Raw genomic sequence first — 144,179 nt, 5'->3', positions numbered from 1 at the left:
TAAGGCAATTGTTCAGTCACCACATCCCGGTGACATAGGCAAATAAAACCAACAAATTAAAAATAAGCTAGTAAATAAAAGTAAAATCAGCTGGGAGGTTGGGTCGGCGGTGTCACTTCCTGCTGGACGGTTAGAGGGAAAGGCTGGTCCTCACCGAGAAGCTCCTGCACAGTCGGGATGCTGGTGGCCTCCATTTCCTCGGGCTCGGCGTGAGAATCGATTTGCTCAACCAGCTCCCTCATACTGGCCGTCTCCTCCTCGTCAATAGCAGCCGGGGCGTCCTGGACGGCAGGTACAGGGTTCGGAAATGGAATTTGGCTGGGGTCTCTCAGCTGCGAATCTTCAGGAACTCCCATTGCCTGGAGAGCGGCAAACCACCCGGCCTCGAAACCCATATTCATAGCCCGAGCCACCACCGGCTCTGCGGAATTTTCGGCATCAGCAAAACCTACGTCATACCACTTTTGTTCCGCGGCCGCCAAGCTTGCCCTGAGATCGGCTATCTTATCGGCGTTGGAAGTGTTAAGGCTGATGGCTTCGGCTAATTTGACTTCCGTCTCATTCCGCTTGGTCAGGAGCTCCGCATACCTCTTTTCGGCCAATGCCCGGTTCTTCTCCGCAGCAGCAGCCTTCTTCTCAGCAGACTCAGCAGCTTTCAGCTTTTCCTTAGCCGTTTTAACTGCTGACTCCCGCGCCCCCTTCTCGCGCTCGTTTTCCTCGGCAAGCTCCCGTGCCCGGGCAACCACAATGTGAGCCATTTGAGCGGCCTAGCAAGCACGAAGGTTAGAAAAGAAGCAAAAGGAAATCTATATGAAGGAGTAGATAGACAAAAGAATTACCGCAATGGCGTGCCACTCTAACCGGCGCCCCACAGACTCCTCGGACCCCTTCTCAAAAGCATGCACGTCCTCGGGAAGTAGGAGAGCTTCGGCTAAAGTTTGGGCAATACGGCCGCCCTCGCCCTTCTCCCACATCCGAACACAGGCAGTTGAGGGCAATGGCTTGCCGTCCAAAAGGAACTTTGGCTTCCACGCTGGAGCCACTTGGGAGGAGGACGCACCCCCCGTGCTAGCTTCGGTTGGTGGCTCGTGGATAACGATTCCACCTGTTGGTCGGGGAGGAGTCTGGACAGTGGCATCTCCTGGGCCCGTGGAAGGTTGATCGGTAACTTTTTGTTTCTTTCGGGCACGTCCGGCCTGCGAGGAGGGTGGGGGCTGAGGCATTTGACCCCGGCCCTGGGAAGGCGGGGGCTGATTGGGTTGCCAGGCACCTGGCACGAACCGTTCTATTGACATCACCTTCCTTGATACCATTCTTCCACTAGGTTGGATAGCTTCAGCTAGCAAGGCAGCCGCTTCTGTCACTTGTTGTTGAGGCACGGCGGCTGGATTCTCGGGAATGGGCTGCCCTTACGCTTGGTCTCCTTGCTGTATGGCTTCTTAGGCTATCTCCTTGAGACGCCGGGATGCTTTTTCTGCGGATTCGTCTCGCAAAGGGGCTAGCTCGTCCGCGCAAGTAAACCGCCGACCAAATTCCCTCTCTTCCCCGGTTGTAAGCTTCGGCGGCAAAAAGTTTACGTACCGGACGTCTATGTATGATAGCAGGGGGCTGTCAACTATCAGTGCCTGCTTGAAAGGCTGCCAAGTAGAATAAACCGGCTCCATTCCGAGGATCAAGTGTGAGGCCCGGAGTTGTCCGTCCCAATGCACGTATATCTCGGAACGGAGGACGAAGTTTAAATCCTTGGCGTGGATGGCTCTAAGGTCCTGAACAAACACTTTGCCGTTTGCAAAAGAACAGGTGGCGCATTAGTCTCTAACAATAAAAAATTTTTACTCCAATAAGAAGAAAAGAAGAGGCGGAGGAAAGCAATTATATGAAGGGGATGGTACGAACCCACTTCACGCCGTGTAAGGGGGCAAGGGATCTCCCCGGCAAACCAATTGCCGCGCACCCTGACGAACTCCCCGGCGGAGTTCCTGTTCGAATCAGGTAGGCATGATATCAGCCGTACCCGAGCATCCCTTGTCTTTAGGTAATAATTGGTGGCTTTGCTCCCACAGAGGCTGTACATTTGGTTAATGTCATGGTGGTCTAACTGTAAGTTAAAGGTGTGGTTCAACTTACTGACACAACTAACTACTCGGTAAAAATTGGGGGGAAGCTGGTTAGGGCACAGCCCATAGTAAGTGAGTGTGTTTATCAGGAGGGGATCTACGGGGAACCTGACCCCACCTTCTAAAATGGACATTAAAGGAAAGAAGGCTATACCCTGCCCTCGGTGGAGTTCCATATCACTCTCATGGCAGTAAGCCACATCCACGTCATCGGGAATATTAAATTTACTCCTAAAGGTGGCCAAAGCAGCTGGGGATTCTAGAAGGTAAGAGTAACCCATCTATAAAGCCTAAAACTACAAAAGTGAACTCAAAGAAATAAAGTTGAAGGAACAGGAAGGGGAAGAAAAACTTACTTTGGGTTCTAAGGAGGAAAAGAACACTGAGCAAGCAAGCGCACAGAAATGTGGTCGGCAGAGGGTAAGCACTAAAGATCAGAGGCGAAGGAAAAATGGAATGGTGTTCAGAGAGGGACTATTTATAAAGCCCAAAAAGAAATGGGGGAAGAAGAAACGTTTAATCAAGCAATAAATGGGCACAATTTACGAGCAACCCAGCGAATGCCAAACGTAACCGATTCGCGTGCCGCTTCGGTCCATGAACCGTCAGGCAATAATGACGACTGCGCCTGGCGCCGCGAAACGGCGCGTCTTTTGAGATGAATATTAATAAGAAGTAACAGTCATAAGTCCCAGGCTAGAAGATTCCCGAGGTCAAAAGGCCCAGACAGCTCCTTGATTCTTCTCGGCGACCGAGTATGAATCAAGGGGGGGGCTATTGTACGGCACCGAGATCCTAGGCCCATACAGGCCCTGGGCCCAGTCCCATACAGGCCCTGGGCCCAGTCCCACACAGGCCCTGGGCCCAGTCCCATACCGGCCTTGGGCACAGGCCCAGTAGAAAGGTCCAGTTATCCTGCGCCCTTCTTGGAGCTTCCTTAATGTACAAACAAGCGTAGAGTATTGAATTCCAAGAGGTGATCGGTCAAACGTTCCCGGTCAAATGTATGAACTGTTCCCGGGAAAATGTGATATTCACAGGGAACTGAGTTGCCGAACATAATCGGTCAAGATGGAGCCAAGTTCCAAGATCATAAATGCTGCACCGCCCTCTCACCTAAACATCCACTTTAATCAGATAATATTGGACCTTCAGTAGCACTAACGGTGGCTTTAATCATAATCTCCTCACTAACCTTGGCTATAAATAGAAGAAAGTTGGGAGAAGAAAGGGTTCAGAAAAATTGAGAGAAAACAGTCAAGGAAAGAGTATCAACTGAGTGTTGCTTTGAGTCTCTCTGCCGAGAACGACCCATTGTAGGAAATCCTTAAGCCCACTACAAATAAATTGTGAGCCTAAATGATCTAAGGTCCAGAAGTCTTGTACTTGGTTCCTACAATATTGTTGAGGACAAAAATTTTCACGCCACATGGTTTTATTTTATTGGCAACCTGCACCACATCAACATTATCATGGATTTTGGAAAAATCTACTTTAAAGCCCAAAAGAGCCCATATTTACACAAAATGATGCAAAAGCCCACGGTCCAAAACTCATAGCGATATCATCTCATCAAAGCCCATGGTTCAAGCTCATGGTACATCATTTCATTTTCGGCTCATGAACCAAACTCATGAGTCTCATCGTGGGAATTTTGGGAGTTATGGTTTGGAGGGCCAAGAAGTATGTTCAGTAAAGTCTCAGTGGTTCAAAATTGATAAAGGAAAACATATTGCTTGGCATGTCTTCCCCAATTCTTTGAACTCTGACGGGTTAGTGTGCAATAGGTAGCATCTGTAAGCCTCTCATGTCACATAACATTTAAAATGATAAAACTCCTCATGCTTTTTATCAAAAAAAATTAATGTTCATCATATAATATAAGTTTAAAAATGTAATTATATTATTCCATATAAATTATATTATTATTTAAATCAATCCCAAGCACATGGCTAAATCTATATTAATATCTCATATCTAGCATTAAATGCTCTCCTTACTCTCCAAGATTTGGTCAAAACACAAAGAGACCATAATTACATCTCTAAAACTTTATCAAATATCAACCAACTAATCTATTACTTACCAAAATTATACTGTAATAAAACCATGGACTAAACATATAATTTACCAAAAGAGGCAACTTAGCCAAAAATTCCAACTATAGTTCCAATAGAAATTGCCCTAACTTTAGCAAAAGCTGTAATAGCTCCAGCAGAAATAGCAACAGCTCCAGCAGAAGCTGCAGTAGCTCTAGCAGTAGCTGGAGTAGCTCCAGTAGCAACTGCAATAGCTCCAGTAGCAGCTTAGGCAATTGATGCATGTCCAAAGTGACATCATCAACCCTTTAATGCCCATTCCCAGTAGCTTGCTGCCATACCCAAAGAAGCAAATATCCTATAAAAGAAGTCCTACCATTTTAAGTTAAGATCCTTAGCCTCCAGCTGCAGTACCAGAAATAGGAAGATCCCATAAATGTTATCTTACCATTTTTAGCCAAACTTATGAATTTAATGCAAAATATTTTCTCCAATAGAAGACCTCACATAGCTAACATCATCCAGCTATGTTAGCATTGCTATTGCTATAGAACTGTTAGCTGCAACAGCTACTGTTGTATTGCTGTGTTAGCTGCAGTAGCAACCTTAAAGTTTCAAACTTTCTTCTTTTGGCTAAAAACCAAAAACCCACTAATGAAATCACTTACTTTGTTAAAGACTTTTCCTTATTTGCTAAATTTCGCTTCAATTAATTCTAATCTAATTATATACTTGGCTCTATATAAAGAGGACCAAGCCACACACTAACACACCCTCTCTCTCTCTTGTTTTGAAATTTCATCATTTTGCTGCCCATAAACACATCTCCATATCTTTCTCTATTTCTCTTACAAAATTTCTCTTCTTAGATAACACCATTACAACACACCTATTACACCACACCATTACCCCATCATATACTTACTCTCTCTTTCCCTCCACAATGCCTATATTTTTCTGCCCATAAACACATCTCCATCTCTTTCTCCATTTCTCTTACAAAATCTCTTCTCTTAGAAAGAAACATAACTCATTATCATAACACAAAAGTCATTCTAGCAGCAACTATAATCTCATGTATTTACTATATCTAACCTCAATATCTGTCATACTTCCCTATATTTTACAAACACATTCCTCACAAAATATCCATGCATACTTCTCATATATCTTTAAACTCTATGTCTCACAAAGTAATTATATACAAGATCCATATTCAACAAAGTATCTACATATATTAAACACCTTATCTTACAAAACATATATATATTTCTCATCATCTTCATACACCTTAAAATATATCAAATACTCTTCCAAGAACATGTTACAAAGCCCTTCTCATGGAAGACATATAATTATAATGCTAAAAAGTCCTTCTTATGAAAGGCACAAACTTATAATATTAAAAGCCCTTCTCATAGAAGACAATATCACTTATATTTGAATAAAAATTAAAAGAGCATTATATAGAGAAAATCATTTAAGTGCATGATAAAAGAGATAAACTTAACCAACCTATGCACACGACTGGACATATTCTCTCTCCCTCCAGTTGTGCCCATTTTTTCCCTTCAATCATGAAGTCATCATGAAAGGACTCATAATATCATATTGTATCGTTGGACTCATTTTACTATGCCCCTGAAATGTTATAAGTCCATTGATGTCATACGGCTGGAGCCACAAACCACATAAAGATAAGTCATTATGTCTTTATTTCTAAATTTACATTATTGAATATATTTTACTTCTTATCATTGTACCGCTAGACTTATGTTATTATGCCGTTGGAATGTTATCAGCTCACTAATGCTATATGGCTAGAGTCGCAAATCGTATAAAGAATAAAGTGATGATATACGGCTGGAGTCAGAAACATAAAAGATAAGTCAATGTTTTCTTCATCTTTGAAATTACATTATTAAGTACATGTTAACTCATTATCGTTGTACCACTGGATGCAAGTTACTTTAATATCATCTCACTATTTAATAAAACATGATCTCACTAATACTTAATTAATGAACATATATATTAATAAATTGATCTACCATCGCTGGACATATTATTCAGACATAAACCACCGATGTACATATATTATTTAGACATAAACCACCGATGTACATATATTATTCAGACATATACCACCGATGGACATATATTACTTGGACATGAACCATTGCTGGATGTGTAATATTTGGATATAAACCATAGCTAGATATGTATTATTTGGACATAAACCATTGTTGGACATATATTATTTGGACATAGACCATTGCTGGACATACCTTATTATATTGAACATGAACTATACCACAGCTAGATATGGACTATTGGACTCATCCCATTATTGGACATATGACAATTAATTAATCATTCTAATGGGCATCACTAAACACACATAGTAATAGTATTCAACTCACCATTTAATCAAATCTATTATACTAAACATATTATTTATTTATTTCAACCATTATCATGATTTTAAAACTTTGGGCTTTATCTATTTTGTAGGCTTGAAAATGCACCAGAAGCCATTGGTTTATGCGGCCCAATGTCAAGTTCTGGATTGAATTCCCCAAAACAAATTTGGGTCTAGCAGAGTCACACCTCCAACGGAAGACATGTGGCTACGTGCAAAACCACCCCTGGCACATATTTTTATAGATTTAATCAAACAAAGATATTAAAACAAATATCAAACAAACATGTTAGAATCCTAGACACTAAACTAACATAAAGAAAACAAAACAAAGCAATATAAACAAATAATCAAGAAACAAATCAATATGTATAGTAAACTATGTTAAATAAATGATCATGTTAAACTTTACATAAAACTAAAATAATAAAACAAGAACAACCAAAACAGATTATAAACAACCTAAAATCATATTAACACATATTAAAAGAAAAAGAATTAAAATCAACAAACAAATCAAATATAACAAATATAAGAACTCTGTTAAGAAACTTATGTGAATCCTATTAAACAAAGGAGGAATTCATGGAAAGAATACTCACATTGCTTAGGATTATGAGTTTAGAGATTTTTTAACCGACTCCTCAGTGCCTACAACACAAATATTAGATTGAGAGGACAAAGATAATTAAAGAACACAACAATAGTTAGTAATCACAACTCAAGAACAAAAGGTTTTGAAAAGGTTTTAAGAAATCCAATTAAGAACAAGTTTTTGCCTTTGTTTTGTGCTAGAAAAAGGTTTTGAATCTTTGTAAAAACATTGTGCTAGCTGCTGCCCTAGGGTTTTGAAAAGCGAAAACAATATTTTAGAGAAGATGTAGGCCAAAAAATAACTCTCTCTAGCTAGGGTTTTGATTGGAGACATAAGATGAATATTTATAACTTAAAATTAGGGTTTTCGGAGCTTTTTAATGGTCTTTGGACGTTCTCAAGGGCCTAGGGGCTGGCCCACATCAAAGAATAATATTTTGAGCCCTTAAAAATGAAGTTTTAAAACCCAAAAAATTGGCCTATGTATGCATGGTCATGGCATGCGTACGCATGTTCCCCTAAAAACCCTAATCTGATAGCTTTGATGGCCCAAATTCAAACAGCCATAACTCACTCAATATGAATCCAAAGTAGGAAAAATTTTTATTCAAATTGAAGCCCAGGATGTCTACTTTCCAATGAATCAAACCTGAATCAAAATTATTTGTGGATCAAAAGTTATGGTCAAAATAGTGAGCAAAAATCATTTTTCAATATCGATTTCAAAGCAATTTGAGCGCTTTTGAGTTGTAATTACTTCCAAACTATTGTGAACTCTTTAATTACCCTTGGTTGATGTATGTCAAGTTCATCATTGCAGCTGGAGACCAAAATTTATTAATAGGGTACAAAATGAGGTGTTTACACTTAGGAATAGTTATTTTAAAATAAAGAATAATTATTCCTTGCAAAATGGTTGTAATAACTATTCCTTAACCTACATAATAAATACAGAAGTAAAAATTCCTAAAAGATCTCCAACCAACCTCTTTCTCTCTCTCTCTCTCTCTCTCTCTCTCTCTCTCTCTCTCTCTCTCTCTCTCGTGCGCACCTGCATGAATCAATTCACAATTTGTTTTACTTTTTTTTGTGGCTTCGTATTCTCCATGTTATTATTATTTTTTTTAATTATCACAGTTAGTTCTACATTGAAAGCCCAATGATATGAAAAGAGTCAAAAGGACCCATTGTGCTCGCATGTTATTTGTTACGATTTTGTAAATTTTTTTTTTGAGGAGATGGTATTAAAATTTTGAAAATGATAAATTGTATTTAGTTTTTATAATGTTTGTATTTATAAATTGGTATCTATATGTTGCGATAAAAATAACTATATTATTGTGAGATGATGTTATCAAATTTTTATATTTATTAAGATTAATTTATAAAATAATACTAATCAATTAATCATATATTTTTTTCAATTTATATAGGATAGATATTAAGCCATATTGTAAAAAATATATCTTTTTAAAAATGGTATTTTAGGAAATTTGACAAAAATATAATGACATTTCACTATCTTAACATAGATTCATCTTCTATTACATTGTTATCATCAAACAAATGAATAGGAATAGTTATGTCATTCCAACTTCTTGTTTTACTAGTAATGCTTATTCCCGCATAAAAAAAAAAGGTAATGCTTATTCCTATTATAGTGTACATACATCAAGTTTCCAAATAAACTTTATAACGAAAAATAACACCAAAAAAGCAAGGGTTTTCTTCTAATTTGGAAATCAATTATGCACTGTTAGGATATAGGTTAGTTTGTAATTGTCGTGTGATTATTGTTATTTTCTTTTTTTCATTTTTATAATACAAGCAAGACTTGAGAATTCTAACATAATTCATTAAAGGATGAACTTTCTCTATGATTTATTAAGGAAGAATCTACTTCAAACTGGAGAAATCTCTTTCTTTAATTTTTTTTTTGATAAATAATGAAATTGTATTATTCAAAATTCCAGGTACACCGGGGGTGTAAATGGGTAGCAGTATAAAGATCAAACTTTGAAATTACAAAGACCAAGCATATCTAACAAATTAGAATAAGGAAAAAGATTAAAAATTGATCTCCAATCCAACAAGGTGTGAAGAAAGAAAGATTTAATTTTTGGAATAGATTGTTCCTTCCCCTCAAAACATCTTGAGTTCCGTTCTCACCAAACACACCACAAGACACAATGTGGTACAACCCTCCACAAATCTATGCTTCACAAATTGGAGAAATCTCTTTCAAACTTAAGTCATGAGTAATCTAAACAAGTCTTATGACCATTAAGTTATATTAAGGGGTGAGTAGAAAACTGATAACCCAACCTAACTTGTCTAGTTTGGGCCTAACTGATCCATTATGGATAGTTTTTCTAAAATATTTTATCATAAGAGGGTTTTGCAGCCTAAAAATTGACATTTTTTTGTCATACTTTAGTTTTGCACAAGAAGAACCTGTGAAACCGGCATATCAAAACCCCTTTTCTTCACTACCATTTGTTGGATATTTTTATAAAAAATATTATATTCATTTTAATACTCATAAATGTGTATCAATTATCCCTTAATGTCAGATACGTTGATTGCTAAATTTTGAAATTCAAATATAATTCAAAATTTGAATAGCTTTTGTCAATGGTTTTAATCAGGAAATTTATGAACATTAACGTGATATTAATACCATAATTGCCAGCATATTTGGTTTTATTATCTTATTTGAATATAACATAATAACGTCATATATGGAAGAATTTCAGCACTTAAATGTACAACTATTGCTGAATTATTTTATGTTACCATATATACACAAATGTTTACTATTTGGTTTAATAGACAGTGGTCAAATAGTTAGAAATTTTTTGTAACATATATTCAGAAAGAAAACTTTTGAAAAAGTATTGTAATAATAGGCCATTAAATGCTTGGCATTATGACCCTTTCTTTTCTTGTTCAGCAACGTAATCTATGGGGAATTATTTTCACATATTATAACCTTTTCTTTGTTCCCAATGTATAGATTGAGATTTTGGCAAAGACAATATTTGATTCCGGTTTATTTATATATATATATATATATATATATATATAAAAAGAAAGAAAGAAAGCTATTGATCACACATTGATGTCAATAATTTTTTGATCATTTAAAGTTTTAAAGATAGCAAAATGTTTTATTTTTTGGCTATGGACAATCAACATGTCTGGCCCTATATATATGGAAAGAAATAAAAGTTTCAAAGATACACATTTTAATTTTTAATTAGAAAGTTGCAGATTTTTCAAAAACAATTTTTTTATTGTCTTAAACACTTACTATCTATTGCTTTTTACTACTCACAAGATATTCTATCTTTTACAAAATTTTCTGGGAAAAGAAAGTACTATAGAGAGCTTATATCTTACGAGCAGTGTAGGCTTACAAGGATAATCAGCAAAGGTGGCTGGGCTGTTGTATCCTGGGGACAACGTGCAGAAACTATTTGTCTAACTACATCGGATATACCGTGGACGGCATGATTTGTCTTAAGACAGTGACTTGATCCACGCCTCATCTCTGCCACATCTTTTGGTAAAATCAAATTGTGTAATTTCCAAGGAAAATTCAGGTATTATCTCTCCTTTATTTCCAACAATTTGAGACGAATCGTTATGGAGAACACAAAATCATCCTTGGAAAATGGTAATGTTATGTCTAATTCCTCTAGAGCGGGTGATCTTAATAAGCCATTCCACTTCCATGGTGTTAACTTTAAGAGGTGGAGACAAAAGACTTTATTTTATCTTACTCTCTTGAATGTGGCTTATGTGTTAACTGAGAAAAAACCAAAGAAAAAGAAATCTGAACAATTGAATGAAGAAGAACTTTCTCAACATGAAAAAGATGTTAAGAAATGGGATAAGGATCATCTTTACTGTAGAAATTATTTACTTAATTATCTTTCTGATGATTTGTATGATTATTATGATCAAGCTTACAAATCAGCCAAAAAGATATGGAAGGCATTGAATCAAAAATATGATACAAAGGAAGCTGGATCTAAGAAATATGCATGTAGCCAATTTTTTAGGTTTCAGATGGTTGAAGGCAAGTCCGTGGTGGAACAATTCTATGAACTCCAAATGATTGCACAAGATGTTCGATCTGAAGGCATTCGAGTGGATGAACAAATGCAAGTTTCAGCCATCATTGACAAGCTACCTGAATCTTGGAAGGAGTTTGCCAAAGTCCTAAGACACAAGCAAAAGGAACTCTCCATTGAATCCCTTATCACCCGTTTGAGAGTGGAGGAAGAGGCAAGGAACCAAGACAAAGTTGTTGAACTCCATGGAACAAGTGGTCCGAAGGTAAATTTTATTTCTTCAAATGAAAACATGCCAAAAGCCAATGTAAAAAATAATGACTATGTAAGGCCTAAGAAAAGGAACTTCAAATGTAGGCCAAATGGAAATCAGCCTCAACATAAGACCCACTCTAATCAAAGAAAGAACCAAGCACACCATCCTAAGCATGCTCCAAATAATGGTAGCCACACTAATAATAGCAATTATGCATGTTTTGTATGTGGAAAGCCTAGACATTCGGCTAGAAATTGTCGTTTTCGAAAACATGGGCCTGTGGCTCAAGCCAATGTCATTGAAGAGCCTCTTGTGGCTATGGTTACCGAGATTAATATTCTCGAAGGCTTAGGAGGGTGGTGGTTTGATTCTGGGGCAACCAGACATGTTTGTTATGATAAAAATTGGTTCAAAATGTACACCATCTTGGATGAGAAAAAGAAAATTATGCTTGGTGATTCTCATACCATTGAAGTTGTGGGTATTGGAGAGGTGCTTCTCAAATTTACTTCTGGAAGAGAAGTCACTCTTAAAGATGTCTTTCATGTTCCTGACATTAGAAAGAATCTAGTTTCTGGTTTTTTGTTGAATAAGGCTGGTTTCAAACAAGTCTATGAGGCTGATCAATATGTACTCTCTAAAAATGGCATGTTTGTTGGCAAAGGCTATGCTTGTGATGACATGTTTAAACTTAATGTTGAGATGAATGAAAATTCAAGTTTTGCTTATATTGTTTCTTGTGTGAATGTTTGGCATGGTAGATTATGTCATATTAATAATAAATATATGAAAAATATGAGTGGTTTAGGTTTAATTCCTAAACTTGAAAATGAACTTGAAAAATTTGAAATTTGTAGCATGACTAAAATTACTCAAAAGCCTCATAAATCAATTGAAAGAAATACTGAATTACTAGAGCTTATCCATATTGATATTTGTGAATTTGAAGGACATTTAACACGTGGAGGTAATCAGTAATTTATAACCTTTATAGATGATTTTTCAAAATATTCATATGTCTATCTTATGAAAAATAAAAGTGATGCTTTTGAAAAATTATCAATTTTCTTAAAAGAAGTTGAGAATACTTTTGATAAAAAGGTTAAAAGGTTTAGAACTGATAGAGGAAAAGAATATGATACTCTTGGTCTTAATAATTATATTCAATCTCTTGGTGTTGTTCATGAGACTACTACCCCTTATTCTCCATCTTCAAATGGAGTAGCTGAACGTAAAAATAGGACTCTTATAAATTTAACTAATGCTATGCCTGTTAGTTCTGGGGCTCCTAAATATTTTTGGGGTGAAGCTGTTTTAACTGCAAATTTTGTTTTGAATAGAGTACCTCATAAAAAAACATTTTTTAACTCCTTTTCAATTATGGAAAAAATATAAACCAAATCTGAATTTTTTCAAAGTTTGGGGTTGCTTAGTATATGTGAGGCTACTTGATCCCAAAAGACCTAAACTTGGGGTAAAGGCTTCTACATGTGTATTTTTGGGTTATTCTTTATATAGTACAACTTATAGATTTTTTGAAATTGATAATAATACAATAATTGAATCTAGAGATGCAATTTTTCATGAAAATAAATTTCCATTTAAATATAAAAATAGTGGGGGGTTTTGAACAACAAGAGAAAGTTGAATGTTCAACATCTAAGTCAAAAGATGTTAATGAATATGAGATTGAACCTAGGAGGAGTAAAAGACCTAGAATTGAAAAGGTTTTTGGTCCAGAATATTATGTGTATAATTTACAAGGTGACCCTACTTCTTTAGAAGAAGCTTTATCTTCTTCTGATTCAGGTTTTTGGAAAGAAGCCATCAATGATGAGATGGATTCTATTATATCTAATAATACCTGGAAACTTGTAGATTTACCTCCAGGTTGTAAAACAATTGGATGTAAATGGGTACTTAGAAGAAAATTAAAACTTGATGGATCTATTGAAAAATTCAAAGCAAGGCTTGTAGCTAAAGGTTTTAAACAAAAAGAAGATATTGATTTTTTCGATACTTTTTCTCTTGTTACTAAAGTTACGTCTATTAGATTATTGATTGCTATAGCAGCTATTCATAATTTGATGATACATCAAATGGATGTAAAGACGGCATTTCTAAATGGAGATTTAGAAGAAGAAATCTATATGGACCAACCAGAAGGTTTTACAATACCAGGTAATAAGCACAAGGTATGTAAATTATTAAAATCTTTATATGGTTTAAAACAAGCACCTAGACAGTGGCATGAGAAATTTGATCAATGTTTGCTTTCTAATGGTTTTAAAACAAATGAAAGTGACAAATGTATATATTATAAAACTTTTGATGATGCTCATGTTATAATTTGTTTATATGTTGATGATCTTCTAATTTTTGGTCCTAATATGGATATTATAAATGTTGCCAAAATGTTTCTTATAAATAACTTTGATATGAAAGATTTAGGAGAAGCTAATGTGATTCTTGGCATGAAAATTTCTAGAACTTCAAATTGCATATTTGTAGATCAATCTCATTATATAGAAAAAATTTTGAAAAAATATAATTACTTTGATTGTAAACCTGCAAGTATTCCTTTTGACTCTAGTGTGCATCTTTTTCCTACTAAAGATGAAAATGATATTTACAATCAAAAGGAATATGCTAGTATTATTGGTAGTCTTAGATATGCTACTGATTGTACTAGACCTGATATTGCTTATGCTATAGGAGTTTTAGCAAGATTTCCTAGCAAACCTAATTTTGAGCATTGGAATGCCATGACTCAATTAATGAGATATTTAAAAAGAATTGTGCACTATGGTTTGCTATATCAAAGATATCCTGTTGTTCTTGAAGGATATAGTGATGCTAGTTGGAACACTTTATCAGGTGATTCTTTGTCTACCACTAGCTATGTATTTACAATAGGTGGTGGAGCAATAAGTTGGAAATCTAAAAAACAACAGATTATTGCTAAATCCACCATGGAGGCAGAATTAATTGCCTTATCTTCAGCTAGTGAAGAAGCGGGTTGGTTACGAGATTTATTATCTGAAATTCCCATGTGGGAGAAACCTATTTCACCCATTTTAATTCATTGTGATAGTACTGCCACTATTGGTAGAGTGCGCAATAAATACTATAATGGTAAATCCAAATCTATTAGAAGAAAACACAGTACTGTGAGATCATACATAAACAATGGTACCATAAATGTTGATTATATTAGTACAAATGATAATATTGCGGATCCATTAACTAAAGCTCTAGCTAGAGAAAAGATTTGGATAGCATCGAGGGGGATGAGACTTAAGCCCAAAGAAGAATAAACTACCTATGAGGATACCCTACCTAGGGACTGGAGATCCCAAGAACTAGGTTCAAAGGGAAAAACTAATCATAGAGTAGTTTGATTAACATGCACTAAATATATGTATGAGTAATAATACTCATGTCCCTCCCCATGATGTGTATGCATGTATCTTGTAACGTTATATAGGATGAATTTTTATAAAACCTCTTAATGTGGACTATAGCTCTTATGAGTGGGATGTTAGAGTTACAAGAACATCCTTGATAGCCACACCTAAGTGAGCATGGAAGTGAGGCCGCTTCCTTTGAGAATGGGGCTAGTTCTCTAAATAGCTCATGGATGCTGGGATAAAGCACAAGGCCGTAATGTGCTGGCTTAGAAGCTCGTAGTAGAGTACTGGAATATTATGTGTGTGATGTAATGTTTTGTATCCATAGAAAAAGTTAGAGTTCAAGACTTAGATCACTATTAACTTTGGAACAATGTTGCTAAAACACTAAATGAGGGTTCAAGCCATTGGCACTCTCATTATGCATAATGTTCTACTTAACCCAGGAAAAAAAAATTGTTCTTATATATATTTATCTATTTATTTTTTATAAAAATAAGTGGGGGATTGTTGGATATTTTTATCAAAAATATTATCTCATTTTAATACTCATTTATGTATATCAATTATCTCTTAATGTCAAATACGTTGATTGCTAAATTTTGAAATTCAAATATAATTCAAAATTTCTTTCTCAAAAAAAAAAAAAATATAATTCAAAATTTGAATAGCTTTTGTCAATGGTTTTAATCAGGAAATTTATGAACATTAACGTGATATTAATACCATAATTGCCAGCATATTTGGTTTTATTATCTTATTTGAATATAACATAATAACATCATATATGGAAGAATTTCAGCACTTAAATGTACAGTTATTGTTGAATTATTTTATGTTACCATATATTCACAAATGTTTACTATTTGGTCTAATAGATAGTGGTCAAATAGTTAGCAATTTTTTGTAACATATATTCAGAAAGAAAACTTTTGAAAAGGTATTGTAATAATAGGCCATTAAATGCTTGGCATTATGACCCTTTCTTTTCATGTTCAACAACGTAATCTATGGGGCATTAATTTCAAAGATTATGACCTGTTCTTTGTTCCCAACGTACAGATTGAGATTTTGGCAAAGACAATATTTGATTCTGGTTGATCACACATTGATGTCAATAATTTTCTAATCATTTAAAGTTTTAAAGATAGCAACCGTTTTATTTTTTGGCTAAGGACAAGCAACATGTTTGGCCCTATATATATGGAAAGAAATAAAAGTTTCAAAGACACACATTTTAATTTTTAATTAGAAAGCTGCAGACTTTTCAAAAACAATTTTTTTTTTATTGTCTTAGGCTTCGCTTGGGAGTTCATAGGGGAAGGGAATGGAATAGAATGTATTTAAGTAAGGGAAAGGAATTGAAAAGAATGAAATGGAATGAAATTAAGTAACCTTGATTGGATGTTTTAAAATAAAGGAATGGAAATGAATAAAAATGAATGGAATGTAAGTAATCTTGTTTGGGAGCAACATGGAGGGAATGAAATAGAATCATTTTATGACAATATTACTATTAAACCCCTATTTTAAAATAAAAAAAATGAATATACATGGGTATTTTGGGAGTTTTAGTAAAAAAATCATTAAATCTAATTTCATTCCCTTTAATTCCTCCAAATTTCAAGGGGAATGAAAATTTGAGGTTTTAAGGGAATAGAGAGGAATGAGTGTTTCCTCCTACCCATTCCATTCTCTCCTACTTAAACTCCTAAACAAGGGAATGAGCTTTCCATTCCCTCCATTAAAACTCCCAAACAAGGGAATAGAAGAATATTCTAAAATGATTCTTTTTATTCCTTTCCATTCCATTCTATTCCATTCCCTCCTCCCAAGTGAAGCCTTAAACACTTACCATCTATTGTTTTTTACTACTCACAAAATATTCTATCTTTTACAAAATTTTATGGGAAAAAAAAGTATTATAGAGAGCTTATATCCTACGAGCAGTGTAGGCTCGCAAGGATAATCAGCAAAGGTGGCTAGACTGTTGTATCCTGGGGACAACGTGTAGAACTATTTGTCTAACTATATCGGATATACTGTAGACAACACGATTTGTCTCAAGACAGTGATTTGGTCCACGCCTCATCTCTGCCACCTCTTTTCGTAAAATCAAATTGTGTAATTTCCAAGGAAAATTCAGGTATTATCTCTCCTTTATTTCCAACACCATTTGCGTTCCTTATCCCTTGTTGCCCCTCATCAGACTTTTCCCTTCTCTCCCCTCACTAACCTAGCAGGTGCACCTCATCCCTCTGTCGCCTCACCCACCACACCCCTCGTTGGCATCATGCACCCAGCTCTTCTTTCACAAATTTTGTTTACATTATCAATGTCTAAACTTGGTGTGTGTAATATATCTTCCATTGGTCTTATCATCATCATAATATCATAGAGTTTAGAAGAAAAAAAATGCATACATTTGATGAATATTTTTTCAAATGCATTTTGAATATAGATATTATCATATTACATTTGTCAAAAGCATTGTAACTTAATAGTAATACATTTTCCTTTATTAGGCGAAAAAGCATTGCCATTTTCATATAATTTCTTCAATGTTTTTCTTGATTCAAACCTTTTATATATAAAACCAAACTTTAGAGAAGGTGGGGAACTCTTCAAGTAATTTTTTACTTATTTCCTACTTGTACTTGTACTTGTGAGAATAAGAGATATTATAACCATCTCCTACTATTCAACATTTTGGCTTAGGGCCTAAGCCCTACCCTAAGAATGATCCACACTAGAAGCACCCACGGATAATTTGATTGTTTGGATCTAGTTAATTTCATGGGTAGATGGGTAATTTCTATCAAACCCCTTCTCCTTCCCATTTTCTCTCCAATTTGGGGGGTTGAAAAATGGTGGGCTCGAGGAGAAAAAAAGCTGGGCCACACAATTTTCTCTCCTCCAAAATCTCTCTAACCAAATACCCCTCCCATCCAAAATCTCTCCTTATTTTCATTCCAACCAAACGTAGCCTAAGTAGTAGCTAGTTGTTAAACTTAAAAACCCTTATTTTATTTACCTTTATCTCTTTTTTGCTTCTCTCTTCTCTCTTCTCTCTTAACTCTTTCTCTCTCTCTCGATTTTGGGTGGCAGTGGATCACTAGTTGTTCTGTGGATTGCGATTTTGGGTTGATTTAGGTTTTAGTGGTAGTGGTTGAGTTTCCAGTTTTTTGTTTTGTTTTTGGTGTGATTAGTTTTTGATGTTTAGTGGCAGTAGTGGTTAGTGGTGATGGGTGAGTTTTGGTGGTAGGTGGTTTTTGGCGGTGGTGGGTTTGCTGGAGAGAGAGAGAGAGAGAGAGAGGTGGGTTGTTTATATTATTTGATTGAGTTATATGTTAAAATAGGAAATATGATATAATATGTATTATTAAATGATGTGTTAAAATAGATATAACAACCTTTTAGACCGTAAAATTAAGTTTTCTAGAAGTTTTTTTCTAGAAACATTGATGCTAATGTTCTATGAACTAAGAATAACAAGATACTAAACTAGATTATTTTGAATAATTTTAATAGTTAAAAAAATTGATGTGACTAAAATAATTACATTGATCCCTTGGAATATTATAGAGACAAGGGGATCATCTCCCTATAAAATTGAGAACCAACCGTGTCTTGGGGTAAAAGAAACAAAGGTTATGGCAAACGTGGCGTCTGTTAGTCCCGAGTGACAACACAGACAGAGGACTGGCAGGTGACAAAAAATTTAAGGTTCCTTCCCCCACCTTCCAATAACGACCTTTTCTACCTTCACTTTTATTACCATGTATACAAAAATTTAGAGAGAGACAATAAAACAGAGAAAACCCAATCCCAAAAGAACCCAACCCATCAAAACAGCAAAATAGCATTCCAAAACAAAACAGAGGGAAAACAGAGAGGGCACTGTCAACCCAATTGAAAAATATTACAACTTGGCTTTTTTTTCTATTACTCCATCACATCTACTCTTTCATTAGGGTTGCCCCCATTTCCTCATGCTCACTTCACCTAACAATCTCCTGCAAAATTGACACCCATCGCTTGTTCTTGTCATTACTAGTGTCCGAACATATAATTCTAATATACATATATAGATTGATATAGATGTACTCCAGCAATTTGACAGGGTTCATTCTGGCTATGGTGTCAAGCGCCTTTATTGGATCCAGCTTCATCATCAAGAAAAAGGGTCTTCGTCGAGCCAGTGCCAATGGCCCTCGTGCTAGTCAGTTTCAATCTTCACTCTCTATTTTCTCTCTCTCTCTTTTTTTTATTTATTATTTTTTTATAATATTTATAATATACATGCAATCTAATTTTTTAATTTGACTATGTTTGATTAGGTGTTGGAGGATATGGGTATCTGTTAGAGCCTCTATGGTGGGTAGGAATGATTACAAGTAAGCTACTCTCTTTTGTTTCTGCTTCTGCATTGCAGTTTCTACTACCCAGTAATTGAATTTAGCTCAATTAGGTTTTAATTTTTTGGGTTTGCTCAATTAGGCCATTTTTTCTTTTGCTCATAGTGAGAATTGAGGACTTTGGAATATAATTATTTCGTTTTTGGAAAGTTTAAAATGACTTACAATTGCATGGAGTATGGATTTTTTATTTTTTATTTTTTTATGCTGATAAAATTTATACATGGATTAGAGCTTTATTGATATGCAGATTTGAAATGATTAGGTGTAATATGTCATTTCAAATCCAGAACATTAATATCACAGGTGTTGTTAATTGAGCAAAACCTCTGGAGCTTGAATTATCAGGTGGTGTTAAATTTTATATCAAGAAATTGTTCTTCAAATCCCCTGATTTTAAATCCTCATATTGCTGTTTGGGAATGTGGATTTGGATCTCAAATAAAAAAGGTTTGAAATTCATTAATTTGAAACCCATGGATTTAAAATCCCTAGCTGGGATGATTTATATAGTCACAGCAACAACAATCAAGATTTAGTCACAAAATTTTGGGTCTGCTAAAAAGAAAGGGGTTTTAGAATACCACACTCACCATTCTGTTTTCCTTCTCTCTCTACTATACTTTGGACACGTGACCTTGAAGGCAGCAACACATCACACTAATCTGCCAACCATTATGCTACATGGAAGGCTTATTTATGTGGTCACAAGTATTTGGAATTTATAATTTTAGATTCTTTGTTTGGATGCTTCAAAGGCTAGTAAATGTGAATTTAAAATTCTCTAAAAAAAAAATTCCACAGGGACAAAACAGATTAAAGGAAACAACTTTTCTATGTAACAATGAAAAAAAGAGCAGCTATATTTTTGTATTTAAGGATGAACTTATTGCCTACACAAATTTTGGATTGAAAAATATTTATAATATCTCAATGCCTTTATAAATATATACATGTGAATTTCCTACAATTGGATGAAAAATTATCAAGCACAAAAGATTTTTACAGAGAACCAAACATAGATGCAGTCACTGGGACACCTAATTCAGAAAATAGTCTGTTACTTGACAAACACCAAGTATACAATTTAGACACATGCACAAACTATCTTTCAAGAAAAATCTCAATCGATTCCAAAACCTTCATGTCAAAAGGAAAAGATTATCTGGTAATGATAGCAGAATAGAGCAAAACATATCTCATTTCACAATTCCTACAAACTTAGCATCTTCTAAAAAAGCTATGGGGTGTGTGTGTGTGAGAGAGAGTTAGAAGATAAAGTTTTCTCTAGTGGAAGAGTTAGAGACTAAGTTTTGTCTAGTGTGTTAGTGTGGGAGCGCCTTTACATGTATTGGGGCTTTGAGTTAGTTTATGTTTGTAAAGCTTGTGAAAGTTTGAGTGTGGTTGTAATCTTTTGCATTGATAGTGAATCTTTTAGGGACCAAAATCGAATAGATCCCATATTTGAGGGACTAAAAATGCAATTTATCATTTTTCTAAATTTATTTGGATTATCATTCTTATTTTCTATTATAGAAGACTTATATCATCTATGTTGATCATTCTTGAACACATCATAATTATCGGTGAATTGTTACTTTATTTTTTTATGAAAAATGAAGATTTTCAATTTTGTTTCTGATCCGAAAGGCCTCCGATTGATCTATGTAAGATCTTGATTTTAACAACCTTGCCTCAATTATTAGGGTTTTAGGGGAGGGAGGGAGGGAGGGAGAGAGAGGGGGGGGGGGGGGGGTGAACCTTTAAGGAAGTGTCAAGGTGAAGAGATGGCTAGGCATCATCAAAGGCAAAGAGAGGTTGTGAGTGTCATCAAATCCTCACTTGTCTGATTTAAAATTCCAAGCTTTTGTTGTTTGAAATAAGAGGATTTGGAGCTTCTAAATCAAGGCGGGATTTGCCCTAAATCCAAATCCATTTTTTATTTTTGGGCCAAGCGAGAGATTTGGATTTGAAAGCTCATATACAAATCCTATCCCCCAGAAATCCCTGTATCTAAACACTAAATAAGATGCATTTGGATTCAAGGGTTTAAAATTAAGGGGTTTGAAGGGAAATTGTTAATATTAACAGTTTGATATGAATTTAACAGCACATGATTGATTTGAGCTCTCTTGCTCCAACAAATACACTTGTGATGTTATGGATTTCAAATTACATCTTACACATAATTATTCAAATCTACATGTTAATAAAAAATTAAATTCATCCATAAATTTCATTAATAGAAAAAAATTTCCCTTTATACTATATTCAAGTCACTAGCTAAAACTTTCTTTAAAAAAAAGCCACTAGCTAAAAACTAAAATCCAAGTCCTCTTCAAATACTTCCATCTAAATGAACCATTTGTGGCTTTTGTCTTTTTGGGCCCTTTGTTTTCTCATAATTGGTTCAACTTTTGATTTTCTATTTAGTCTGTTGGTCTCCATGGCCAGATTGTTGATACCAGATTTTTTGCCAAATTGACAGTGATTGTTGGGGAGATAGCAAATTTTGTAGCGTACATATATGCTCCTGCTGTGCTAGTGACGCCACTTGGTGCACTGAGTATTATTGTTAGGTAAGTTTGATTTCTAGTGATGTGTTTTTGTTTACCAATTTTTTGGGATCTTTAATCTATTATAGATGTTTTATGTTTGTAATGAAGTTGAACTGTGTATGTATGGAATTGGAGTAGTGCTGTTTTAGCGCATTTCTTGTTGAAGGAGAAACTGCAGAAAATGGGGATCTTGGGGTGTCTTCTATGTATAGTAGGATCCACAGTGATTGTACTTCATGCACCTGAAGAGCAATCTCTTACCTCTGTAGAAGAAATCTGGGAATTAGCAACCCAACCAGGTATGGTGCTAGGTTGTTAATTATTGAATGACTATCTCATATTTTGCTGAAATTGAGTGCTAATGTCCCATGTCTAGCTTTTCTCCTGATTGGTTTGATGTCTTCTTGTGTCCAGCATTTCTTTTGTATACAGCCTCCGCCGTAGCTGTAGCATTGGTACTGATCTTATATTTTTCCCCCCGCTATGGCCAAACCAACATAATGGTTTATATAGGAATATGCTCCATAATCGGATCGTTGACTGTGAGTTATTCTGGCCCTATAGCTTACTGCTCAGTAACACTATGTTTGGGAGATAATTAAAGAATGGAATCGAATGGGTAGATTTAAGGGATTGGAATGAAATGGAATGAAATATGGTGTATTTTTTCAAGTGTGTTTGGGACTTTATAAAAGAAAGAATGGAATTGGGGGGGTGGAATAAAAATACTAGCGTGCCTTTCACTTTTTATTTGTCTTTTTAAAAATAGGGATAAACTTTGTATTTTACTCCCATTTCTTTAAAGGAACAAGTGTTACTCCTATTTTTGGGAGGAATGCTTAGGCGAGAATGGAATGAAATGGGCATTCTCTCTTAGCCATTCTATTCTTTCTTACTAAACAACCCAAACAAAGGAATAGATGGAAGATCTCTTAGGATTGTTTTTATTCCGTTCATTTCAATTCTTTTCCCTCCTTCCAAATGGACTGTAACATATTACTGTTATTGTTTTATGTTTGTGCTACATGCTCTATCAGTTATGACATTCCATACCTTAAGTGACATTCATGATTTCCTATATGTTACTGAGTTTTTGCATTTTGCAGGTCATGAGTGTAAAAGCCATTGGCATTGCAATTAAACTCACGTTAGAGGGCACGAACCAGCTCAAATACCTTCAGACATGGATTTTTGGAACGGTTGCAATCACCTGTATCATTACTCAATTAAATTATCTAAACATGGTCAGTAGTTTTTCATGTGCTAATCTTAAAAAGTAGAAATGATTTCTGCATAATTATACATCACAATGCAACATTGTTATGACCAATGTACTTAAACAATTTGTATCTTTGTTTTTGTTGCTTAATTTCTTGTGTCTTATATTATATTGAACATTGAATATGCCAGATAACTCCAGTCAGATATGGTTCAGGTCCATTTTTTAAAAGATAGCAAGTGCAACGTTTTGTTTAACAAGAGCAGCCAACAATAAATTAATAATTGGTAGAACTTCCCATGTTGAGCCTCTTGATATGGCCTTGAAGAGGGTATCTCTAAATTTATACCAATTTGATAGGAGATGTGAACATTGGATTTCTTTTTTCATTAGTGCGTGCACTAGGGGGCCTTGGAGATATATATTAGAGATCTTAGAACATAAAGTTAGAATCTTGCCAGGTGGTTTCGGCTGAGCTGGCAGTATGAACCTTTAGCTAACAAGGGTTGCTTTAATGTGGGGGAATTTTTTTCTTGGCTTTTTTCAGGGTGTTGGGTTCTTAGCTCCTTAGCAGATGGCTACTTAGGTCCCTTTGTTTCTACCCTTTTCTTCTTCAGCCTTCTGGAATCAATTCTTTTCAGCTTTATTTTTATGTTCTTTACTTCTTATCGTTCTTTTTATTTTTTCTTTTGCTCTGCCCACTTCCTCTCTTCTCCCCCCCTCCTCAAATAGAGTTTTCCTTTTCAATTGAAATGAATCTAGAATAAACTAAGAGATTGGTGTAGGCAGTCTAACACAAATCTAGGTGTCCAACAATGCAAAGTTATATATAAAATTAAAAATAAAAATAAAAATAATAATTAGAAAGAGGTCATTACCCCTGGTCCTAGCAAATCAAATTTTAGTTCTACCGTGTAATTCATTCATTTTCTCATTATAATAGTTCATGTTGTTTTATGCAAAAGAGGACTCATTTAACCCTGTAATTGGTTTTCATTAGACAAAATTATCAATTCTTACATACGTAGTGAAACACTGTTGAGAAGATATCTGTTGACTTTGCTGGTTAAAGGCTTTGGTAGGAGTTCATTTCACTATATCATAATAGGGAACTGCAAGGATAAAACCTAGCTACAAGGATGGTTATATTAATGTGCAGAGGAAATTGCTGGTTTAGATTCCATTGCCAGAATTAGAGTGCAGACATGCCTGTGAAGATTAGTTAAATTTCTGGTATTTTTTTTTTCAGTTTGTTCTTCTTTTGATTTTTCATTTTTGATGTGTTTTTGTATCTGTGTGTGTTGAGACTCTGCAATCAATTTGCCTATATTTGATTTAAAGTCATGTTGTTTTTTATCTGGTTACTGATTTTTTAGTGTTGTTGCAGGCATTGGATACTTTCAACACTACAGTTGTTTCTCCTATTTATTATGCCATGTTCACATCTTTTACAATACTTGCCAGTGCAATAATGTTTAAGGTATCTCATGCAGATTTTCACACACACACACACACACACACACAGAATACAAAATATCTACAATTTTCTAAAATTTAAAATTCAATATATTTTTTGTATATTTGTAGGACTATTCTGGTCAAAGTGTAAGCAGCATAGCATCAGAGCTTTGTGGGTTCATAACTGTGTTATCTGGGACAGCTGTATTGCATAGTACAAGAGAGCCAGATCCCCCTACTGCTTCAGGTATGTGTATATGCATTTCAGTTAGTAAACCTTGTATGATGTTTAGAAGTTTCACTTGTCTAAAAGGTATTTGGTTATTATCTAAGAACAATAGTAATTAGATGATTGTGAGAGGGTAAAAATTCTGAAGGAGTTTTGGAAACAAATCAACAATAGATATATGAGATTTGAAGCCTCTGGACCCTGTAATAACGTGTGTGTTTAAATATTAGGCTGACTAGAGACTCTTGGAGTTAAGAAGTTACCACCTGTTAGAAATTTGACAATCTGTGTTTATACCGTGAAGTTGAAAAGGTTGTACCTTTAAACAAGCCCTTAAAGCGTCATAGGCACAAGGAAAAGATTTGAACACGTGATAAAGGATTTGGATGTTGGTTGATAAATCACTTTCTTCCTTCGTTTCATAAAGACTGTCTACTTTGAGAAAGTTTCTCTCTCTCTCTCTCTCCCTCTCAAGAGAGAACCATGCTGTTTGCATTCACTTCCATCTATTATTTTCTGCCCATAATTGTTTTATATTTTCTTAAGTAATAAAATTTAAAAAAAAAAAAAAAAACACTTTAAAGGGGTGAACCCTAGTACACAAGGAGTATACAAAGGAGAGCCAAAACTAAAAAATCCTGTGACAACTATTTTCTATTTTGGTAAGAAATATTGTGACAATATTTAGCAAATTTGATTAATTAGGTATTATTAGGATTTTGGCTAAGGACTATCATGTAACAAATATATTTCTCAGTGGAAAGAAATCTAGGGGCCATTGAAAGAGGGAATGATTTGCAGCACCTTTTACTATGTAAAGGACGTGGTTTTCCCAGTGTCATAAAGGAATAAGTCACAAGATTACGGGCTTATTTTAACTATATTTTTACATTAAGATAAAAAGAAACTCTATTTATGTCTCAATTTTTTTATTTAAGAGTAATTTTTAGGTACTATTGGAACATAGAGAATGGTACTCCCTTTTCTTACATTTACAGTGGGGTCCACCATGTATGTATATAAGAGAAGGGAGCACAATTTTATTATACTCTGGGATTACTTAAGAATTTTCCTTTATTTAATATCATCATACGTCAATTTCTGTGCGCTTGTATGTGTCTTTCCAAAAGAGCAAAACCAAACAAATAAAACATCTTACAGACTAATGTGGCAGCTTGTTTCATACACCAAATATATTGGGTTGGGATCATATGCAACACGTCTTAATAAGAAATCTCCACATCATTCCTTCATGAAAATTTTGTGAAAATTCTTTTGAAGAAAATTTTCTCCAAGATCTGTATTTGTCTGATAGTTTTAAACATGCAGATTTGTATGCACCAATATCTCCAAAAGTTTCATGGTTCATCCAAGGCAATGGAGAACTCTGGAAGCAGAGGAAGAAGATGGATCACCCCCCAGTTTCATCACAATTTTGCGGCAAGACTATTTTAAGTAACAAAATATGCATGCAATACTAGCACTTTCTATCGTCACATCTCATCTCCTTAGTTCAGTATGAAGGATCATCCCTGTGTTTCATTCCAATTCTCAAGCAAGATTATTTCAAGTAACAGAGTATTCTTTGGACATAAATTTTGAATCTGGGTGACACATCTCCGCCATTTTGCTTGAGATTCCATATATATGCTTGTGCAGGCCAAAAGCTAAGAGATGTAGTCATTTTTGGCAGAGTTAGTTTACCCTTTTCATCACCTTTTCGGCATGTCAAAATCCAGTCTTTGGAGCACCATCTTGTGGAATTCCTGTAACAATAGCTTTCTAGAAAGTGATTTCTTCTCCTTTACCTGTCTCACTCTCAACTTTCTCTTCCCCTAGTGCCTAGCTACATCATTTCTTTGTACAACAAAGTCCGGTCCTTGGTATGCAGGCTATTGGCATAAGCTAACCCTTGTATTATGGTCCTTGTAAATTATAATTGTTTAATTGCATTTAAAAAAATAATAGTTAATTTATTTGAAAATTATTACATTTTTTTTTTAATTTTTCCATGAAGATTTGCTTATTGATGATTGCTGTAGAATTGTAGGTTAATATAGAATTCTAAAATGTTGATTAATGCTTTATTGAGCATGGTTTTTGTTGAGCCAAACTCACTGTTTAGTGCTTTTGATTAGCAACTTTTTAGTTATTTATTATTATTTTTATTGAGTCAAAATTCACCCTTCCTATATTCACCCAGGTACTCTCTCACTCTCACTCTCACTCTCACACACACACACACACATAGAGAGAGAGAGAGAGAGAAATCCATGGATTGCTCTAACTACTCCACTGTTAAGACTTAAGCGAATGCTCAACCATGAGAGTGAGGAAATAAACATGAAAGTGATCATAACAAGAATGAAAGAACTCATGTTAAGTTCATACATGAGGGTCAAAGATTCATTTTCTAGCCAGCATGGATCAAACAAAGCAAAGATTATATATGGAGTAACTTGACGCGATGATCCGAGAAAGACCATTTAATTGATTGATGCACACTACACAAGTTCAAGATCAAAACTCAACGGTTTCAGCAACATCGATCCACTCCTTACCATCTCTTTCAAAATTGTATCAGAGTGGTGAGTTCCGTAGGAATATTTAAATCTAAATGATATTTTAAAGATGTTATTATTGTCTACAGATATGGCTATTTTCATACTTAAATTCACAACATACTTAGATGTCAACTTATGGTTGAATATCATCACTTGCATGTGGGACCACCTTTGGTATTTGTGAAAAAATAGATTTGGGTGAACCAATTACAAGTTAACACCTAAGCATGTTGTAGATTTGAGTATGAAAATGGTTGTCTCTAGAGTTTTCCTTAGTCGAATTCTTAAGGCAATGAAACTGCCTTAGTTACTTTTTTTTGTAATGACATCATGTTGGGGTCCTTTTGTTCCCATGACACATGTTGCATTTTGATAAGCTAACAGTTAGAATCAAATTCTTTAGGGTAGTCGAGTCCGCTACTCATGTTGATGGTTCATTTGTTGGCCTCTACTGTGGTATTTTCTCTTAGATAATAAAATAATGTAATGAGTAAGTGAAATTGCAAAATAATGAGAAAAATAGGTATTCTTTGATGAAAATAATTAGGCTTTTTTTTTTTTTAAGAAGAAAATAATAATAATAAATAGAGGTAAAGAAATCTTTGGGCCAAACAAATATATTTATTGACATTAAATGATTATATTCATCAACGCCCAAGTAAATATCACTTTAGCAAAAATCCAAGCCAAATAAATGTATTTAGCAATATCATATAAAGTTATTTAGTAAAGACATTTAGTAATAACTAATCAATGAGGAGAAAAACTTATCTTAGTTGCATGTGTTAATGAATACAAAGACTAACCAATCCTTCTCTTTTTGCGGAAACAAGCGTGAGACAAATGTGGGAGGTCAAGCCGACAAGCCCAAAGGATTCTCACCAATAAGTGCTCTTAGTAGCAGCGATAAGGGTCTTTGGTCCCCCATCACATTAATGATGTAGAGGTGAAAAAAATAAAAAGATAATATACTCCAAATTGCTCCTAGTAAGCCAAAAGCTTAATTGGCATTTTATGATATTTAGTACTAATAAAAAGGGGTTTAGTTAATTCCCTTAATAGAAGCTTGAAAGACAACCTTTTGAGGTTCCCCATTTAAATGCTTATCTTTTTTAAATACAGTGTTCTTTAAAGACCATTTGGCCAAAACATGAGCTTCGTCATTCGCCACTCTATGAACACAAGAAACAGAACATTTTTGGAATTGTGATAGCAAAGTAGATATATCATAATAGATGCACTTTATTCTCTAGGGGATATCTTGACAAGGGGATACAAGAGCATCAATAAAAACTTTAAAGACGCTCTCAACACATATAGGTTCAAATTCCAATCTCTCTGGCCAATCTTAATGCCCATAATACAACTTTAGCTTTTGCCAATCTTAGTTTTGGCTATTTCTTCAAAGCTAAGTCTCAAAATACCATGATAAATCAAACTAAAAAATTTAAACAAATTCTCACATTCAAAAATAAATCAACCTAATAATAAATTTAAAATACATATATGTTTTGTGTGGATGAGGATCTTTAATCCAGTTTAAATGGACTGCCAAGGTTATTATTGAGAATGCATCTCGGACCTTAAGGACGAGCATTGGTTAACCACGAGATGAGCACCAACTAACCTTGGGAACAAACAATAACCATGAGAAGCACATGAAGTTAAAATATCACAAAGGGAAGAAAGTAAACTTGGCATGGGTTACGAGGGGGATGAAAGGAGAAGGGTGTAGAAGCTATCCCCTTCACATTAAATGCAAGACAACGACTCTTCTGGCCGTATTAATGAGGAAATAACCATGAACAGTGGTGGCATAACTCAGATTGCAATGTAGAAGCTTACTAGTACGTTCCCAATGAGACATAATTCATGGGAATGCGATCTCAGCCCTCCAGGTATAGGACTAAGATAATCTATGTGTAAATATAAAAGAAAAATGGAGCTCCTTATAAAAGGGGATATGAGAAAAAGAGAGAATGAGGAGGAGAAAAGTGCTTTGTAACGAAGAACTGAAATATTTGTTCAAAGATGAAAGAACTATGTATATATATAAAACAGACATTCCTCAGGCCTGATCGAGGATCCTTTTGTCTTTATAATTTGTGGTCTAAGTCATCTCATTGGTGTCTTTTCTCATTGTGATTAACGTCAACTTGTTAAGTGATCAATATCCTACTCATTCTCTAACAAATCTATTATAGTGAGCTTATTGGGTTATAGTTTGGGTTATTCCTAGGCCGTGGATCTATTCATGTCCTTACATGTTTAAACTATTAATAGCATAGGTTAGGAATGTTAGGTCATGTTACTTGGATTGAAAATTTTATCAACGTAAAACTTAATTGAAATTTAAAAATAGTAAATAAAAAAAATTATTTAAAATTACAATTAACCTATCAATTCATGAAAACTAACTTGAAACAATGGATTGGGTTGGATTGGATCATATCTGTTAGGTTATTAGGTTGAATGCACACACCCTTATGGACACTTAGAACCTCCATCAAAGAAAATGTCAATTAATTTATTTCATAAAATAAGAAATAAATAAAATTAATGAAAGTGATTCTTTTATTTATTTTACATTATATATATACATGCGGAAAGAGATAACAGATCACGGTTCGTGAATGATCAATATTATTTTTTATATATCACAAAAAAGTTATTGGTTAATTTGTACTAATGATATATATTTTTTTGCTAAATTGTACTAATGATATTTTATATGATAATGACTTGTATAAAACGAATTTTCTAGAACTGCCAAAACATGCATTAAAGTTTAAACTAATGCATTGACCCCCATGTGACAGATGAATATCTATAACTGGGCACATGATATATATATAAATATATATATATATATATTTATTTATAACTAATAGCTGAAACGATTGACGTTTTTTTGACCGTCCCTCATTGCGCCACGTGGATACCTAAATTTATGCCATGTTTACAATTAAAAACACAAAAAAATACCTATTCGTTTGATACTTAAACAAACTGTTTCAGTATTATTTTCGACTACAGTTGTTGTTTAGTTGCATCGTACCAGTTGGTAGTTATAAAATTGAAACGTTCACCATAAAAATAAAAATAAAAACAAAAACTTCCTATTGCTACAAAGAGACACAACGTTCTGTCTCTTCTTGGAGTAGTAATTATAAATGGCGTAAATGCACTTTTCATCCCTACATTTTGGGGTTATTTATATTTTGGTTCCTACATTTTCATTTTACCACTTTTAGTCGCTAAACCAATTAACGCGTGTTATTTTAGTCATTTTCGTCAACTAATCGACGGAAATAACTAACGTGGCTAACGGCACATTAAAGTAATAATTAAAAAAAATCTATTTTGACATTAAAAAATGCCACATCAGCATCTAAATTAATTTTAATTAAATATAAAAATTAAAAATCTAAGAACATAAGAACTTGTTCTTCAATGTTCTTCTTAAATCAAGAAATAAACCCAGTAACGACATCAAACCTAGAATCAAAGAGCAAACCCAGAGTCAAAGAGCATGAACATCAAAGAACATGAACATCAAACCAACAAGAAAAAAAAAATATGAACATAACCAAATCAAAGAGCATCAACAAGAGCAAACACAGGAAAACCCACACGAAACCACACCCAAACCAAACCATCCAAAGAATAGAAACCCAACAAAGCACCCAACTCATCCACTCCCAAACCAAACCATAATCAAAGAAATTTCCAATACCACAACAAGTTAATAACTTAAAAAACAAAAAGAAATTTCAAAATGCAAAATTCCCAGCAAATGCTAAAACCAAATCTCCAGCAAACCCCAAACCCCAAATGTTTAGAAACGATCACTGATCAGACCAACAACAACAACAACAGCAACAAACCCTGCAATCCCAACCAACGAACCTAGTCGAACCCAACACCCACCAACAAGCTTTGAGATTCCTATCAAAAAAGCTACGCTGCTCTAGCCATATTTTGGTATCAAGAAGACCGATAATGACAACGGAGCTGTAATCGGAATCGGACCAGAGACTGCGCTGGTTCCTGAGGTCGAGAAACTGAGGAGACCGAGTGGTGTGAAGCTTGCGATGGTGATCCTCGAACACGGCGAGGACTGAGGGGTTTTCACCGATCGTATCGGCTTCGCTTTGCGTGAGAGAGGTGGAGAAGTCATCTCTTTCTCTAAACCCAGATCCGATCAAACCCAATCAAACCCACCAACGGTCACCGATCAAAGCCGAAGAGAGAGGCCAGATCCCAACAAACCAAGTCGAACCCAGCACCCACCTTCTCGATCCCGATGAGATGGCTTCCGATCCCGATAAGATGGCTGCGGTTTATAGCACGCTCACGACGGTGGAGAATCTGGGTGGAGGTGAAGCCTGCGGTGGCGGAGATGGTGTGCGAGAGGACAAAGTTGTTGAAGTGGTTGCTAGGTTATGGGTTGCTAGGTTTTAGGTTCTGCAGTGACGAAGTTGTCCTGGTCGGGTTTTGGGTTTCAATGTGAGTTTGGTGATTGAAGAAGTGTGGGTTGTGGTTTCTGGGATTTGATGATTTTCTGGTTTTGAACTTTCTGGGCTTATGGCTTAGGGATTTGATGATTTTGCTGGGGTTGAAAATGAGGACTGAATTTCTTTTTTGAGTTGAATTTTTTGGGTTTTTTTGTGTGTTTGTTTCTCAGGAAAATTTCTGGGGATGAACCCAAGGAACATAAACATGTTCTTCAGAAAAAAAATAATGAAAGAAATAAAATTTTTTAATTTAATTATCTTATTTTATTTTAAAATAATTTAGAAAAAAATGAAAATTTTTATTATTATTATTTTATGCTGACTTGGCATTTATTAAATAATAAATAAATTTTTTAATATTATTTTATTTGCCACGTCAGCATTTATTGTGTCAACAGTGCATTCCGTTTGCCATGTCAGCTTTTTCTGTTAGTTGAGTGACGAAAAGGACTAAAATAACATGCGTTAATTGGTTTAGGGACTAAAAGTGGTAAAATAAAAATGTAGGGACCAAAATAAAAATAACCCCAAAATATAGGGACTAAAAGTGTATTTACGCCATTATAAATAAAACTTCACTTCTTTTTTATATCTTTCTCATTGTATGCTCTTTTTTCCTCACTCTCTCCTCTCCGAAATTTACCATTTGTAGCAGACTTCTCTTTTTTGTAACACCAGCCAATGAAGCCAAAACAAGTTTAAAGGTCAGATACCCTTTCCTCAAATATAAAAATTGGGTACAGATTAACGTAGTACAACAGTATTTGTATTATAAACTCAAAGGAATAAGTGAAAATCACTTAAAAAAAATTAATTGATTCTATTTTCTGAAGTATGGGAAAAACTCCACTAAAAAAAATTGCCAAATTGCACCCATCTTAAACCCAAAACAATAAATACATTGATTTTTTTTTTAAAAGACCTGAAAGATTATTTTTGCTCTTGAAATGCCCACTATGTTCATACTTAGATCATTTTAGAAAAGAGTAGTTTTATAAGAGAAGGATGACAAAGGATCTGTTCTACGAAAAAAAAGGGGACGATTTTTATTTTATATAAAAAAGGTATTTTACGGGCTCATAACACCTTATCACCATTGTTGAAGCTTCAACCACCATGAAATCTGTCAAACGTTGATGGTTTTGTTCAAAGTTGAGGAAGAAGAAAACAAAGAAGAAGAAGAAGAAGGCTACCTGCCGTAAGGATTGAATTCTTTGTTTATTCAAATTTGATTTGTGCTTTCTTCTTCTTACCCTTTTTTGTTTCGTCCTTACCTCTACATGACTAACTTGTGGAAAATTGAATGGTGGGAGTTGAAATTGTTAGACTATATTTCATTTCAATTTTCAGTCCCTCCCCCATGTGATAATGATATGTATGTATCATCTATCATGTTCTCTCTCTTATTCTTTTTTTTGTTAACGTGTTCTTCTTTTTCTTTTCTTTTTTGTTATTTTTAGGTTCACGTTATAATTATAATATTCTAAAAAAATGTAGTTGTTATTGTTATTATTATTATTATTAGGTACAGATTTGGGTTTGATATTGACATATTTGTTCATATATCTTAAAAATTATATGGATTTTGACCAATATTATATAAAGAAATATATCTCTCTATATTTAATTGGACTATTTTAATTAATTTTTCTATTTGTACTAATTTAATATATTTATTTATATTTTCAATTAATTATGATGTCATCATGGTTCAACTTTGATTTGACCTTGGTCTAATTTCAAAAATCTTAATCCTTCCTTTTTACAGTTTATTGAGTTGTTTGGGTCTGAAATAATGATAAGATGAATACTTCTGCAAAATCTTTTGACAAAAAAAAGAAAAAGAAAAAAGGAGTGCAAGATTTTTTATTTTTTATTTTTTTGGGGTAAAAAAAATGACATTTTTATTGTTTTTGTGAGTGAAACTAAGAAGAGAGAGTGAGGAAGAGAGAGAAGGGAGACGCTGTATTGATGTAGCCATGTAGGATTGGGAAAATAAAAGATAAGGCACTGGAAAAAAAAAAAAGTGTGTATAAGAACAATTCCAAATAGGAGTAAAAAAAAATAGAGATTAGAGAATTTAAAAACCGTAGAGAAGGAAAAAAAATAGAAGAAAAAAAGAGAGGAAAGTGAAATTAGGTTCACAAATTGAAATGCAAAAGGAATTTAAAACTTTTTTTTACCAACTACTTTCCCACCTTCACGTCTCTTCAATTGTTTAGATTTTTTAAAAAAAATTATAAAATAGGTTGACTCATATTGGATTGTCTACATTATTTCCCTTATATATTAATAACTTAAAAATACTTATTTTGTAAGTCCTACTCTTATTTTTAGATAAACAACTACAAATTTAATTACTACTACTCCAAGTTTGTTAACAATTTCTTTATTTTTTATATATATTGTTCCTATTACATATGATTTTTAGGTATTGAGAATAATTATTAATGTCATCTTTAGCATAAATTTTAGGTATAACAAATTATTAGTGATAGAAAAAAAAAATCAAATTATATTGGATTTGGACTTATCATTATTGGTATTAGTATTTTTTTTTCCTCTTAAATTGTAACTATTATCAAATCTCAAGCTCTTGGCTATCACAATATCTCAGTACATGTGATAGATTTTATTACTTTGTAAGTGATAGATTTTATTGGTTTGGTATATAAATTATACTATGATATTGATATATATTTTTTTTCATATTAGGGAAGTTATCAATAGCATGGGTTTACGACTAGTATATATATAAGGAAATGTTAACCAACGCCTTTAGGACATTGGTATAAGAACTATTTTTAAAAACATTTTATTAGAAGAATGATAAAATAATGAATATTGTTGGCATCTTTTTTATATTTCCTATAAAAGTAGTGTCATAACTTTTCTATTATGATTTATTAGCTTGCAACCCCATGCATATGCATGGATATATTTAAAGATATACAATAAGATGCATAATATAATTCTTATATATATAATTTAAATATTATTGATAGTTATTTTTATATTTTGTTAACTCTTTAAAAAATTTTGTAAGGATATTATTAGGTATAAAATATAAATTGTCAATTTTTTTTCAAATTATTGTGAAGCACCTTTTATTTATTTATTATTATATATATGTAGATTAAAAATTACTTTAAGAGCATTTTTTAACATGACCCTTGCAGAATGTGTTAATGGATGCATGAGTAAGGCTAGATGCATTAATTATAGTTTTTTTTTTTTGGGTTACAAATTGATGTGATAATATGTGATAATGCCACGTATTTTATTTTTTATTTTTTATTGAGAAACAATGCCAAGTATTAGTGTATGGGATCTATTGATTCCACCTTTATTGTTACAATAATCATGAAAGATGTGATGACTAATTTGTAACTTTTCTGCAAAATTCATAGCATTCCAAACAACTTGATCATTTAATTAATTAAGAAAACCTTGGAAAGAATCCAAGGAGAAAAATTGAATGCGAGTATACTTTATATTTATTAGGAAAAAAGTAAATGCAAGTCATGGCCTACACGTTGTGTCCGCCGTGAATAGTTGAAGGATTCGAAAGAGAGAATATTCAGTTCTTTGCATATGAGTTGAGATTCAACTCCAAATATGAACTCACGAGATATTGGTGTCTCTTTCTTACTTACAGTTGTCCCTTTAGTTTAGTGTTTAAATGAGTCAAGCTAGCCAATACGACAAAAACCGTCTTTAATTTCAATCTTCTACACCATATATAATATGTTCCTTCCTTTATTTCATGGTCTACAATAATATGTTAATAACTATTAAAATGAACCATTTGCAAATTACAATCATAAAAGTACGCAAAAAGGGATCATCATGGGTTCAGATCCAATGCCCCCAATTGTTGATTATTAAACGAGTTGTTTAGATTTTACTGAACATCATTAACTTTTAAAAAGTTCTATAAAAAATTATTTATTTAAAAGTATTTTTTAGAACTATTTAAAAGTTAATGATGTTAAGTATAATTTTAACATTTGAGTAATGTTATCACAACATTAATTTATCACAATTTTTCAGATTCATTGTATCCATTGACATAATTTTTTTCAATAATTCAATTATTAGCTAGGAGAGGGAAGAATATATAAATCACAAAGTTATTTTTTTTAATAATTCAATAATTACAATAATGTAAGACAGGAGATTTGAACTTGGACATAATAATTAGAAACACTAAAAAGTATTTATTGAATTACAAAAAAAAATTATATTATTATTTAACTTATTATTAGCATTTATTTTAATATATAATTAGTTAATTAATCAAAGGTAAAGTTTGATCCAAGCCTCATTGCAATGTGTCACCATCGAAGTACCAGTGCTAAGTCCATTGTTGAAAGGGTAAATGTCAAAGTCTATAGTAGTACTCTATACCATAACCTTAGACTTTTAAAAGCTCACGCTAGTCTTCTTTCTTTATAACTCCTCTCTCTTTACAGTTTTTCTTTGCAACTCCTTAACACACACACAGAGACAGAGTTTGGTTGGCTTTGCTTGTTTTAATTGTTGCTAGAGAGCCACAGATAGACATGGGTACTCCACCAATACCAATAGCTTACCAATCCGGCACATCTCTAGCAGTGCCAGAATGGTTGAACAAAGGAGACAACGCATGGCAAATGATATCAGCCACTCTGGTTGGTCTACAAAGTGTGCCAGGGCTTGTCATACTCTATGGTAGTGTTGTCAAGAAAAAATGGGCTGTAAACTCAGCTTTCATGGCTTTATATGCTTTTGCAGCTGTGGTAATTTGTTGGGTTACATGGGCATACAAGATGTCCTTTGGTGATAAGCTCCTTCCCTTCTGGGGCAAAGCCGGACCAGCTTTAGGCCAAAAGTTCCTTTTGAAATGGGCTGCACTACCTGAAACTGCGCAGTATAATAGTACTGGTGGGTTAGAGACGGCTATGGCTCAGCCATACTACCCCATGGCAACGATGGTGTGGTTTCAGTGTGTGTTTGCTGCAATCACTTTGATACTTTTAGCTGGATCTTTGTTGGGGAGGATGAATATTAAGGCATGGATGATGTTTGTGCCACTTTGGCTTACTTTCTCTTACACTGTAGGAGCATTCAGTTTGTGGGGTGGTGGGTTCTTGTTCCATTGGGGTGTCATGGACTATTCTGGTGGTTATGTCATTCATCTTTCTTCTGGGATTGGTGGATTCACAGCTGCTTACTGGGTCAGCTCTCTCTCTCTCTCTCTCTCTCTCTCTCTCTCTCTCTCTCTCTCTCTCTATATATATATATATATATATATATATATATATATATATATATATATATATATCTATCAGGATATTAATTAATTTTTGGTATAAACTAAATTCAAGCTTAAATTCTTATTTAAAGATAAAGAAGTTTACTAATTGAGTTAATTGGAGTCTCTAATTCTTTCACTATTTACTCTTTTTAAAAACATAGTATTAAACATATTTGTTTGCATTATGAGTATTCAAACAAAATACATATTAAAAATAGATTTCAGTTAATTTAACTAGTAAAATTTTTTATGGTTGAATAAAATATTTGAAATTCAATTTCCGTCTACACAAAAAACTGACTGGTGTCATGGTCAGATAACAGAAAAACTATCATTAGGAGTGGATATCATAGTTTGAAACTCTCTTAAAAAAAAAAAAATTCAACCACAATTTTTATCTTATTTTGAAAATTAAAACTAGTCATTACTGCTACCAAAACGGGCATTATTCTATACTCATTTTTCATACACTTCAAAGGCGAAAAAAAAGAAGGTCAACGTTTTGCCACTTCATTTGAGATATTATTAATGCATACCAATATGTTATTTGTATACGAATCAATTATTACTTAAGAAGGCCTTTGTTGTCTAGCTTGTGGGGTTTTCTTGTCCATCCACTTCTTAAATTTAAAAATCAATCGAAAGATGAATTATTATTATTATTATTTTTTTTTAGAGCAAGATAGATGAATTTATAATTATAAAATTGTTATGAACATTGATGTGCTATACTTTCTTTGGTAGATTAATTACTACTTCATAAGCTAGACTTGTTTTTTCGGTATGAGCTTGACTAATTCAATTCTTATAAGAGTAGATTTTTTTGCAATTTTTTAGAAACTTCAATAAGCTGAGAGAGAGAGAGAGAGAGAGAGAGAGAGAGAGAGAGAGAGAGTTTTCAATTTTCTTGGTTGAAAAAGCAAGTGTTGCGGGAGTATTACAATCTTTTTGCTGTTTACTTGTTCAATATTAATAATTCCGGTTGCTTTGCGATTAAATGTTTTAGTTCACCCTTGACTTAGTACTTAGTACAATGGAACATTATTAGTATATGATTAATTATGTTCAATGAATCTTGTATTATATTAATTGATGAAAGTTGCTATTTTAGGTTCCATTTGGTTTTGAATATCCATCCCCATTCCCCCATGATCGTCATGTGTTTGACTTGTAATATATAATAAGACATATATACACGTAAATAAATATTAAGAATTTGAAGGCGTGAAGGAATCAAGATACATGGTGAGTGGGTGACAATTTTAATTGAACGGCAACAACGTTATACACACAACAAAATTTCACAACTTTTCTCATAATTTATTTAAGTACTTGATTGTGATTTATAACGTATTACTTTCATGTGGATGAATCATCACATACGTTATTTTTATCACAGATCAATTACAAACAACCACTCTTAACAGCTGTGAATTTTGGTGTAAAATTAATTAGTTATACCCTTACTACCTTATTAGACTGATCTTTTCAATGATGATGCAGGTGGGACCAAGATTGAAAAGAGACAGAGAGAGATTTCCTCCAAACAATGTATTGTTGACATTGGCAGGAGCAGGGTTACTGTGGATGGGATGGGCAGGATTCAATGGTGGAGATCCATATGCAGCCAATATAGATTCTTCCATGGCTGTTCTAAACACCAACATTTGCGCTGCTACTAGCCTCCTGATTTGGACATCGCTAGACGTCATTTTCTTCAATAAACCCTCAGTCATTGGAGCCGTCCAGGGCATGATCACTGGCCTTGTTTGCATCACACCCGGTGCAGGTGATATTATCAACTATCTTAATTAGTTTCTAATTATTTATGTGATGATGATTTATAAGATTATTCATATGTATTATTTAAACACATCACATGATTCATTAAAAAAATTATTTAACTAAAATCATTCGAGAATGATATCTTCAATCATCACATAATTGATTGGAAGATGATAGATCAAAACTGGTTTGTAGTCAATTTTTTTTCTTTATTATCTGTCTATCTAGCTTTGTAAGGGCCAGTCAATTAATTGGTACCTGTCTCAGATGATTTTTTTTTAAAATTTTTGCTTTGGTCCTTAATTTCACGTGCAAATCCTTGAAAAGTTGAAGACTTATTTAATTTGTACTCTTGAACATGGAAGCCTTGCGTAGTTTACTAGACTTGAATTATTATCAAAGTTTATAATTCGTTCTTATGCACGATTCTTCATGCTTTTTTATATTTATTTACAGTTATTAATTATATATATATACACACACCTAACATATCAATTTCTCCTTCATATGATTTTCTTTCAGCTAGTGTGCCTCTTAGCATATGCAAGCTGCATGTCAGTTCATTTTGAGCCTTAACTTTTTTTTTTTAATCAGAATTTTGAGCCTTAACTTGAGTAAATTATCTTTCTTTTCCTTCATTTTTAATTGTATCTTTGCTTGATGCAAGAAAAATCATGAAATACAAAAAATTAATATGTATATACATGTTCACTGCGAATGCAAAACCTATCCATCAATATGAATCTCTGACCCCAAGAAGGAATTGTCCACCTTAAGAGTTTGCTTAATTCCACATCGGGGAGAGACGCCTCTCACTCATGTCTTATAAACCTTTGGCCTAATGATGAGTGTACCACTACTACATGTGAGTGTACCACTACTACACGTGTAGTAGTGATATATTCATCCTTAGGCCAAAGGCTTAAAAGGCATAAGTAGGAGGCGTCTCTCTCCGATGTGGGATTGAGCAAAACCTTAAACATTAAAGGCTCAATGCCATTTTCAAAGAGAACAATTTCTTTTTGGGGTCAGAGATTCGTCCATCCCACAGATTATATAGTAATATTTATTTTATTGAGTAAAGTTGTAGTTTTAGACTACAACCAATTTTGTAGCTGAACTTTGTCCATTTCTAAATTACAATTATTCATGCTTATGTTTTACATAATCCTCTTGTACATGTAGACTTTAAAAACTATTTCTATTACATAATCCCTTTGTACACGATATACTCAAAAACTATTTCTATTCAAAATGAAATAGGATTGATTAAGCCTTATTGTTATTATATTTCATGATTCTTTTGAGTAAAATACAAGTCTAAAATAATTTTGGGAAATGGAATCTAGAATTCTTGCCAGCTTATGGAATATTGGCGTGATATCAGTTGGCTTAATTAAGTTCTCTCTAATAATAATTATTATTATGGAGATAGTTTATCCCTTACGTTAAACCTCACTTCAGTCAATGTAAGCGGAATATTCAATTGACAACAATAAACTTTATTAGTCAAGTGAATCAACTAACACCACATTACATGGTTTTCATTTAATTCATCTATGTAATGCTACATTATTAGGGGAAAAAGTCAACAAAAAATGAGGATGCTTTTATTATTATCTTACATGCGTTGCATAGTTTTAGCAAAAGCAATTAATTGCACCTTATGCATAAAATGTCAAATATATAGGTCCTTCAAATACATGATGTTCAAATTAACCATATTAATTTACTTATGATTACTCAATTATCAATGAGGGGGTACATCATGCAATTATACTTAATTGAATTATCTTCAATTAATCTTAGGTCTTGTTCAAGGATGGGCAGCTATAGTGATGGGAATTTTGTCAGGAAGTGTTCCATGGTTTACTATGATGATAGTACACAAGAAGTCAAAATTACTCCAAAAGGTTGATGACACACTAGGTGTGTTCCACACCCATGCTGTGGCTGGATTACTTGGTGGAATTCTTACTGGTGTCTTTGCTGAGCCTGAACTATGCAACCTCTTTCTGCCTGTCACAAACTCTAGGGGAGGAGTCTATGGAGGAAACGGAGGAATACAAGTCGGCAAACAGATTGTAGGTGGCTTATTCATCATTGGATGGAACCTTGTTGTCACAACTATCATCTGCCTTGTGATAAAATTGGTGATCCCTTTGCGTATGCCCGATGATTTATTACTTATAGGGGATGATGCTGTTCATGGTGAGGAAGCATATGCATTGTGGGGTGATGGAGAGAAGTATGATGCTACTAAGCATGGCAATTATTCGGATGAAACATTGCACCCCAAGCTATCAACTGGTGCTACTCAGGTGGTCTAGACTCTAGAGGGATTTAAAATTTTCAATTATATTCAAACACATCTATATTGACCAATACATGTCTATATTCAAACGCATCTATATTCAAAAACATCTATATTAATCTACACTGTGTATTGATCAATATAGACGTGTTTGAATATAATTGAAAATTTCAATATACTATATCTAAGAAACTATACATAAGTTTTGTCACTTTTTCAGTACGTCCATCATCCAAAAGATAAAGTTATGAGAAGGTTGGCCTCTGATTGTCATTCTGATTCTGGATGGTGATAAAACGGGTTGTCCACATTTGTGTAAAAAAAATTGTTTACTGTTTTTGAGGGCAGTGTTGGCTTTGCAATATTTCTAGTTTGATTCAATCATTGATGTTTGGGAAAATTAAAAAAAAAAAAAAAAATCAATCATTGGTAGGATATATTCTTTTTTTAGGGACACTCAAGTGTCTTACATGGTTGTAATTTTTTTTTTGCCAGGCATTTTGTGTTTGTATGTATGGTGGCGGTTGTAATTTTTGTTTGCACATGTTATTTTCTTCTTTCTTTCATGTTTAAATTATTTTTTGTATAATTTTATTGTTGTCTGGATTCAAACTTTGGAGTTGAGATTTTCTGCTTTTCATAAGAAGACTGTGTGATTAGACCAACTCAGTTGTAGTCCTATAAAAATTTACAATTGAAAGCTAGCACTAGCAGATAGTAGCAATCTTCCCTTGTGCAATAGCAGCTAATGTTGGCAAAATGTGCTTATAGCCACAGATGGCTTTATCTAGAAGCTCTTATAATGCCCACCCACTTCTGAGCTCAAATGTCAAAGCCTTAATTGGATCAAAAGCTACTTAAATTTGCTTCTCCCCCATGTCTTTTGGTTCTCCAAAATACTTGATTAAAAAATTTGCAGATTATGTACCCCAAGAAAAACAGTATAGATCATGGACTAGTTAGTGGCAGAATAAGAAATTTTTTTCTTAAGATAAGTCATGTTAATTATATCCAAAAAAAAAACTTATTAATTAGCTTATGATGATTGAACTACAGCTCATCCATGCCAGAGTAATAATGACAGAAAACATAGGAGAAGCACATAGTTTCAGGGCTATCTTTGCAAAGCTCTGTATATCTGGACGAAAATATTGGTTCATCAGCTTATGATGATCCAACGTAACATGTCACATCAGTAAATTCAAGCTTCACCCTCTTGTTCTTGCCACACAATAGTTTAGTTTTCATCATCTCCTTTAACAAGATGTTAACACCAGCCTATATAAAATTTAGTAATAGCTTCAGAGTTTAACTAAAATATCATTTGCTTAAATTATAAACGTTTGTCACAACCATCCAGATTGCCACAAATGAAACTTGGATATGCAACTGGTAGCTTAATTCCTGCAAAATGGCTTTGTAATGTTAAAGCTGAAGATAATTACATAAGAATTCTAATGATGATAAAATCAAGCCAAAAAAAAGTTCGATCAGTTCCATCTGAATATTAGGAAAGAATAAGAAGATTGAGAGACTGAAGGACTGAAATTTAAGGAGATAGGCCTCATTATGCGGAATTCAGATTCTCTAGATAAGCCGCCTTAGAATTCTGACAATCTTGGTCATTGAAAATATTAAAGCATCCATGATTGCCACACCAATCCCACATAAAAATTCACACACAACACTGTTAAAAATTAAAAACATAGTTGAGTACTATTTTGACTGGTGTGACAGTCTCAACCATTGGTGGCAGGGCTTGGAAAATGATAGAAGATCAAGAAGGGGGAGGGTGTAAGTTATATACTGAATCAGGTGAGTAAGAGCTCAGCAGAAACACTATCAGTGTACTTCCCTCTCTCCTACAATATGATTCAAGATTTGTTCCTAAGTTAGTAGGAACTTCTATAAAGGAGATATATTGATGTAAGAGAACAAGATATCTCCGACAAAACATGAACTTGCCCTACAAGCCTCAAACGAGTTTCATAATCTTTTTTTTTTTTTAAAAAATGATGTCTTTAGTTCTTATGTCTGGAGTACTGAAGAATAAACTTAAAGTTGCATTCATATGTGACTACTTGTTTTATACAAACATGTGTCTGACCTTCCTCTCCATACTTTGTATGTTTGCCTCATAGTTCATTTATTCTTTTTTTGGCCATGAATCAATACAAGTCACGCAAATTATGTACTAAATGCATATGATTTGGCATCTCAGAATAGTAGTTTAGGATAAAAGCAAATTAAATTGAGCTTATTCTGACTAACTAGTTTAGGCTACAGCAATATATTTTTTCCAATAACATGTGACTACAAGTTTTAAATTGTCTCTCATCCTACCACATAAGCCAACTCCATCACAGTCTTAGCAACAGCCTAAAAATTAGACAATAAGTACAACACAGTTCAGGATATATTATTAGACTTACTCAATATGAAATGAAAGCTGAGAGAAATTGCCAATGATAAAATTATTATCAAAAGATCAGAAACTGATCGAACAATATTTGATGCTAGAATTTTGATACTCCAGAATTTCTATACAATCGAAAAAGGACGTACATCTCTAGAGCTTGGGATGTTAATGGGCATTATTAATCAACATCTTTGGCTGATTCTGCTGCAAGGTTTAAGTCTATAGCTTGCTTCAAAAATAAGTACATGAAGACCAGATAGAAATTAAAAAATAACAACCATTAGTCAGGCATGTTTCAAACAATATTTTAGGGCAAGAAAACCAAGAATAATTCTATCCAATGGAGTGCATAATTGAAAAATGCGGCACTTGTTGAGAATATGAATTAGATTATATATTGAAGTACTTCAAACACATTAAATTTGAGTGTTTACCTGCATGTTGAAATGTATTTGAGCATTAAAAAAAAATCCCACAGAGAACATAGTCACTAATAGTTGAGTAAAACAGAAGTATTAAACCTACTCCAACAATGAGCAATTGAAGAGTTGAATGCTTTTGTCAGAGTACAGGCAGCTATTCGTAGAGACTGGCCGAGTATACTAACAGCCATTGCCAAATTATTCCAACAGATTCTGATAGCTAAGAATTAAGCACAATATTGCAGAATAAGCTGAGAATAACTATATTTCCTTCACAGATCATTTCATGGGGAACTGGGAAGTGTATGCTCATGTGATGATTCAGGACGAGGAAAGGAAACCTCAGAAGAATGTCCTTAAAAAAGGTATAATTTTGATCCTTCGCTAAAAGTTTTCCGTCTTTCTCAGTGTACAACATTACAACATCTTCTTACACATGGATGATTAATTATCACAAAAGCAAGCTGAAGATTTTATGTGAGATGAAGGTAGATTAATCACACTTCAGTTGAGACCAGGGTTGGACCTATTTGGATTGATCAATTATGCTGATTTCTATGTATGTAATGAAAGGACATTATCCAAATAATTGTGTCAGGGGGCATGCTAGATAAGATTTAAAGCAGTAGCTTATAACTTCAAAACACATGATAAAATCAGTGTTGTATTGTTGATGCAAAACAAGAGGCAAGTAATATTACATTACACCAGAGAATATCTGCATAGAGAGCCAAGTAAACTCAAGTGATCACAACTTCCATTATTACATGAATCAGAATATTAATGCAACAAACCAACTGATCAATCTAAATGGATTCTTGGAGCCTAGTAAGTGATAGCCTTTTAGCTCTCCTTTGAACATATTGAGATTATCCTAATCATAAATTCTTCTGCCACAACAATAAAGCTTTCTATGATTCATCCCTCAATATCTTCCAAATAGCTTTGTTTTTCTGCCTAGAATGATGTGAATACAAAGTGTGGACACAAACAATAGCTGCTATAGGTAAATTTTTTATTAAATAAACAAAGCTGCATGGTTTCATATGACATCTTCATTGTTTAATATAATAATATGTCATAGCATCTATCCCTATATAGTGCAGTGACATGTATGCATCTTTATTAGTCCAAGTTAATCACAAAAGTAAGATCAGCCTTGGAAGAGAAATCAAAACTGTTTAGGAGTGAATGCTGAGGCTAGGGTCTGAAATTATTAACAATATAGCATCTTAACAATGTACCAGAATAGTAAAAATAAAGAATGCATTAATTCTTCAATAACAAACTAATGTAGCATATTAAAAATGTGCCAAAGAAGTAAAAACAAAGAATATAGTAATTCTTCAATAACAAAATAAGTAGATTCTAAATATACATGTACTTCCGCCTTCTACGTTCTTTATCAATTCAATCGACTCTAGAAAAGCGCAATTAATGCTAGGCACAAGATTAACATAAGCCCAATTTGATTATATCTTTCAACGGCAGAAGAACGATCAATTCCACAAACGAGTCGAACGGAATACACTGGCATACCATTAGGTTGAAATAGCCCAAAATTTCTCTCAGATGTGGGTCCAGGCTTCATATTTTCATTAAACAACGCAAAAATATACACATCCAAATCCGAATTCGGCCTCAATGGTGTCACTTTGTTTTGAGCTACCATGCTAATCAAATTGCCATTATACTTAGCTGCATTATCAAATGTAGCACCAACTTCATCAACATCTCCCTTTGATGGCCAACCATTCTCCGAGACACAAATTGAGATCCAATTATAACCCAACATAGATATTGCAAAATAAACCGAATCAATCTGTGCAAATAACATGTTGTCATAGAAGAGATTGGTAGTTGGATCTTCAAACCCTTTATTTGGCTCAAAAAGAACATAATCAAGAGGAATTTCCTTTGAACCCTTGTATGCAAAAAAAGGGTACATATTAACATAAAGTTTTGAACCCGTTTGCACGTGGAAGTTCAAGATTTCATGCATATATCCCATTAATTCTTGCTTAAAAGCTCCAGCCGATGGAGGATAAGAAAATTCCATGATATCAATTCTAACTTGGATAAATTTTTTCTTCTTGTATAAGTGACTTGTGAAAAATGATTTGCATGGAACTATCTTAGAAGGCTTAAAACATATTTGTTCTTTGAATACACGAAGCTTGGATGAATTTTCTTAATTATAAATGTATTCTTGGGTAGTGGTGAATATTATTATTGCATTTTTTATAAGTATATTATTCTTGCATGCCGAATGCAGTTTTTAATTATGGTGGTATGAGCTGTGGATTGTAGAAAGGGCGTGGTGTGAAGGAAGTGTAATCCATATACAATGGTTGACACTGACAAATCTTATAGTCTTTCTATTTTAAGTTTTCAATGGAATTTTCATGAAGCAGAGGTCATTAGTTTGAATCTCCCATTCCACCTCTCCTTAGGGATAAAAACTCACTTATAAAAAAGTTAAGTGGTATATAATATTTGCTGTATATCTGTGGCTGATCACTTCTTTGGAAGATTTAAATGTAAACTAGATGAAGAGATGTAATATAATGAAGAGCATAAGCCAAAAATGGAAGTCAAAATTCTCATACTTTTTTTAAGGTGCTTTATCTGGGGGTTTATATGTGCGCTCTTGTTACAGTTTTTTGAGACCTCCCAGCCAAAAATGGTTTTCATATTGGAAATCATTTGTCTCAAAAGCATTAACCAGGATTGAAACTTACTCAGAAAGTGACTAGTCGCTTCTCACAAAGTTTCTAGAAGGCCGGGTACTACTCAGGGAGATCCATGAAGCCTAGAATGGCCAGCAAAGAAAGAAGTCAGGCAGCTCTTAGATCCTCAATACAATTTAATGAGGCAAGAAGGGTCAGAGGATGGTCTACTGTCTAGAAAATTTCACATTGATCAGTAATCGTCTGCTCTATTATTCAAACTAGTCGCAGACTCACGCGATTTGTGGGAGTAGATAATTATTTTATAGTTATGGTATAAAATATAATTTATTTTCTAAATTTTGTTGAAGATAATTTTGTTCTCTCTAAAAATTAAACAATTTCTAAAATTATTTCATCTTTCTAACTCTACCAATATATCATTCTATTAGTTTGGATTGCGTTTGATTGATATTATTCCTTTATGAGGTGGTCCATATTATTCGAAATTATGTTATAGTGCACTATGTTATTTATTTTTTGTGTGCAATTAAACTTTTTAAGTTTTGAATAAATCATTCAAATTTCTCATTCTCTTAAAGAAGATTATTATGATAATAAAAAATCATAACAAAATTGCACTTAATGTTACTCAAATAATTGATAGACATATTCAAATGCATAGCCAAGACTTTTTCTTTTTATTTTTATATAAATTTAAATTCTTACTTACAAAATAACTAAGTAACTCAAACAAAAATCAAACCAAAACCATAAGAGGGAGAGAGATTACTTGTGATAGAAAACTCAAAAATATAACACTAAAATGTATTAACCCAAAATAAAGTTTTAAAAAATACAATGATTTGTCCACCTAAAGTAGAGTTGCAAGAAAGAATAAAAAATTGAGAGAGAGAGAGAGAGAAAGAAATTTATAAAAATGAAATCTATGATGTGGCTTGATGCAAATGTGCTACAAACAAATATTAATGACAAATACGAAAAAAAAAAAAAAAACAATTTTTGATGCACTGAACCATGATCACAAAGGATTGGAAGTGGACCATGATCACAACAAATCCATAAGAGTCACATAATAGGAAATCAAGACCACCAAAAAATGATTTTTTTTTTTTTTTTTTGAGAGAAATAACATTTTGTGTGTGAGAAAACTATGCACAAAATGTGAGAGAGAATTGAAAATTTATAATAAGAAGATGAGAATAAGAATAACCAAAAATAAAGAAAGATAAAGGGATAGATGAAGAGAGATATTAAGGTAATTAGCAGTGGGAAGATGAAAGGGTGAAAGGGAGGGAGAAAAGAGTAAAAATATAAGATATAGTAATAAATATCAAATTATTCAAGTCATGCTATATGATATAATAATGATACATTCTTATATACTATCTTTATAATGTAATAAGATTACATCTATTAAATCAAAGAAAAAAAAATACCATTGTAAAAATACAAAACTAAATCACATCAATCTAAAGTGAATTCTAAAAAACATAAAAATTCATCAACTTAAAAGTAAGTTTTGAAAATAGCTTTTGTTGATAATATGAGAGTGAATAATTCAGTAACACACAATAGAACATTAATTATTCAATAACTAAAAATATACTTGCAATTTTTTATAGTGTAATGAAAGCTCGAAAATGTGTTAAAAACACAAGAACTGTTTAGACCCCCAAAACAAAGTTACGGCTCGATAGATTTTACACTAACTTAATTCTAAGTGCAGAATAGTGTATGTGAGCGGATAAACAAACAAGCTACTCTAACACATATTCATATAAACACAGCAGTAAAATGAAATGTAAAAGAGTAGGGAAGAAGAATGTAAACACAGATAACACGCCGATGTGTTATCGAAGAGGAAACCGAAGAACTCGGCGAAAAACCTCTCCGCCACCTTCCAAGTGGTAATCGATCCACTAGACAATCAGTTGGAATACATGGGTTAGCAAGAGACCCTCCAAGCCTAATCTACCCGTTGTACCTAAGCCCTCCAAGCTCCTACTCCAACAAAGTTTCTCGGAACCGTGTCTTGTCTAGCTCTTTGGATCCCACAACAAGCTCCATGTTGCATCTGCCATCCTTGGCTTCTTCCAATGCTTCCTAGCAGCACCAAAACCTCACTTGACATTCTGAAAGGGTGTGGTAAGTGTTTGGGCTATTAACTTCTCAATGGTATGGAAATGGAGAGGTATGAGTTGAGGAAATCCACAAGCTTATGTGTAGAGATATATGGGTATGATAATCTCTAACTCTCAAGGTGTTTAGCTAGGGTTTTCTCTCAGAAGCACTCCTTAACATTTGTGGGTAATGAGGGTATAAATAGTGTGGGTACAGAAAGTGTGTATTAGATAGTACAGTTTGGCAGAACAGAATATTTCGCGGGTGTCTCGCGGGAAGGCCTTACCTGCGAGCTACTCGCGAAACATAGCTGTCTCCATCTGTACTGACTCTTCGCATTCCAGTCATGTGCAAGGCACATGCTTCATTTCATGGGATGCTTAGTTGCGAGCTACCCTCGAGAAATCTTCTGGCTTCAATTGCTTGAGTCTTCACACACTCTCTCTCTATCACACAATCCTTACAATCAAATCCCACAATAAATACAGGGTACAAAAGATTGAATAAACTTACAATCAAATTTGGCATGGAATAAAAGCCAACAAAAAAACATATTTGTAAATCATAACTTTACATGTAATATGAGGCTAGCCATACCACATCAACCACATTATAGGATGTAAAAAATTAAATACTAGTATGTGCGACAGGTTTTTACAGTTTATAATCTCTTTTTCATTTTGAGATTTACATTTGGTGAGCTCTATTTGCAAAAGCATAAAAATAAAAGTGGGAAGATATACAGGCACAAGTCAATGCAAGTATCAAGACAAACAAGACTATTGACTAATCATTCATGACAAGTTTGAAGATCTATTTACAACAATCACACATAGATTTCAAGATTTCTCCCACAAAGATATATGTGCATACATAACAAGCTAAACTTATAAATACACTACGCCATTAGTACGAAGGAACTAAGCCAAATTCACATGAGATATGTGCTTAAACATATACGATCAAACTTTTTGAATTTTTCACTTTTTATGTGGTTTTGGATTTTTAACTCACACAAAACTAAAACAAAAAAGTAAGATCAAAACAAAAGCAATGCATACAAAAAAAATGCAAGATGCACAAAATGCATGAAGATGTGACATTTAATGCATGAAGGGTCCTACAAAGATTGAAAGAATTAGATCAAGGACCAAAAGCTCAACTATAGGAACCTTCCTCATCCAAACACAACAATTGTTCGGAATGAGTGTCTCATGAGAAGTGAGATGAGGGTTGGGAGAATGAGAATCGGAGATGCACATAGACAAGGAGTTAAGAGTATTAAACACTTTCTTTAACAACATGTTATTATCACTCAAATCCGGTTTATCCTTTTTAGCACAACTTCTAAGAAGCTCAAGTTTCTCTTTTGTTTTAATTCTTTTAAGAGCTTGAAACTTAGAGCAATGAGGTCTTAGATGACCAAAGGCACTACAGTGGTGACAAACAATGTGTTTAGGTCCACTAGGCCTTTTGAGAAGGGATCTGGTAACATGAGTTTGTTCTCTCTTTAGCTTGGGGCATTGGGGTCTTATGTGACCGATCACACCATAATGGTGGCAAGTGTGAACAAACTTAGATCCACTAAATTCCCTAGGATGGGACCTAAACATAGGCTTAGGCTTAAGAGCCTTTCTCTCCACTTTTTGATTTCTTTTGTGTGGAAGAATGTACACCAATTTGTTCTTTGAGGTAGAACACACAATAGGCACACAATCGGGTACCACAACATGATTGCAACATATATTTTCTTCCGTTTTAGCAACAGGTTCAACAATCAAATACTTGACATGCATCTTAAGAGATTTATTTTCAGATTTAAGATCATCAACAAGTTTGTTATACAAAACAAGTTTAGCATCCAAGTCCATATTTAAACATTCAAACTCTTTCAGCTTTTCAAGAGAATTTTCAGCAAGCTTTTTATACTTTTCAACCAATTTATTGGATTCATTGAGCTTAGCAACCAAATCATCATTTTCACAACGAAACTTGCTCAAACTCTTATGAAACTTCTTAGCTTCTTTCTTCAAGAGTTTGTCAACAACACCCATAGATTCAAGTAACATGTCATCACAATTATGAGGATTAACACTCATAGAGGTATTTTCATAAACACAAGGCATGTTACAATCAACAATATCCATAGAAGCATACAAAGCATTATCCATGGCAAAACACACAAGGAGTAAAGGATCACACTTAGGTAATGAAACCAAAACAAGTGAACCCACTTTGATACCAATTGAAAGCTCGAAAATGTGTTAAAAACACAAGAGCTGTTTAGACCCCTAAAACAAAGTTACGGCTCGATAGATTTTATACTAACTTAATTCTAAGTGCGGAATAGTGTAAATGCGAGCGGATAAACAAACAAGCTACTCTAACACATATTCATATAAACACAGCAGTAAAATGAAATGTAAAAGAGTAGGGAAGAAAAATGCAAACACAGATAACATGCCGATGTATTATTGAAAAGGAAACCGAAGAACTCGGCGAAAAACCTCTCCGCCGCCCTCTAAGTGGTAATTGATCCACTAGATAATCAGTTGGGATACATGGGTTAGTAAGAGACCCTCCAAGCCTAATCTACCCACTATACCTAAGCCCTCCAAGCTCTTACTCCAACAAGGCTTCTCGGAACCATGTCTTGTCTAGCTCTCCGGATCCCGCAACAAGCTCCATGTTGCATCTGCCATCCTTGGCTTCTTCCAATGTTTCCCAGCAGCACCAAAACCTCACTTGACACTTTGAAAGGGTGTGGTAAGTGTTTGGGCTATCAACCTATCAATGGTATGGAAATGGAGAGGTAGGAGTTGAGAAAATCCACAAGCTTATGTGTAGAGATATATGGGTATGATAATCTCTAACTCTCAAGGTGTTTGGCTAGGGTTTTCTCTCAGAAGCACTCCTTAATATTTGTGGGTAATGAGGGTATAAATAGTGTGGGTACAAAAATTGTGTATTAGATAGTACAGTCTGGCAGAATAGAATGTTTCGTGAGTGTCTCGCGGGAAGGCCTTACCCGCGAGTTACTCGCGAAACATAGCTGTCTCCATCTATACTAACTCTTCGCATTCCAGTCATGTGCAAGGCACATGCTTCACTTCGTGAGATGCTTAGTCGTGAGCTACTCGCGAGAAATCTTCTGGCTTCAATGGCTTGAGTCTTCACACTCTCTCTCTCTCTCTCTATCACACAACCCTTACAATCAAATCCCACAATAAATACAGGATATAAAAGATTGAATAAACTTACAATCAAATTTGGCACGGAATAAAAGCCAACAAAAAAACATATTTGTAAATCACAACTTTACATGTAATATGAGGCTAGCCATACCACATCAACCACATTATAGGATGTAAAAAATTAAAAAATATATATAAAAAAGAAGGAAAATAATTATGAAACTTTTCAATTCACAATTATCAATAATACTTTGGATAGGAACTCATATCTCAACCAAAGAAAAAAAAAACTTAGAAACTCATATGGTGTAGGCATATTTGATAACTCAAAAGGATATTCATTTCAAAATTTAGCATGGTCATGTTCAGTTTAGGCAAAGTATATAGGTTCATTACTTCAGTTCAACACATCACAATGATAATATAAACAACAATTGTAATTGACAATTAACAGTGGCATACTTAAGCTTCCTAAGCATTAGTGGTATACTTATTCCTTACTCCCTATCTACATCAGATTGGCTGAAATCACAAACATGAATTCTATGATGTGGCTTGATGCAAATGAGCTGCAAACAAATATTAATGATAAATATGAAAAAAAAAATTTGATACACTGAACCATGATCACAAAGGATTGGGAGTGGACCATGATTTCTCTAGCACAACAAATCCATAAGAGTCACATAATAGGAAATCAAGACCACCAGAAAATGAAAAAAAAATAAATGAGAGAAAGAGAGAGGAATAACATTTTTTGTGTGAGAAAACTATGGACAGAATGTGAGAGAGAATTGAAAATTTATAATAAGAAGATGAGAATAAGAAGAGTCAAAAATAAAGGAAGATAAAGGGATAGAGGAAGAAAGATATTAAGGTAGTTAGTAGTGGAAAGATGAAAGGGTAAAAGGGAGGGAAAAAGGTTTGAGAATGTGTAACAATACGTTAAGAAAATTAATAAAAAGAAATAGAGTCAAAAGAGAGAGAGAGTTGGAAGTAAGTGGATGATTGACTGCTGATGTGTCTTAACAAAAGCGTAACAACAATAAATACTATGCTTCAACTTTTAAATATATATAGATATAGATGATTTCTAGAACTCTCTAGAGTTATATTGTGTTGTTTGTTAGGTAAAAAGAGAAGCAATAAGGCATGGAAGCATTACCAACTTTGCATAATTGCAATTTGTTCATTTGTTGGGATAAGTTTTGGTTCAAGGAGAGAGGGAAGGGGAAATTCGAACTAGTGACCTTTGCGATATGAAGTGTGGTCCCAAGTTGATTGTGCTACTCCTTGGGATGCAATTTGTTCAATTCAAAATACAAAAATATTGGATATGAATTTTCCTGATTATTGTCATGCTTTCATTCTTCAGAATGCATTGCGGCAACAGAGATTTGTATGAGAAGTTACAATACAGTACAACCTCTGCAATTAGCCCTGGTATACTCTCTCTCTCTCTCTCTCTCTCTCTCTCTCTCTCTCTCTCTCTCTCTTCTAAAATTTAGTTTGTGTGCTTGTGCTTTTGCGTGTTTGTGTGTGTGACATATTTGGAGTAGTAGCTTTTTTTTTGGGTAGGGAATCTATTTCCATAAAAGAAAATGTGGGTGATTGTCTGGTCAGATTATATTTGTATGACCATCTTCATATGTTTATAAACCATATCCCACCCTCCATATTGATACTTATTTATTAATGAATTCTTTGGGTCTTTCGTGTACTCTATATTTGTTAGGTTTTAAGGAATTATGAACTAATGTATTGGAACTTCATTTTGTAATGTTAGCAAACCATGATCAAAACGTTTTTAGTTTTATTTAGACTTGCTCAAAGTATGTGTTCTTATGTAAAGTTGGAATCAAGTTACTACAGAATTTACTGTGTAAATTTGCCTGGCTCGATCGATCGAGAATTAGACTCGATCGATCGAAAGTCGTGCAGATTGTTTTTTTTGCAGAATTTCCAACTCAGCCCAAGCCCGTTTGACGTGTAGGGTTTTATGTTTTGTCTTAAGTATAAAGGGGAAAACCCTAGCCACGTTTTGGGGTTGTTCTTTATGCTGTGTGTGTGAATCTTCTGTGAGATCTAGATGTGTTTGCCTTCACATACACTTAGGGTTTCCAATCTTAAGATTGATATTGAGAGTTTGGTGATCAATTTAGTTGTAAATTCAAGAGCTTAAAGATATACAAGCAGGAGTGCTTGTATTTGCTGGGAATCCAAGAAAGAAGTAGTCTGTGGACTCGGAGCTGTCACGTGGTCGTGGTAGTAAGTTTCCTACTCGAGATAGCAATAGGATGTTAGTGGTCTAAGTCGCTATTGTGTAAACTTCAATTCTTTCATAGTGAATTCGTTTTACCTTGAGGATAGCTAGGTTAAATCTCCCCAGGTTTTTTACCGGTTTGGTTTTCCTGGGTTATCATATTGTTGTGTTCTTTATTTTCCGCACTTTACAATAATATGATATATGTGTGTTAACCTAGATTTGATAATTTGACTAAGTAATCACTTGGATAATTAACTATGTTAATCTAGTTGTGTTTTAAGGGGTCTAAAAATAAACAGTATCCTTTATCAGTCGGGAAAGAGGCTTCATAGTAGGCCGGCACATTTCAAAATGATAATTGTGGATCTTCAATCAAGCTGTCATTGTTTTGATCTGAGCTGAATTAGAACATATAATTTTTAAGCTATAAATAAAAATTTTAACTTTTCTCAATAGGTGCTTGTTGACATTCATATAGTGTGCATTACTTTATATACATTGTTGGTGATTATGGTTTATCTGCTTTGAGGTAACTAACTGTAGCTTATTTGCTATTAGTTTTTGTTAATGCAATCATCTTTTAATTGGTCACAAATAGCAATGTCTCATAACGGAGGATCAAAGCTCAAGACTTGAACTTAATTTCTATATATTTTTGCACTCATAACGACTGCTTGTAGATGCAGGACTTCATTTAGTAGCTTCTATTGTTCTTGCTGCTTTTGTTGTTTGTTTTGTAAGCCTTTAATGCTCAACTCACAATCTATATATTGTGAATTTCTTCAGGATTAAGTACAGTATAAGCATTGTTGCTGACAAGGGTCTGAAAAAGCCCCTTTATACATCTGCAAGATTGAAGAAGGGAGAAGTTTTTTATTTAGAAACACGTTCATGCAGGTATTCTTTTTATTAAGTTCTTATGCAGCTTAATTATCAATATATTGGATTTCATGTTTTCAGAGAACTCATGGTTTATGGCTATAACATTATGGTATATACCTTGCCCGCGGCCCCTGGGCAGGTGGGGGGGGGGGGGGGGGGGGAACCTGAATTCATGCAGGTATTCTTTTTTTTTTTTGGGGTCAATTTCTAGCTTGGTTTCTCCCATCTGATCCTCTTTCTCAAGTTTAAAATGCAAAGTCTAGGAAACATTAACAGCATACAGTTGTGATTTCTAACTAGCCTTTATTGGCTTTAATTCTGTGCCAAATTTGATTGTAATTTCTTTAATCATTTCTCTATATTTATGTGGATTTAATTGGAAGGGATGAATGTGAGAGATTGGTGAAGAATCAAGCTTCAAAGAAGATTCAATGTAGTTTGCGACTAGCTCGCGAGAAGAGTAACCTATGAAAAGCCACATGTGAAGAACATGACTAGAAGCTAAAGAGTCATGCCAGACTGTCAAATTCGTGAGTACTTCGCGAGAAAGGCCATTTCGCGAGCTACCCGCGAAATATTCTGTTTGGCAAAAAGATAAAGTGCTTTACTAAATTCTTTACCTACACTATATATACCCTCATTATCCACGAAATGTAAGGAGTGCTTTTCAGAGAGAAAACCCTAACAAAAACACTTGAGAGTTAGAGATTATTATACCCACAATCATCTACATATTTTCTCTTAGTTTTCCTCTACTCCTACTTCTCCATCTCTACCTCCTTGAGAGATTCCTAACCCAAATACTTACCACACCCAATCTGAGTGTTGAGTCAAGTTTTGGTGCCTTTGGAAAGCATTGGAAGGAGCCATTAAGTGGCGGATGCAATAGGGCTAAATTGTGGGATTCAGGAAAGCTAGTGAAGACATGACTCCAAGAAGTCCGTTGGTAGCAAGAGCTTGGAAAACTCAAGTACATGAGATAGACTAGACTTGGAGGGTATTTTGTTATTCATGTACTCCAATTTTATTCACTAGTGGATTGATTTCGACTTGGAGGGTCGCAGAGAGATTTTTCATTAAGTTCTTCAGTTTTCTCTTTGATAATACGTCTTGGTGTTATCGTGTGTTTGCATTTCTCTTCTCTACTCTTTAAGCTTGTCATTTATTGTTCATTGTGGTTGAATATGGCTTAGAGTAATGTTACCAGTTTATTGTGTATATTTATTCTTGTTCCGTACTTTATTAAGTTAGAGTAAAAGCTATCTAACTGTAATTTTAAAATTGGGGTTTGAACAAATTTTAGTATTTTCACACTAATTTGAGCTTTCAAATAGGTTAATGGAATGGGAATATTTCACCCCTCCTCCAAAGTCGGGTAGTGTCATTTGTTCTCCATTTGTTCTGCAAAGTCTAGGAAACATTAGCATCTTATTTTCTTTGTTCTGCATCTGCTCTCTTTGCTTTATATGATTGGCTGGAAGATGCTTTCAAAATTCTATATTTGCCTGATGTCAAAATTCAAATGGTAGAAAAGGGTTATTAATTCTGTTGATTGCCTAGATACTCCTTATGGTATAGCGGACACATAATTTCTGGAATTTTGAGGTACTGGAGGTTGAAGTCCATGTGGTGACTTCTAGGTTTCTTTCTTATATTTGAATATTATCTGAAGGTACGAGCTCTGTTTCAGTGGAGAGAAAATGGTCAAAGCTATACCGGCATCTAAGGTGCATGACGTGGTCAAATCTTAAAACATGTTTAACCAGCATCAAATTGGAACCCGAATTCTTAACTTATTCCATGTTAAGAGTTCTTTGACCCTTACGAACCACTAAGGAGAAAAGTGCAAAAACATAGCCAAGCTGCACCCAAATCCTCTTCTTGTTTGAAACTCATACCCAAACCATCAAACCCAGCTAAAAAGTAACAATTATTATTAATATTATTAAAAAAAAAAAAATTCTATATTCAAAACTTACAGTTTCCTATCCTTCTCAGTTCCCTTAGTAATCAAATGAACAGAAATGAAACAAATGAAATATGTGTTTATGACGTTGTATTTTCTTCCATTTTTGAGCAACCAATGTAAGAATCTAATCGCTCTTTCCAAAAATTGCTCTTAATTTTGTTTTTCATAGAAAATGGTTTCAGATTCTTTCTAAAAAGCTGCTCAAATCTCTTGAAAATGTAATCTGTAAATCTGCTATACACAAATTGAACACAAACAAATGTTTTATTATCTTGGATTATAAAATCACACAAAAAGGAGAAGAAATGAAACTGAACGGAGAAACAAAGAAGAAAACAGAGAAAGAGTAATTGAGAGAAAAAGAAGAAAAAGAGAGTTCTAGAATTCTATTATTTCTGAAAATGTAATCCCCAACACACAGCACTGAGCTGTGCTAAGCTTATATACATAATCAGAGAGAGAGTGAGAGAAAGCGTAAATCATGGAGGTTGTTATAACTAATTAACCACCATTAACATATTTGAATATAACTGCATTAAGCCTAACTGACTGACTTAACCAAACGCTGCGTTTTGCATTGAGTTTTAGTAATACGGTGTGTATGACTTCTTCTCACTACGACACCATTTTCATCTTGCCTTTTGCAAGTCTGATAGCATCTAAAGGTTCTTCGTCTTCATCACCAGAAATGGCTTCATCCTCTGCTACCTTATGTTCTTCACCCCCCCCTCAAGCTCATGGGAAATTTCCACATGAGTTTGGAAGTCAGCCACTGAAAACGAGGAGAAGCCAAACCCTTAGTCAAAATATCAGCCAATTGATCTTGAGAGGCAACAAACTTAACCAGAAGATCATGTCTTAGAACCCTCTCACGAACAAAATGGAAGTCCACTTCTATATGCTTGGTACGAGCGTGAAAGACAGGATTAGAAGCAATTGCAAGGGCTGAGACATTATCACACCACAAAACAGGTGGATTAGACAGAAAAACACCAAAATCCTTAAGAAGCATCCTAATCCAGCAAAGCTCAGCAGCACAAGACACTAGAGCTCTATACTCAGCCTCAGTGGAAGAGCGAGAGACTGTAGATTGCTTCTTGGCAGACCAGGTGATTGGAGAATGACCAAGAAATACTAAAATACCAGAGATGGACTTCCTATCCATAGGATCACCAGCCCAGTCCGCATCACTGTAGGCAGAGAGGGTCAATGGACCAGGTGTAAAGGCCAAACCTTGATGAATAGACCCCTGTAAATACCTCAAAATCCTCTTAGCAGCCTGAAGATGATTGGAGGTAGGACTACTCATGAATTGACAAGCCTGTTGAACTGCAAAGGATATGTCAGGTCTGGTGAAAGTCAGATATTGTAAAGCACCCACCAGGCTTCTATAAAAGGTAGGATCATGCAACAAAGGACTATCATTGGCAAGAAGATGAGCATTAGGAGAACAAGGAGTCTTGCAAGGCTTGCAGCCAGACATGGAAAACTTATTCAGCAAATCCAAAGTATACTTAGTCTGATGAACAAAGAGACCACTAGGTGTATAGTCTATTTGAAGCCCCAAGAAGTAATGCAATCTACCTAAGTCCTTTAGATCAAAATCAGTACCCAAAACAGCAAGAAGAGATGTCAGAAAGGCAGCATGATTGCCAGTAACTATGATATTATCCACATAAAGTAAGAGGAAGACCAAATGAGAATCATGATTATAAATGAACAAATTCCCATCAGCACTAGAGGCAACAAAACCAAGATGAAGCAACTGAGAGCTAAACTTCTCAAACCAGGCCCTTGGAGCCTGTTTTAGGCCATACAAAGCCTTGTGTAAACGACAAACATGATTAGGATAGGACTGATCCTCATAGCCTTGTGGTTGAGCCATGTAAACTTCCTCCTTGAGAATGCCATGAAGGAAGGCATTGCTTACATCCAACTGCCTAAGAGACCAACCATAGTTCACAGCAAGAGCAAGCAGCAACCTGACAGTGGTAGGTTTGACCACAGGGCTAAAGGTTTCCTCATAATCCAATCCATATTACTGAAGGTACCCCCTAGCCACCAGCCTGGCCTTGTACCTGGCAATAGAACCATCACTGTGCCTTTTAATTTTGTAAACCCATTTACAAGTGACAATATTCTTGTCTGCAGGAGGTGGAACAAGAGACCCCAAGTCTGCTGCTTCAGTAAAGAGCTAAACTCAGAATCCATAGCAGCCTTCCATTGAGGATACTTAACAGCCACTGTAAAGGATGTAGGCTCCTGAAAGGTGTAATCAGTACCCACCTTAAGAACCTTAGGCTTGTGGATACCTAGTTTTGACCTTGTAACCATGGGATGATTGTTAACAAGAGTAGAAGAAGATAACTCAGAGGAGGCAGACAAAGGTAAAGCAGGAACAGAGGAAGGACTAGAAGAAGGAGAGAACTGGGAATCAGAATTACATGAGTCAGATTGAAGAAGAGCTAAATGAAAGGAATCAGGAAATGAAGACAAAGGAGAAGGAGAAGAGGAGGGAGTAGCAGAGGAAGGACTAGAAACATTTGAATTGACAGAAAACCAGGCAGAATCTGAAATAGGACTAGAAAAAGGAACATTGGGAGCAGTGAGATCAGGCCTATCAGTAAAGGGAAAAACACTTTCATTGAATAAGGCATAGCAGGTAGTGTATATTTTGTTGGTAGTAGGGTCTAAACACAAATAACCTTTGGACAAAGGAGGATACTCGAGAAACACACACTCTACAAACCTAGGTTGAAGTTTATGTTTGTTGTAGGGTCTGAGATAGGGATAGCAAGCACAACCAAATGTCCTAAGAGCTGACAAAGGTGGAGAAACAGAATTGACCATCTCCCAAGGAGAAATAAACCCAAGAACAGATGATGGCAGCCTATTAATGAGCAATGAAGCAGTGGAAAAAGGCATAGGACCAAAAATTTAAAGGTAAGTGAGACTGATACAATAAAGCTAAACCAATCTCCACAATGTGCCTATGTTTCCTTTCTGAGACACCATTTTGTTGAGGAACATAAGGACAAGAAGTCTGGTGAACAATACCACTCTCAGAACAAAACTGTTGAAATTGAGAATTAAGATATTCCTTGCCATTATCAGACCTAAGAATCTTGATTTTAGCAGAATATTGAGTTTCAACCAAATTTTTAAAGTGCTTAAATGCAGCAAACAACTCAGATTTCTGCTTGAGTAAAAAGAACCAGGTATATCTAATGAAGTCATCAATGAATACCACATAGTAAGAATAACCAAATAAAGAGGAAATGGGAGCAGGACCCCAAACATCAGAGTGCACAATTTGAAGCATAGAAGTGGATTGAATATCATGTTTATTCAAAGGAAATCTGTGCATCTTTGCACTAATACAAGATGTACAAGAAGAGCAACATTCATCAATTTTATTGAAAGTAAAAGCAAGATTTACAGGTTGAATAGCAGAATGGAGAAGTTTTGCACTAGGATGGCCAAGCCGTTTGTGCCAAAGTGAAATTTGAGTAGAAGTAGCTGAAGACAAAGCAGAGGAAGTAGGATGAACTTGAGAAGAGGTGCAAGCAGTGGAAATGGATGAATTGGAGGATAGGGATGATGATGCAGGAATAGGATAGACACCATCTTTACTCAATCCTTCATAAAGGATCTTCCCTGAAATTAAATCCTGGATAGAGAATCTATAAGTATCAAAATAGCAAAATGCATTGTTTTGTAAACAAAGTTTATTAACAGACAAAAGGTTGGAAGCAAGGTCAGGAACTCTAAGTATACCATCAAGCTTAAAGGTATGAGAAGAAGTAGACAACTCACCATTGCCAATATGAGTAACAGACAACTCTTGGCCATTTCCAACAGTCACAGTTTCAGTACCTGAAGTAGGTTGTTGTTGCAAGGAAAGATTAGCAAGATCAGGTGTCACATGATCAGAGCAACCAATGTCTGTAAGCCAACCATTTGCTCCATGAACCTGAGCAGAATTAGCCACCATTGCAGCAAGTTTTGATGGAGCATGCTTGCCTTGAAAAGAAAAATCCATCCGGTGATAACAATCAAGAGCTCCATGTCCATTCTTTCCATAAATTTGACACTGTGGTCTCTGATTCTGACCGTGAAAATTTTGCTGAAACCCTGGGGATCTTGCTTGACCAGATTGAGGTTGATTGAACTGAGGAAGAGTTGGATTGAAAGGACCATTTGATGAACCACCACTGAAACCACTGAAATATCCTCTACCTCCACCTCCACGGCCTTTTTGATTATTGTGCCTGCCTCTACCTCTATGAAACCCTTGAGATTGATAATTTGCAGCCATAGCCATGGAAGTAGTATCAACTAGACCAGACCTCTTCCTAATAGCCCTCTCTTCAGCATTAAGAAGAATGTTAAGCTCTTCAATTGAAATAACATCACTACGAGTTCTTATGGCAGAACTAAATGAATCATACTCTGATGGTAGACCATTAAGAGCAACATGAAGCAAATCTTCATCATCAAGAACAACTGATACAGCAGCAAGCCTGTCACAAATCTGCTTGATTTTCTGGAAATACACATCAATGGAGTCTGATCCTTTCTTGACTGCATTCAATTCGTTTCTAAGGCTCATCACACTAGACCTAGAAACTGAAGCAAATCGTTTTTCTAGAACCTTCCAAACACCCCTACCAGATTTCTGCCCTACAGTGAGAGCAAGAACAGAAGGTGAAAGTGTGGAGTTGAGAAATGTAAACAATGCCTGTTCTCGATTCTTCCAAGTGAGAAACACAGGATTGATTTCAGTTGTAAAATTACCTGAGGAATCCTTCAAGAATTGATCTGGAGCTACAGTAGTTTCATCAATAGCATCAATCATAGAGTAAGTTTCCAAAATTACCTCTATTTGATGTTTCCAAACAATAAAATTTGAGAAATCTAGTTTAACAGTCACCATAGATGACATATTTGAAAGTAGTAACAGTGAGGGATTGATGTGAGTTATGGGATTAACCATTGTAGGTACTGTGGTTGAAGTAGAAGAAGAGGTTGAAGATGAGTTTGTAGTTGCAGACGCCATGGAAGCTAGAGCTCTGATACCATGAACGGAGAAACAAAGAAGAAAATAGAGAAAGAGTAATTGAGAGAAAAAGAAGAAAAAGAGAGTTCTAGAATTCTATTATTTCTGAAAATGTAATCCCCAACACACATCACTGAGCTGTGCTAAGCTTATATACATAATCAGAGAGAGAGTGAGAGAAAGCGTAAATCATGGAGGTTGTTATAACTAATTAACCACCATTAACATATTTGAATATAACTGCATTAAGCCTAACTGACTGACTTAACCAATCGCTGCATTTTGCATTGAGTTTTAGTAATATGGTGCGTATGACTTCTTCTCACTACGACACCGTTTTCATCTTGCCTTTTGCAAGTCTGATAGCATCTAAAGGTTCTTCGTCTTCATCACCAGAAATGGCTTCATCCTCTGCTACCTTATGTTCTTCACCCCCCCTCAAGCTCATGGGAAATTTCCACATGAGTTTGGAAGTCAGCCACTGAAAACGAGGAGAAGCCAAACCCTTAATGATGGGTTCAGAATCCAGATCCTCAGCCTTTTTGATACTAGTTAAGCATGTCTTAATGATGGGTAAAAATAAAATTAGTGAAGTCAACGGAAACCTTTAACAGATGGGTGGAAGGGGCATATTGAGTTTGCTCTCAAAGTTGAGGGTGTACTGTAAATTGACAATTTTAGAACACAAGGGGCCAAAATGACAGCAACCCCAAGCTAAGGACAAAATGTATATTTACTATATGTATGTCACAATGCTCGAATTCTTGTTTTAGCTTATTTTTAGATGGTCAATGGGCTCTAGCTCATATGACAGTTCCTCTTCACTTGATAATGAAATGGAGAAATAAGGTTGTGGGCTCAAGTCCCTTGGGGTGTGTAACTTAGCAATGAAAAGAGAGAAAAGAAATCTTATTTTGAATGAATGAGAAATTTTCTTTCAAAACAAAGACTTACAATTAGAAGACAGAGGGAAGGGATGGTGGTTGTTATGTCTGCAAGGGAGCAGTTGAAGTAGTGGGAGTTGCTGTGTTACATGCTGGAGTGGATGTGCCTCTATTTCAAATTTGCTTTATCTTTTTATTCGAATTTGTTTAGGAAAGATAAGAATAGCAATCTGAATTGTTATTAGATTGGAGTATTAGGGATAGCAATCTGAATTGTAATCAGATTGGAGTATTAGGGAGTTTGGTTAGGAATCGTGCTTATCCTTATCCAGATGTTGAGTTGTTTAGGGATGTTGAGTTTCTGATACCAAGCTATTTATATAGCTTCACGTTATATCAATAAAATCAACCAGAATATTATTAAGCAAATTGCTCTTGGGAGGTCTGGTTTTTCCTCGAATTAAAACCATATTTATTCTCTTGATCAGGTCTGTTACAACAAAGAATCACCATAGCTCCTCGCGGTAGACATGGTGGAAGTCGTGGTCGAGGTGGTCGTAACAACTTGGTATCAGAGTAGGTCATGGATGAATCACACATTGATCGTTTGGAGGCAGAGATAGGCTCCATAGCAGCGGGGCAAGACAAGAAGTTCTGCGAGTTACAGGAAACATTGATGAAGGCAATAACGTCCATGAATACCCTATTAGAACAAATATTGGGCAGCTAGAGTCTGGAACGAGGGGAGAGTTCACACGATGGTGGTGGATCTCATCAATTCAATTATAAAGGCTCTCATGATTCCACTGAGTTTCATGGCACGGTAATTCCAAAAGTTACCAAACTTGATTTTCCTTGCTTCAATGGCAGTGAAGATCCGACGAGTTGGGTTTGTCGAGTGGAGCAATTCTTTGAATTTCAAAAAATTGCCGAGGAAGAGAAGGTTCCATTAGTGACATATCATCTAGAAGGCGAGGCACAGTTGTGGTACCAGATACTTAAGGAAGAAGAGAAGGAAGTTACATGGCTCACACTCAAGGAAGGGCTGAATGCGAGGTATGGGCCAACGGAATTTGATGATTTTTTTGGAGATCTTACAAGGCTCAAATAGATTGGTTCGGTGCGAGAGTATTAAACCTAATTTGAGAAACTCCTCAGTCAAGTGGGAAAGTTGAATCAGTCTCAATAGGTCGCTTGTTTCATTGGTGGTCTAAAGGAGGGCATGAGGATAGATGTTCAAGCCATGAAGCCAACAACTTTTTCTGTAGTAGTAGGTTTGGCTTGACTCTATGAGGCTAAATATCAGAAGTGATCCAATTCCAATTTTGAGCTGAAGAGGGTTGTATCAACTAGCCCAACAATCACTGGTCACCCACCTCTATCTACTCTCGCCATTCAAAGGTTATCACCAACTGAGATGAAGGAATGTCAAGATAAGGGACTTTGCTTCAATTGTGACAAGAAGTTTACTCCTGGACACCGGTGTAAGAAGCTTTTTTTGATTGAAGGTTGCTGGCCAGAAGAGGATAGTGGTGATGGAACTGAAGATGTTAAGAGAAGGAATTCAGCGAAGATTTGGAGATCCTTGCATGCCATGGCTGGTTCCCTTGCTCCTCAAACCATGCAAGTCCATGGGGTCATCAACCAACAATCACTGGTTGTGCTGATTGACTTAGGGAGCACCCACAACTTTACCGAAGAGAGGTTGGCAGAGAAGTTGGGATTAACATGTAACACAGAAGAACAATTTAATGTAAAGGTTGTATGTGGTGGAAGGATCTCTTGCAAGGGAAGGTGCATTGGAGTGCAAGTGTGGATACAAGGGGTTACTCTTGATATAGATTTTTATCTCTTACCGTTAGAAGGATATGAAGTGGTTTTGGGAGCACAATGGCTTAGAATGTTGGGAATGATTGAATGGGATTTCTCTAAACTACTCATGAGATTCCAATATGGTGGGAAAAGAATTTCTTTGCAAGGAATGTCTAACCTACACAAGCAGATTTACGGGAATAAGGTGGGAAAATTTCTTAAGGGGAGCAAGCATAGTGCTTTCATACAATTTCACGCCATTGCCATGGGGGAGAAGGAAAAAAATTCCTAACATCCTTACGGATCAAAATCTCATTAATCTCATCAATTCCTTCCAGGATCTTTTTAAGGAGCCCAAGGGATTACCACCATCACGGGCTCATGACCACTGCATTCCATTGGTACCTGGAAGCGAACCAGTCAGTGTGAGGCCATATCGGTATCCTCATTTTCAAAAGAAGGAGATAGAACGACAAGTGGAAGAGATGCTCAAGTTTGGTATAGTGAGGCCATGTAATAGTCCTTATTCATCACCAGTCTTGTTTGTCAAAAAAAGTGATGGTTCATGGAGAATGTGCGTCGATTATCGAGCACTCAATCAAATTACAGTGAAGGACAAATTCCCAATTCCGGTTATTGATGAACTCCTAGATGAGTTGCATGCTGCAAGGTACTTTTCTAAATTGGATTTACGCTTAGGTTATCATCAAATAAGGACCCATCCTCCTGACATTTCAAAAACTGCCTTTCGCACTCATCATGGGCATTATGAGTTTCTTATGATGCCGTTCGGACTGACAAATGCGCCATCCACCTTCCAATTTTTGATGAATGACATTTTTAAAAGGTACCTTTGAAAATTTGTATTGGTATTTTTTGATGACATTTTAATATATAGCAGTTCTTGGGAAGATCACTGGCAACATGTCAAGATCGTTTTAGACATCTTGCAAAGTCAAAATCTGTTCTTAAAAAGGGAAAAATGCCAATTTGAGCAAACACAAATCAAGTATCTAGGAAATTTGATAGATGTGGAGGGGATATTTGTGGATCCCCAAAAGGTGGCTGCCATGATGGAGTGGTCGAAACCCAAGACTCCAAAGGCCCTTCGAGGATTTTTGGGGCTTATAGGCTATTATCAAAAATTCATTCGTGATTATGGGAAGATTGTGTTGCCATTGACCAACATGTTAAAAAAGGATTCTTTCACATGGACTTCTACATCTGAAAGGTCCTTCCAAGATCTTAAAGAGGCAATGACTTAAGCACCGGTGTTGGCTCTTCCTAATTTTGCAAACGTATTTGTGGTGGAATGCGATGCTTCAGGGAGTGGTGTCGGCGGAGTTTTAATGCAAGAGAGGTGACCCATTGCTTTTTTCAGTCAAGCATTGTAGGGAAGGAACTTATTACTCTCAACATATGAAAAAGAAATGCTATCCTTGGTGTTGGCTGTTCAGAAGTGCGGCCATACCTCCTTGGTCGAACCTTTACAATGAGAACCGATCACTGAAGTCTTAAATTCCTATGGGAGCAGCGAATCACAATGTATGCTCAACAAAAATGGTTGTCCAAGTTGATGGGGTATGATTTCTAGGTTGAATACTAAAAGGGAACAGAGAATCAATTGGCAGACGCACTCTCAAGAAGGGAAGAAAATGCATAGTTTGCTGCAATCTCCACCCCATTCCCTAGATGGCTTGATACGATTAAGGAGGAGGTGCAAACTAACCCAAAACTATAGCACATTGTCAAGCTTGTTCAAGAAGGGGAGGCGGTTGGTCCATGGGAATTCAAGGAGGGAGTATTATTTTTCAAGAATCAGATTTATCTCAACTCAGATTCTCCTTTACTTCCAGTTATAATCCAAGAGTTTCATTCAAGTACTCATGAAGGTCTACACAAAATATTGCAGAGGATTCGATCAGTTTTTTATTGGTTAGGAATGAAGAAACAAATGCAAGACTATATTTGCCATTGTGATGTGTGCCTGAGACATAAGGCTGAATGTACCAACCCAACTGGCCTTCTCCAACCTTTGCCTATTCCAACTAAGGTGTGGTCTGATATATCGATGGATTTTGTGGATGGTTTGCCCACTTCTATGGGTAAATCAACCATTCTTGTGGTTGTGGATTGACTTTCCAAGTACGTACATTTTATTCCCATTTCTCATCCATACACAACTCAAAGTGTAGCCAAAGAATTCTTTGATCATGTTTTCCGATTGCATGGGCTGCCTGAATCGATAGTCTGTGATTGTGACCCTACATTTACGAGTAAGTTTTGGGAGGAGTTATTTTGCCTTAATGGAACTAGCTTCAATTTTAGTACTACTTATCATCCACAAACGGAGGTAGTGAATCGCACGTTGGAGATGTACTTGCAGTGTTGCTCAAGCCCTCGGCCCAAGGAGTGGGTTAAATGGATTTCCTGGGCTGAATATTGTTACAACACAAGCGTTCACACGACCACCAAAAAGACCCCATTTGAAGTTGTGTATAGTAGGCCCCTACCAAACTTACTATCATATGTTGCAGGAACAGCTAGAACTGAAGCAGTGGAGAAGGAATTGATAGCATGAGATGAGGTTTTGAAGGAGCTTCGTGAGAATATTTTGCTGGCATAGTCAAGGATGAAGTTTTATGCAGATAAGAAGCACAGGGACAGATCATTTGAAGTAGGAGAGTGGGTGTACTTGAGGTTACAACCTTACCGCCATTTATTTGTGGCCTTGCGCAAGAATTTGAAGCTTTCTCCTTGATTCTTTGGACCCTTTCAGATCATACAAAGAGTCAGTGAAGTTGCCTATAAGCTTAACTTGCCTGAAACCTCCAAGATTTATCCGGTGTTTCATGTTTCCAACCTCAAGCAGTCACTTGGCCGCAATAACCAACAGGGTACTTCCTTGCCAGAAATTGATGGGAGCAGTGGTGCTGTGGGTCCTCTTCCACAAGCTGTTTTGGATAGGCGAACTCGGAGAAACAAAGAAGAAGTTTTAATCCATTGGCAAGGGCAGTCACCAGCAGAGGCTACTTGCGAAGATGCTTGCGCAATGAGGCTTTGTTTTCCTGATATTACCCTTGAGGACAAAGGTCGAATTTAAGGGGGAAGGAATGTTATGTTCGCAAGGCAGCAGTTGAAGCAGTGGGAGTTGATGTGTTACACGCTAGAGTGGATGTGCCTCTGTTTCAAATTTGCTTTATCTTTTTATTCGAATTTGTTTAGGGAAGATAATAATAGCAATCTGAATTGTTATCAGATTGGAGTATTAGGGAGTTTGGTAAGGAATCGTGCTTATCCTTATCTAGATGTTGAGTTGTTTAGGGATGTTGGAGTTGTTTATTGTTATCTTGGTTTGTAAAGCTATTTATATAGCTTCGCGTTATATCAATAAAATCAACCAGAATATTATTCAGCAAATTGCTCTTGGGAGGTCTGGTTTTTCCTCGAATTAAAACCATATTTATTCTCTTGATCAGGTCTGTTACAACAAAGAATCACCATAGCTCCTCGTAGTAGATGTGGTGGAAGTCGTGGTTGAGGTGGTCGTAACAGTGGTGGTGCCTAGAGCAAGGGATTTGTAGGATTCATGGTAGTGTTGACAAGAGTGAGGATTTGCAAAGGTTTGTTGGATTGGTGGCAGTGTTGAGTGAGGGATTTGCGGAGGTTTATGGGATTGGTGGTGGCACTAATGATATGGAACTAGCCAGATTCTCAATCCCATTTCTATGAAATTTAGTATTTCTACAGATAAAACACACTAAAATCTTGAAGAAATACTCCAACTGGAAACGTATGATTATCATCCAAAAACTCATCAATGCATGCAGCTAGATAGATCAACATGCATTTTAAGGATTTGAGATGTTTGCTTAAGAGTTTTTATGTTTTGTTATGTGGGTATTTTTTTTTTTTATTCTTTTATTGTAGGTGTAGTGTTTTGAATTTCATTATTTTGCGGTGTGGGTATAGTAGTTGGGTTTAGTTGTGGTTGTTGTTGAAGAATTGAGTGAAGTTGGTCTTGGTGTGGTGTGGTGTGTTGGAACTCATGGGCGACATAGTGGGCTGAAAGACAAGGGCTAACTTTCATTATTTTTTTCTCTCCTCATTTTCCACCTCTCACCAATTTGGGTAGACGGAAGATGGTGGCCCATTTGGAAAACATCCAACCACACCATTTGTTTTTTTTTTTTTTTGTTTTTTTCTTTTCTTCTCTATTTTCTGACCAACCAAACAGTAGAAAACTACTGTCACTTCTTTATTCCCTTTCATTTTATCCTGCGCAAAATCAACGTTAACTAAACGTGGTTAAAAGAATGATTGATTTTCAACGGATGAATAATTGTTGTTATTCCATTGTCTCCTTGTATGTGCTGTGTCTTTACATCTGTCTCTACTTTTTGCATGTATATGTTACTTCTTCCACATATATCTTTTGCTCTATCATGTATGTTATTTATTTGTTTTTTTGTTTTTGTTTTTAATTGGACCTTGGTTTGCCTAAATAGGTATTGGAGGAGAATCTTGATTGGGAAGATGTGCAGTGGTCATAGACGGGTGTTTGAATTGTAGGAAAAGAATACACACTTGCTCGGGTTCATTTTCTATCTATGAATTAGCAAGCAAGTTGTAAGGTTGAATTTATTCAATCATGTGTTGGCTTTATTCCTTGCCAAATTTGCTTGTAATTTAGCAATTAGATACCCTGTATTTAGGTGGGAATTATGTAAGGGTAGTGTGTGAGAGAGTGTGAAGAAAGCTTAAGATGTGTGCACTCAAGAAGAGCCTCGCAACTGGATCTTAACTGCCTCGCGACTGGCAAGTTACCAGAATGACACATGTGTGAAGCATGTAGGGGGAGCTGAAGGGTCATGATAGTTGGAGCACTTTAGGACAAAACTTCCAGTCTGGCTAGGCAGTTAGCTCGCGACTCAAACCCGTGACTCGTTCCAGTCGCGAGCTCGAGTTGCCAAAATGCCTTGTTTGGTTATAACTGACTCTTCGCATTCCTCATACACCCTACTATAAATACCCTTAACCCACGAAATGCAAAGAGCTTCTAGAGAGAATTTTGAGAGAAAAACCCTAGAGAAAAACAAGATTGACTCATCCATAATCTTCATCCTTTGATTCTCCAAATTCCTCTACCCTCACCCTCTCCATTGACATATTCATGAGAGGTACATTTAGTCAAATCCTTATCTCACTGTACCCATATCAATGAGGAGGTATTTTGGTGCTTGGGAAGCAGTTCAGAAGGGACCAATTCATTTTGGTTGATGCAATGGGCGATTGCGGGATCCGGTAAGCTAGAGAAGACAAGATTCGATGTAACCCTGTTGGAGCAAGAAGCTTGGAGGGCTTAAGTGCATTGGGTAGATTAGGCTTGGAGGGACTTCTGCTATTCATGTATCCCAACTTCATTCTTTAATGGATTATTGACCGCTTGGAGGGCGGCGGAAAGGTTTTTCGCCGAGTACTTCAGTTTCCTCTTCGATAACATATCGCCATGTTATCTTTGTGTTTGCATCTTTCTTCCCTTTCTCTTTACCTTTTAATTACTGCTGTGATTGTAATTAATTATGGTTTAGAGTGTGTTACCAATTTGGTTATAGCTTATATTTCATATTTTGCACATATATTGTTTGATTATAAGCTTGTGTTGGTATTTTTGTATTTGGGGGTCTAAACGTTCATAGGTGTTTTACACACTTTTTGAACTTTCAATTGATATTAGAGCGGGTGCACTTGCTGTGGTTTAATTACCTAAGTGCGATCCTAGACCCCTTGGCTATGGATGAAGCTATGGAAAAGGCTATGTTGAATTGTGGTTTAAATGTTTGTGATAATACTCTATGAGTATGTTTGAAGATTGTCCTAACAATGAACTTCTAGAGTTATTAAGAACAAAGAAACATGCTAGAATGTTTGTTCACACGCTGAAACATTTTGAAAATGAGAATCATATACTGCACAATAGTTTATGTAAGTTAAATTCTTTGATTAAGAAGTATAAAAGAAGAAATAGAATATTGTGTGAAAAGGTTGATAATCATAAAAATAAAATTCAATCTAACTAAAGTGTGGAAAATGAAGACAATTTTCTATTTGAAGGTCAAGAATGCTTATTTGAAGGTCAAGAGTGCTTGTCCCATGCTTGCTTGTTTGTGCACACTTCTTTGAAGGTATTTAACTCATGTCTATGGTATCTTGATAGTGGTTGCTCTCGCCATATGACAGGAGATAAATCACTGTTTAAGTCACTTAAAGAGAAGGTCGGTGACTATGTGACATTTGGCGATGGCAGTCATGCTTAAGTTCTTGGCAAAGGAACTATTGAGATACCGGGATTACCTCTACTGAAGAATGTCTTATACATCAAAGGACTTAAGACGAATCTCTTAAGCATCACTCAAATATGTGATGAGGACTTCCTTGTTTAATTCTTAAAGAAGGGGTATGTAATCATTGATGAAGAAGGGATTCAAGTCTTGGAGGGAAATAGGACTACCGACAATTGCTACGGAGTAGTTCCTACGTCAAAGATTTCCTGCAGAAGTGTTCGTGTTGACATGTTGGAACTTTAGCATCAAAGACTTGGGCATGCAAATTTCAAACAAGTGGCTAAAGTATCTAAACTTGAAGCTGTTGAGGGACTTCCAAAATTTGGAGAGGTAGAGAAGACCATTTGTGGTGCATGCCAAATGGGGAAACAAACAAAGGCAAGGCATCACAAGGTGAATGTGATTGCTACTTCACATTGTTTAGAGCTTTTTCATGTTGATCTAATGGGGCCCACAAGAACGGAAAGCTTGGGAGGAAAAAGGTACATCATGGTCATTGTTGATGATTTCCCAAGATACACTTGGGTGGAGTTTCTTAGAGAAAAATCAGAAGCATGTGAGAAATTGGAAATTTTGTGCAAGAGACTTCAAAATGAGAAATGGGCTCCTATTGTCAAGATAAGGAGTGATCATGGGAAGAAGTTTGAGAATGCAAGATTTGAGTCTTTTTGTGAGAAGAATGGGATAAAAAAGGAATTTTCAGCCCCCAAAACTCCTCAACAAAATGGGGTGGTTGAGAGGAAAAATCAGGTGATTTAAGAAATGGCACGAGTTATGCTACTCAACAAGCAAATTCCTCAAAAGTTTTGGGGAGAAGCCATGAACACTTCATGTCACATTGGTAATAGAATATTCTTCCGAGTAGGAACAAAGAAGACTGCATATGAAATTTGGAATGGAAAGAAGCCAAAAGTGAAGTACTTCCGAGTATTTGGAAGCAAGTGTTACATTTTAAATGATCGGGAGAACCTTGGAAAATTTGATGCAAAAAGCGACGAAGGCATCTTCCTTGGATATTCTTCTACTAGCTGGGCATATAGAGTTTTCAACAAGAGAACAAAAATGGTAATGGAGTCCATCAATGTGGAAATTAATGATGCTATAACAAAAGTAGAGATTGATGATGATGGAGAAGGACTATGCTCCAAAGGACCCACTGTTGAGGTCAAAGCCTAAGATATTGAAGGAGAAGAACCTACACTGGAAAAGGAATCGACTCCAGTGAACTCAAGAATGGAAACAAGATCAATGTCTAGAACATCAAGTCCTCTCACTCCTCTTGAAGTTCATCCTCCTATCTCCCGGAATGATGAAGTGTCCATCTCAAAGAAGCCATTATCAAGAGTGGTTAAAAACCATCTAGATAGTAACATCATTGGGTCTTTAGATGAAGATCTTCATCTTAGAAAGTGAAACATACTTCTGGCCAATCATGTAACATACCATTGCTACCTTGCCCAATTTGAGCCAAAAAGGGTAGAAGAAGCTCTTTAAGATGAAAATTGGGTTGAGTCAATGCATGAAGAACTAAATCAATTTGTAAGAAATGATGTATAGGAACTTATTCCTAGGCTTGAAAATGTTCATGTTATCAGCACCAAATGGATCTTCAAGAACAAGACCGATGAAAATGGAGAGATTATATGGAATAAGTCTCAGCTGGTGGCTCAAGGATATACTCAAGTGGAAGGAGTAAATTTTGATGAATCCTTCGCTCTCGTAGCAAGGCTTGAGTCTATCATTCTTATGACAATTGCATGTACTATGAACTTCAAACTCTATCAAATGAATGTGAAATGTGCATTTCTCAATGGATATTTGAATGAAGAAGTGTTTGTTGAACAGCCCAAAGGTTTTCAAGATCCTCACTTCCCAGATCATGTGTTGAGATTGAAGAAGGCTCTTTATGGCTTGAAACAAGCTCCTAGAGCTTGGTATGATCAGCTTACACATTACCTCTTGGATAGAGGATTTAAAAAAGGATATGCCAACCGGACTCTATTTGTCAAGAATGATGAGAACTACCTCCTCGTGGCTCAAGTATATGTTGATGACATAGTATTTGGAGCTACCACTGATGCTCGAGCTATAGAGTTCTTCGAGGAGATGAAGAAAGAATTTGAGATGAGTATGGTGGGGGAGCTTACATTTTTCTTGGGCCTTCAAGTCAAACAAAAGAAGGAGGGCATATTCATTTCACAAGAAAAATATGCTAGAAATATTGTCAAGAAGTTTGGATTAGATTCCAAAAAGCATGCCTCCATTCCCATGAGTTCAACTACAAAGCTTAATCTTGATCCTTCTGGGGTAGAAGTGAGTCCAACTTTGTATAGGAGCATCATTGGGAGCTTACTCTATCTTACAACAAGTAGATTGGATATTGTTTTTAGTGTGGGAGTTTGTGCTCAGTATCAAGTTGCTCCGAACGAATCTCATATGACAGCGGTGAAGCAAATCATAAGATATGTCAATGTCACTCCGGATTATGGCTTGTGGTACTTAAAGGATTCTAATGCTTGCCTTGCGGGTTATTCAGATGCAGATTGGGCTGGAAGTGTAGATGATAGGAAAAGTACTCCAGGTGGTTGTTTTTATCTTGGGAACAATCTTGTCTCTTGGATGAGCAAGAAACAAAATTCCGTGTCTCTCTTTACAGCAGAAGCAGAGTACATAACTGCTGGGAGTTGCTGCACACAACTTCTTTGGATGAAGAAGCTACTTCATGACTACGGGATTCCCCAAGATACAATGTGTATGTTCTGTGATAACACCAGTGCTATAAATCTATCTAAGAATCCAGTTTAGCATTCAAAGTCGAAACACATAGAGATACGTTACCATTTCATCTAGGATTTGGTGGAAGATAAAGTTGTGTGTATTGAATTCATACATAGGGACAACCAAAAGGCAAATATCACTAAACCTCTCGATGGTCCACGGTTTGAATCATTTCGTAGGACCATCGGTGTTGGTACAATTCCTTGAACCTCATGTGTGACGTGTGCTTTACTTATATATTTGGATTTGCTCTCACTGTTGTTTAGCACACACTATCTTATTGGCTATTTATATAGCATGTTTGTGTTTGTTTGTTATTTGCTTTGAATGTTTTTACATTTTTTTTTTATCAATCTTTACTTGTTTTTGTGTCAAAAATCCAAAAACACATAAAAAGTAGAAAATCCAAAAAGTTTGATCAGCATTTTTGTGTTATGTCACATGCATAATTTGCCTTGTACCTTCATACAAACGGCTTTGTGCATTTATGAGCATAGCTTGTTCTTTATGCACTCATATCATCGTGGGAAAAATCTTGACATCTATGTGATTGTTGTAAATAGATTTTCAAACTTGTCATGAATGATTAGTCAATGGTTTTGTTGATCTTGAGACTTGCATAGACTTGTGCCTATATATCTTCCCACTCTTTTATTTTTGTTTGCTTAAAGAGCTCAACCAATGTAAATCTTAAAATGAAAAGAGATAATGAGCTGTAAAAGCCGTCGCACATACTAGTATTGACTAGGAAAAAGGGAAAGCGACTTATATGAAAATGTATGATACCTAAAAAGAAAAAGGCTTGTTCATCAAATTGAAATGTCTAAAATTTTAGGCATTGATCTCAAAATGAGATGTATTGATTCAAAATGATCAAATATTATGATGTGTATGAAGCTAAATGAAAAGTTTCAAAGTTCATGTTATCAAGTTTTGTGGGAGGTCATATATGCATACTTCTATAATTGAGATTGGTCACTTTCCTCGTACTAATCGTGTATGGTTGAATTAATATTTGAAACTTCACATTAGACTAAGGACTATCTCATCTTTGATACCCACACACATCACACATGTCTATGTTCAATGAATGTCTTATTCATTTGTGTGATTGTACTTGATTAAATGTGTTGCACATGCTCGATTATATGTTCATCAAACACAAAAAGATTTTTGAGTGTTTTAATTGTTTTTGGAAAGTTTTTTGTTTTGAAAAACTTCAAAAACATCAAAAACTGTGCAACTCTGTTTTGGCGACTCACTCTCGCAAGTCAATCCAGTCGCGAGCATACTCAGAAGCTTTTGCAACTCTCTGGTGAGTCAGGCCCCCAATCGCGTAAAAGACTTAGAAAAATTTTCAAAAATCTGGCTTTTTTAGGATTCTTGCAACTCAGTTTGGTGACTAGTTCGCTAGTGGAAGCTCCAGTCGCTAGTTTTACTCAGAATGTTTGGCGACTCTCGTCACGACTTTCTTGCGGGTGGAACTTCTAGTCGCAAAAAACACTTAGACAAATTTTAAAATTTTGTCACATGAGTTTTTGGCGACTTGAATTGGTGACTTGTTCGCGGCTTCATCCAATCTCGAAAATCGCGTGTTTTGCACAATGAGGGTTATTTTTAGGGCAGTTTTCAAAAAATTTTCATTTTTCCCTCGCTTATTGTGACTGTTCATTGTCTCCCTCTTCCAAACTCACCGTGTTTACTCACAAAACCTCCACTTTCTTCATCATCTCTTCACCAATCTTCAAGAACAAGGTATTGGTTATCTTATTTTCTCAAAGTATTTCATGTTTCTAGCCTTTCATTTCTTGGATTTTTTTGTTTTTGTTGAGTTTTGAAAATATGATGTTCGAATATGGTTTAGGTATATTTTGTTGAGTTTGTTATTTGGGTTTTGTTGGATTTGGGTGTATGTTGCCTACAATACATGTTCTTCATGCGTGCTTCTCATTTTTGAGTAGTATGTCTTGTTTATGTTGTGTTGTCATATCATGCTCATTGTAAAATGTCTCAAAGACATTTACTTGTGTTTTTGAGGACTTCATGGTTTAGAATGTGCTTAGCCTTGCCTGCACATGCATCACATATGCACACCACATGCACCAGTGTTGCACATGCTTAAATAAAAGCCATGTTTTTGTATTTCCATCAGGCTAGCTACACATTACTGCATATTTGGTTCATTCAACATGTTTGAGTGAGATTTCTTCCTATTTATGATCATGTGCTTATTTCATGGACTAACCTAGATCTAATTAAGTTTGTGTTTGTGTCTTGTGGTTTTGCAATTGGTTCTCTGTTGTATGTTTGTTCTTTTGCAGATGTCTTGTCGTTCCTCTCATGGAAAAGAACCAGTGATTGATGTTCCATCATCCTTTGTTTCAAAACGGACCCAACGTTCATCTCATGACTCAAACAATGAGAGATTCAGGACTCCCCTTGATTCTTAGAAAATCTCCAGCATTTTCGAAGAAGCTCCTACTGTGGTGGAACGGATTGTGAAATTTGATACCCTGGGAACAACTTTTATTCCTAAGATTTTTGAAGAAAAAGATTGGGCTGATCTGTTTGGGAACTTCGAGGACCTGATTGATGAATTAGTTAAGGAGTTTTACTCAAATGCTAGATTCACCGGGGTTGAATTGAAGTGTTAGGTACGACGAAAGGAATTCATCATCACTCCAGACTACATTACAAAGGTCCTTCGAATTAATCGATCGGTAAATGCAGACCTCACTCCATATGATGATAGACTTCCTCAAGTGCAAGATATTCTTCAAATTCTTGGGCTAGATCATGAGATTTCATCCAAAGGCACGTCCATTGGAACTGCAAAGTTTGCACCTGAACTGAAGACTCTCACATTGATCATGTTCTCCAACCTTTATCCACTATCTAACACCAACTTCATCAATCTTGGAAGAGCACAGTTTTTATGTGATCTCATCATTGGAGTTCCGATTGATATTTGTGCTCACATTTTTTAGACAATAGGAAAAACAACAACACGATCGGCAGCACGAACGTGTCTTCCTTTTTGTAGTCTTCTCATGAAGATCATGGTTCTTGAAGATGTTCACCCACCAAAAGATGAAAAATATTGGTTCGTCTTCGCCCAATATCCATGGTGTCTCTTCAAGCGAGCAAAAGTCACTCTTCCAAAGCACCTAAGAGTGAATCTTTCCCTCATGCCACTCCTTCCGGTCATGGCTCAGCCACTCACACTACATCTGGGCATACCGAGACTACATCTCCTCTCACTCCTAAGCTACGGATGACCAGCACTCAACATGTACAATCTAGCCCTCAAGCTGACATGTTGAGTACTTTGATTGAGGGTTTGCATCAGCGTATTTTCGAATTTGAAACTACTCTCTACTCCACCAACAATCAAGTTTAAATGCGTCTCACAGCCATTAAGACACAATTAGATGCTATTCAAAGCAAACTAGAGGAAAGCCTTTAGCTATTTGTGCCAAAAGGTGGGAGAGCAACTCAGTGTATAGATTGGACGATTGCATACAATAAGGGGGAGAGCAACACAAGAAGGAAAATGTGCATATTGACAAGGGGAGTTGTGTGAGCTCAAAAGGAGGAAGCTGATACACACACATACACACACACACACACACACACACACATACTTTTGGATAGTTGAACCATTGTTTGGCTAGTCTAGTTTATAGTTTATTTGTTTATAGTTCCTTTTATCTCTTGGATGGTTACATTGCTTTTGTTTAAAGCTTTCAGTACATTAGTTTAAATCTTTCAGTTCATATTCAGTACTTTATTATGTACCTTTGCTCTATAGCTTAGTACTTTTAGTTAATGTTATGCATTTTCTTTAGTACATTACTCTTGTGCCCTTGTTGGATTTTATATCCTTGATGCAATTACCTTGTTTTTTTTGTATCGGTTGAGTGTTGGACATGCAAATGATAGTTTACATTGAACTTATTAGCTTGCATGTCGGGATGTTCATTCCTTGTGTGAATGATCATTATGATCACTAGTTATAGTGATTGTTCTTGTTTTGTCAAATTATGCTTTATTGCTTTAATCTTTACTACTTGATCGCATTGTGCTTGCTCTATATGCATATCAAGATTTCTGCTTACAATGATCATCTTGTGTTATTGTTTTTAGGAAAAACTTGTTCGTATGGTTCAAGAGCTTCATAGTTTTTAGAGTTAGGTGTGAGTGAGTTTTGGCAACTGTTCCCAACTCACATGTTAAGTCTAGAGTCTATTTTAGGGTTTTGTTACGGAATAGCCAAAGGGGGAGATTGTAAGGTTGAATTTATTCAATCATTTGTTGGCTTTATTCCGTGCCAAATTTGCTTGTAATTTAGCAATTAGATACTCTGTATTTATGTGGGAATTATGTAAGGGTAGTGTGTGAGAGAGTGAAGAAAGCTCAAGATGTGTGCATTCAAGAAGAGCCTTGCGACTGGATCTCGCCATTAGCTCGCGATTGGCAAGTCGCCAGAATGACACACGTGTGAAGCATGCAGGGGGAGTTGAAGGGTCATGACAGCTGGAGCAATACAGGACAAAACTTCCAGTCTGGCCAGGCAGTTAGCTCGCGACTCAAACTCGCAACTTGTTCCAGTCGCGAGGTTGAGTCGCTAGAATGCCCTATTTGGTTATAATTGACTCTTCGCATTCCTCATACACCCTACTATAAATACCCTTTTACCCACGAAATGTAGAGAGCTTCTAGAGAGAATTTTGAGAGAAAAACCCTAGAGAAAAACAAGATTGACTCATCCACAATCTTCATCCTTTGATTCTCCAAATTCCTCTACTCTCACCCTTTCCATTGACATATCCTTGAGAGGTACATTTAGCCAAATCCTTATCTCACCATACCCATATCAGTAAGGAGGTATTTTGGTGCTTGGGAAGCAGTTCAGAAGGGATCAATTCATTTTGGTTGATGCAATGGGTGATTGCAGGATCTGGTAAGTTAGAGAAGACAAGGTTCGGCGTAACTCTGTTGGAGCAAGAAGCTTGGAGGGCTTAGGTGCACTGGGTAGATTAGGCTTGGAGGGACTTCTGCTATTCATGTATCCCAACTTCATTCTTTAATGGATTATTGACCACTTGGAGGGCGGCGAAGAGGTTTTTCGCCGAGTACTTCGGTTTCCTCTTCGATAACATATCACCGTGTTATCTTTGTGTTTACATCTTTCTTCCCTTTCTCTTTACCTTTTAATTATGACTGTGATTGTGATTAATTATGGTTTAGAGTGTATTACCAATTTGGTTATAGCTTATATTTCATATTCCGAACATATATTGTTTGATTATAAGCTTGTGTTGGTATTTTTGTATTTGGGGGTTTAAACGTTCATAGGTGTTTTACACACTTTTTGAACTTTCACAAGTCTTTATAATGCTTTCTTAAAAATGTATTTAGGAACAATTTAATCTCGATCTGATGTATGAAACAAGACTTTATTTGTAATGATACAACTTTTAAGTTATAAATATACTGTTATTTATTTATTTTTTTTTTGAGAAGCAAATATACTATTATCATATATTTCAACTTCTGCATAAGTAGTATGATCTTTCACTTTTCAATGTAATCAAATTATAAAAATGGCATACACTCTAATTTAGCTGGCTTGATTAAGTTCTTTACTTTTTCTTATTGTCATTTTGATTAAGTTCGATAATCTAGTTCCTGCACTAATCATAGCTTTCCCTTTCTTTCATTCTCCCAACTCCCCCTTCCCACTTCTCTATTTTGATTTGATTTCTGCCCCTTTTGGGTTTATCAAACTTAGGTCAAATTCTTATTCGGTTATTCTAGCAACAAAGGGATGCTAGACTTCTCTCTCTCTCTCTCTCTCTCTCTCTCTCTCTCTCTCTCTCTCTCTCTCTCTCTATATATATATATATATATATATATGAATTTTTTGTTTTGTTTTGTTTTGGTTTTGTTTGTTTTTGTTTTTTGGTTGTGTGTGTGTGTGTGTAAAACTATAAGTTTTTACTTAAAATGGTGGGTAAAGAAAAAAAATACAAAAAGTCAACCCAAGAAAATTGTAGGTGAAGTGGTGAATTTTAGCTCAACAAAGTTGACTAAACCAACAAAAAATTTCTAAAAACATAGCAGAATAACACAACATTTTCATAATATCTTTATAATTTTGTTATATTTTATTTTGACTTGTAAATAATTGACAGCTCAGCAGTTTTGAAAATATTGTAACGGCAACAAAATGTCTTAACATTTTCACAAAATAAATGTTATGTCCACGACATTTTCACAACAAATTATAAGTAGTAGGTTGTTGCAGGTTATTATTAGTGAGTAAAAAAATAAGTGTAATATTGTGGATATAACACTTATTTTTTCACAATACCTTTGTTTTTAGTTGCGGTTGATTCTAGACTTTTAGTATGATATTTTATTACTTTATTTTGATCTATAAAGAATTAACACCTCAACATTTGTGAAAATATTGTGCTAATTTGTTATGTTAATATTTTATTATAATGTGAAACAGTGCAAATTGGACAAACCAAAAATAATATAGCAAATCTACTGTAGCTTTACCCATTCACCAAAAAAAAAAAAGAGTGGCTAGCAAAATAGTAAAAATTGAACAAACCAAAACTCCCATTTACTCTTTTTATATATAGAACATGTTGTGAAAAATGTTGTTGATGTATCACTTTTTTTTTTTTTTTTTCATAATATCTTTATTTTTAGTAGTAGTTGGTTCCAGTGTGATATTTTATTTTGACCTATAAGGAATTAACACTTTAATAATTGTGAAAGTATTGTGACAATTTTCTGTGTTACTAACTTATTATATGTAAATCGGGTAACTAGCAGTTCATATGTCTAAAAAAAAAAGGGTTCAACTGGCAATATTACAAGAAGAAGAAAAAAAAAGGGCCAGTGAACAGTACGTGTTGAATAAACAAAAACACTGTAGCTGTAAGGATTGACTCTTTGTATATATATTAGTTAGGGTGGCACGTGCAAGGCACGTGATACCTTTTGAGTAAAAAAATTAAGATAAAATTTCTATTTGAAGAAGTATGAAACTATATACATAAAAAAAGTATGTCATATAAAGTTAATCTCATTTGTATAAAAAATTTTATCACACACAAAGTTATGGTAGCTATTTAATATATGAATATCTTGTTAGGTTCTAAAGACTTAGTTTTTTTATGTATTTAGAACTCTAATGTGTATTGTTGGCAAACCATGATCAAAACAATGTGTTTAGAAGTGTTTAGTCTTGCTCAAAGTTGTATCTTTTATGTAAAGTTGGAATCGAGCTGATACAGAAGTTATTGTGCATTTCGGCCTAGCTCGATCAATTGAAGCTTAGGCTCGATTGATCTAATCTCGGGCAGAATGCGTTTTTCTGCAAATTTCCAACTCAGCCCTAGTTTGTTTAAAACGTTTTGTCCTAAGTATAAAAGGCAAACCCTAGCCACGTTTTAGTGTTGCTCATATTGCTGTTTGTGTAAATCTCTTGTGAGATCTAGAGGAGCTTTCCTTTACACAAACTTAGGGTTTTCAAGGAGGAGATTTTATCTACACCCTGATGATCAACTCAGTTGCTGCCATTGAAGCTTAAAGAAACACAAGCGGGTGTGCTTGTATCTGGTAGTGAATCCAAGAAAGAAGGAGTCTATAGATTCGGAGTTTGCACGTGGTCGTGTCAGTAAGTTCTATTGATGGGTAGCAATAAGAAGTCGAGCGTGGGGGCTTGTAAGTCTTATTGTATGAACTTCGATTCTTTCAAGATAGTGGATTCAAAGTTTACCTTGAGGATAGCTAGGTTAAATCCTCCCCAGGTTTTTACCGGTTTGGTTTCTTGGGTGATCATATCTTTGTGTTATTTATCTTTCCGCTGCTTTGCATGATATGATTGTTTTGATTGTGATAACCTAGTTTTATTAAATTGGACTAAGTAACAACTTGGCTAATTACCTAGGTTAATACAATTGTGTTTTTAAGGGGTCTAAAAACCAACAAGTGGTATTAGAGCAGGTTGCTCTCTTGTTGTTGATCTTTTGATCACTGAGCTGATCCTTGACCCCTGTTGTCATGGAACACGGACACTCTCTGGTTCTTCCTCCTCACTTTGATGGGAATAATTATACTTATTGGAAAGTAAGGATGAAAGCATTCCTGAAATCGATTGATGAGAAAGTCTGGAACTCCGTTGAATACGGATGGGAGAAGCCCGCTACTCCTGTTAGTGAGTGGCAAACTTCTCAAAAAGAAGCAGCCGCGTTAAATAGCAAGGCTATGAATGCTATCTTTAATGCTGTTTCTATGGAGAAATTTAAGAGAATCTCGAATGTTGAGGTTGCTTATACTGCTCAGAATATCCTCCAAACTATGCATGAAGACACAAAGGCTGTCAAAATCAATAAATTGCAGCAATTGACTTCAAAATTTGAAAGCATTAGGATGTTTGATGATGAATCTTTTGATGAATTCTATGCTAAATTGAATGATATTGTTAATTGTGCTTTTAACTTGGGTGAAATCTATGATCAACCTAAAATTGTTAGGAAGATTCTTAGATCTTTAACTGAAGACTTTAGACCCAAGGTGACTGCCATTACTGAAAGCAAGGATGTGGACTCCATCCCTGTTGATGAACTTGTAGGATTTCTTCAATCTTATGAGTTGGACCTACCCAAAACTAACAAATCCAAATCAATGGCTCTTAAGTCAGTTGATGATGTTGAGGTTGGTGGATTTGATGATGAGCTCTCTACTACAGAGATTGCTTACCTTGCCAAGAACTTTAGAAAATTTCTCAGGAATAATAACAGAAAGGCAAAAGGCACGAACACTGCAGAACCTAGAAACTTTAGGAAGAATGATCCCACTAAAGTTAACAATAATGATAAACCTAGAGAAAAAGTAGGTCAATCTTCTAATAATTCTATGGGTCCTCAGTGTTTTGGATGTTAAGGGTATGGTCACATGAAATCTGAATGTCCTACGTATTTGAAGTCTAAGGGTAAGGCTATGGCTGTAACCCTTAGTGATGGTGAAGTTTTTGATGATGAGTCTGATTGTGACGAGGATGGAAACTTCATTGTTTTCACTGCTACTGCTGAAGAGAACCCTTCTGATGGGGAACTCTCTGAGGATGTAGATCTTCAAGAGGCTTACAATAAACTTTGCAAAGTTGCTGCAAAGGATGCTATGAATGTTGAACTTAGCCTGAAGAAAATTGAATCTCTTGAGCTTGATAAGAAGAATTTTCTTGTAAAACTGTTTGATGCTAATGAACTTTTGAACAATGTGAAAACTGAGAATATGCTATTTCTTGATAAAGTTAAATATTTGGAACTTGATTTATCTGTTGCTAGATCTGCTAGTTCTAAACTTGATCAAATACTGAGTGTTCAAAAGTCTCCTTCTAACAAATCTGGATTAGGTTATGTTGAAAGCATCTCTGTGTTTGCTCCCCATTCCACAAACTTTGTCCCTACATCTTCTTCTGAACCTTCTGTAAGTGAGATTGTGAGTGAAACTGTCAAACCCCCTGTGAGTGAGGTTGTCAAACTCATAGAAGTTTTGTAAGGTTGAATTTAATCAACCATTTTATTGGCTTTATTCCGTGCCAAATTTGCTTGTATTTCAGCATTTAGTAACCCTGTATTTAGGTGGGTTTGTTGTAAGGGTAGTGAGTGAGATAGAGTGAAGTTTGCTCAAGAGTGTGCAAGAAAACAGAGACTCGCGGCTTGGCCTCGTGGGTGACTCGCGGCTGCAAGCCACCAGATGCAACACACGTGCCAAGCATGCCAGAAGGTGAACAGTCATGCTAGCTGGAGCACTACAGGACAAAACAAGACAACTGGCCATACGGTTATCTCGCGACTGGATCTCGCGACTCAGTCAAGTCGCGAGGTCAAGCCGCGAGCCACCCCTGTTTTGTAAATCCTAACGTTTCACATTCCTCTCTCACTCCAGTATAAATACCCCTTTTACCCACACATGTAAGAGAGCTTCCAGAGAGAATTTTGAGAAAGAAACCCTAAAGAAAAACAAGATTGATTCACCCACAATCTATACATTAGAGTCTCTTCAAATTCCTCAACTCTCTTCCTCTCCATTGTCAAATCCTTGAGAGGCATTTTACCAAACCTTGTTCTCACCATATTCATCACTGTGAGAGGGCTGTTTGGATTTCTGGGAAGCAGTTAGGAAGGAACCAATCTACATTGGTTGATGCTACGGTCTAGTAGCGGAATCCGAGAAGCTAGAAAAGAAAAAGGTTCGGCGCAACCTCGTTGGAGCAAGAAGCTTGGAGGGCTTAGGTGCACTGGGTAGATTAGGCTTGGAGGGTCTATTGCTGTCCATGTATCCCAACTACATTTTCTAGTGGATTGTTTACCGCTTGGAGGGCGGCGGAGTGGTTTTACGCCGAGGGCTTCGGTTTCCTCTTCGATAACACATCGCGTGTTGTCTTTGTGTTTGCATCTTCCTTCCCTTTTATCTTTGCCTTTTATTATCTGCTGTGGGTTGAGATTTTAATTTGGCTTAGTTAGTTTTTCCAATTCCATATTATAGCTTATGTTAATTTTCCGCACACTAGTTGTTTGACATAATGCTTGAATTGGTTAAGTTGTAATTTGGGGGTCTAAACGTTCAAGGGTGTTTATACACATATTTGAACTTTCAATTGGTATCAGAGCAGGTACACTTTTATTGGTTTCAATACCATTGTGTGATCCTTGACTCCCTATTGAGATGGATCGGTCTCAATCCCTAAATGCTCCACCATATTTTGATGGTAGTAATTATGCTTTTTGGAAGGTTCGCATGAGAGCATTTCTTTGCTCTATTGATGAATCAGTTTGGGATGCTGTTGAGATCGGTTGGACCAGACCTGAGGTAGCCAAATCCACATGGGATAAGGCAGCACTTGCTGCATCTAATGCTAACAGTAAAGCACTCAATGCTATTTTCTGTGGTGTGTCTCCAGATGAATTTCACAGGATCTCCCACATTACCGTTGCCAAAGAAGCATGAGAGATATTGGAAACCACCTACGAAGGCACGAAGAAAGTGAAAGACACCAAGTTGCAAATGCTGACCACTCGGTTTGAGGAGCTCAAAATAAGTGAGGATGAGTCCTTTGACTCTTTCTATGGGAAGCTAAATGAGGTGGTTGTCAGCAAGTTCAATTTGGGGGAGAAAACGGAGGATTCTAAAATTGTAAGGAAGATCCTTCGATCATTGCCGGAAAGTTTTCGTGCTAAAGTGACAGCGATTGAAGAGAGCAAGGACCTTGATGACATCAAAGTCCAAGAGCTCGTTAGTTCTCTTCAGACTTATGAGATGTCGCTGCCCAATCAACGGAAGAGTAAATCTCTTGCTCTTAAGACCATTAATGAGAAGGTGGAAGATCAAGACTCATCGGGAGAAGATGTGGTTGACAAAGATGTTGCATACCTTGTTAAAAATTTTAGAAAGTTCTTGAAATTAAAAAATAATGGCAAATTTAATGATAAAAGAAAATTCCAAAGTTCTGGAAGGGAGAAAAGGGAATTCAAAAAGAAAGATGGAAAAGAATCCCAACCTACACAAGGTGTCACTTGTTTCGAATGTAACGGGCATGGACACTTTAAGAAAGAATTTTCGAATTATTTGAAATCGAAAGGCAAAGTTTATGCCACAACATTGAGTGACTCGGATTCATCCAACTTAGAATCTGAAGAAAGCTGTGATGGAGAGGGGAACTACTCAGCTTTTATGACTATTGCTCATGTTGAGTCTTCAGACGAGTTGAATCTGCTTGTACGAGACCTTGGCGAACATAGTGATGAGGAATTACTGGGAATTGTTGAAGAATCAGATGCTGAAGAAGATGAAAGCACAGCCAATCTTCAAGAGAATTATAACTCACTCCTAGAGAAGTCGGATGAGTACACAAGGGTGGCCAAAGCTGCTGTGAGAAAAATGAAGAAGGCAGAGGAGGACTATAAAAGTCTCCTAATCCGTTATAGGGAGGCCAAATGTGAGATAGAGACACTGAATGGTGAGCTATCAGAAACTTACACAAAAGTGAGATTTTTTGAGCAAGAGGTTGTGCAAGCAAATGCTAAAATAGAGAAGGTCACCACCAAGAAGCTAAATGATGTTATTTCATCTCAAAAGAGTTTTTCAGACAAATCCGGATTGGGATATACCAGAGGAAGTAGCTCATCTGGAACTGTCACTAAAGAAGTGAAGTTTGTAAAGGCTAAAGATCCAGTTGAAGTTGACCTTACTGCTGAGAAGCTCAAGATGGAGGAGAAGAAGAATGTGGAGAACCAACGGTTGTTGAATCACCGCAATCAGTATGTGGGCAGGTCTGAATCTCGTGCCAAGTCTCGTCCACGACCACAAAGAGGTCCTAGATCAACTTATGTGTGTCATCATTGCGGACTTTAAGGGCATACTCGACCAAATTGCCAAAAGCTGAGAGCAAAGAATAGTGCAACTCCTCAAAGGTCACGAGGACCTAGAAATGATAGAAGAAATTGGGCAGGTGAACAATCTAGAGATCAAAATGGTGATCCCGGAATGATGAACGTGATAAAGATGATTGGTGCATTCACCAACTGCTTGGAAAGCTTCTCACGAAGGTTTGAAAGCCCTAACTCCCGTACCCAATCCTCTAAGGAAATCACCCCAAACGCAAGTGACGTGTGGGTGAAAAAGGGTACTCATGCATAAGCATTACAACATGTCCATGCATTAATACTTCCTATGCTTTGTGACGATGTTTGTTTGTTTGCTTGTTGTTTTTGCCGATGGGTGTTTGCTTGTCTACTTGTGCATACTTTTGATTTTTTTTTGTTTTTGTTCAATCTTTTTCTTCTTCTATGTCAAAAATCCAAAAATCACATAAAAATTGGAAAATCAAAAAGTTTGATTGACATTGTTGAGCTTTTGTCTCAAAACTTGTTTTGCCTTGTACCTTTGTGCTAATGGCTTTGTGCATTTTCGAGCATTGCTTGTTTCTTTGCACTCATATCACTGTGGGAGAAATCTTGAAATCTATGTGATTGTTGTAAATAGATCTTCAAACTTGTCATGAATGATTAGTGAATGGTTATAATGATCTTGAGACATGCATAGACTTATGTCTATATATTTTCCCACTCTTTATTTTTGTTTTTGCTTAAAAGAGCTCACCAAATGTAAATCTCCAAATGAAAAAAGATTTTGAGCTGCAAAAGTCTGTCACACATTCTAGTATTCGACTAGGAAAAATGGTAAGCGACCTAAAATTAAAGTGATTGTTTATTCAAAAAGCCAAAGGCTAGTTCATTGAAGTGAAATATAAAATATCACTCTCACAATGAGAGGTGATTGTCTCAAAAGATCAAAAAGATCAAATGTTATGATTGTAAGTGGAGTCAAATGTAAAGCTCCAAGATATGTTATCAAGTTTTGTGGGAGGTCATATATACATATTTCTATAATTGAGATGGTTCACATGATCTAGTGCTAATTGTGTATGTCTTGGTTGAATTGATCATTGAAGCTTCACATTAGACTAAGGACTATCTCATTGTTGATATCCACACACAACACACAAGTTTATGTTCAATAAATGCCATATTCATTTGTGTGATTGTACTTGATGAAATGTGTTTTCACATGCTCAATCTTTGTTAATTCAAGCACAAAAAGATTTTTGAGTGTTTTAGGTGTTTTTGGAAAGTATTTTGTTTTAAAAAAAAAATCTGAAAATTTCAAAAATCCATTTTTGCCCTGTTTTGGCGACTCAGTCGCGGGTAAGTCAAGTCACGAGCCTCAGTCGCATCTTCGCGGGTCATTTTTGGCGACTTGTTCGCGAGTGGAAGGTCCAGTCGCGAGGGTTACTCAGAGATTTTCGCGGCTCAGCTTGCAACTCCCTCGCGGGTAGACCTTCCAGTCGCGAAAAACACTTAGAAAATTTTTTCAAACTTTTGTCTTTGAGTGTTTTGGCGGCTTGAACTGGCGACTTGTTGGCGACTCTCTTTAGTTGCGAAAAACGCGTGTTTGGCAAAAATAGGGGCAGTTTTTAAATCTTTTTCAGTTTTCCCTCGAAATTTTGTGACTGTTCATCTTCTTTCTCAACTGTCTCCTTCCCAAACACTCCGTGTACCCATTTTCAAACCTCATTGGTGCTTCATTTCTTATCCAAATCATCAAGAAAAGGTATGGGTCTTGTTTTCCTCATTTCATTTTCCCTATTTCATGGATGTTTTTCTTACCATTTGGATTGATATTGTGTTCGAAACATTCCTCACTTTGTGTGATGGGTATGGCTTGTTATGTTTGTTGTTGATTTCATCCGTTTTCATGTTGAGGGGTCACAATGTGCTTTTTCATTGTTCTGATATTTGCCTGTTGTTGATTCTGAAAATCTTTTGTTAAATGAGTTTGGTATTTATGTGACTTGCTCCTTTCACTTGTTTGTGTGTTGATGTTGGCTTACGACATTGGTTTACTGTGCTTTTATGTTAACATAACGTGTGGATGATGGCATCTTGAAAGTATTCCTTTAAAACAACTTCTTTTTCTGAATGTTGTGTCTCACAGCCATGTGCTCTAGTTTGGGTGCTCTGATCCTTCATTTTGAAATTTTTTCCATGTTCATATCTTATGTGGTATGTTTTATGATATCCGTTCTTAATGTTCGAATGTTGTCTTTGTATGCATATCATGGTCATGGTAAATTGTCTCATTGACAGTTCTGGTTGAATTTGTCTCTCTATGCTCTTTTGCACTATCACCATTTTGCTGCACCTGTCATATTGTGCACCTTAGTATTGATGGAAGTTTGTTTGGGTTTGCACTATCTTAAGTTTGTATTTATGTATTGAAATCTCTGTTTTTCACTTCTATTTGCATCGAATCATGTTGATATTTATCTTGTGTGGTACTGTTGTTGGTTCTTTGCTGTGGGCCTATTCTCTTGCAGATGTCTCGTCGATCTTCCAAGGGTAAAGACATTGTTGCCGACGATCTAGCAACACCAATTGCTAAAAGGACTCGACTATCATCACAGGCATCTCAAGACTCCAATAAGGAGAGGTTCAGAACTCCGCTTACCTCACACATCTACTCAAACATCTTTGACAAGTCAACTCCCATAGTGGAACGGGTGGTGGAGTTTAACACCTTAGGGACCACTTTTATCCCTCGAATCTTTGAGCAATGAGATTGGGCAAACTTGTTTGGGAACTTTGTCGATCCAATGGATGAACTGGTCAAAGAATGCTTCTCCAATGCAACTGATCTTGGAGCTAAACTTATTTTCTGGGTCAGAGGAAGAGAGTTTGGCATTTCCCCAAACTCCATCGCAGATCTTCTCGGCATCACTAGACCTCAGAATGTGGATCTAACTCCGTACGATGATCGAACTCCAAAGATTCAAGAAATTCTATAAATCCTAGGATCCGATCATGAAGTATCCAATACAGGAACATCCATCAGCACCGCAAAGTTTGCACCAGAGCTGACCACAATGAAGTTGATCATGTTCACTAATCTCTACCCACTGTCCAACACTACATTCATAAATCTTGGGAGAGCTCTATTCCTTTGTGATCTTATTACAGGAGCCCCCATTGATATATGTGCTCACATCTTCTACACCATGAGGAAGACCGCGGTTCGAACTGCAGCTCAAGGAATTATTCCATTTTGCAGTTTCATCATGAAGCTCATTCTTTGTGAAGGCATTGTTCCTCCCACAAATGGAAAAATGTTGACACGTCAGAGTCCTATTTCCATGTACACTCTTCAAGCTAGCAGAAGTCACTCCTCTAAAACACCAAAGAGTGCACACATCTCTCCGGTTACTCCATCTGCCCCTGAGTCAGAGACACTTGCACATACCACATCTACTTCGCATGCTGTTCCTGAAGTTCCACAAGCTAGTATTCTGCAAGCACAGACTGATCCTCATACTGATAGAGTGGGCAGTTTACTTGAACATATTCAGAAACGCATTGATGAGATTGTGACACTTCTCTACTCCACAAACAACCATGTTCAAATGCGTCTCGAGACTATGGAGAATTAGCTAGACACTATTCAACAAAAGTTGGACGACAGCCTTTAGCTATTCGTGCCAAAAAGGGGGAGAGCATTCAGTAAGGGGGAGAAAGTTCAAAGGGAAGTGTGCATAGTGATAGGGGGAGTACACACACACTTTTGACATACTTTTGTTTTAAGTCTTATCCTCTAAACTTATAGGTTTATGTTTTTGGACTTTTAGTGTTTATATGGGTTTGATACACTGTGGTTTTGGTGTGTTCTTGTTTCTAACTCTTAACTTATAATCTTGGTTTAATCTTTTATATACATTGTTGATGTTATTCAGGATATACTAAGTTTTGTACCTGTTTTTGTACTCATGTCCTTATGTAAGCTTTTAGGGTTAATGTTTTATGCATAGTCTGTAGGCTTTATGGTTTGTACCTTGCTTAATGCAGCCTTTTATGCTATGTTGAAATCAGTACTTATATCTAAATGTCTTGCATTTTGATTTATGTACTGTCACTCTTGTGCCCTTGTAGGATTGTTCCTAGATGCATATACTTAGTGTATTATGCATTGGTTGAGTGTTGAGCATACAAGTATCTTGCTTTGTTCTTGTTAACTTGTATGTTCATGTGTTCATTCCAAGTGTGAATGAGCACTGTGATCACTACCTTGTGGTGTTCACTTGGTTAATCAAGCCATGATTTGATTCTTCACTTCATCTTTGCTTGATCACCTTTAGCTTGTTTCATATGCATTTCATGCTTTTCTGCATACAATGATCATGGTGTATTGTTGTGTTTCAGGAGTTTCATGTTCTTATGATTCAACTGTGAACAGCTCCTAGAGTTACGTATGAGTGAGTTTTGTTCAACTGTTCACAACTCACATGTTAAGTCTAGAGTCTGTTTTAGGGTTTTGTCACGGAATAGCCAAAGGGGGAGATTGTAAGGTTGAATTTAATCAACCATTTTATTGGCTTTATTCCGTGCCAAATTTGCTTGTATTTCAGCATTTAGTAACCCTGTATTTAGGTGGGTTTGTTGTAAGGGTAGTGAGTGAGATAGAGTGAAGTTTGCTCAAGAGTGTGCAAGAAAACAGAGACTCGCGGGTGACTCACGGCTGCAAGCCGCCAGACGCAGCACACGTGCCAAGCATGCCAGAAGGTGAACAGTCATGCTAGCTGGAGCACTATAGGACAAAACAGGACAACTGGCCATACGGTTATCTCACGACTCAGTCAAGTCGCGAGGTCAAGCCGCGAGCCACTCCTGTTTTGTAAATCCTGACGTTTTACATTCCTCTCTCACTCCAGTATAAATACCCCTTTTACCCACACATGTAAGAGAGCTTCCAAAGAGAATTTTGAGAGACAAACCCTAAAGAAAAACAAGATTGATTCACCCACAATCTATACATTAGAGTCTCTTCAAATTCCTCAACTCTCTTCCTCTCCATTGTCAAATCCTTGAGAGGCATTTTACCAAACCTTGTTCTCACCATATTCATCACTGTGAGAGGGCTGTTTGGATTTTTGGGAAGTAGTTAGGAAGGAACCAATCTACATTGGTTGATGCTACGGTCTAGTAGCGGAATCCGGGAAGTTAGAAAAGAAAAAGGTTCGGCGCAACCTCGTTGGAGCAAGAAGCTTGGAGGGCTTAGGTGCACTGGGTAGATTAGGCTTGGAGGGTCTATTGCTGTCCATGTATCCCAACTACATTTTCTAGTGGATTGTTTACCGCTTGGAGGGCGGCGGAGAGGTTTTACGCCAAGGGCTTCGGTTTCCTCTTCGATAACACATCGCGTGTTGTCTTTGTGTTTGCATCTTCCTTCCCCTTTATCTTTGCCTTTTATTATCTGCTATGGGTTGAGATTTTAATTTGGCTTAGTTAGTTTTTCCAATTCCATATTATAGCTTATGTTAATTTTCCGCACACTAGTTGTTTGACATAATGCTTGAATTGGTTAAGTTGTAATTTGGGGGTCTAAACGTTCAAGGGTATTTATACACATATTTGAACTTTCAAGTTTCACCATCTAGAAAGATTAGGGTTGATATAAAAGAGTCTAAACCTAAGAAGCCTACCCTGTCTAAGGACAAGACACATGATAAACCTGCATGGGTTTGTCATTTCTGTGGAAAGTCTGGACACATTCGTCCAAAATGTTACAAGCTGCAAACTGCGAAGAAGGCAAACAAACCAAAAGTACCTGTGCCTCAAGCACAAGATCCTATGGTACTCATTGGTGAATTGGTAAAGGCTTTAAACCTTTATTCCAATCCTAGAGTTGGTAATCATTCCCATGTGAATAAGAACTCCAATGCTCATGGTGCATCTAAAAGGTTTTGGATGCAAAAGACTCGAACTAATTGAGTCTTTCTGACATGGTCCTTATGCTTCATTGCTCTACCCTTTGTGACCATTTTTTTGGTTTTGTGTTTTTTTGTCTCTAGGATTTGCATTGCATAACATTCATGCATTTCATTCTAAGTTTTTTTTTAATAAAAAAAAAAAAAGGAAAAAGGGAAGAAAAAGGAAGCAAATTGTGTTTTGTACTATTTTTTTGGTTTTTGAGAACAAGGTTGGTCAATTTATTTTCACATAACCTGTCTTTTGTACCTTGTTTAGCTTTGATGAGCTTACTTATTGCACTTTACTAGTTGAAGCTTTGTAGTGCATGTTGTGTGGGAAAGATGTTTATGGTTTTGATCATTTTGTCTTGATCTTGAAGTCACATGTTTTTTGATTGTCGGACTTAAACTTTTAGAGAAAGACATAAATAACCATCTCACCACTGTTCACTAAAACTCGTGAATCAGGTTTTTCAAAAACTCAAATTTGACTTGTTCAAATTACTTTTTCAAAACTTTTTCAAACTTTTTTCTCTCTCTCCGACTAGGCAAGGCTCCACTGAGATTTTTTGTCATTTTCCTCCATTTTTCTTGCAAGGATTCTCTCTCCCTAAGCCGGTATGTCCATATTACCCTCTCTTTTTCATTTATTTTCTGTTTTACATGCATTTTTTCATGCATTGAAGGGTTATTTTCGGACTTAACATATTTTGGGGTTTTTGATGATACAAACCGTATTTTGTAAAATTGAACAATTGGTTTTTGTTCTAGGATGTTATAATCATGATCCTTGTGGTTTAATTTGATCAATTTTGTGGTTTTTGAGGAATTGAAAATTCTAGGGCTTGTAATTAACCCGAATTGGGGATTTTGTTCAAATTTGGTTAAACTGATGAAATTGGCTTGTTGATTTGATGTAATTGGTCATTATTTTCTGAAATCTATCTTGTATGATGATCAATTAGTCAATTTCTTTCAAATTGATCAAGTGTTTTTTCAAAATTTTGGGGTTTTTGTGTTAGAAACTCTATGCTCAAGCCAATTTTGTGACTTTGAACTTAATTTGAACTTAATTGCACTGCATTAGGACATGCATCATACCATTTAATTTGTTCATGCATCATATAGATTTTTGTTCTATATTTTTTTTTGTGCTAACTTGCAGTCTGCCCTTGTTTTTTTGTTTTGTTCCTTTGCTTTGTGTCTTGGTCCTTATCCTAGCACCATGCCTAGGAAGACTAGAGCCCATAGGACCCCCTCCACTTCCTCTGAGTCTCCCTCTAGGAGTGAGGCGTTTAGGAATGATAAAAGCAGAGAGGCCTTTGAGACTCTGAACTGTAAGCGTAAGATTTGGGCTGAGCGTGCTGTGATTTTAGATGAGATTGATCCGGCCATTAGGGCTAACTTTGAGTCTAGAGGTTAGTTGTCTCTCTTAGAGATAGATCATCCACCCCGACCGCCCTGATTAGAGAGTTCTTCTTGAATCTCTCTTGCCACGTCTATGATTCCAACACCCTAGTTAGGAGTTGGATACGAGGTATTGAGTTCACTATTACCCCTCAGGTAGTAGCTGAAGCTCTTAGGGTTCCGGTTGTTCGGGAGCCTGACTATCCCTATGATATGTCTCCTCCCTTAGATGTTGTCATGTCATACATCACTGGATCTTCTATCCAGTGGGGTTCTGATCCTCAGATCACATCCGCTGAGTTTACCGAGACTACCTATCTTTTCTTTAGGATAGCGTGTCATTCGTTGTGGCCTATTTGTCATCTCCACACCATCCCTTTAGAGCGATGTGTGTTTTTGTATGCGTTTGTTTCTGGTGCGTCTATCAGTTTCCCTCATCTGTTCCTTCGTTCTTTGAACGAGGTTCATAGGAGTTCTGCCGTAGGGCATGCGCTTATTCATCCTATTTTCATTCATAGGATTTTGTTGTTTCTTGATCTAGATGGTTTTCCTTCTGGTGAGCCTGTTCATGTTGTTGCTCCCATCGGTGCCACCTTTCTTAGGCAGAGGGCTGCTCACTTGAGAGTTGCTCCTTCGCGTCCTAAAGGTGTGTCATCTGGTGCTGTTCCCCCTCCTCCCTCTTCTACAGGTGTTGATGCTACTGAGACGTCTGGTGCTGTTGCTGCTGATGCTGCTGTTCCTCCACTGACTATTTTGGATGATTCAGACATTCGACGTACGTTGGATTATGTCTTGACCATTCAGGCGGCTCATAGACAGATTTTGGTGGACGTGCTCGATGAGATTCGTGCTTTGCGCACAGAGTTGGCACAGTTTAGACGGTTGTCACCACCACCTCCCTTTTGATAATGGATTTTGTTTGTCTTTTGGCATTCCGTCACAAAAAGGGGGAGTACATATTTTAGCTTGTAGAGTTTTTGTCTTCAGGGGGAGAGTATTTTTGTTGGTTGGAGCTTGTGGAGTTTAGATTGTATCTAGGTGCTTCACATTGTATTTTATCTTTTTAGCTCTTGCCATATTTTGTTGGGATATTCATGTTAGGGGGAGTTACTTTTATTGCTTTATATGTTTCTTGTTTTCAACTGTTTATTAATTTATATTTATGAGTTTTTCATTGATATATGTCTTTATTGTGTGTTGTTTGAAATCAAGAATTTATTTTGTTTACTTGTATTTTTCCACACATGCGGTTATGCATTTTATTTAGTGTTTCAGGAAATATACAGGTTGATTTAATTGAGTTGCTATCTACACTTGCAACTGATGGATAGTAGTTAGGATTGAATTTGTTTATGAGCATTATTTATGTAAAGGGCTTTTCTTTGTAAACTTTGAGCTTCTAGTTGTATTTTGTCACGGATTGCCAAAGGCGGAGTTTGTTAGGTTTTTATGTATTTAGAACTCTAATATATATTGTTGGCAAACCATGATCAAAACAATGTGTTTAGAAGTGTTTAGTCTTGCTTAAAGTTGTATCTTTTATGTAAAGTTGGAATCGAGCTGATGCAAAAGTTATTGTGTATTTCGGCCTGGCTCGATCGATCGAAGCTTAGGCTCGATCGATCGAATCTCGGGTAAAATGCATTTTTCTACAAATTTCCAACTCAGTTCTAGTTTGTTTAAAACGTTTTGTCCTAAGTATAAAAGGCAAACCCTAACCACGTTTTAGTGTTGCTCATATTGCTGTTTGTGTAAATCTCTTGTGAGATCTAGAGGAGCTTTCCTTTACACAAACTTAGGGTTTTCAAGGAGGAGATTTTATCTACACCTTGATGATTAACTCAGTTGCTGCCATTGAAACTTAAAGAAACACAAGCGGGTGTGCTTGTATCTAGTAGTGAATCTAAGAAAGAAGGAGTCCGTGGATTCGGAGTTTGCACGTGGTCGTGTCAGTAAGTTCTACTGGTGGGTAGCAATAAGAAATCGAGTGTGGGGGCTTATAAGTCTTATTGTATGAACTTCGATTCTTTCAAGATAGTGGATTCAAGTTTACCTTGAGAATAGCTAGGTTAAATCCTCCCCAAGATTTTACTGGTTTGGTTTCCTGGGTGATCATATCTTTGTGTTATTTATCTTTCCGCTGCTTTGCATGATATGATTGTTTTGATTGTGATAACCTAGTTTTATTAAATTGGACTAAGTAACAACTTGGCTAATAACCTAGGTTAATACAATTGTGTTTTTAAGGGGTCTAAAAACCAACATATCTATTTTACTATAATAGTTTCTTAATACTTATTTGCTAAAGGCAATATCCACTTACTAAAAACTTCTAAGAATGTTTACCAATATTATCATTTTCCAATAATAAGCAACTAATTTTTGCTAAGACATCTCATAATATTTAAATTTTTGTAATGAATGATGTCATATGCTACAATTGAAGCTCTTCATCAAATACTTTCAACCATACACAATGAAAATTTTGTCATTCATACTTTCTTCTTTATCATTCTACATGAGTCTAGGATCAATGTTTAGTTTACTTAGTTTTTAATGACACTCATTTTAGGTAGGAAAATAATTTTTTTTTTTTTTTTTAAAACATAACAAAAGATATGTGTCATCAAATTTTCCATTAGATAAACTAGCTTGTAATCCCATGCATATGCATTGATATATTTAAAATATACACATTAAGATGCATTGATAGGCATTCTTATTTATATATATTTTTTAACTCTTTAAAAAGTCTTGTAAGAATGTTATTAGGTAGAAAATGTAAATTGTCCATTTTTTAAGTATTTTTATATTCATTAATTCTAGATTCTTTGGTTTTTGTACACAATAACTCACTTGAATGGATATTTATGATATGGTCTAACATTTGATTCCAAGATTAAGAAATAAAACTCTCTCTAAAAATAAATAATTTAGGACACATGGCACAAAATTGGACTTCAATTGTAGAATCTAATTATATTTTCTCTAAAATTTCCCTATTAATATATATATATATATATATATATATATATTTATAATTTTTGTGCCAAATGAATTGTTTTTAGTTATAAAAAAAAAAGGCTCATAAATATAAAATCATTCAAACTCTCTCTTCCTCTAACTTTATATATAGTTTTAAATATATGGTTATGTTTTTTTTATGATTTATTTATATTGGACTCATCATTCTTTACTCTAAATTAACTCATTTGGCATAAACATTAAAAAATTTCATTTAGATGGAACACATGTAGTAAAATTAAACTCTCAACTGATGGTGTCACAAAAAACACCAACTCCTAAACTCGTCCATATGGCTCGTCCAAACCAAGCATATGAGGTGATCGTCGTAAGCGTCCTTGATGATCTCGTCCGTCTTTGGACGGACGAGGTCCCATGGGAAGCTTGTCCATCCTTAGAATCGTTTGGACGAGGAGGAGTTGTCCTCATTAGCCTCGTCCGTCCTCAATGAAGGATGGACGAGTTCGTTGGATTGGATTACTATGTGCCAAATTCTCCATTAACCACTATGGAATGCAAGTCCAACTGAGGTAACTTCCACAGCGGTTATGGAAGTTACCTCCAAATTCTCCGGACTCTTCAACAATAGGAACGGTTATTAAACAGATAACCGTTTCACACATGCTATATAAGCATTCTTCGATGAGAAGGTAAGGCCATTCAGACATTTTATTTGAGAAATCACTTCCTTCTTACTGAGAATTATAAATTCACTAACTTCACCATCAGAGGACTTTTGGCCGATCCCCACCCGTCCCCTCTAACATAGCGTTTGTTTTCAGCTTCAAGCCCTAAGATCATCAGCGCCTGAGATTTATCAACCTACTGATTTCCAAGGAACTATCAGTCAAACACCCTTTTCTTTTGTCGCACTGGCTTGGAGGAAGGACATACATTCAAACGGTGGGTAATGACACTAGGATCTATACCCGGCATGTCCTCATGACTCCAAGCAAACACATCAATATTTTTCTTCAAAAACTGGACGAGGTCCTTCTTAATCTTCTCTTCTAGATTTGCTCCAACCCTGGTACACCTCTTAGGGTTATTTTCATCCAAGGAAATATCTTCCAATGCTTCGGTAGGCTCTGCTACAACTCTCTTTTCTTCAATATTCATGGCTTGAACTTGTTCGTCCATGGCCAACATGGCCAGGTAACATTCTTTTGCTGCTAGTTGATCTCCTTGCACTTGTCCTACTCCGTGTTCTGTTGGAAACTTGACTGATAGGTGGTAGGTGGATGTAACAGCCTTCTAACTATTTAAAGTTGGCCTTCCAATTATGGCGTTATAGGAGGATGAACAATCTACCACAAGGAAGTTCACGTCCTTAGTGATTTGTCGCGGGTATGCCCCCACTACCATTGATAATGAAATACTGCTCACAGGTTGTATTTTCATTCCACCAAAACCTACCAGGGGGGAGTTCACTGGACGGAGCTGGTCTCGTCCTAACCTCATCTACTGAAAAGCTGGGTAATATAGAATGTCTGCCGGGCTTCTGTTGTCCACTAGCACTTTTTTGGTTGTGTAGTCAGCAGTAAGCAAGGTGATGACGATAGCATCATCGTGAGGGTGATGAATTCTTTCAGCATCTTCGTCCGTGAAGGTGATCACTTGCTCGTCCGTGGACCTTGCCCTTGGTGATCGTCTAGAAAGTTGGATGCTCTGCACCACCTTCAAGTATGCTTTCTTGGACTTGGACGACTGGCTTGTCGAACTTCCCCCTATGATGACTCTTATTTCTCTAAGCGGTGGTCACGATGATTCTTCCATCTTCCCTTTCAGTTTCTCGTCCAAGGAAATTCCTCAACTTCCCTTGCCTTATGAGATTTTCAATTTGCTGCTTTAAGTCAAAACACTCGTCTGTACCATGACCATGATCCCTATGGAAGCGACAATACTTGTTCCTATTGCGTTTATTGGGATCTCCCTTCATTTTCTTCGGCCACTTCGAGGAAGGATTGTCCTTAATTTGCATAAGGACCTGTTCAAGTGGCATATTCAAAGGGGTATATTGTTGGTTCCATGCTGAAGAGCCTGGCTTCTTATTATCTCAGTCTTTCCTTTCTTCTGTCCGTCCCTTCTTTGGATGAGAGCCTTGCTTGGAATGGCGACTGGGGTTTGCCTCTACTTTCTCAGATCTCTTCCTCTTCTTAGCAATGATTGCATCTTCTGCATTCATAAAATTTTGAGCCGAATGGACGAGTTCGGCCATGGACTGAGGCTCTTTTTCATAGAGTTTATGTATAAATAAATCCGAATTCACCCCATTATGGAAGGCCGCCAATAGGAGTTTATCATCTACTTCGTCCACACTCAGTGCTTCTCTGTTGAAACGAGTGATGAATGACCGCAGGCTCTCATTCTCTCCTTGCTCTATGGTTAACAAGTTGGACAAGGAACGCTTGTGTCTTTGTCCCCAAATGAAATTATTAACGAACAACTTGCTCAACTCTTTAAAAGAACTTACCAAATTCGGGGGTATTTTACTGAACCAAACTCGTGCTGGGCCCTTGAGGGTAGTAGGGAAGGCTATACACATTATTTCGTCGGGAACCCCTTGAAGATGCATGGTGGTCTTAAAGGTGGCAATGTGATCAAACGGGTCGCGTGTTCCATCATACGAATCCAGAGAAGGCAACTTGAACTTTGATGGTAGAGGGTGACCGTTGATGGAAGCTGTAAAGGGGAAATTAGTTCTGTGGACCAAATCTTCTATCGGATTCGGCCTTCTTATGTTCTCTTTCATTTCTTCCATGACTTTCTTCATTTGGTCCATCTCCTCTTTCAAGTGTGGTACCGTTCGTGAAGTGGTGCCTCTTAACTGACTTCCAATTTCAATATTTTCTCAATCATCATGACTTTGTGATTGTCCTCCTCCTTCAAGTTCTTCACGTGTCTGCCTTCTCAGATTAATCTCCATTCTCAACTCTTGGTTTTGGCGAGTCAACTCCGCCATTGCGGCCGCCATAGATTGCACATGTTGGACAGATGATGTCTGCATGACCGGTGCAGATTGGCGATCGCGATGAGGGTTGTCGGAAGCGTCTCTGCTTCCCTGTTGGCCTGGGCTAGTAGCCGTCGATCTGGTCCGAACCATCAACCTTTGTCACGGAAAAGAAAATTGCAAAAAAATCTCTTCCCACAGACGGCGCCAATTGATAGTTCCTTGGAAATCAGTAGGTTGATAAGTCTCGGGCGCTGATGATCTTAGGGCTTGAACCTAAAAACAAACGCTAAGTCAGAGGGGACCGGCCAAAAGTCCTCCGATGGTGAAGTTAGTGAATTTATAATTTTCAGTAAGAAGGAAGTGATTTCTCAAATAAAATGTCTGAATGGCCTTACCTTCTCATCGAAGAATGCTTATATAGCATGTGTGAAATGATTATCTGTTTAATAACCGTTCCTATTGTCGAGGAGTCCAGAGAATTTGGGGGTAACTTCCATAACCGCCATGGAAGTTACCTCAGTTGGACTTGCATTCTATAGTGGTTGATGGAGAATTTGGCACATAGTAATCCAATCCAACGAACTCGTCCATCCTTCATTGAGGACGGACGAGGCTAACGAGGACGACTCGTCCTCATCCAAACGATTCTAAGGATGGACAAGCTTCCTATGGGACCTCGTCCGTCTTTGGACGGACGAGGTCATCAAGGACGCTTGGGACGATCACCTCATATGCTTGGTTCGCCCTAGTTGGTCTTTCATTGGACGAGCTATATGGACGAGTTCAGGAGTTTGTGTTTTTTGTGACACCATTAGTTGCCCCCTCGTCCGTATGGATCGTCTAAAGGATTTGTGCATTCAATGTCTAGAACTGTACGTGCCATGTGCCACGTGTCGCATCTTGGTTGGTTGTGCCATTTCGAATACCCAGGTCAGATGTCTATAAATAGTGGAATTCCTCCCCTACCCTTTACATTTCTGAAATCTTTCTTCGTCTAAAGCCCTCGTCTAGAAGTTCCTCCGCGTCCATAGTCCTCTCTTGTCTAGAGCCAGGTACTCTCTTCCTTCTCATCTTTAGGTATTTAGTTTCTAAAATGTCTCAAACTATTATTTCTTCATCTAGCGATAGCACAGAGAAAGCTATAGACGAATATTATGATACAACCAGCAATGGTAGTTCTAGTAATAGCAGTCATAATAGTGGGGAGAGCTCTACGGACGAGGGGTATACCTCTAGTGTGCCCGAGCTTCCTTTAGAAGTTATCCAAGAGCAAATTAGGAAAGCCTCTGGTTCCAAGGCTGGCACCTCGTCCAATGTGCCTCCGTTTAGTCCTTTGGACGAAGAGGAGACAGTTTACAGTTGTGCTGTAGGTGTTCATTCTAAGACGAATGAGCAAAGGCTAAACAATCTTAGGGCATGGTACCAGATCCCAGACAAGCTTAACCCTAGGTTGCCCGTTCGTGGAAAGTGGTGTTGCAATCCCCGTTTTGGGGTAGGCGTCTATAAGGCTTATTTTTTGGAGGGTTTTAGGTTACCCTTGAATGCATTTGCCAGAGAGTTATTGGTTAGGTTAGGTATAGGTATATGTCAGTTTAACCCTAATGCGTGGAGATTAGTTATCTCTATGCAAGTTTTATGGAATGAAGTATTTGGGAGGGATTGTCCCCTTACTGTGGACGAGTTCCTTTTTTGCTACAAACCTTCAGAGATAAATCAGTCCCTTGGTTTTTACCAATTCACAGCTAGGGGTAAGGATTGTAGACTAATCAAGTCTCTGGCCTCGTTTGACAGAAATTGGAAGACAGAGTTTATCTTTGTCTCTGGTTTTTGGGCAGGGAATCCTGTGGACGTTGGCAGGGACCCTTTTGCTCCTTACTCTGGGGATTTAGGGAACTTGCGTCCTGAAAGTACGTCCCTCCCCTTTTTCATATTTCTTTCCTTCAACTTATGTTTTATTTGCTTCTAACTTTTGTTTGCCATTTGTTTAATAGGTGTTAAACGTCCGTCTTTGAGTAAATTTCATCATGATTGCATCCCTAGAGCTCGTCTTTTCGCCGATAGGGATTTTCGTTCCTTAGTCACCTTTCGACATCTTGCCAAGTGGGGACTCGGTCCTAAACCTTCAGACGAGGCCATTGCACACGAAGTAAAGGTTAGAAGAAGTAAGTTTCTACCTAATGTCGTTTTGAACACTTATTCTCTGATCAACTTATTTCTCATTTATTGTCATTGTTATTCACCTTTAGGAGTGTCAACCATGAAAGAAAATAAGGGAAAAGAGATTGCAAATGAAGAGGATCGTCCTGAGTCCCAGCCACAAGTTCGTCCATTGGTTGGGGACAAGAAGAGATCCCTATCCAAAAGTCTTGATTTAGGAAACCTCCCCAACCATCGAGACAAAAAAGGCCAAACATGGGTCGTCCCAAGTAGTTAAGCCCAACATTCCCTCGTCTTAGCCTGTCAAAATTTACGACGTGGACTCGTCCGCTCCAATTGAAACTACTCCATCCAAGACTCCTCTGTCCAAGACGACTGTGCCTGCCACATCTTAGCCTTCTCAACAGGCCCCTTCAAATATCATTGAAAATGAAGACCTGGGTTGGGAGCGTTTTCAGAAGGCTGTTTTAGACAAGGACATAAATGTTTGCTATGACATGTCCTTGAAGGATTTTGAACATTCTGGTGTTCACGATCTTTTCAAGGTAAGTAATTTTATATTCTTCCTCATCTTTGCCAATATACATATTTTCATCTAACCTTCATCTCAACTCCCTCGTCCTTTCTTTCTCTTTTTTTTTTTTTTTTTTTTTTTTTTTTTTTTTTTTTTTTAGGCTATGTCAAAATTTATAGCAGCGTCTAGGCAGGCTACAGGATTGGACAAGACGAGAGTCTTGCTATAGATGAGGATTTAGGAGGTGAAGGAGGAATCCAAGAAATGGGCTGGGGTGGCTGCTCAGGCTAAGGAGAAAAAGCTGACTTCATTCAAATCCCAAGGGAGGAGAACGTAGAAGCTGATACCATAGCAAAGGAAGCCTCAGCAAATGAATTTATGGACGAATTTGATGAAATTCAGTATATGCCAAGTATTGATATCCCAGAAGTACAACAGATGGAGAACAGAGGAAATTAGATGACCCCGATTATATCATACTTGAAAGACGGACGACTCCCAGAAAAGAAGGACGAAGCCAGGAAGTTGAGGGTAAGATCGGCTAGGTACGTTCTTATGGACGAAGTGCTATACAAAAGAGGTTTTTCTCAACCTTATCTTAGATGATTGGCTTCAGACAAAGCAAACTACGTACTGAGAGAAGTTCATGAAGGAGCGTGTGGCAATCACTCAGGAGCCAGGTCACTTGTCCACAAGGTCATCCGTGCTGGGTATTATTGGCTAAATATGCAAGCTGATGGTAAAGCATACGTCAAGTTCTGTGACCAATGCCAACGGTTTAGCAACGTCCCCAGACAACCATCAGAGTACCTCACCCCTATGATGGCACCGTGGCCCTTTGCACAACGGGGACTAGACATTTTGGGTCCCTTTTCACTGGGCACAAGGCAGATGAAGTTTCTAGTGGTGGGCATCGATTATTTCACCAAATGGGTGGAAGTTGAACCATTAGCAAATATCACACAACAAAATGTTAAAAATTTCGTGTGGAAGAACATTGTATGCAGATTTGGAGTGCCCAAGGTATTGGTGTCTGATAACGGACGACAATTTGACAATGCACTCTTCAGGGACTTTTGTGCACACTTCAGAGTTCAAAATCATTATTCCTCACCCGCTCATCCCCGAGCCAATGGCTAGGCTGAAGTTGCAAACCGATCCTTGTTGAAAATCATCAAGACTCGGCTTGAGGGGGCAAAGGGAGTATGGCTAGATGAGTTGCTAGGTGTTCTATGGGCGTACAGGACGACAGTAAGAACCCCTATGGGGGAAACTCCTTTCAAGCTAGCCTATGGAAGCGAAGCAGTCATACCCACAGAAGTACATATGGCCAATCACAGGGTGATGATGTATCAAGATAAAGATAATGAGGAGCAACTCCATTTGAACCTCAATCTAATAGACGAGGTAAGGACAGATGCAGAGCACAGGGCAGCAAAGTACAAGAACCTCATGGCTAGGCAACATGATGCAATGGTGAAGTCAAGGCGTTTCAACATAGGAGATCTTGTCCTGAAAAAGGTCTCTTTGGCAACCAAAAACCCAACTCATGGGAAATTGGGCCCAAATTGGGAAGGATCCTATAGAGTTATCAATTGTAAAAGGTAAGGATTCTACTACTTGGAGGCCTTGGACAGGAGAAAATTGGAACATCCTTGGAATGTGGAGCATCTGAGGAGGTATTATCAGTAAAAGTGAGTCTGGACGAGGTATTACTATGGACGAGCTTGGAGCTTGTCTATCTACTTATGTTCTACTTATGTTTAATGCTGTTTGTGTTTGATACTACTATATTATTTATGTTGTGTCGTGATTATGGACGAAGTTATGGAGTTTGTACTTATTAAATAAAAAAGGCATTAGTATGCATGTGCCTTATCTGTAAACGATATTTATGTTATGTACAAAATGTTGTGTGAATTTCAAATCTCCATGCTATTTTCGTCCAAGCTAACCCATAAGGGGGCTAAAAGATTCAAGAGGAATAAATTCTCTGGACGCAGAGATGTAACGTCTAAATTTTCCTGAGTAAAACAAGGAAAAAACTTAGGCATACTCGTCCAACCCATGGACGAGGAAAAGCCTTATAAAGCATTTTCGTCCAATTTAAAGACGGGAATCAAAAGCCAACTGAAACAATCCAACCTTTGGTCGAGTGAAAAGTTAGGCAAAAGAAACTGGATAGTATGTAAAATTAGCTTGAAGTCTTGAGACGAATAAAGCTGAATAAAAATACTACCTGCAAAGATGAGTTAGACTAACAAAAATAATATGAAGAATATATATATATATATATATATATATATTTTTTTTTCGCCATGGATGAGCCAAAGCTGGAGTTGATATAGATAACAGCATAACAGCATTCGTCCATGTAGAGAGAATAAACCTTCATTCATTAACTAAAGGGTGGACATCCTACGTCCAAAAACCCTTGTTAAGTCAAAAAAACTGAAATGACTGTTTAAAAACCCCGTCCTAAAACCATGGACGAGGCAAGTGTACTTAGGTTACATAAAAAGGTCCTAAAACAGAGGACCAAACAAAAACCAAGTGAAAGGAAAACAAATACAAGGATTGTTTGAGTAAAAGTCTCGTCCTTAAGAAGAAGGGGCATTGGCACTAGGGTCGTCTTGGGGTGGTTGAGTACTGGCATTGTCTTCCACATTGATGTCCTCGAAGCTAGTTTGAAGAAGAGAGTTGGCAGCAGCAGCAAGGTTAAGCTTAATAGAGCTAAAGTCAACTTTTGGAAAGTTTTCCATAGCATCCGCTCTGAACTCCTCAAAACCTGCTACATAATTCTTGTCCAGAAGATCAGTGTATTGCTTGGATGCCTTAAATTCAACCACTGCATCCTCCTTAGCCTTGGACAAAAGGACACTCAGCTCGTCGTTCCTTTTCTATAAATGATCAAGACGAGTGCCTTTCTCCGCTGCATCAGTCTTCAACTCCTCAATCAATTTCTGGAACTTAGTTCAAAATTTTAAAATTTTTGATTAGATGGCATACGTGGCGCAAAATTAGACTCTAATTGAATTTCAATTTAAAATCTAATTGGATTTTCTATATAGATGACTTATAAACTTGAATTGTTTTTAGTTCTACAAAGAAAAAGGCTCATAAATATAAAATCATTCAAAAATTAGGTTTTTTTGGTTTACTTATATTAGACTCCTCATTTTTTTACATTAAATTAACTCATTCGGTACAAAAATTAAAAAAAAAAAAAAAAAAACTTAGATTAGGTGGGACACACGTCGCAAAATTAAAATCTAATTGAAATCCAATTTTTACATTGAATTAACTCACTTGGCACAAAAATTTAAAAACTTAGATTAGATGAGACACATGGTGCAAAATTATACTCTAATTGAATTCCAATCTGAAATCTAATTGGATTTTCTCTCAACTTTACTTATTATTATATATATATAGATTATGAGTTATGTATATTTAAACCTAGAAAATCAATGATCTGTGTAATAAATAAAACACCTTATACCACCATCTAAAACTCAAAGTACGTGAATAAAATTTTTGGGATGTTAAAATTTAGTGGGGGTATTTTAGACATTATACAATATAATATTTTAAGAATCATAAACTTTCATTAAGGTTTAACTAAGAGAATAACAATATGACATATTTACTATTTTCAAAAATATTAAGAGAAAAATTGCTTAATTTTTAAAATTAAGGAGGAATTGTGAACTATCCTAAACATAAAGGATGAAAAGTGTTTTTATCCTAAGTTTTTTTATTTTTTGTGTGTGTAAAACTTTGTGTTTTTACTTAAAAAGATGCGTAAAGATAAAAATATAATAAAAAAAAATACAAAAAGTCAACCTAAGAAAACTGTATATGAAATAGTGAATTTTGGCTCAGCAGATTGGTATAACATTTTAAAAAAATGCCTTTATAATTTTGTTATATTTTATTTTAACTTGCGAAAAATTGATATTTTCACAAATATGTCTTAAAAAATTGATACTTCAGTAGTTGTGAATATATTATGATGACAAGAAGATGTCTTAATATTTTCACAAGAAAAATATTATGTCTTCAACATTTGCACAACAAATCATAAATAGTTGGTTGTTACGAGTTATTATTAGGGGGTAAAAAAGTAATTTCATTGGTAAGTTTAAATTAGAACCAATAACAATTTACCACCTATGATTTGTTACAAAAGTATTGTGAAAAATGTTGTGGATGTAGCACTTCTTTTTTCACAATACCTTTACTTTTATTCTTAGTTAGTTCTAGTATGATATTTTATATTGATCTATAAGGAATTAACATCTCAACAATTGTGAAAATATTGTGACAATTTATTGTGTTAACTAACAGCTCTATATATATATATATAAAAAGAAAAAAAGAGTTGACCAGGTGATACTATTGAAAAGAAAAAGAAGGCTAGTGAACAATGCAAATTGTACAAACCAAAAAAAAAAAAAAAAAAAAAAAATGTTGCTATACTATAACTTTACGCATTCATACTTTTCTTATGAAAGTGTTGTGAAAAATGTTATGGATGTAGCACATTTTTTTTTTTTTTTTTTTTTTTTTTTTTTTTTTTTTTTTACTTGTAGTTAGTTTTAGTATGATTTTTTATTTTGACCTTTTAGGAATTAACACCTCAACAATTGTAAAAATATTGTGATAGTTTATTGTGTTAACTAACAGCTCTATATATATAAAAATAGAATTACAAAAAGAAAAAAAAGAAAAAGAAAAGAAGCAAAACAGTTCAAAATGTTGAACAAACCAAATTACTGTAGCTTTTTACTGAAGTTTTAGCACATTCGCGCTTTATGTATATGTACGCACGGGCGGAAAGAGAACAGCTCACGGTTCGTGAACGATCAATATTATTTTATATATATCACAAAAAGGTTATTGCGGTTAATTTGTACTAATGATATATATATTATATGATAATGACCTGTATTAAGCGAATTTTCTAGAAATGCCAAAACATGCTTTAAAGTTTAAAGTAATGCATTGACCCCTACGTGAGAGATGGATATCTATAACTGAGCACATGAAATAAATAAATATATATATATTTATATATATATATATATATATATAGAGAGAGAGAGAGAGAGAGAGAGAGATGTTAACCAATGCCCTTAGGACATTGGTTTAAGAACTATTTTCAGAGACATTTTAGTGAGAGAATGATAAAACAATAAATGTTGTATTCTTTTTATATTTCTCATAAAAGTGGTGTCAAAACTTTTCTATTGTGGTTTTTTAACAATTTCCCTCACCGCGCACCCTTGGTGCAGTAGTCACTTTACAAGTATAAGTGCTTGTGGAGTATGGAGGGTAAGGACTAGAGTTCAGGTTTTCAGGAGGAAGTTTCACACACATATATACTTAGATTAGAGTAAAGTAGAATTTCTATTTTGTATCAAAAAAAAAAAAAAAAAAAAAGGAGAAACTTTTTTTTTTGGTTACAAATTGATGTGATAATATGTGATAATGCCAAGTATTAATGTATGGGATCTATTGATTCCGCCTTTATCGTAACAATAATCATGAAAGATGTGATGACTAATTTGTAACCTTTCTGCAAAATTCATAGCATTCCAAAACAACTTGATCATTTAATTAAGAAAACCTTAGAAAGAATCCAAGGAGAAAAATTGAATGCGAGTATACTTTATATTTATTAGAAAAAGGAAATAAAGTAAATGCAAGTCATGGCCTACACGCTGTGTCCACCGTGAATAGTTGAAGGATTCGAAAGAGAGAATATTCAGTTCTTTGCATATGAGTTTAGATTCTATTCCAAATATGAACTCACGAGATATTGGTGTTTCTTTCTTACTTACAGTTGTCCCTTTAGTTTAGTGTTTAGATGGGTCAAGCTAGCCAATACGACAAAAACCGTCTTTAATTTCAATCTTCTACACCATATATAATCTGTTCCTTCCTTTATTTCATGGTCTACAATAATATGTTAATGACTATTAAAATGAACCATTTGCAAATTACAATCATAAAAGTACACAAAAAGGGTTCATCATGGGTTCAGATCCAATGCCCTCAATTGTTGATTATTAAAAGAGTTGTTTAGATTTTATTTAACATCATTCACTTTTAAATAGTTCTAAAAAATACTTTTAAATAAATATTTTTTTATAGAACTTTTTAAATAAATATCGATAAGTATAATTTTAACATTTGAGTAATGTTATCACAACATTAATTTATCAATTTTTCAGATTTATCGCATCCACTGGCATAATTTTTTTTTTCAATAATTCATGGGTTTAGATCCAATGCCCCCAATTGTTGATTGTTAAACGAGTTGTTTAGATTTTATTTAACATCATTAACTTTTAAATAGTTCTAAAAAATAATTTTAAATAAATAATTTTTTATAGAACTTTTTAAATAAATATCAATAAGTATAATTTTAATATTTGAGTAATGTTATCACAACATTAATTTATCAATTTTTCAGATTCATCGCATCCACTAACATATATATATATTTTTTTTTTCAATAATTCATGGGTTTAGATCCAATGCCCCCAATTGTTGATTATTAAACGAGTTGTTTAGATTTTATTTAACATCATTGACTTTTAAATAGTTCTAAAAAATACTTTTAAATAATTATTTTTTTATTGAAATTTTTAAATAAATATCAATAAGTATAATTTTAACATTTGAGTAATGTTATCACAACATTAATTTATCACTTTTTCAGATTCATCGCATCCATTGACATAATTTTTTTTTTCAATAATTCAATTGTTAGGAGAATGAAGAATATATAAATCACAATGTTATTTTTTTAAATAATTCAGTTGTTACAATAATGGAAGACAGGAGATTTAAACATGGACGTTATCATTAGAAACACTAAAAAGTATTAATTGAATTATAAACAAACATTATATTATTATTAAACTTATTATTAACATTTACTAGTTATAGGCCCGTACGTTGCACGGTTTTATGAAAAAACTTATAAAATATATGTATAAATAATTATATATTTCAATAATTATTATAACAAAATCAGTGCTAATTTGTTAGTGACTTGAAGTATTGTTAAAAATAATGTCAATGATTAAAAAATGTCAGAAGTATTTTTTTTCCTTTGGAAAATCTTTGAATACTTATTTGTACACTATGTTTTTAGAGTATCCTTGTTCTTCTTTGTCATTGTTCTTTATTAAAATCTTTAGACATAGTATTATAAAAATTGGTCACTTTTAAAAGATAGAATTATTCGAAGAATAATAACCTTTAATTTGTTCTAATTATAGAACCTATCATAATTTTTGCTTCTTGTACGTTGCATGATTTTATACATAAATTCATATAATACAAAATTTATTTGAGAAACAAAAAGAAAATGAATAGTTTGAATTGTAAAAGAGACACTACGTGTAAATGAAAAAAAATTGCAGAGCTCTACATATATATTACAGACCTTTTTTAGGATGCTTGGAATCTTTTATGACAAACCTGGAAAACAAAATTAAGAAAAAAATTAAACTGAGTTAAAAAAAAGAAATTGAACCATATAGATTGTAAAATTGCATATGAGTCTATGACCATTTAATACCATGCTTTAAAATAAATCATATTATATTATATTATATTTATATATAATAAAAGTTGGGCTTAGACATCATGGTTGTGCCACATGACTTCACCAAATTGCAGAAATGTTATTAAATTTTTAGATTTTTAAAAAACTAAAAAGGAATAGTATACTATCAGGATTCTAATTCATTCTTATCATCAAATAAAATCAGAATAACATTATTTTTTTTATTTGTTAGGATATATTTCTTAAATTAAGAAATAATATTTAACATACAAAAATTTAATTTAGATAATGTATATCATCTAATTAACATTATTTTTTTTATTTGTCAAGGGATAATATTTAACATACAAAAATTTAATTTAGATAATATTTATCATCTAAATTTTCAAAATTTTGATTCTACTCTAATTAAAAGTCTATTTTAAAATTTTTCTAAATTTGAATCTCATCCCACGTTTTTGTTGTTTCTATTTTCCTCAAGTTGCAACTTAAATTTTAGCTGATGCCGCACTTTGCATCCTCTTTGCAATTTAAAACCAAAAATATAAAAAGATTAATGAAGAATTTGTTGGGGATAGAAAATTATACTAATAATTAGCAAAAAAATATTAATTAATGTTGCAAATGGATACATAATTCTATGCACACTTTACATAAGTAAATGATGATATTCAAAATAAAAATAAAAAGTAAAAAGGGAACAACATGAATAAATCATACTTGACAAAATTTATTTCATTTTGTTTGATAAATTATATAAAATAAATCCTATTAACTTAGTTTTAGTGTATTTAAATGATCTAGGAAAATAATGAAGCATATACTTTTGAGCCTAATCACATCTAGCAAAATAATAAAGCATTCAAAATAAAGGTAATTTAAGTTCATATATGCTTGCATGAGATACGTACTTGTCCATAATAGCAATGGAAGCCTCATCTTTGAGATGAAGAATCAATATAATGCTAATAAAAAAAAATTTAAAAAAAAAAATAGTGAGAAAGAGAACGTGGTTGATTTTTTTATTTATATATATATATATATATAAAGGAACTTCTTGTGTTCCTTTGGAGGCTGTTTCTCAAAATTCTTATTCTGATAGATTTTTTTTTTTTTTTGGTTTAAAATGTCATTAACGTAGAAATTATCAAATTAATGGAGATATATACTGTTTTTTGGCACATATGAGATTATCAAATTCATGGAGATATATACCATTTCTTGGGATAGATTTATATTAATCACCTCTTGAAGAATTTGGATTTTGCTTATCCCTTAATAATAAAAAACGTGAACAATGAACAGTGGGATGAGATTTAAATTTAGAATTTTTTTAATTGTTTGTCAGTGACAATCTTCTTTGTCTCAAACTTTCTTTCTTTCTCTATTCTAGAAAATTTGAAGTATTGCAATTTTATACAACTCAGAGAAAAACAAAGACTATATAGACTTTTAGTGGCATTAGTCTTCCACCATTGTAGACCCCTCTCACGTGCTATTTTAGTATTTGAGGATGCAAAGTGCAGCTTCAACTAAAATTTAAGTTGCAACTTGAGAAAAATAGAAACAACAAAAATGTGGGATGAGATTCAAATTTAGAAAAATTTTAAAATAGACTTTTAATTAGAGTAGAATTAAAATTTTGAAAATTTAGATGATAAATATTATCTAAATTAAATTTTTGTTTGTTAAATATTATTCCTTAACAAATAAAAAAATAATTGTGGGCCAGAAAATTCATGGCCCAGGCCCGCTCTACATCAAGGCCTAGGGCCTGATCAGAGGAGACCTATTGTCAAGGATGAGTTGAATGCACGGATAGGATAAGTGAAAAGGCTGCCAATACTGTAGTAGAGAACTTTGTGCCTGACAAGCCCCTATTCTTGACCATGCTATTCAACCTTTACGTCTACTCCCAACCACTTGAGGTATGGGCTGATAGGACAAGTCCTCTGCCCCAAAGGTAGAGCTTACACGTGGACCCTAAAGAGAGGAAGGAATACGAGTATAAAAGGAAACGAAAGCCAAAAGAAGGAGGGGGGGGGGAAGAACTTGATGCTCCTCAGACTAAGTCCGAGGAGTCCAACCCTTCAGGCTACACCGCCGTTGGGCTTTAATGTTCAGGCCGAACTCCCTTCTACATGAGCCCCCCTAAAATCAGGAGCAGACCGTTGCCCAGTGATCAAAGGCAAGCCTTTTAAGCCCATTTCTCTACAAATCATATTGTGAGGGATCTTTTATGTATGAGCCCAACGTCATTCTTGGGCCGTTAAACAATCGTGTCCCTATAATTGGCGCCGTCTGTGGGAAGGCTTACGCGTTGGCGCAGGTGGCGTTTGAGTCAACTCTCTAGCAAGCAGAGATTCGCAGATTTTCCTCCATCTCCGGTGACATGCAGTTGTTGTTCCGACACAAACTTCTGCCAGGGGCTACGCCATGTAATGCCAGCGGCGCGGGCAGTTCTAGGGGCTTCTGGCCTCAAGCCAACTCTCCCCGCCATGGTCAAGGGGCTGACTTTCAAAAAAGCAAATAAGTACAAAAAGTACACAAAGAAAAACCACAAGTTTTTGACAGAACCAATGCCTTGCATGGTCCTCGGACTCAAGCCTATGGGGAAACCAAGTACTCAAAAGAAAAACCACAAGTTTTGGACAGAACCAAGGCCTTGCATGGTCCTCGGACTCAAGCCTATGGGGAAACCAAGTACTCAAAAGAAAAACCACAAGTTTTGGACAGAATCAAGGCCTTGCATGGTCCTCGGACTCAAGCCTATGGGGAAACCAAGTACTCAAAAGAAAAACCACAAGTTTTGGACAGAACCAAGGCCTTGCATGGTCCTCGGACTCAAGCCTATGGGGAAACCAAGTACTCAAAAGAAAAACCACAAGTTTTGGACAGAACCAAGGCCTTGCATGGTCCTCGAACTCAAGCCTATGGGAAAACCAAGTACTCAAAAGAAAAACCACAAGTTTTGGACAGAACCAAGGCCTTGCATGGTCCTCGGACTCAAGCCTATGGGGAAACCAAGTACTCAAAAGAAAAACCACAAGTTTTGGACAGAACCAAGGCCTTGCATGGTCCTCGAACTCAAGCCTATGGGAAAACCAAGTACTCAAAATAAAAACCACAAGTTTTGGACAGAACCAAGGCCTTGCATGGTCCTCGGACTCAAGCCTATGGGGAAACCAAGTACTCAAAAGAAAAACCACAAGTTTTGAACAGAACCAAGGCCTTGCATGGTCCTCGGACTCAAGCCTATGGGGAAACCAAGTACTCAAAAGAAAAACTACATTACATGGACCTTCGAATCTATCCGAGGAGAACTCTCCATTAACAATTGGGTCAATTCCTAAACTGCATGGACTCTCAAGTCTGCTCCAGGATCCTCAGTACCAAAGGGATTGGTGCAATATAGAGCAATGTGTTACCAGAAACACAATCGGAGTCCCTTATTGCTCGGTCACCCCCTTGGATGAATTATTTAGAGTTTATCGTTCTCTGATGGTCTCCTCGCACTTATTACAGAATATTCGGCTGTTATCTCGGTTAGTTTTCTAAGTTTAATTTACTGTGAATTGTCGTTATTATGCCTGGTAATGTCGGTAAATTCAAATTAGTTGGATTATGTTTCAAGATTTCCTGTTCTAAGTATCATTGAAGAAAAACACACATGGAGCATACCCATTCACAAAGTAGTGTTGCAAAAAAAAGATATTCAAAACAAGTAAATAAATTTCCCTTTTATTAAAACAAAGAAATAGTACAGTGTACAATGAAAAGCTGGAGTCAGCTTATACTAAAGCTAACTACATAATCGAAAAGAAAGATACAAGCGAATAAGATAAAGCCGAGGAGGTAGTACAGAGGAGAGGTTGGCTGCTGCTTCAAGACTTTGTTCTTCCTCAAAACTTTTACATGCCCATAACTCAGGCAGTAAAAGAACCCAAAGTGGGGCCTGCACCATTGAAGAAAAGGTGCAGAGAGCGCCCAGCTTCAGGCTAGCGCAGCCGAAGAAAAGGTGCAGGGAACCCAACTTGAGGCCCACACCGTTGAAGAGAAGGTGCCGGGAACCGGAAGTTGAGGAGCCTACACCAAAATTTGCCTACGACAAGGCAGACGGCGCTGATGGTGGAAAATCTTTCTTCTGACACACCAAAAATCTGGCGTGACCAGAACCTGCTTCGGATTTTGACTAAAAGAAGGGAGGGTACCGTTCCCCCCCATGTCTAAGCGGAAAGACACCTTAAATCTGTGCCTCCCCTGCTCAGGCCACATCACTTTACATCTTGGAAGGGTCCGGTGCCTCTGTGGCGGGTGAAGTTCCCCCGTCTCCATCCAAGCCTCAAACATATGGCGCAAAGGGAAGATGACACCGGAGGAGGGTACTGGGTATGGACAAAGGGTTATAATTCTGAAGAGAGTAGAAGGGTTTGTATGCCAGGAGAGCAACCACCTGTCCTACTTATATAGAGGGTAAGGAGGTGTCATGTAATTTAATTTAAGCAAATTCCCAAGACGCGCTACAGACAAGGCAGCTCTGGCTCAATTTCCCACACCATCCACAACCGTAGGATCTCAAGATCCTCAGGAAGGCGCGCTTCGATTGTTGAAACTTCAGAGTACTCGTGAACGAAGAGATGACTCTTGACTTGGCACGTTTCCCAGGTGAATGTAAAAACACAAGTATGAGTGGAGTGCAGAACTTGAACGAGCCATGATGTGGGCCCAAAGTCACCAAAACCCTCCTCCCCAACTAAAAGTCGGGCAGTAGGATTTTGAGGGGCTATTGTGGGCCAGAAAATTCATGGCCCAGACCCGCTCTACATTAAGGCCCAAGGCCTGATCAGAGGAGACCTATTGTCAAGGATGAGTTGAATGCACGGATAGGATAAGTGAAAAGGCTGCCAATACTGTAGTAGAGAACTCTGTGCCTGACAAGCCCCTATTCTTGACCATGCTATTCAACCTTTACGTCTACTCCCAACCACTTGAGGTATGGGCTAATAGGACAAGTCCTCTGCCCCGAAGGTAGAGTTTACACGTGGACCCTAAAAAGAGGAAGGAATACGAGTATAAAAGGAAACGAAAGCCAAAAGAAGGAGGGGGGGGGGGGGGGGAAGAACTTGATGCTCCTCGGACTAAGTCCGAGGAGTCCAACCCTTCAGGCTACACCGCCGTTGGGCTTTAATGTTCAGGCCGAACTCCCTTCTACATGAGTCCCCCTAAAATCGGGACCAGACCGTTGCCCAGCGATCAAAGGCAAGCCTTTTAAGCCCATTTCTCTACAAATCATATTGTGAGGGATCTTTTATGTATGAGCCCAACGTCATTCTTGGGCCGTTAAACAATCGTGTCCCTACAATAATGTTAATTAGATGATATATATTATCTAAATTAAATTTTTGCATGTTAAATATTATCTCTTAATTTAAGAAATATATCCTAACAAATAAAAAAAATAATGTTAATCTAATTTTATTTGATGATAAGAATGAATTAGAATCCTGGTAGTATACTATTTCTTTTTAATTATTTAATAATCTAAAAGTTTAATAAAATTTTTGCAATTTGGTGAAGTCATGTGACGCAATCACGACGTCTAAGCTCAACTTTTATTATATATAATATAATATAATATGATTTGAATAATTAGTTAATTAATCAAAGGCAAATTTTGATCCATGCCTATTGCAACGTGTCACCATCAAAGTATCCATTGTTGAAATGTCAAAATCTATAGTCTATAGTACTCTATGCCATAACCTTGACTTTTAAAAGCTCACGCTAGTCTTCTTTCTTTATAACTCCTCTCTCTCTCGCTCTCTACAGTTTTTCTTTTCAACTCCTTAACACACAACATTCACACATACACACACACACAGATTGGCTTTGCTTGCTTTAATTGTAGCTAGAGAGCCACAGCTAGACATGGCTACTCCACCAATACCAATAGCTTACCAATCCGGCACATCTCTAGCAGTGCCATATTGGTTGAACAAAGGAGATAACGCATGGCAAATGATATCAGCCACACTGGTTGGTCTACAAAGTGTGCCAGGGCTTGTCATACTCTATGGTAGTATTGTCAAGAAAAAATGGGCTGTAAACTCAGCTTTCATGGCTTTATATGCTTTTGCAGCTGTGGTAATTTGTTGGGTTACATGGGCATACAAGATGTCCTTTGGTGATAAGCTCCTTCCCTTCTGGGGCAAAGCTGGACCAGCTTTAGGCCAGAAGTTCCTTTTGAAATGGGCTGCACTACCTGAATCTACGCAGTATAATAGTACTGGTGGGATAGAGACGGCTATGGTTAACCCATACTACCCCATGGCAACGATGGTGTGGTTTCAGTGTGTGTTTGCTGCAATCACTTTGATACTTTTAGCTGGATCTTTGTTGGGGAGGATGAATTTTAAGGCATGGATGATGTTTGTGCCACTTTGGCTTACTTTCTCTTACACTGTAGGAGCATTCAGTTTGTGGGGTGGTGGGTTCTTGTTCCATTGGGGTGTCATGGACTATTCTGGTGGTTATGTCATTCATCTTTCTTCTGGGATTGGTGGATTCACAGCTGCTAACTGGGTCACCTCTCTCTCTCTCTCTCTCTCTCTCTATATATATATGAAGATATTTTCCTCAATATATATATATATATATATATATATGAAAATATTAATTACTAATTATTACTTAGTATTATATCAAGATATTAATTAATTTTTGGTATAAACCGAATTCAAACTTAAATTCTTACTCATATTATGTTCGTGCGATATACGGTTTAATTAAGAATCATATATAACTTAAACAAAAGATAACAACTACTAAGTTTTTGTATTTATCTAAAAATTGATAGAGATGTATAGAAAAAATCAATAAGAACAATTATAATTTTATGTCTATCCATGAGGTGTTTTAAAAAAAAATAAAAAAATCGAATTAAAGGTTGATATTAGTAATTGTATACGTGTACTATGATTGTTTTTTTCTTTTTAATTGATGTTGATATGAACAATTAGTGTGAAACCAAAATTCTAATCCCCTGGAATGCTAGAACTCATAAATCATAAATGAAGTAGATCTCCTATTGCTAATAAAATAAATTACTTAGAAGTTATAGATAAATTAATAATAAAAGGATTAGATGAAGAATTTGGATTGTATTCAAATTGAATTTTTTATCAACTTAGAAATTATAGGAGAAGAAGATAAGAACAAAATATATATATATATATATATATATATATTTAAAAATCTAACAAAATTTCTACAATTTTGTGAATTCACATGGCACAACCATGGCTTCTAAGCTCAACTTTTATTATATAGTATATGATTTAAAGATAAAAAAGTTTACTAATTGAGTTAATTGGAGTCTCTAATTCTTTCACTATTTACTCTTTTTGAAAACATAGTATCAAACACATTTGTTTGTATTATGAGTACTCAAACAAAATACATATTAAAAGTGGGTTGCAGTTAACTCAACTAGTAAGGTTTTTTATATTAATTAATTTTTGGAATAAACTGAATTCAAACTTAAATTCTTATTTAAAGATAAAGAAGTTTACTAATTGAGTTAATTGGAGTCTCTAATTCTTTCACTATTTACTCTTTTTGAAAACATAGTATCAAACATATTTGTTTGCATTATGAGTACTCAAACAAAATACATATTAAAAGTGGGTTCCAGTTAACTCAACTGGTAAAGTTTTTAATAGTTAAATAAGAGATTTGAGATTTAATTTCCGCTCACACCAAAAACTGACTAGTGTCTTGGTCTGATAATAGAAAAACTATTATCATAAATGGAGGCCATAGTTTAAAACTTTCTTTAAAAAAAAAAAAAAAAAAAAAAATTCAACCATAGTTTTTATATTATTTTGAAAAACAAAACTAGTCATTACGGCTACCAAACGGGCCTTATTCTATACTCGTTTCTCATACACTTAAGGTGAAAAAAAGAGAAGGTCAATGTTTTGCCACTTCAATTGAGACATTATTAATGCATACCAATAAGTTTTTTGTATACGAATTAGTTATTACTTAAGAAGGTCTATGTCATCTTGTAGGGTTTTCTTGTCCACCCACTTCTTAAATTTAAAAATCAATTGAAAGATGAATTAATAAAAAAAAAAAAAAAAAAAAAATTAGAGCAAGAAAGATGAATTTATAATTATAAAATTTTTATGAACATTGATGTGCTATACTTTCTTTGGTAGATTAATTACTACTTCATAAGCTAGATTTGTTTTTTCGGTATGAGCTTGACTAATTCAATTCTTACAAAAATAGATTTTTTTGCAATTTTTTAGAAACTTCAATAAGCTAAGAGAGAGAGAGAGAGAGAGAGAGAGAGAGAGAGAGAGAGAGTTTTCAATTTTCTTGGTTGAAAAAGCAAGTGTTGCGGGAGTATTACAATCTTTTTGCTGTTTACTTGTTCAATATTAATAATTCCGGTTGCTTTGCGATTAAATCTTTTAGTTCACCCTTGACTTAGTACTTAGTACAATGGAACGTTATTAGTATATGATTAATTATGTTCAATGAATCTTGTATTATATTAATTGATGAAAGTTGCTATTTTAGATTCCATTTGGTTTTGAATATCCATTCCCCATGATCGTCATGTGTTTGACTTGTAATATATAATAAGACATATATACACGTAAATAAATATTAAGAATTTGAAGGCGTGAAGGAATCAAGATGCATGGTGAGTGGGTGACAATTTTAATTGAATGACAACAATGTTATACACACAACAAAATTTCACAAATTTTCTCACAATTTATTGAAGTACCTGATTGTGATTTATAACGTATTACTTTCATGTGCGTGAACCATCACATACGTTATTTTTATCACAGATTAATTACAAACAACCACTCTCAATAGTTGTGAATTTTGGTGTAAAATTAATTAGTTATACCCTTACTATCTTATTAGACTGATCTTTTCAATGATGATGCAGGTGGGACCAAGATTGAAAAGAGACAGAGAGAGATTTCCTCCAAACAATGTATTGTTGACACTGGCAGGAGCAGGGTTACTGTGGATGGGATGGGCAGGATTCAATGGTGGAGATCCATATGCAGCCAATATAGATTCTTCCATGGCTGTTCTAAACACCAACATTTGTGCTGCTACTAGCCTCCTGATGTGGACATCGCTAGACGTTATTTTCTTCAATAAACCCTCAGTCATTGGAGCCGTCCAGGGCATGATCACTGGCCTTGTTTGCATCACACCCGGTGCAGGTGATATTATCAACTATCTTAATTAGTTTCTAATTATTTACATGATGATGATTTATAAAGTTATTCACATGTATTATTTAAACACATCACATGATTCATTAAAAAAATTATGTAACTAAAAACATTTGAGAATGATATCTTCAATCATCACATAATTGATTGGAAGATGATAGATCAAAACTGGTTTGAAGTCAATTTTTTTCTTTATTATCTGTCTATATATATATATATATATATATATATTTTAAGAACAACACAAATACTACAATATAAAATAAAATACATATTAACTTATACTCTAGGGCATCGAACATTGATATTTTATTATGTACTTAAAAGATTCTGTAAATAGATTTCCTCTCAATTGGGGTATTATTTTTTTACATTGAATTATATATATATATATATATATATATATATATATGTATATATATTTGTTGGAAATAATTTATATACACCTAACGTATCAATTTCTCCTTCATATGATTTTGCACTTGCAAGCTGCATGTTAGTTCATTTTGAGCCTTAACTTGAGTAAACTATCTTTCTTTTCTTTCATTTTTAATTGTATCTTTGCTTGATGCAAGAAAAATCATGAAAAACAAAAATTAATATGTATATACATGTTCACTGCGAATGCAAAACCTATCCATCAATTTTTAACAGAAAAACTATTAAAGTGCTAAAGAAAAGTACTACCTTTCAGAACCGGCATGGCTAAAGTCCACTTCATGCCAAATCATGGACTAATAAAATATAATTTTGCATAGTTTTTGTTATATTTCTAAATTACAATTATTCATGCTTGTATCTTACATAATCCTCTTGTACATGTAGACTTTAAAAACTATTTCTATTACATAATCCTCTTGTACACGTTATACTCAAAAACTATTTCTATTCAAAATGAAATAGGATTAATTAAGCCTTAATGTTATTATATTTCATGATTCTTTTGAGTAAAATACAAGTATAAAATAATTTTGGGAAATAGAATCTGGAATTCTTGCCAGCTTATGGAATATTGGCATGATATCAGTTGGCTTAATTAAGTACTCTCTAATTATTATTATTATTATTATTATTATTATTATGGAGATAGTTTCTCCCTTACGTTAAACCTCACTTCAGTCGATGGAAGCAGGAATATTCAATTGACAACAATACACTTTATTAGTCAAGTGAATCAACTAACACCACATTACATGATTTTCATTTAATTCATCTTTGTAATGCTACATTATTAGGGGGAAAAGTCAACAAAAAATGAGGATGTTTTTATTATTATCTTACACTAGTTGCAGACCTGTGCGTTGCACAAGATAAATTTTTTTTAGGATGATCTCATTAAATATATTTGGGGTACATAATAACACTCTTCTCCCTTGAGGTTTAGAGAAATGACCCTTCGCCTCAAACCTAAAGGGAAAAAACATTTCCCTCTCTCGGGGTTTGAAGAAATTAACACTCTCTTCTTTTGTTTATATTAATAAAAAAATGTTTTAAATTCCTTTAGAATCTATTTATAAATATTATTTAACCATGGCCATAAAAAAAATTACTCATAAATTTAGAATGAAAATAAAAAATTTATAAAGTGCCAAAACATTTGAAATGGCAAATCTCTCCATAACTCATTGAGAAAAGAAAAGGGAAAAAAAAAAAAAAAAAAAAAAAAAAAGAAGCAAAAGTAATTACTTAAAATTTTGAAACACTTTAATTTAAAATTTTAAAATAAGAGATTTTAACTTTGAAATTAAGGATAATTTTTGAAACCTACCCTTAAGCATAGGCAAGTTAGTACACAATATTTTAACATTAATTTAATAAAGTTTGGTCAAACAAATGTAAAGAGGGAAAATATTTTTTCCCTTCAAGTTTGGGGTGGAGTGTCATTTCTCCAAACCTCAAGTAAGTGGAATGTAATTACCCCTATATTTTATTGTTGTTGTTGTTGTTATTTTAGTTATTAATAATTGATTTTTCATTTTCTTTTAAGTTAATAAAAACCTTACATATACATGTTTTTTTTTTTAATAGAATATACATTTTTTTTAACCTTTACATATACTTTTTTGTAATGTGAATTTTTACATATACCTTAAGTAAACTCTATAATATATTCCATTTCTTTAGATGTGTAAAATTATAGACTACTACTTCATAATGATAGTAGTTAATTAGTTTTATCATTTTTTTTATAATCTCATTTTTAACGTTTTTTTTTTTTACTATTATTATATATTTACTAGCTGATGATTTGTATAACAGAAGTGTTAAATGAGATGTAATATCGTTCATTAGATTTTTAAAAGTAATTGTGTATGAAGATTATATATATATATATATATATATATATATATATATATATAAAAGGTTAAATGAAATGTCAAAAAAGAGATTTTTAACATTTTCTAACTTTATTTCTTATGTAAGTTCTATTATTACAAGAGAACATCTCTATTTAGTTATGAATGGAAATATGGTTTTCATGATTAGTGTTTGATTAGTTTTAAGTTCAAATGTATTACTATGAATGTGTTTAATTATTGTTTATTGATATAATTTTTTTTTTTGATACAAGATAGAATTTCTACTCTAGCCTAATCTAAGTGTATATGTGTGTGAAGCTCCCTCCTGGAGACTTGATCCTTGGCCGTGTAATTTTTTAAGTGAATGTAATGGTTGATTTTATTACACTGTATAGTTTTTAATCTTCTCCGTATTGTTATATTTATTTTATTTTTTTACTTCCCCTTACAGCTTTTTTGTTTTCCAATTAACAGTTATTAATTGGCATTTGACCTTTTTCATTATCTACTCTTTATTACTTGTATTGTTTTTTTTTTCTTTACCATCTCTCTCTCTCTCTCTCTCTCTCTCTCTCTCTCTCTCTCTCTCCATTGGAGACCTATTGTTTTCCAAAATTTGATGATGATCTTATTGCATTAAATATGCATTGTAGTTTTACTTTTCATTTAATTTCGCTACCCTTAAGTTAGTATATCCATAATTATTAGTTTCTTTATGTTATATTTGGTTTGATATCCATGTTATTATTATTATTTTTTTTTTAATTTAGTGTTTCCCAATTGGCATTTATTTTGTATTACATTTTTTCTTTGATGTATTGGGTTTGAGAATGAGTGTGTCTCTAGTATTGCTCCACTTTATAAGGACACTTTAATTTATTGAATTTAAGTAAAATATTAAAATTTTAATTTTTTAAATAAAAAAGGAAGAGAAAATATAAATAATTTAATGATATGGAAAATGTGGGGAGATGAAGAGTGATATTAAGGTAGAGGGTAGTGGGGAGATGAAAAGATAAAGGGAAGGAGAAAGGTTGGATAAAGTGTAAATGTAAAATAAAAAAATAAAAAATGAATACAATTTTTTTAGGATAATTTTATTGATTTGAATTTAAATTGAATAACATAAGATGAGAAGAAAAAAAATATATAACAATAAATACCAACAAAAAGAACAATTGCACAAAAAAGATTTTTTTTTCCTTATAACTCTAATTAAGGTTGATGGCTCTTTTTTATTTTTTATTTTTTATTTTTAAAATTTTTAACATGTGTTTTAGTATTGTGTTTTTTTAAATTTCCCATCATAAAGTCTTTTCTTTCCCTTTTATAGCTTTGATTGAAATTTGGTTTGGATTAATACTTTGTTGTTTTTGGAAATAGGAATTTGTATATGCCTACCAATTGTTTGACTAATAAATTATTATAAAATCTATTTTTTATTTCTTTAGTTTAATTTAAATTTTGGTTAAGATAAAATTGTAATTTTGTGATGAATTTTTGTTATTATGATAATTTCCTTATTCCTTAAAAGATGAGTTGTATATTAGGTAAATGCAACAAATTACATTAGAATTAGAAGAATATGGTTCACCTTAAAAAATATTAATCAAACACAAAAAAATAATAAAATGATATATTTGTGGAGATAAAAAGATTAAAAAAAAAAATACTCGTAAAAATGCAATGCAATGTTTTCCTATAATGCCGCCCTTATTCCCACCCAAAATGTTTTCCTATAATGACATACTTTATCTTTTATCCTCTAAGAAATGCAATGCAATGGCCAAATAATATGCCCCTTTAATATCTTGTCTCTAATCCAATAAACAAAGGCTCATGTCTCCTTTAGGTACAGGTCTATACGGAATTCAATTTTTTTCAATCTTTTCTTTTTTTTCTAAGAAAGAACCATCAACGTTAATTAGAGTTATAAGAATGAACAACAATAGGATAACATTTAACAATTAAAGAGAGAAAAAAGAAAAACAACAACAATTTAAAAAACAAAACTAAATCGCATTAACCTAAAGTAAAATTTTGAAGAACACAAAAAATTATCAACCTAAAGTAGAGATGCAAGAAAAATAAAAAAAATCCACCCAAAAATTGTGAGAGAGAGAACCTTTTTTTTTTTTTTTTGTGAGAGAAAACTATGCATAGAAATGGAAGAGATAGTTACAAATTTATAGTAAGTGTGTGAATAAGAAGGGACAAAATAAAGGAAGATGCAAGAAAAAGAGGAAGAATGATATTAATGTAGAGGGTAGTGGGGAGATGAAAAGGTGAGGGAGAAGGTTGGAAAAAGTGTAAATATTAAAAAAAAAGAAAAAGAAAAAAAGAAAAATGTTATAAATAATTATAGGAAAATTGGAAAGAAAAATGATAATGAGGTGGACGCTGACGTGGCTCAACTAGAGCGTTGCAACAGTAAAAGCTACGCTTCAGCTTTTAGATATATAGATAGACGCATTGCATAGTTTTAGCAAAAGAAATTAATCACACCTTATGCATAAATTAAATGTCAAATATATAGGTCCTTCATATACATGATCAAATTAACCATATTTATTTACTTATGATTACTCAATTATCAATGAGGGGGTACATCATGCAATTATACTTAATTGAATTATTTTCAATTAATCTTAGGTCTTGTTCAAGGATGGGCAGCTATAGTGATGGGAATTTTGTCAGGAAGTGTTCCATGGTTCACTATGATGATAGTACAAAAGAAGTCAAAACTACTCCAAAAGGTTGATGACACACTAGGTGTGTTTCACACCCATGCTGTGGCTGGATTACTTGGTGGAATTCTTACTGGTGTCTTTGCTGAGCCTGAACTATGCAACCTCTTTCTGCCGGTTACAAACTCTAGGGGAGGAGTCTATGGAGGAAACGGAGGAATACAAGTTGGCAAACAGATTGTAGGTGGCTTATTCATCATTGGATGGAACCTTGTTGTCACAACTATCATCTGCCTTGTGATAAAAGTGGTGATCCCTTTGCGTATGCCCGATGATTTATTACTTATAGGGGATGATGCTGCTCATGGTGAGGAAGCATATGCATTGTGGGGTGATGGAGAGAAGTATGATTCTACTAAGCATGGCAATTATTCAGATGAAACAGAGCACCCCAAGCTATCAACTGGTGCTACTCAGGAGGTCTAGACTCTAGAGGGACTTAAATTTATTTTTCCAAGGGCAAAACTTAGTACAGTTATTTAACTCTATTATATTAAGATTTTCAATCATCAATATATATATATATATATATATATATATATAAATAGAGACCTCATGCAAGAGAGCATGAGATTCTTCCATGTACTCTTAAGCCATATCAAAGATAAAACTAAATTTAAAAATAAGAACTCTTTATTTCTTTTGGTTCAATGTTTCAAGACTAATTTTTATTACTTTTATTATTCAATGTTTTAAAACTACTATTTGTTTCATTTGGTTGTTTCAAGACATTTCCTCTTTCTCATACACAGAAAACTCTTTGTATTTCCATTCACCTTTCTAATTTCTACTCCTTTATATATACATGCCCACAGCCCATGGTTTCATGCCATCCTATCTAAAATACACTAAGACAAAACACAATACCGTTTACCTTCAACCTTTCAACGACACTTACATAACTCCAACATTGCAGTACTATTTGATCCTAACCCGTATGAGTAGGCTTTGACCAAGGAAAGAGGCTTGGGTTTTTATTTAGTGATGGTAGCTTATGGTTTTGATGTTATAGTCAAACATTGTGGATTTTGTGAAAGTTGTGATTCACTTTGAGTCTTTGGATGTTTGAGATTTTGGTTTGGGAAAGTCATAAATGTATTTTGCTTTAGAACTAATGAAAAAAAGAAAAAGAAAAATTCTAATTGATTATTTATGAAGTTAGCTATTTTTTTATTCTGTGTTAGAACTCATAATTTGTAGGTTTCTTTGTAGGTTTTTTATTGCTATTTTGTGTAGTATGAGCCATAGTGATAAAAAATAAAAATCGATGATGATTTTAAAGAATTTTCCTTTTTTTTTTTTTTTTTAAAGGATGCGGAATCCCAACTAAGGACAATTAAATTTTGATAAAATCTTATTTTATGCTTTAAATTCTTATTTAAAGATTTCAAAATCATTTAATCAGTTTAAAAAATAAAATCTATTTTTAATGGTAAATATTATAATATGTTATAGTCTTATAGTGTTATATAATTTAAAAAAATATATATATGAATTAAGAAAATCAATTTTCAAAGTATTCAATAATATTGTGGGCAAACATAAATATTATTATACAATAAAAAAGTATTATTTGTAGGTCTTAATATATATAAAAATGATTTTAAATGAAATTGTAAAGTAGTCCACGCATCGCATGGGATATTATCTAATTATATTCAAACACATCTATATTGATCAATTCATGTCTATATTCAAACAAATTTGTAACACCCTGATTGTTAATTGTAACTAGCTTGTAACTCCATGCATATGCATGAATACACTTAAAGATATACAATAAGATACATAATATAATTCCTATATATATAATTTAAATACTATTGATAGTCATTTTTATATTTTGTTAACTCTTTTAAAAATTTTGTAAGGATATTATTAGGTGTAGACACCCAATTTTGCATTCATTATTTAATCCCAGAGAATGACTTGAATGACCATCCATGTACCTCAAAAATCATGATTGCATTACATACATCAATTTGTTCTTGCATTACATGCATCAAATTTTCTTTGCATTACATGCATTAATTCATTCATTGCATATCATAAAAATGATCTTGAGATTCTAACGGTCGCAACGGTGTTTCCGGTTTTCAAATCGAACCATCGGATTGAAAGATATCGCGTGATCAAGTTTGCACAGTCAACATGCATTATGTTTAGGTTGAATCGACCACACATGATCAATTTAAATAAATTCTGATTGGTTAAACAATTAAAATTAATTAAATAATTCTGTGATTGGTTGATAATTAGTGTTTAAAATAAGATTGCATGCATATGAATAAAAGGGATGATTGGATAATAATAAAATTGTAGATAATCTGAACTTTATCAAGATTTATTTTAAGGTATTTATCTTCAAGATAATTATTCTTAAATAGCCTGAATTATCCAAAAAAGAGATGAAAAATCATAGACGGAGGATGAAAACGTGTCTAGGTACAATGACTGGCCAAAAAACCCTAGAAGAGGAGTCCAAACAGCACCTGAACACGAAAGAGTGTTCGAAGCCATAGGGCCAATTCGGAACTTTTGGAGTGCCAAACGGCACTCTAAAAGGGCTGAATTTTCATGTGATGGGCTTTGACCCAACGGCCTTCGGGTGATGATGGCATATCTCTCAAAATGTTGAGGGGAGCAAAACAAACTGTCATCATGCCAGTTTCTCTTGCCACGACATTGAGCAACAATTTTTCGTGGAGCCATCTACAAAGTATAGCAGCAAAGACCACACAAACAGAACACAATGAACGACAACAAACTCGGTTAGACACAAGTTAGTACCAAAAACAAAAACTACGAATTAAACCCTAAAAACTGAAATTTAAAGAGCAATTCAAAAAATGACATGTGAAGATGCTAAACATCAAGGCATGATATAATCATGGCATTAGACACACAACATGTCAAAGATTATGTGTGTGTGCATCATATGGAAAAGTGTGCTTATAAGAGGCATGGAATCATGCAAGGGGCAAAGTGTGAAACACATAACCATTAGTTGTTCCAAACATAGAAACATGATTATCTCCAAATTTTGTACTCGACAGAGTCCAAAATTACACATAAAAACATCTAAATAGACATTTTATCAACAAAATGATATGCACACCACAACGCAAAACATTTTATAATGCATGAGTATGTAATAATCTTGATAGAAAAATTTTAAAAAATAAAAAATAAAATAAAATAAAATAAAATAAAAACAACAACAACAACAACAACAAGTATTATAGCATCATTCTCAACAAAACCCATTTATCAATTTCATCAAAAACTACCAAAACCCATGTTCTTTAACAATTGTCAATATCTCAACAAAACCAACAAATCCATCAAATAGAATGCTTTAAACTTGAAATAAAATAAAAAGGAGTGAAAACCCATACCTTTTCTTGGATTTGGAGTGAAGATTGAAGAGAATAATGGAGGTTTTTGGAGTGAAAAAGGTGGTTTTGAGAGAGGGAGAGGCGGAGAAGACAAAGGGACAAACACGTGATGTGAGGGAAAGTGAAAAGTTTTGAAAAAGTTTTCTGATTTTTAACCCTATTTTTGCAAAACACGTGTTTTTCGCAACTCAACTGACTCGTGAATGAGTCGCCAAGTGAGTTGCTAAAAACCCTTAAATCCAGATTTTGAAAAAAATTTCTAAGTCTTTTTGGCGACTAGGACTTACACTTGCTAACCAATCACGAGTGAGTTGCAAATGGCTCGGGTTGGACTCGCGACTTGAGCATGATTAAGCATGACTCGCGAGTGAGTTGCGAAAATGCAGAGTTGCAAATTTTGGGATTTTTGTGAAATTTTTCAAATACAATACTTTCCAAAAACAACTAAAAAATTCAAAAATATTTTTGGGTTTGATCAACAAATGCTTGAGTATGTACATCACATTTAGTCAAGCACAATCACACAAATGAATAAGGCATTTATTGAACATAGACATGTGTGATGTGGGTGAATATCAATTATGAGATAGTCCTTAGTCTAATGTGAAGGTTCAATGAACGATTCAACCAAGTCATACACAACTAGCACTAAGTAAAGTGACCTATCTCAATTGTAGAAATGAACATATATGACCTTTCACATAAACTTGATTACATTGAGTTAGAAACTTTTCATTTTGCTTCTTTTATTTTGATAACATTTGATCATTTTGATCTTTACATCTCTTTTTGAGATCGATGCCTGAAATTTTTGATATTTCAATTTGATGAATAAGCCTTTGGCTTTTGGCACCATACAATTTTTTAAAATACGTGTTGCTTTCCCTTTTTCCTAGTCAAATACTAGTTTGTGCGACAGCTTTTTCAGCGCATTATCTCTTTTTGAGATTTGACATTAATTGAGCTTTTAAGCAAAAAAAAAAAAAAAAAAGAGTGGGAAGAGATATAGGCACAAGTCTATGCATGCCATAAGATCAACAAAACTATTGACTAATCATTCATGACAAGTTTGAAGATCTATTTACAACAATCATATAGATGTCAAGATGTTTCCCACAAAGATACAAGTGCATAGAGAACAAGCTAAGCTCATTAATGCACAAAGCCATTAGTATGAAGGTACAAGGCTAAACATGCATGTGACAATGCACAACACCGCCAATCAAACTTTTTGGATTTTATACTTTCTATGTGTTTTTGGATTTTTGACACAAAGCAAAGTAAAAAATGATCAAAATCAACAAACAACCAAAGCTTTTTAAAAAATTTTATAACATGCTAGAATGTCACATTATATAGAAAGAATTAATGCATGGACATGTTATAATGCTTATGCATAAGTACCCTTCTTCACCCACACGACACGTGCGTTTGGGATGATATCCTTTGAGGATTGGGTACTTGAGTCATGATTCTCAAACCTCAAGGTGAAGTTGGCCAATCATGAGGTGATGGTGTCAATCATCTTTATCACATCACTCATAACGGGTTCTCCTTCTTGCCCTTTTGGTTGCTTGGGTTTCCCATTGCCTTTTCCTTGTCTTCTTGGCTTTTGAAGATCTGCATTCTTCAATGCTTGGAGCTTTTAGCAATTTGGTCTAGTGTGCCCTAGGATTCCACAATGATGGCAATAGTGTTGCATTTGTGGACCTCTTTGTCTCTCAGATAGAGACTTTCCTCTTGCCTTGGGCTTTAGCCACAATTGGTTTGGGAAACTTCGTCAACACAATTTGATTCACCACATTTGGCTTCTTTTCAGGTTTTACATTGTCAACAAGAGGAGTTAGTGCTTCTTTAGCCTTGACAAACTTCATTTCCTTTGACACTTAAGAGTTTGAGCTACCATCTCTGGTATACCCTAAGCCACTTCTATCCGAAGTGGGCTTTTGATAGGTAAGCACTTCATCAAGTTTCTCGGAAGCAACACACTCCACTTTGTCATTTGCTTGAACAACCTTAAGCTCAAGAAACTTTATCTTGGAATAGGTATTGTTTCGTTCTTCATTTAATCCTTCAACTTTACACTTGGTCTCTTTGTACCGCGCAAGGATGCTTTTATAGTCCTCTTCGACTTTCTTCATCTTTCTAATGGTTGCCTTAGCCACTCTTGTATATTCTTCACTCTTTTCAAGAAGTGCATTGTAGGATTCTTGCAATCTATTTGTTCCTTCATAAACACACTCTTCTTCATCATCATTAGATTCATCTCCAACACCAATAGATTCCACTTCGATATGCTCACCAAGCTTTTCCTTTAGAGTACTAAAATCTTCCGAGAAATCTATAGGTGCAATGGCCATGAAAGTGGAGTAGTTTCCTTCCCCATCACAGCTTTCTTTAGAATCGGACTTTGAGCTATTCGAATCATAACAAGTAATTCCTTGAGAAGGAGAAAAGTCTTCGGAATCCTTCTTGTCTTTCTTGAAATTGGAGAATTTTCCTTTCCCAAAGGACTTCCCATCCTTTTTCAACTACAAGAACTTGCGAAAGTTCTTTGTAAGGAATGCCACCTCTTTTTCAATATCGTCCTCTTCTGAGGAATCTTGAGCTTCAATTCTCTCATTGATTGTCTTAAGAGCAAGGAATTCGCTCTTCCTTTGAGATGGTAGAGTGAGCTCATATGTTTGAAGAGAGCCAATAAGTTCTTGCACCTTTATCTCATCAAGATCCTTGCTCTCCTCAATGGCGGTCACCTTGGCTCGGAAGCTCTCCAACAATGATCTAAGGATCTTTCTTACAACTTTGGAGTCTTCTGTCTTCTCACCCAAGTTCAATTTCCTGATTACCACTTCATTCAACTTTTCATAGAATGAGTCAGAAGATTCATCTTCGCTTATCTTCAATTCTTCAAACTGAGTGGTAAGCATTTGAAACTTGGTATCCTTCACCTTCTTGGTGCCTTCGTAGGTAGTCTCCAAAATTTGTCATGCCTTCTTGGCAATTGGCATATGAGAAATCATGTGAAACTCATCCGGTGAGACATCACAAAATATAGCATTAAGTGATCTTCTATTAGCATTAGCCACTGTAAGAACTATCTTATCCCAAGTGGATTTGGCAGCCTCCGGCCTTGTCCAACCAATTTCTACAACATCCCACACACTCTCATCAATGGAGCACAAAAATGCACGCATACGCACTTTCCAAAATGCGTAATTACTCTCATCAAAGAAGGGAGGTGCATTGAAGGATTGAGACCTATCCATCCTAGGGGTCAAGGATCACACCAAGAATATAGAAATTGGTCAAATTGTACCCACTCTGATACCAATTGAAAATTCACTTAGTGTATAAAACACTTGTGAATGTTTAGACTCCCAAATACAAATTTCTCAATACAAGCTTATATTCAAACAATATATGTGCAGAATATGAAATATAAGTTGAAAGTTCAATAAGTGTATAAAACACCTTGAACATTTAGACCCCCAATTTACAAATTACCAATTCAAGCTTAAGATTAAACAATTAATGTGTGGAAAATGAACATAAGCTTAATACATAATAGATAAACAATCTAAACCAAATAAAACCACATCCACAGCATAAATTAAATGGAAAAGATTGAGGGAAGAGAGATGCAAACACAAGGACAACACTCGATGTGTTATTGAAGAGGAAACCGAAGCCCTCGGCGTAAAACCTCTCCGCCGCCCTCCAAGCGATAAACAATCCACTAAAGAATGTAGTTGGGATACATGAACAACAGAAGACCTTCCAAGTCTAATCTACCCAGTGTACCTAAGCCCTCCAAACTCCTACTCCAATGAGGTTACGCTGAAACTATTTCTTCTTTAGCTTGCTGAATTCCGCCACTTGACCATAGCATCTACCAATATGAAATTGGTCCCTTCTTAACTGCTTCCTAAACACCAAATGGCCTTCTCACAGATATGGGTATGGTGAGAAAATGTTTTGGTAATGTACCTCTCAAGGATTTGACAATAGAGAGGAAGAGAGTAAAGGAATTTGAAGAGTCTCTATGTGAAGATTGTGGATGAATCAATCTTGTTTTTCTCTAGGGTTTCTCTCTCAAAATTCTCTCTAGAAGCTCTCTCAATATCATAGGTATAAGGGTATATATATAGTAGGGTGAGAAGGAATGTGAAAAGTCAGTTTTTCCCTAACAGGGTGTTCTGGCGACTTGACCTCACGACTGGGTTGAGTCGCGAGTTCAAGCTGCGAGCTAACGGCCTGGCCAGCCTAGGACTTTTGTCCTGTAGTGCAACAACTGGCGCGACTCTCCAGCTTCTGGCATGCTTGGCACGTGTGCAACTTTCTAGCAACATGCAAGCCGCAAGCCACCCGTGAGATCCAGTCGCGAGTCCTTGCTTCTTTGCACAATCTTAAGCATTTCTTCACACTCTCTCACACACTACCCTTACATGATTCCCACCTAAATACAGGGTTACTAATTGCTAAAATACAAGCAAATTTGGCACGGAATAAAACCAACAAGATGGTTGATAAAATTGAACCTTACAATCTCCCTCTTTGGCTATTCCGTAACAAAATCGTAAACAAACTCTAAACTTAATATGTGAGTTGGGAACAGTTGAACAAAACTCAATCACACCTAACTCTAGAATCTGATAAGCTCTTGAATCATGTGAACAAGTAACTCCTGAAACACAATATCACAATTTGATCATTGTATGCAAAAAACTTGTAAGGCATATGAGGCAAGCACACGATCAAGCAAACTGGAATGAGAAATAAACCAAGGCTTGACCGAACAGGCAATCACTATAAATTAGTGACTACAATGTTCATTCACTCTTGGAATGAACATCCAGACATACAAGTTAATAAGCTTAATGCAAATCACTTGCATGCCCAACACTCAACCAATGCACAATACATAAAGTATATGCATCTAGGAACAAAATCCTACTAGGGCACAAGAGCGAGAATACTTAAAGAAAATGCATAACATTTTGCTAGAAGTATTATGGCAACAGAACATAAAGGCTGCAAAGCATGGTACAAACCATAAAAGCCTACAAATACATGGAAACAAACCCTAAAAGCTTACAAAAGCAACATGGGCACAAACCACAAAATACTAAGTATAAACTTAAACAATATAAGCTAAAAGTGCTTAAAATTTCTCCCCTTCAGAATGATGAGAAGCTGTGATGCACTTGGAACATATATATTTGTAACCTGAAACACTTGCACATATATACTTGTAACCTGAAACACTTGCACGAAACACTTGCACGAAACACATTAGACCCTCAAAGTAAAACAAGTAATAAAAGGATAAGTATAATGTAATAAGTAAATTGCGATCAAGTAAACATAATGTGAAACATTTGAGCAACTTGATCATACACCAAAACAGTCATATAGAAATGACAACAATGATCACATAGCAAAACAAAGGATCATCCGAACATGCATTCAATGAAGCACAATAGCATAGGAATAAATGTATGTCCAAAACACAAACACAAACACGATGCAATCAATGTCTTCTCCCCCTTAGTATATGCATCTTCCCTATGAAATATCTCCCCCCCTACAAATGTGCATGAGAAATAGAATTTCTCCCCCTAAGGATGTGCACAAGAGTTATATAGAAATGACAAAAACACTCCGGTATACTCTCTAGAGTATACTCTCCCCCTTTTTTTCAGGAATAGACCAAGGGTCAAGGAGAAAAGAGGGCAAGAGATGAAGGAACAAACAATGATAATGATACATAAAGGGGTGTGAGATGAATGAGAAAATGAAGCTTAATCCTAAGACAAAACAAAGTGCTACAAAGTATAAGGTAAACATGACATGCTAGGATGAAGAAACAAGGTATAGACCAATGCATGACAAGGGTAGCAAAGGTGTGTGCAAGAGATAGCTATGTGCAATGCATGACCAATGTATGAACAATGCACATGTGGGGCAAGGTGTGTTAAATACACAACCAATGAACCAAACATGTTCCTAATGAGGAAACATGAGAAACCCTAAAGTTTGGTACTCATCGGAGTCCAAACAAGTAAGAAAATGCCTAAGAGGCATTTTATCAAACACCTAACATGCACACTATGAACAATAATGTAAAACAATACATGAACAACATGAAATCTACCCTTAATACATGTTCTTTTTGCCACAAGGGGCCAACATCCAATGCAAATCAACAAAAGAAACCAATCCCATGAAAAAATTTGACAAAAATTAAGTTTTCCCAACCCCTATGATAAAAATCTCAACCAAGCGCACAAAACTCTCCAAAACATAATCTAAGGATCAAAATCAATGAAAATAATTTAAAATTATCTTAGAGATGTTAATCGAATGAAAAAAAATTCAAATTGGTTGGGTTTTGTTGTAAAAATATTGAAAGAGGGGTTTTAGAGAGGATGGGATAGATTTAAAACAAGTTTCCCACGAAAAAAACTCTTTAAAAAAACTGATTCTGGGCATTTCGCAACTGGCAAGTCGCGAGACGAGTCGCGAGTGAGTTGCGAAACCCTTCTGTGTGAACTCACGGCTTGCAAGTCGCCAAAACGAGTAGCCAAAACTGGCAGCTTGCTGGCAACTCACGCAAGTAGCCAAAATGAGTAGCCAAAAATTTTGACACTTGTTTTTCAAAACAAAACATGTTTAAACAATGAAAAACAAAGTAAGCAATAAACACGAACACAAAGAGTGATAAAAATCACTTCCAAAAACATATAAAATGATCAAAAATATTTTTGGATTAATCCATATATGATTGAGTACACACACATCACATTTAGACAAGTACAATCTAACAAATGAATAAGACATTCATTGAACATTAGGCATGTGTGTTGTGTGTGTGTATCAAATGTTGAATATTCCTTAGTCTAGAGTGAAACTTCAATGATCAATACAATCAAGTTATACATAACTAGTACTAAGTCAAGTGGTCTATCTCAATTATAGAAATGACCATATATGACCTCCCACAAGAAAATGATTACATATCTTTGAAGCTTTTCATTTGACTTCTTTACAATTCATAACATTTGATCATTTTGAATCAATACATCTCATTTTGAGATTGATGCCTGAAATTTTTTATATTTCAATTTAATGAAAAAGCCTTTGGCTTTTGGGCATCATACATTTTCAATACAAGTCGCTCTCCCTTTTTCTTAGTCAAATACTAGTATGTGCGACGGCTTTTGCAGCTCATTATCTCTTTTCATTTTGAGATTTACATTTGTTGAACTCTTTAAGCAAAAACAATAAAAAGTATGGGAAGATATATAGGCACAATTCTATGCAAGTATCAAAACCATCAAGACTATTGACCAATCATTCATGACAAGCTTGAAGATCGATTTACAACAATCACACATAGATTTCAAGATTTTTCCCACAAAGAAATAAATGCATAAAGAACAGGTTAAGCTCGTAAATGCATGAAGCCATTTGTACGAAGGTACAAGGCAAAACTCACATGTGATATGTACTCAAACATATACGATCAAACTTTTTGAATTTTTCACTTTTTATGTGGTTTTGGATTTTTACTTATACACAAAACTAAAACAAACAAAAAAAAAGATCAAATGCAAAAACAATCAAAACAATGCATATAAAGAGATGTATGATGCACAAATGCATGACAATGAAGTATCTAATGCATAAAGGGTCCTACAAAGATCGAAAGAATTAGATCAATGACCAAAAAGGGCAAAAACTCAACCATAGGAACCTTTCCTCGTCCAAACGAAATGATTGTTTGGAATGAGTGTCTCAAGAGAAATGGGACAAGGGTTGGAAGAATGAGAACCGGAGATGCACATAGTCAAGGAGTTAAGAGCATTAAACATTTTCTTTAACAACATGTTATTTTCACTCAAAACCGGTTTACCCTTTTTAGCACAACTTCCAAGAAGCTCAAGTTTCTTTTTTTTTTTTTTTTTTTTTTAATTCTTTTAAGAGTGAAACTTAGAGCAATGAGGTCTTAGATGACCAAAGGCACCACAATGGTGACAAACAATGTGTTTATGTCCACTAAGCTTTTTGGAAAGGCATCTAGCAACATGATTTTGTTCTCTCTTCAACTTATAACATTGAGGCCTTATATGACCAATCACACCACAATGGTAGCAAGTTGGAACAAACTTAGATCCATCCAAAGCCTTAGGTTGAGACCTAAACAGAAGCTTTGACTTAACAGCCTTTCTCTCCACCTTTTGATTTCTTTTATGTGGAGGAATGTACACCGATTTGTCCTTTGAGGTAGAACACACAATAGGCACAAAATCAGGTACCACAACATGATTGCAACAAATATTATCATCCTTTTTAGCAATAGGTTCAGCAATCAAACACTTGGCATGCATCTTAAGAGATTCATTTTCACATTTTAGCTCATCAACAAGTTTGTTAGACAAAACAAGCTTAGCATCCAAGTCCATATTCAAACATTCAAACTCTTTTAGCTTTTCAAGAGAATTGTTAGCAAGTTTCTTATATTTTTCAACCAATTTGTTGGATTCATTGAGTTTAGCAATCAAATCATCATTTTCACAAAATAACTTGCTCAAATCCTTATTAAACTTCTTAGTCTTTTTCTTTAAGAGTTTGATATTAGGAATATCAACAACATCCAAAGATTCATGTAACATAGTATCACAATCATGAGAATTATCACTCATAGAGGCATTTTCACAAACACATAGTGTGTTACATTCATCACCAACCAAATCATACAAAGAGGCATACAAAGCACTATCCATGACAAATAAACACAAGGGGTTAAGGATCACACTTAGGTATTTAAATCACAACAAGTGTACCCGCTCTAATACCAATTGAAAGTTCAATAAGTGTATAAAACACCTTGAACGTTTAGACCCCCAATTTACAAATTACCAATTCAAGCTTAAGATTAAACAATTAATGTGCGGAAAATGAACATAAGCATAATACAGAATAGATAAACAATCTAAACCAAATAAAATCACATTCACAACAGAAATTAAATGGAAAAGTTTAAGGGAAGAGAGATGCAAACACAAGGACAACACTCAATGTGTTATCGAAGAGGAAACCGAAGCTCTTGGCGTAAAACTTCTCCACCGCCCTCCAAGCGATAAACAATCCACTAAAGAATGTAGTTGGGATACATGAACAGCAGAAGACCCTCCAAGTCTAATCTACCCAGTGTACCTAAGTCCAAACTCCTACTCCAACCAGGTTAAGTCGAAACTATTTCTTCTTTAACTTGCCGAATTTCGCTACTTGACCATAGTATCTACCAATATGAAATTGGTCCCTTCTTAACTGCTTCCTAAATATCAAATGGCCTTCTCACAGATATGGGTATGATGAGAAAAGGTTTTGGTAATGCACCTCTCAAGGATTTGACAATGGAGAGGAAAATAGTAGAGGAATTTGTAGAGTCTCTATGTGAAGATTGTGGATGAATCAATCTTGTTTTTCTCTAGGATTTCTCTCTCAAATTCTCTCTGGAAGCTCTCTCAATATCGTGGGTATAAGGGTATATATATAGTAGGGTGAGAAGGAATGTGAAAAGTCAGTTTTTCCCAAATAGGGTGTTTTGGCGACTTGACCTCGCGATTGGGTTGAGTCACGAGTTCAAGCCGCAAGCTAACAGCCTGGTCAGCTTGGGACTTTTGTCCTGTAGTGCAACAGCTGGCGCGACTCTTCAACTTCTGGCATGCTTGGCATGTGTGCAACTTTTTGGCGGCTTGCAAGTCACGAGCCATCTGCAAAATCCAGTTGCGAATCCCTGCTTCTTTGCACAATTTTAAGCATTTCTTCACACTCTCTCACACACTATCCTTACATGATTCCCACCTAAATACAGGGTTACTAATTGCTAAAATACAAGCAAATTTGGCACGGAATAAAGCCAACAAAATGGTTGATAAAATTCAACCTTAAATAAGTAATACCCAAAATTAGCAAACTACTCTAAGCCATTAATTAATCACAACCAGCATAAATTAAAAGTTAAGAGTAAAGGAAAGAGAGATGCATACACAACATAACACCGGTACATGTTATAGAAGAGGAAACCGAAGGACTCGGCGAAAAACCTCTCCGCCACCCTCCAAGTGGTAAATGATCCACTAAAAAATCAGTTGGGATACATGAATAGCTATAGACCCTCCATGCCTAATCTACTTAATGCACCTAAGCCCTCCAAGCTTCTTGCTCCTACAGGGTTACGCCGAACCGTGTCTTCTTTAGCTTTCCAAATCCCACAATTAGCCCATTGCATCAACCAATATGAATTTGTTCTCTCTTGAACTGCTTCCCAAACACCAAGAACTTTCTCACTACTCTGAATTTGGTGAGGTAAGGATTTGGTTTATGATCCTCTCATGGGTATGACAAAGTAGAGGGTGGGAGTAGAGGAATTTGGAGAATCAAGTGTATAAGATTGTGGACGAATTAATCTTGTTTTTCTCTAGGGTTTCTCTCTCAAAATTCTTTCTAGAAGCTCTTTACATTTTGTGGGTATAAGGGTATTTATAGTAGGATATGAGATGGAATATGAAAAGTCACTTTTTCAGCAAAAAAGAGGGTGCACTAGCGAGTCACTTGCGACTGGGATGAGTCGCCAATTACCAGACTAGGCCTGACTATACTTTTTGACCTGTAGTGATCCAGCTGGCCTGACTCTTTATCTTCCTGCATGCTTCACACATGTGCTTCATTTTCACGAGTCTCCACTCGCGAGTTAGTCATGGGTCCAGTCGCGAGTCACCTTCTTGTTGCACACTCTTGATCAAATCTTCACACTCTCTCACACACAACCCTTACATTATTCCCACCTAAATACAAGGTTTCTAAATGCTGAATTACAAGCAAATTTGACACGGAATAAAGCCAACACATAGTTGAATAAATTCAAATTTACAGATGTGAACATGGCATGCCTGAAACCTCAGACCCATCACAAAAATCATCCAAACAAATACTACATTCCCTTCCTGAACAAGAATCATCAATTAGAGGAGGTTCCACGGATTTGCTTGTAAGGACAACAGTAATGGCTAGAACCATTGGGAATATGGAATGGCTAATAATGTTCTGATGATACATGTCAGAAGCAAAGGAAAGTATGCGTCGATTATGATTAGATCCATGAAGGGTTGAGTTAGGGTTGTATTAAAGAATATATTGCGCAGGATTGTTGCACCATTATCGAAGAGTGTGTTACATGAAACGAGTAAGTGTTGGTGTAAAGGTAGTTAAAGGAGAGCTTTGTGGGTATTTTGAATTGTGGCGGAAGTAGTACAGGCTGGTCATGAAGTATTGGGTGTTGGGTACGATATTGTCAATGATATCATCTTCGAAATTGGGTTCTAGGTCTTCCAAAATGTGATACTCCATTGAAGATCGAGTGCTTTCTTACTTATAGTAAAAGATTTGCAGAGGGAGATTAAGAGCGTGAGAGAGAGAAATTGTGAGTACTAGTATAGTCGATTCAAAGGGATTTTTTTTCAAAATAACACCCATTTTCAAACAATTTTGTTAGCATTAGTTAACACCGATTCCAAACTATTTAGGAAAGTAAAAACTTGAGTCTCATAGACTCGAGTTCACTGTAGCAACTCAAGTTTGAAAGACTCAATTTCTAGTGGAACTCAAGTAGTAGAGACTTAAGTTCTTACTCTGCACAAATTAAAAAGAAAAAAGAAAAAAAGAAAGAAAGAAAGAGAAACAGAGGAAAACGAAACTATGGCCTGAGGAAGAAGAAAACCTTTGCACAAATCCTTCATCTAAAGCCTTTGCCACCTAGGTTTAGTCCGAGCCAAGTGGTTTGGGTTAGGGAGATCTAGGTTCATAGGTTTCGCCGCCTGGGTTCGTAGGTTCGCTGCCTGAGTTCGTGGGTTTTGTTGCTTGGGTTTGTGGGTTTGTTGCTGGTTTGTGGGTTTACCGTTGGGTTTGTGGGTTTGTTGCATGTGTTAGCCATTGGGTTTGCTACTGGGTTCGTGGTTTTTGTTTTGATCTCTTGCTACATGTGGTTTTTGCTTTGATCTCTTGTTTGTGTTTGAGTTTTTGTTGTTTCTTTGGTTGTATGTTTACTCGTGAGTTTTTTTTCAGTGGAGAAAACAAAGAGACCAGAAGAAGAAGAGACTTGCATTTTTGATTTCTTGGTTTTCTTTTGTGGAACTCAAGTCTTGGAGACTCGAGTTTCACGTGGATTTTCATAGAAATTGGGTCTTTGATACTCGAGTTGCTACAGTGAACTCGAGTCTAAGAAACTCGAGGTGTTAGTTTCCTAAATAGTTTGGAAACCATGTTAACTAACGAAATTGTTTGAAAATTTGTGTTATTTTGAAAAAAAAAAAAAAAAAACGGTTCAAAGCCCCAACGGCTATATCATCTTCCTTATAATTACTAAATTAACCTTGAAATTTATTAAATCTCAAGTCAACACCGACTCTCTGTCACAATACCATATTTGATATTACCATAGACTAATAGGGCAGTTTTAGAAGTTTTCACATACAATCTTATTAGGCTTTTGTTTAATTCTGTTTATTTCTTGAATTTTTTATATAAACAGATTTCATAATCTGTTTGGATATTTTGATTGGTTGCTCTTTCGGAATAAAAATGCAAACCCAAGGTTTCAAAGTTCTCACAATTTTTATTTGTAACTAATATTGTTATGCATGTGCCATGCATGATAATCAAAAATTATTTATAAATTAAGAAAACATTTTAATAATATGGAGCAAATCGTGTAAGACTAGATTTTATTGAAGCCAATAATAATAATATTGTTAGTTATTATTATTATTATGAAACTTCTTTTTAATGAAAAGAAAGTTTTTCATTACAACCTTGAATTCACTTCCCTGCTCAACCTTAGGAATGATCTAGGCTAAGCAAGAAGAAAATATAAGTACAAACTCACTTGTCTACTGACTTAAATAACTATTTGGGGGAAGGTCCTTGAGAATCTTGGGATTGGCTTTTAGAGTTGTAATCCTTGAGAATCACTCTCCAATTGAATCCTAATTGCATGCAAGTATCAAGGAGTTTGATTTGCTTTCAAAATCAATCACCATAGACTCTATATAAGGATTGCATTGGCACTGATCTAAAGTATGCATAAGAAATCTCTCTAAGATAAAAATAAAAAAACCAAAAACCTTAACTTTGCTAACTTAAGCATCAGAGCATAGCTTGTTGGATCAACCTAACAATCTTTTGGAGCTATTTTTACCCTTTTGCAAGCATCCATTAAGTGATTTTCCAATAATAAGAAGAAAGAAAAACATAAGTGAGAGAGAGAGAGAGGGTGGGTTTGCTAAACGTAGAAATAAAGGAGACTAACATTCTCTTTTAAAAGTTATCATGATTTTTGAATGAAGTTTGTGGTGTTCTAAATCTATTGACAAGACTATTCATAGAGCTTAAAGAGGAAATCCAAAATGTCATTTTATACTCTCCAGCTCATAATATTGTATGTTCCCAAAAATTTTACACATGGGCTTAGTCCATGTGTTTGGGCTTTGTATTTTTTTTTTTTTTTTTGTTGAATTAGTGCTATAATAAGCCAACTTGATATGGGTCAAAAGCGAGTCCTCAACATAGCATTAAAAATAATGAGTAGACGTTATATGATATGTCAACTTCACATGATTCTCAAAAAAAAAAAAAATATATATATATATATATATATTTTTTTTTTTGTTAACATGTATAATGTTAAGGTATATTTGGTATGGTGTAATGGCTCTTGTAATGGAATAGCTATTCATGTGTAATAGTAATTTGGTCATTTGGTTACATCTTTATTACATTGATTAGTTATTACATAGGAATAAATATTCTTTAAATTGAAGAATAGTTATTCCTCTTTAAGAGCATTCACATCAGTCTAGCCAAACTAGTCTGTTAAGGACATATTTTATGTAATTGGCTAATCCTTTGACAAAATGCACTTTACTTGAAATTGGGTAGATCTAGAAAGAGTTTAGTACTTCAAGAAATAAGAGTTCAAGTCAAGTGTTAAAGTCATGAAGAATGGACCAAGAAAAAAGTGAAGAAAAGCTATTCATTAAAGCTTGGAAGTTACCTCGACAGAAATAGTATCTATCGAGATTTAAGAATGAAGCTCGACAGAAGTTCAACAGAAGCTGAATCTATCGAAATTTATGATATTAGAATTTCCAGATCTGATTTTTGGCCTTAACTGACATGCATGTGTAGGGTTTTTTTTCTCACAACCCTAGACATATATAAGACTTATTTTAAAGGCCATTATATATGGAGAATACATGCAGAAAGTGACCTAGTGCCTTATTCTCTTTACAAGAAGTTACTGCATCTTTTGTGCCTTAGGGTTTTGTAACCAAGTACTTCTTGATCTTTATTGTTGATAAATTGAAGAACTTTGCAACGAACAACATCATCAAGTTACTAGAGTTGGTCACGTACTGGGATTCGTGCAAAAGGGTGGCGTTCATATATTGAAGAGTTCATGGGTTCTAAAGTGGTAGAAGGTTTCTGTTGTAAGTTCATCTACGTGGATTGTAGAGTTTATGGACCAAGGTTTTGTACTGGATTTGAAACTTCTCTTTACTATAGTGAATTGCTTTTTGGGAAGGTTTCCCCCCAGGTTTTTTACTATGAAACTAGTTTGTTTCATTAGTTTTCCTAGGTCATCATATCTTGTCTTATTTCTGTGCATGATACTGATGTTTGTTTGTTTTAACAAGGTTTATTCATAATAAATCTAATTAACAACTTGGGTTTAAAACTTGTTAATTTCTATCAACCGAGATCTAAATTTCCTAACATAGTCCAAGGTTAAAAATATAGCTAAAAACACTAAAAACTCTCACGCATCAGCCTCCTTAAACTAGCAAAAAATTTTAAATGAGAAGTATTTTCTCTCCCTCTCCCCTTTGCAGCCTCCCTTCTCTTCTTATAATTTTCAGGCCTGCACCCTTAGATCTGGGTTATCGAAGTCATGGAGGTTCCCTGTTTTAAGATGGGTCTGTGTTTTTGGTGAGGTTGAAGAGGCTGAGGTGGGTTTGTGTTCTTTGTAGGTTGTTAGTATTTTTTGTGTTTGAGGCATTTGGATTTGTGTTTTGGTTGAGACATATGGGTTTTTTTGTGGATGGGTTTGTGCTTGCAAAGGAGAATTAAGGGGGGTTTGTGTTTATGGAAGGTACTAGTAGTGGTACATTGGTGCGTCTGTGAAGGAGAAGAGGCCAAGAAGGTGGGGCTTTTTAGGGGAAAAGAATTAATAAAAAATTATGGATAGTAATAGCTTTGGGGTGTGGGGGGCAAGGGACAAGGTTCAAGTCTCCAAAAGAGAGCTTCACTCACATATACATTTAGATTAGGTTAGAGTAATATTTTTATCTTGTATATAAAAAAAATAAGTTATTCCATTACAATTTCTTTTATTTTCAGTAATAAAAATTACTATTCCTAATGTAATCTTCATTCAGTATACCAAACATGTTCTTAATGTGTAAAGGTTTATTGTGCTTTAGGCCCACTCACATTGTTTTACACTACACACATACTTGTATTGCACTCGTCTGTTTGTATATAAAGGCACTATAATTTGTGAAATACAATACAGTCATCCAATATTTCTAACATTTATATATCAACTTCATATTAAGGTTCTTCTCAAAAAAAAAAAAAAAAAAAACTAATATCCCCAACAATATATATATATATATATATATATATATATATATGAGATGGGTTCAAGTTACACCTGGTGTAACTGGAAAAGAGTTACACCTTTTTATAGCCTTTGATTCTTATAAGATCTAATGGTGAGAAAGACACTAATTTTCACATCATTAATATATTAAAATTTAATTACATAACTGCCCCCAAAATTAATGTACATCACTTTATTATTCATTTTTTTACAAAAACTACGCACCTTCTCTCTCTAATTCATCTCTCCCATGGCTCCACCTTATTACGTTGGCCACAAAACCAGCAAAGGAACAAAACATACTTAACCAAGTTTGTGGAGGTTGTTTTTCTCAAAAACAAAATTTTTTTGGAGGTGGTTTTTAATTCTTAAACGAGTTGGGTTTTTCAAAAAGGGTGGGTCTCAGTAAAACTCGACAGTGACAGGAAAGGCTTGGTCCTTGGTTAAAAATGATGGTTTTGGTCTAAACCCATTATCACTTTGTAATACATATGCAGCTATCAATTAGAATCATAAAGAACCTTAAAATGTGCGGGGACTGTCACCGTGTGGCAAAATTGGTGTCCAAAGTTTACAACAAAGAAGTAAT

At 35.3% G+C, this 144,179-nt stretch overlaps 3 protein-coding genes and 1 pseudogene across 3 annotated transcripts; all 4 read left to right on the top strand.

Annotated features, from left to right (window-relative positions):
* Positions 1 to 18,619: 18,619 nt before the first annotated feature.
* On the top strand, positions 18,620 to 26,803 carry LOC126701945 (probable magnesium transporter NIPA6; annotated as a pseudogene).
* Positions 26,804 to 36,245: 9,442 nt separating this feature from the next.
* Positions 36,246 to 125,116, top strand: LOC126701389 (ammonium transporter 3 member 1-like). Its single transcript, XM_050399467.1, has 4 exons — positions 36,246 to 36,399; positions 116,029 to 116,728; positions 119,121 to 119,406; positions 124,371 to 125,116. The coding sequence occupies exons 2-4, from the start codon at positions 116,075 to 116,077 to the stop codon at positions 124,889 to 124,891; spliced, it is 1,461 nt and encodes a 486-aa protein (XP_050255424.1). The 5' UTR covers positions 36,246 to 36,399; positions 116,029 to 116,074; the 3' UTR covers positions 124,892 to 125,116.
* On the top strand, positions 36,397 to 41,890 carry LOC126701388 (ammonium transporter 3 member 1-like). The gene is made up of 3 exons (XM_050399466.1): positions 36,397 to 37,099; positions 38,683 to 38,968; positions 40,774 to 41,890. The coding sequence occupies exons 1-3, from the start codon at positions 36,446 to 36,448 to the stop codon at positions 41,292 to 41,294; spliced, it is 1,461 nt and encodes a 486-aa protein (XP_050255423.1). The 5' UTR covers positions 36,397 to 36,445; the 3' UTR covers positions 41,295 to 41,890.
* On the top strand, positions 63,946 to 68,102 carry LOC126703934 (uncharacterized). Its single transcript, XM_050402987.1, has 6 exons — positions 63,946 to 64,010; positions 64,058 to 64,243; positions 64,541 to 65,204; positions 65,338 to 65,669; positions 65,898 to 66,252; positions 67,779 to 68,102. Exons 1-6 carry the CDS (start codon positions 63,946 to 63,948, stop codon positions 68,100 to 68,102), a joined length of 1,926 nt encoding a protein of 641 aa, XP_050258944.1.
* Positions 125,117 to 144,179: the final 19,063 nt, after the last annotated feature.

The sequence above is a fragment of the Quercus robur genome, chromosome 10 (assembly GCF_932294415.1).
Source record: "Quercus robur chromosome 10, dhQueRobu3.1, whole genome shotgun sequence".
In the NCBI taxonomy this organism is placed as follows: Eukaryota; Viridiplantae; Streptophyta; class Magnoliopsida; order Fagales; family Fagaceae; genus Quercus; species Quercus robur.
Note: the sequence above shows the minus strand (reverse complement) of the source record. Positions and strands in the feature narration are given on the sequence as shown.

Coding starts and splice junctions, on each gene's coding strand:
- LOC126701388 (XM_050399466.1), top strand. CDS start 36,446: ATGGGTACTCCACCAATACCAATAGCTTACCAATCCGGCACATCTCTA. Junction 37,100..38,682: donor GATTCACAGCTGCTTACTGG/GTCAGCTCTCTC, acceptor ATGATGATGCAG/GTGGGACCAAGATTGAAAAG. Junction 38,969..40,773: donor TTGCATCACACCCGGTGCAG/GTGATATTATCA, acceptor AATTAATCTTAG/GTCTTGTTCAAGGATGGGCA.
- LOC126703934 (XM_050402987.1), top strand. CDS start 63,946: ATGGTGGTGGATCTCATCAATTCAATTATAAAGGCTCTCATGATTCCA. Junction 64,011..64,057: donor CCACTGAGTTTCATGGCACG/GTAATTCCAAAA, acceptor CTTCAATGGCAG/TGAAGATCCGACGAGTTGGG. Junction 65,670..65,897: donor GATGAGTTGCATGCTGCAAG/GTACTTTTCTAA, acceptor TTTAATATATAG/CAGTTCTTGGGAAGATCACT.
- LOC126701389 (XM_050399467.1), top strand. CDS start 116,075: ATGGCTACTCCACCAATACCAATAGCTTACCAATCCGGCACATCTCTA. Junction 116,729..119,120: donor GATTCACAGCTGCTAACTGG/GTCACCTCTCTC, acceptor ATGATGATGCAG/GTGGGACCAAGATTGAAAAG. Junction 119,407..124,370: donor TTGCATCACACCCGGTGCAG/GTGATATTATCA, acceptor AATTAATCTTAG/GTCTTGTTCAAGGATGGGCA.